The sequence below is a fragment of the Salvia hispanica genome, chromosome 4 (genome assembly GCF_029641045.1).
Source record: "Salvia hispanica isolate PSC_SH4W2 chromosome 4, Shi_PSC_v1, whole genome shotgun sequence".
NCBI classification, from domain to species: Eukaryota; Viridiplantae; Streptophyta; class Magnoliopsida; order Lamiales; family Lamiaceae; genus Salvia; species Salvia hispanica.
The window spans coordinates 21,645,488-21,787,407 of NC_142695.1; the positions used below are offsets into that span (position 1 = coordinate 21,645,488).

Here is a 141,920-nt window from a genome sequence, read left to right on the forward strand (position 1 = left end):
AAATTCTGTGTTGATCAAATATGTGATTTTTAATGGAGACTAGGGGAAGTATGTTACATCGAACTCACTTTAGACTATGTATGAGACTGCCGTGATTATTTTGAAAAAAGCTCTATAACTATCATAAATTGAATCCAATCATAAATTTGATAAAAGTTTAAAAAATTAAATATAAAACTAATAGTCGTATTTTATAAAAGCCATAATTGAATAGCCAAAAAGGCCCAAAACCCATAAGTGCAAAAGCCATTAACGGGGTGGGGTAATAAGGTAAATTCCCAAACCCATACCATCAGTGCTTACTGTTACTGACAGTACTGTCACTCCTCCCAAAAATGAATTTCCCTTTTAATTTTCAAATAAAAACAATTGTTCCGAATTTTCAGGCACACACCAAAATCAGCTAAGAGCAAATAAATTCTCTAAAAAAAGAAAACAAAAGGGAAAAAGAGGGGAAAAATTTGATCTTCAATTTCAAAGCAAAACAAACCCTTTATACTGCATGCAGTCTCTGTGTCACACTAAAACCCCTTTGGCTTCTCTCTCTCTCTCTCTCTCTACTTGCGTTGAAGGCCGATTCCCGGAGAAGTAGTTCAGATTTTCCACCATCTCGACTATTTCCAAGGCGTACACTCTGAATTTGAAGCCACATTTGGAAAAGGGCATTTCCTTTCTCCGCTGGCTCTCCTCCCACATTTCCATGGTTTGAGGATTAGGTACAATTGAATTTCTACTAATTCTTTTTGTTTATGAATGTGTCCTTTGCTATGTTTTGTTTGTCATGGGTTCAAGGGGATTTCTCTGTTGTTTTTGTGCTAGTGAATTTTTATGTTTTCCACTTTCTTTTTTCGTTTGTGGTTTTTTACAATAGGGGTTTTTCTTGCTGGGTCGTTCTCGGGAATGTGAATACAGAGAAATTTCCGAGTTTTTGAGTTCAGCAAGGGCTTTAGCTTACCCTAGCACTGCGATGGAGGAACCTGTGTTTTTTTTTTGTGTATGCATGTGCTGTTTTTGCTGTAAACTGAACACTCTTGATGATCCCCTGTTCGGTCAACTCTTGGACCCACTTATATTTGGTACGTTTTGGGGGAAAATTCGCAGCGTTTAATTTGCATTGTGTAGAATCACTTCTAGACTGCTTTCCTTTTTGTTTTGTGTGTGTGCTATCTATAAACTTCATCTAACTCTAGTGTTGAGCTCTATTGACCTTTTTTTTTCATATTTTTATTTGTCGCATATCTTTCTCCAATTCTTATTTGATAATTTCTGATGCTTTTGGTCTTCCATTTAATGCTCTTAGATTACATATCTCTCTCTTATATTCCAGTTGTTAGAGAAAATGGAAGCTCCTTTACCACCACCCATAGCATTTGAGGCAAGGATAAAAGGGATCACGTTTGCTTTGGCCACTCGTCAAGAGATTGTAAGCGAATAGTTCACGTTAATTTTCAGCTCGTTTGATATATGTCCATGATTTTGTGTTCCTTTTATCATGAACAGTGCAAAGCATCGATCAGTGACTTACCAATCAACCATGCCAGTCAGCTTTCGAATCCATATCTTGGTCTGCCACTTGAAAGTGGCAAATGCGACTCTTGTGGCACGGCTGAGGCTGGGCAATGTGAAGGTATGCATTTATTAATCCACTTTTGAGTTTTTGACTGATATGAATCAATGAGAAGGGAATCTTAGCCTTATATCAGTATATTACTATATCATAGCTGTAACTTGACATAGTGAACACCAAGTGCCATAGTATCTTTTAACACCATTCCTGATGTTTCAGGACATTTTGGATACATTGAGTTGCCGACTCCCATATATCATCCCGATCATGTTGCTGAGCTAAAAAGGATGTTGAGCCTACTGTGCTTGAAGTGCTTAAAGTTCAAAAACAGAAAGGTATTGTAAATCATGGAAAACTTCTCTTATCTGATCTTTTTTTTTGTATACTGAAAAGTTTGATGTCTGCGTATGTATATGGTTTCTTTCTCCAAGAAATTTTTATTGTTTATTCAGTAGTAAATTAATGCTTCTTAGATCTTATTATTTGTTAAGGTTTTAGGAAGTACTAATGAAATGTCAATTTTCATTTAGCTCCGAGTCTTTTAAGCTATGAAGGGATCCTTTCATTTACAATTGCTTGATGCATTTAATTAATTGTTTAGCTTTTTTGAGACTGTTTCTGTTGAACAAGAGACTAAAGTTTGATAGTAACCTTGTCTAATACTCCTTTATCATGAAAGCAAAGAAGAGCCCATGAAGTATCAAGAGTGATTGATCTCTGGAACTGTTTAAATTGCGTTCCATTAACACCACCAATATGAATAATCTTCTTGCGCAATGTTCATTACTTTTGGTTTCAGGTGAATAGTGTTGGTGGTGTTATTGAAAGAATGCTATCTTCTTGCTGTGAGGTAATTCTTTTTATTGCTTTCTGTTACAACTCTCATATACGACAACCATATTGCCTACTAGCACAACACTGCATGATTGTGACTTAATTTCTTTACATGATTCAAGAAGTTTAGATTTCTTTACAGTATGAATCTTAGTGTTTTCTGATGTTGAATTAAATGAAAGAAGTGTGATGCTGAATGCAAAATATGCTACTTAATGTTGAAACTGTAAAGTATAGAAGGTAGGTAAATATCTGGGCCTTTTTGAATTCTTTTGGTGTTACTATTGCAACGAATTGAACACGGGACATAGTTATGTACTTAAGTAATTGGTTCATTTTGATGAAGATATGACATGAATTTGTGCTATGAATGATGGGACAACCCTTACTAGCCTGAATGCCCATAAATTTCTGGTGGCAGATTGTTGTGAATGAATGTCACTTATGTTTCAATTCTAATTAGCAACCATAGCTCATAGCCATGGCTGGTAAGAAGAAAAAAGTAGATGATAATGTGTGCATTGATACCTTGAAAAAATCTCTCTTTCATGTTCTGTATTCAGTGCTAGGAATTTTACTCCCAACAGAGTAGACTCAGTAGATGAATCTTCTAAATACTTTGTTGTTTTATCTTTATTTCTACAAAATGAATTCTGAATATTTTGTTCACGCACTTCGTTAATGATGAAAAAAATCTCCTACCCAACTTAGTGAGAGTGCAAATGGGCTTAGACAATAAATTCTTCATGGAATGGACTTAAATCAGCGAGCATAGTAAATAGGCCCAGAAAAAAGTATTTTCTTCTTGGACTATAAAACTAGACATGGTTAATTCTCTTTTAAATATATATGCACGCAACTGTGTTAAACTTATCCTGAGATTGCTTTTATTGTGTATAATTATCTTTGTCTAGCTCTATAGTTTTCATTCTTTATAATATTATATGTTTGGCATATATGTTACTTGCTAGGGAGTGCTCTCTATTTCACAAATATGACTCATATTTTCTGGGGATGTAAGTGAAGTCATGTTATATTAAATTTCAACTTTCAAGTTACACTTGTAATAAAATGTCTCAGACTCAGGCAATCAAGTTTATGGCCTGTCATTATGGCTGTCTGTTAAAAAATACATGGACTTGTACTTTGAATGAATGTTTGTTGACTTATGAACATTAGTTATTTTCTGTATATTCAAAGGAAGACTTGTTATGTTAAGTTTCAAGTTACATTTGTGATTTGGAACTTGGAAGACTCTCTTAGTTTGGACAGTCAGGCCATGGTCATTCCTGTTGTGGTAAAATTTGTCTAAAAATAGGCACCTTGTCATTTGATGAGTATTTGTTCAAATATTTCTAATAAATCTTGTTTATGGTCTGTGATTATGGCCGATTCTGTTCAAAATACATGGACTTGTACTTTGAATGAATGTTTGTTGACTTATTCAAGTGCATCAGTTATTTTCTGTGGATTCAAGGGAAGACTTGTTATGTTAAGTTTCAAGTTGCATTTGTGATTTGGAAGACTCTAAGTTTGGACGGTCAGGTCATGGTCATTCCTGTTGTGGTAAAATTTGTCTAAAAATAGGCACCTTGTCATTTGATGAGTATTTGTTCAAATATTTCTGGTAAAATCTAGTTTATGGTCTGTCATTATGGCCGATTCTGTTCAAAAGACATGGACTTGTACTTTGAATGAATGTTTATTGACTTATTCAAGTACATCAGTTATTTTCTGTAGATTCAAGGGAAGACTTGTTGTGTTAAGTTTCAAGTTGCATTTGTGATTTGGAAGACTCTCTCAGTTTGGACAGTCAGGTCATGGTGATTCCTGTTGTAGTAAAGTTTGTCTAAAAATAGGCACCTTGTCATTTGATGAATATATGTTCAAATATTTCCCCTGTTCTTTTGTAGATTTAGGGAAGTCTAGTCGTGCCCGTTTCATATTTCAAGTTGTATTTGTAACAGAATGTCTCTCAGTTTGGGGAGTGAGGTCATGCCTGTCTCATTATGGCCATTTTGTCCAATAACAGTCAAACATAAATTAATTGATTATTGATGACCTTATAATTCTTGCTGAAGTTGAAGCCCTTGTGGTTTCCGCTAACTGTACAAATGTCAGAATCAAACTAACTGCAGTTTGCATTTGTTAGAACAAATCACAAGCAATTCTGAACTTAAATTCTTGCCTTGTCTCAAGTTTTTCACTTACCTGCAGGAGGCCTCACAAATTACTATAAATGAAGCCAAGACTAGTGATGGAGCTTATTATTTGGAGCTGAAGTTCCCATCAAAGTCAAGGCCTCAACATGGATGCTGGAATTTTTTGGAAAAATATGGATTCCGTTATGGAGATATGTATTCTCGGCCATTGCTTGCATCTGAGGTATTTCCTGTGGATATTTATATGGAAGCTGTCACATACTAGAGTTGTGATTGTTGATATCTTAAAAGATGTACAATTGTATGTCTATACTTGGTATAATAGTATACAGTGCCATGCAAGTGCCGTTTCAAGGGGATTAGAAGCACCTTTGTGGAAAATGAGTAAAGCTTTATCATGTGAAATTCAATTGAGGCGTGATATAATAATTTGAGAGGAAGATAGTTGTTACTTTGGATTATAAATTTCAAATATGTAGCAATATTAAATAAATTTATGGGATATCTGATCAATAGGGCTGATGATACAGTTTTTGGTTGTCGGTTTGTTCGATATTAAAAACCAAAATCGGTTGGTTTTTTAACCAATATCTGAAAATTAGTGAAAAGCTTTGGTTTCAGTTATTGATTATGATTCCAGTCGATAAACCGAAACAACTGATAAAACCAAAACTCCAAAACTATAATCTTAATCCGCATGAGCTTTAATGCAAAATTGGTAAAATAGGGAGAGGTAGAGAGAAAAAGTGGTTGGTATATTATTAGTGGAAAGGGGCACACCTCATTAGAGAGAGAAACTTACCATAAATGAAAGGGGATTATGATTAGTTAATAGACCAAAATGGAAAAAACAAGACTATTGGTTGTGGACGGAGGGAGTATTAAAAATCATATAAGGCGCACCTTGGTTAGAACCTCACTAGCCGCTTCATTGCCTCAAGCACAAAGATGATATCCAACACTACCCATCACTCATCCTTATTATGCCAATTGAATCGAAAATGAGATTGAATCATATAACTATATAAGTTGGGATTACTTATTATCTGCATTATTTTTGTGACCGGTAATTTTGTTAGTTTTAGGTGATGTATTATTGCACTGTGCTGTTAATGCAATGATGAGGGTGCTTGGGCTCCCAAAGTTTCATGATTATGATTAAATGTGTGCGAAGAAAATAAAATATTTATCCCACATCATATAAGCAAAGTGCAAACATGCCTACTAATGAAATACACATAAAAAAAATGGGGGGGGGGGGAGGTGGTTGTGTCGGTCATTATCTTTGTGCTGGCAAGGTTTATTATTTCTTGATTATATTAGAGTGTCGTATGTACGTGATTTCATTCTCTCTTGCTTATTATATTGGAGTGAGCGTAAGTTCCCTCTATCTTCTACTGACAGACTCGGACCAAAAACAAAGAAAATAGTATTGCTGGTCCTTTTCTTTCTCTTTGATGAACCTTTCAGTTCCTAATGTTGAAAATCTTAGTTGTTGCTATTTAATAAGCATTATCCTTGCTCAGCTGTGCAGGACAGAGCTAATTTTATTTGTTGGCTACTCTTGATGTATATCAGGTGGCGACAATACTAAGAAAAATCCCTCAGGACACCAGAAAAAAGCTCTCTGCCAGAGGTTACCACCCTCAAGATGGATACATTCTCCAGCACTTGCCAGTTCCTCCTAACTGTCTGTCTGTGCCTGATGTTTCTGATGGAATCAGTACAATGTCTACGGTTAGGCATTTTCCTAATTTGTCCACTTTTTAGACCTTGTGACTGTTGGGTGAAGGTTGATTGTCATGATCTATTAATTTTTTCAGGATTACTCTATAACATTGCTCAAAAAGGTGTTAAGACAAGTAGAGATCATAAAAAACTCAAGGTCCGGGGTGCCAAATTTCGAGTCTCAGGAGATTGAAGCAAATGACCTGCAAGCAGCTGTGGCTCAATATTTTCAGTTTAGGGGCACAGGCAAGGTATTTCTTGTTTCTGTTTTTGTTTTCTATGAACATACAGTAAATTGATCCTTCGCAACTTCCATATAGGCTGTATATGGGTTATGTTAGTGTCACTTCTTATTTTTCAGGAGTTGTAATGTTAGTTTATTAAATAAATTATGTTTCCATTTTTAAAGTGCGTATCATCTCCTTGTGACAAGAAAAGATCAGCTTCTACGTTCTATCTGATGAACTGTTTCATGATTACTGGTTACCTTTTTGGTTCAATTATAGTTAACTTTCTGGCTAAACTGCTGATATATAGGCATCTCGTGATGTCGACGGTCGCTTTGGAATCAACAAGGAAGAAAATGTGTCTTTTACCAAAGCATGGCTTGAGAAGATGAAAACTTTGTTTATAAGGAAAGGGTCTGGTTTTTCTTCTAGAAGTGTGATAACTGGTGACCCGTTTAAAGGAGTGTCAGAGATTGGGTTGCCATTTGAGATAGCCCAAAAGATAACATTCGAGGAGCGGGTAAATCAGCACAACATGGTGTTCTTACAGAAGCTGGTGGATGAAAAGCTATGCCTAACGTACAGGGATGGTCAGTCTACATATTCGCTGAGGGAAGGCTCAAAAGGGCATACGTTTCTGAGGCCCGGTCAAGTTGTGCATCGTAGGATAATGGATGGGGATATTGTCTTCATCAATAGACCACCAACTACACACAAACATTCTCTACAAGCTTTATCAGTTTACATTCACGATGATCATACAGTCAAGATCAATCCTCTAATCTGCGGTCCCCTTAGTGCGGATTTTGATGGGGACTGTATCCATTTGTTCTATCCACAATCGCTTGAAGCTAAAGCAGAGGTTGTGGAACTATTTTCAGTAGAGAAACAGCTACTTAGTTCCCATACTGGGAACTTCAACTTGCAGCTGGCAACAGACTCATTACTATCACTGAAATTACTGTTCAGAAAGTACTTATTGGTGCGAACAAAAGCACAACAGTTGGCCATGTTTGTGCCGGAAGCACTATCTGGACCTGCAATAATGAAGTCCAGAAATGGCGATCTTTGGACTGCATCGCAGATTTTACAGACAACTTTTCCTCTATCCTTCGATTGTTCCGGAGAGAAACATAAGATATGCAAAAGTGAAGTGATGTACCTGGACTATAATAGGGATGTGATGGCTTCCATCATCAATGACATAGTCACCTCACTTTACTTCTTGAAGGGACCAAAGGAGGTCTTGCGGTTTTTCAATTCTATCCAGCCATTATCAATGGAAAGTCTTCACACAGAAGGCTTTAGTGTCAGTTTAAAAGACTTTTTCCTCACTCGGGATGTTTTGGAGGATATCCAAAAGGAAATTCAGAAGATCTTCCCACTGCTGAGTGATTTGCGAGCTTCATATAGTGAATCAGTTGCTCTGCAAGTGGACAGCTACTTGCGCAATGTGAAGATCCCTGTTACTAACTTCATACGTGAGTCTTCAGCAGTTGGCTACCTGATAGATTCCAAGAGTGAATCTGCTTTGAACAAGGTGGTTCAGCAGATTGGTTTCTTAGGAATTCAGATATCGGCTAAGGGGAAGTTCTACACGGAGACATTGGTCAAGGACATGTCATCTCTGTTTCAAAAGAAATATCCTTCTTATGAGGATAGTCCTTGTGAAGAATTTGGCTTGGTTGGTAGACCTCTCTTTAGAGGACTGGACCCTTATCAGGCGATGGTTCATTCAATCTCCAGCAGAGAAGTAATTGTCCGCTCAAGCAGAGGATTGACTGAACCTGGGACACTCTTCAAGAATTTGATGGCAATCCTTAGAGACGTTGTCATATGCTATGATGGTAGTGTGAGGAATACGTGCAGCAACTCCATCGTTCAGTTTGAGTATGGAGTGAATAGTGCCAATATTGCAAGTGAGTTCTGTGCTGGTGATCCTGTTGGAGTCTTAGCTGCAACTGCCATGTCCAATCCTGCATACAAGGCTGTGCTGGATTCATCTCCAAGTAGCAACTCATCCTGGGATATGATGAAGGTAATTTTGAAGTTTTAAGATGTAACATGGTCATATAAAAATATTTATATTCTCTACTAGATTTGGGGGAAAATGTTTCATTACATATATGTAACATTTCAGGAGATACTGCTTTGTGGAGTCGGATTCAAGAATGATGTTGCTGATCGTCGGGTGATTCTTTACCTAAATAACTGTGATTGTGGCAGAAAGCACTGCCAAGAAAATGCTGCTCTCATAGTGAAGAATCACTTGAAGAAAGTCAATCTAAAGGACACAGCAATGGAGTTCCTGATAGAGTATCTCTCTCTCTCTATATATATTTATGTCAAATATTCCATTGAACAAAGATTAATATTTGATGTATGACAATTCATTTTCTTGTGCTTTTTTTCACAGATACAGATCTCAGTCGATGCCTGAGAGTTCTGATGTCAGTTCAGGCCTTCTTGTGGGCCATATTCATCTTGACAAGGTTTTTTTTTTCTATGCATTTTTTCCACAGTGTAATGCTGCATCAATGTCTGATATAGTCAAATTTGACACTGATGTTTTTCATTTCATGATCTGTTGATGAACAGGCCCAGTTGATACAATCAAATATCTGCCTGAATGATATTCTTGAGAAGTGTCTGGATACAATCAGTGTTAATCGAAAGAGGAAAAAGGTCGGAAACCTATTCAAGAAAATTGAGTTATCATCCTGGTGAGTTATCATCCCTAAAATCAGTTCAAATATTGTAGATGCATGAACCTAATTATTTACATTCTCGTGTTATATGATTCTTTTCAGTGAGTGTTGCTCTGTTCGCCAATCTTCCAAAAGCAAATGGACTGATGTACCCTGCATCCAGTTTCTTTGGCAAGGGGCAAGTGATGATCTCTTAGAGAGAGCTTCTGATTTCCTAGCTGATACAGTTTGTCCAGTGCTCTTACAGACAGTCATCAAAGGTGTTTCATATATTTGCTTCCTATCTTAACTTGAGCATGCTTTTATGGTTCTGTCACCCTTATGTTTTTTTTTAATCTTTTTAAAAGCTTCATTTTATTAAGAATTCAGATCTGTATAACACAATGTATTGAGTGATCTTATTGTTTCCCAAGAATCTATATTGCTTGTGTACTCTGTTTTTTCCACATAAGTGTTTTCTACATTTCATGCTTCTTATGTTGTATATGCATATTGGATGTTCTTGTGGTTGATGATGACATATATGTATGTACTAATATGGACACAAATGTGGCAATGGTTGTACAGGTGATCCAAGGGTATCAGCTGCCAACTTAATATGGATAAGTCCCGATACAGCTACCTGGATCAGGAGTCCATGTAAGAGCCCTAAAGGTGAATTGGCTGTAGATGTAACCCTCGAGAAAGAATCTGTGAAAAAAAGTGGAGATGCATGGAGGATCGTGATGGATTCTTGCCTTCCAGTTTTCCATTTGATAGATTCTCAGCGTTCCATACCATATGCAATAAAACAAGTAGAAGATCTGCTTGGTATTTCTTGTGCATTTGAGCAGGCTGTACAGGTATCATCCACTACTAATGTGCTAGTGTCCAACCTATATGCTTTATGCTACTGACTATTTATTTAGGATTAATGCACTTATCTTGTTGGGTTTTATCCTTTTGTTGTTGAGTAATTTATTAACCAAAATTACACATTAATAGCTGGACACTAGGTATCCATTATTTTAGTATGATATCTGCACTCTTTCATAACCTGACAGAATCTGCAATTTTAATAATTCTGTTATGTATGGCACATGTTGGAAATTAGACCAAACCTACTTACCTTAACGGGATGAAGTGGTCATGTAAACAGAGCCAGGACAATGAATCCTGCACTTGAATCTTATTCCCACCCATATACCCAAAATTTTCATGTGCAAGGCTTTGATCCAAGTAACTACCAATTTGAGTGGTCGTGTGGGGAATGCCAATTGAAGTGTTAAAGTTTTACCTCACTGATAGCCTAAGTTTCATTCAGCACTACCATCTAAAATTAATCTTTGGATGACAATGTCATCCCAAAGTGAACTCTGGGTAGACTGTGCTTAAATCTGAAGATTTTGAGTCCTGTCAATCACGGAATCACTTAATGCTCCCATCCTAGATTGATGTCTTAATCTTTGTTAACAGAGTTATTTTTTAGCCAGCTGGATTGTGTCCTATTCATGGGTCTGAGATGCTCTAATGTGGCAAAGTATGACAGATGACATGCACACTCATAGGCCTATTAAATTTGTGCTGGGTCCTATTCATGGGCCTGAGATGCTTAAATGTATACTAATAATGATTTATTATTTTTTTTAAAGAACTACTAACATTCTGTACTGTTGCACAGCGTTTATCAACATCCGTAACAATGGTTACGAAAGGTGTTCTCAAGGATCACCTTGTTTTGCTGGGTAACAGCATGACTTGTGCCGGAACGATAATTGGTTTTAATGCTGGTGGTATCAAGTCTCTGTCGAAATCACTTGGGGTGCAAGTACCATTTATGAATGCGACATTATTTGTAAGTAGTCTTACTTGTTTGTATTGATAAGTACTATGTCTTCAGCTCTTCATTTTAGTTAATCTTAATAAACATATTTTGTTATCTATCCTCAGACTCCAAGAAAATGCTTTGAAAGAGCTGCTGAAAAGTGCAATACTGACAATTTGTCAAGCATTGTGGGTTCTTGTGCCTGGGGAAAGCATGTATCTGTGGGAACTGGATCTCCTTTCGAGATTGTTTGGGGGACTAAACATGTACAGTAACTGCATATCTTCTTTCAATCAATCCTCTGCTAAACATAATGCTGGAAACTAATTCATGTTTTGGTTGTTTTGTTAGGATGAGCTGATGGATGATGAAGAGATTGATGTTTACAATTTCCTCCGCATGGTGAATAGCTCAAAGCTGGAAGATACAGGCACTAGTTGCTTGGGAGCTGAAATTGAAGATCTGGACCTGGATGAGTATATGGATTTTGATCTGTCTCCGGTGCGAGAATCTGGTGCCGCTAAGCCCACTTTTGAGGATGGAATTGACTTATCCAAGGAGGTAAATATTTATCCTAAAAGTTGTGGTAACATGTGGACATGAAACATTAGGCTAATAAGAGAAAACAAGATGGTGTAAACAAATAACTGTTTAGCTAATGATGGATTACTCTATCCTTAGAGTACATTGATTGTGCAGAGATAGCCACAACAGAGTTTCTCGGATTTGTATTTTGAGCTTTCAAGAACAGAATTAGAATTAGCATTTCTAGCATTGCAGCAAAGCTGATTGGCCGGATCTGTTTTGCTTGCTAATGCAGTTTGATTCCACCCCTTAAAATCGTGTTCTTTATTGTTTTGCCATCTTGTGCACATTTCACAATTTTTGTTGTTGCGGCTAGCCGCTAGCTGTGTTGGAAGAGGGTTCACCCACTTATCTTGTGAGAATTTTCTTCTATGACTTTGAGTAGAGTTGTCCGGTAACTCCGGTTTTTAATTATTTATTTGGATGGGATCACCTACATGTAGCTGTGATGAATGCATTTTTAAAATATCATGTCTTACGAGTGTTTGTGACTGAGCAGTTATACCCAGTTAATTCACTATAATTTGTGAACTCTGAAAGTTGTCTTTTATGTACAGGAGGATGATGGGGGATGGTCTTGGGGAAAGGCTGACTCTGGGGTAAGCGATTGGGCGACACAAGCTGAAGATAGTGCATGGGGTAAAAAAGCAGATTCAGAAGAAAATGGTTGGGCAAGGTCAAACAAGGCTGAAGGAAGCACTTGGGGCAAAAAAGCAGATTCTTCCGGAGGAAGCACTTGGGGCAAAAAAGCAGATTCTTCAGAAAATGGTTGGGAAAAGTCAAACAAGGCTGAGGAAAGCACTTCAGGCAGGAAGGAAGGAAATGATTGGAATTGGGGTGAAAAGGATAAGGCGAAGGGAAATGATTGGAACACAATTGGCAAACAAGGTTCTTGGGACACGCCTATGACTGATACTCAGTCTTCTTGGAGTAAAGATATCGCTAAAATAGATGATGGAAAATCTCAGGGAGATGATGTGTGGTCAGCACCTTCTGGAGCTCAGAGAGAGGCAGCTTGTAGTGAACCATCTGATGCTGCTGGTTGGGACAAATTAGGATCTAGCACAGAGTTGGATTCAAAGGATAATCCTTGGGGAAAATCTAAAGTGGCTAATGAATCAACCCCCTCAAAGGCTTTTGGCACCTGGGGCTCTTCAAGTACAAACGACTGGGGTAAGTCTAATTCACAGTCTCTTGCAGGAGAAAACAAAGAGTCTCAGTCAAATAACTGGGGTTCAAGCCAGAAACAATCGGACGTCTCTACACCTGCTCAAGGTTGGGGTTCAAAGGACGAGGCCTGGGGAACTAAGGCTGCTGATGACTCAACCCACTCAAAAGCTTCTAGTACTTGGGGCTCACCAAATGATTGGAGCAAGTTTGATTCACAGTCTAATGCAGGAGAGAACAAAGAGTCTCAGTCAAATAACTGGAGTTCAAGACAGTCGAACGACTCTACACCTGCTCAAGGTTGGGGATCTCCAAATGTTGATACTTCCGGTGACAAAGATGCAAGGCCTCAGTGGGGAGGTCGTGGCCGGGGGCGTGGCAGAGGTTGGGGACGAGGTCGTTCAAGAGAAGGTTCACAAGGTAGGGGCCCTTCTACTGATGGGGATTGGAGGAACAGGAGACCTCGTCCATCTGATGATCCTAATGCTCCAGCGCTTTTCACTGCAACAAGGCAGCGCTTGGATTTATTCACTGCAGACGAGCAAGATGTTCTTGTGGAGATTGAGTCAATTATGAAGAGCATCAGAAGAATAATGCACCAGACTGGGTAAATTTTGCTTCCTCTTCCTATTCTTTTCTTCCCGATATCTACCTTCGAGTTGGAATATTATTTTAAAATGTCAGGTTAGATGGAACAGAATGCGAAATATCTAAAATAGGAATAATGCGAATAGTTAGTGTTCATGTTCCATAGCTATTTGATAGTGCTAGCAACAGTACAGGCGTGGTCTTAAATGCTCTAAATATTACATCACTTATTGGGTAGTAAATAATTCATATTGCTAAAAATAAAGTTCACTAGCATGATTATAACTAACTCTTGCTGAAAATCTCTTCATAGCTTAAAAAATAAAACTATCCCATCCAAAAAAGCTCATCTTGATGATTCTGTGAGTTGTCAAAGTTTTTGCTCTCATTACCTCTGCCTTTGGAGGATATGATGGTGAAGAAATGCATACACTGTTACATACCGATTGTGTTTTTGCTGAAGTGTTGGTTTTGATCTATATTAAACCAAGGCTGTAACTTGCTGATTTTCATTTTTGTGAAGATACAATGATGGTGATCGATTATCTGCTGAGGATCAGACATACATTGTTGACAATGTGCTCAACTATCATCCTGACAAAGCTGCAAAAACAGGAGCTGGATTAGATTATATCATGGTATTGCTATTTGATTTGCATTAACTTTATTAAGTTATCATATTCCACAAAATATAGCAAGATATACTTCAATCAGGGGATAAAATTGAACTTTTGTTTCAGCTTTCCAAACAACTTCGAATTCCAACCTAAACTATTTGCCTGGTTTCCAGAACCTGGATCTCTCTGTTTTCTGATACTATAAAAATGAACACCAAGTTGTGCCTATAATGTGTTCATAGTTCCAAATCTTTCTTTCTCGTGACGTTCTGTAGATTACTTGTTAGGTTTTGGAGTTTAATCACATTACGTCTCGCACACTTGACAGTTTTGTTGTTAAAACGGATAAATAAGTTCACGTGCTTTTAAAATGAGGCTAATTTTGGCCTTTGTACGTTTCATTTATGTACTTACTACTTTCAAGCTAATCTCTACGGACTCATCTCAGGTTCGCAAGCACACTGAGTTCCAAGACAGCAGATGCTTTTACGCTGTCTCTGTTGATAAAGTGGAATCAGATTTCTCCTACCGCAAGTGCCTCGACAATTTCATCAACAAGAAGTACCCGGACAAGGCAGAAGCTTTCGTGTCCAAGTACTTCAAAAAGCCACAGCCACGAGCTGGGTGGAACAGAGACCGTGGTAGTGGTACTCCTCGTAGTGAAGCTGGGACACCTCGTGGCTGGAATAGTGATTCCAATGAAGCCGGGACACCATCAACATGGGCGCAGACTGCAGGTCCTCAAAGTGAAGCTGGGACGCCCCGTGGCTGGAACAGCGATTCCACTCCAACGACAGAGGAGGCTGGGACACAATGGGCGCAGACCCCTGCCCCTGATAGTGAAGCTGGAACGCCCCGTGGCTGGAATAGTGTTTCTGCTCCAGCAACAGAGGAAGCCGTGACACAATGGGCGCAGACCCCTGCCTCTGATAGTGAAGCTGGAACGCCCCGTGGCTGGAATAGTGTTTCTGCTCCAGCAACGGAGGAAGCCGTGACACCATGGGTGCAGACTCCGGGCCCCGATGATGCAGCTACTGGTTGATGTACGGCAAATCACTTTTGTTATTGTTATTGGTGTACGGGCTTTTTAGCTGGTATCAAGTTGGAAAATTTCAGATTATTTATCATTTTATGGTTAGGTTGGTTTATGACAGGTTGGTTGTTACTTCGCTTTTTTTATCTCTTCATCTTCAGCGCTGGAATTTGGGATTTTCTTTGAATTTAATTTACCATCTCCAATCGCATGCAATGGCTTTATTAGTATTTGTTTATGCATATTTATTTATTTTTCATTCTATTCCGTATTTCTGTATTTATATATCAATGTATTTTGTTAATGTAATTATACTAGCGACATACCTATATAGGGGTGAACATCTGATTTTTTGTCCAAATTGAAGCGAATTGAAAAACTGAAATTTTGTGAAAAATTTAAACTGAACTGAATTATATCATTAAAAGTTTAAAACTAAATCCGAAAATTTGAAATTCAAACAATAAACCAATCCAATCCTTCGGGTGAATTATAAAAAAGAAAAACAATATGAGCCAAAGAACTGTAATAACATATGAATATCCGAAAAACTGAAAATTAATATTCCTTTCGTTCCATTTCCAATTGAGTCTGACATGGGTTTTAAAAAATATAAGAAAAATTGGTGAAAAAAGATAGTGAAATGTGGGTAGGGTAGGAATATAATAAAAAAAAAGCTCGACCTACTAAATGATATTCAATTTATTTCAATTTGATTGATGTGAGTAGAAAATATTTGAATAGTTAGATAAAAGAATTAAATTGAAATTAATAGGGAATATGCATATAAATTTACTGTTTTTAACATTTATATAAAAATAAAATAAGTATATTAAAGAAATATAAAAAATTCAATTCATCAAACAATTAGACATTATTTTGAATAAAAAAAAAATTGATGTATAAATAGGTGAGATTTTTAAGAATCAAATTAATAGATCATGTTAAAGTGGAAATAACTAGTGACCAATTAATGTCCATCAGAATATATAAAATAAATGGACAAGATTAAAGCTTGGGTATACACTAAAAGAGTAAAATCATTTATCTATGACACGAATATATAAACATAATTACAAAGTATATCAACACTAAGAAATTGATTTTGTTAGACATATTATGATAGATATGTTGATGTTAAAATTTTATTGAATGTACAAAAATTTAATAAAAATGATCAAATTTAATCATCCGAACATATACAATTAGGTTCTCGTTAGAATCTTTATAAAATTACCTTCAATTAGATATATTTTTTGTGAAAATATAATTTAATCAAGAAAGTTATGTAAATATAACTATTGACCTTTTTACCATTTTAAATTTATTCAAGACTTTTTAAAATTCAATATAATCCATTCAACATTGTTTTAACCACTCTATTTCCAGATCTATTGGTTAAGAATCGGTTTTATTTAGTATGTTTGAGATCTAGTTATTTACGACATCTTTCAAGTCAATAATATATTTCCCAATATAAAATATGGAAAGTGTAGGGATCAGACCACCTGGGATTCGCTAATTACCGGAACCTCTTTTATTGATTAAAGACTGAGATGGCTAATCTCAGAGATACAAGCCAGATACAAGACAATCTATTGCAAGATTGCACGAATACTAACTAAGTAGCTATTACAAGGTCAGAAACCCAAAACCGAAACCCTAGCTATCAACAGACCCTTGACCGGATCTGGAATCCAAGCTATCACTGGTTCGGGAACCCTGCACACTTGGAATACACAAGTTAGTAACACAAGAAGATGATCCTCACGGATCTAAACCGAAAAAGGAACACAAGATCAGAAGATTCAGAATATGGCTCAGGTCGCACACACACGACTTCACAGGGCCAAGGACCTCCTCAATCTTCACCAACAAGCCTCAAGGGAGCACCGAGAAGTAACCAAACCCTAACCCTAGGGATACTCCAATTGCTACAACACAGAGACCACTCAGATGCACTGATCTCACATCCAACCTCCTCAACACTGCTACGCGCCACAAGAACTCTCAAAGAACCCTCAATCTCACACAAATCCAACAAGGAAGTTGGATTAACCCTAGATCTGAGAAGGAACGCTCAAGCACTCTCTTCACACAGAATCAAACCGAGGAATCTCTCTAGAACCGAGAAACCACGGTGGAAGCAGGATATCGAAGCAGATGACCGGCGAACGAAGCCGGAATCTTAGAGAGAGAGTAGAGAGAAGCGAGAAAGCAGTCAACCAGAGCAAGAGAGGAGAGAGAGAGAGAATAGAACTGAACAGACTCGGAATGTAATGAGTCTTAAGACTCATAACAAACACAACCCTGGATCCAACGGCCAACAACCGTGATCCGCGTGAGACAGCCACGTGGCAGCCATCGGAGCATCCCTTTAAGTTATCGGGCCACAACCATTATGGGTCACCAATACACTTGGGCCTCTGAATTAATTCAGCCCAGCTGAATTAATCAAACCCAAATACAATTAGGTCCATAATAACTCACAGAAAGTTTAAAATTGAATGATAGAGTAGTGGTAAAAAAATTTAAAGATAAAGATAGTGATAAAAAAATTAAAATGTAAGTTATTTTAAGATAGTTTTAGTTCATACGAGGGATATGTACTCGTGAACTAAACGGTTACCGTGAACTAAATGGATCTAAAAATAATATAATTGATACCTCAAAATAACATTTGTATTTAGTTATTTCGTGATACATTAGAATTTTGTTATTTTTATATAGTAGGGTAGGAGTACAATATACATTTATCATTTTGTTATTTTTATATACAATATATATATATACATTTACCTTTTCCCTAAAATAAATTTGTACGCATTAATATAAGAGTCGTTTATTATATAATCCGTACCAAATTATTGAAATTGCAATAATACATTACTCACAATAGTAGTAGTATTATCCAACCAATACCAATCCAACATTTCATTGACCCAATCGATTACTATTAGTGGACGGTTGCCCTAAACCCAGACTAGGGTAATGTTTTCCACATGACTAAATGAGATCTGAACCAAATTCGAATATTCTAAAAATGGAAGGCTCGAAAAAGAAATAGTGTATTTTTAAGTTTTAATAGTGGAACCGAGGAACACTCCACTCAATCACTCATCCTTCTCCACTTCAATTCATCTTACCTCCTACTTGGTATACTCTCTCACTCTCTCTGATTTGTATGAATGAATATCTTAATTGGATGAAATACAATATCCGACTCCTCATTATATGATTTTGAGTATATAATTTTGGCTTTTTTTGAGCAGATGATTACTGATTCTGATTCCTAGTTTGACCATTAATATTTCCTAATTTCGTATACACGATGGCAAGTTCCAGTTGATTTCAGTATATTTGGGGAGTTGTTGGTAATGTAATTGATCATATAACTGATGTTTTTGGTACTATGATTGCCACCAAAGCGTGTTAGTGGTGGAGACTGTTCAAATTCATGTGATTTTCTGTATTTGTTGGTTACTCTATTTCTCCATTGGCATGAATAGTATTAGGAAGCTGATTACCTAGTGTCTTGGTAGGTTTTTCATGGTGGTTCGTGAAGTTCATTCTGTTTCTAATTTTGTGACTGGTATCGGGTGCTTAGACGGTGGCAGGGATGTGTGTGTCGACAAATTTGCATTTACTATGTGCCAATAAAGAACATGGAGTCTACTCTTTCACATATTTTATGGACAAGAAACCTACAAACATCACCTGTTTTGGAGGTTCACCATAACCGTCTTTTTGAAAGTTTTACATTTGAAGAGTTAATTATGAATCCTTGATATTATAACAAATTGAGCTGAAATATGGAGCCCTCAACTGAGAAAAAATTTCATTTTGGTTTGAATCACGCAATCAGGCTGATTAAAATCATTTTGGCATCCCATTTTGTAGTCCTTTCTTGATTAATGTACCATATTGTTAGTATTATGCTTTTGGTCCTGCTGTTAGGAATTGGTTCCCTTTATTGCTGAAGGAAAATTATTTTTTCCTTATATATTTATCAATTTATGTATTGATAGAGGAGATCATTTTTCTACATCCATGCATAAAGTACAGAACATAAATTTTCAAATCAGAGCATCGTAAGATGGTTATAATGTAGATTTTGTCCAGGCTACATGGTTTTCTTTAACGCCAGTGTTCACTTTTGCTGATTTAATCAAAGATCTAATATCTGCAGTTGTAGGTTTTGGCTCTTGTACATGGGCTCATTGGTTGGTCAACTTGCTTTAACTCCAAAGAATGGTCATAAGATATGGGAGGATCCATCTTTCATCAAGTGGAGGAAGAGAGATGCTCATGTTCCTATGCACTGCCATGAATCTATTGAAGGTTGGCTTTGTTCTTTGGTTTTACACTACTCTGAGGTTGCATTTAGACTGGAGTATATGCTTTGAGGAGAGGAATGCCATCGTATAAAGTGGTTACAATTCTAAGATGATCGCGCAAAATATAGTTTAATGGTTCAAATTGTTTATAAGACGAGTTCATCCAAAGATTTAAATTGATATTTTTGCTATAGATTTGAATTCTTTTTCCTATAATCCAAATGCAGCCTAAATTGTCTCCATGTTAGTTACTTCTGAGAGGTCAACATGTTTTCAAAGTTCAAACAGTTCTCCTTAAGACTAATTATCTAATGTAATGTTTCTTAGACAAACTTTGTCACGACTTGCTTCTAAGTTTTCCTTTGCTTTGTTTATAAGGAAAAATTATTTTCTTTGCACCTTATTTTCTTGTAATTGAGATATTGGCTTCAACATTAAGACTATCATGTTGATAAGGAAGAGTTGTTTCAAGGATTTCTCTTCCTGCTATATTCTGATTTGGCTATGGAAGAGAGAAAAATCACCCATTTTAAAATTGGCTAGAAAATGTTATTAAATGCTCACTAACATTCTACAATAGCATAAGCAATTCTGATTATTGTGTTAGGGAGAGGTGGAGTGGGTGGGTTGTGCATTTGAATCATGTGACTAAAATTTGATGTTGTTACTGATTAGGCTCTTTGAAGTACTGGTATGAGCGCAACAAAGTGAGTATCTTGGTGTCAAAGGAAGCTGTTTGGGACGATGATGCTGTTGTAAAGGCAATTGACTGTGCTGCATACTGGGTCAAGAACTTGCCTTTCGTCAAGTCCTTGTCTGGAGATTGGAAATTCTTTTTGGCCCCCAATCCCACTGATGCTCCTGAATTTTATGACAGTTCATTTCAAGATTCTACATGGAATACTATACCAGGTAATTTCTCTGCTTTTTCCGTAGACTTGTAGTAACAAGGTTATAAACATTGCATAGTGAAGTACTACACACATGTAATATGCTGAAATCTGTATAAACAGAGTTCAATATACAATTTTGGGTATAGAACCCATATAAAAATACATAGGTTACCCATTGTATAAGAAATACATATACCTAATATATCTATATTCCTATAACCTTGGGAATAAAAACTTTTTCTGCAACATTCCCACACGATAAAAGCATTACATATAGTGACAGATCAAGCTTACAGTGGTCTCAAACTGTTATGCCTCTTTTATGGGATAGGTTATGAAATTTTCTGTGCATATTTGTGCACTGAAATGATAGCACCAGCTTCGTTACTTATTCTGATACAATTTTTTTTCCAGTGCCCTCCAGTTGGCAGATGCATGGATTTGACAAGCCAATCTACACAAATGTTGTATACCCATTTCCACTTACTCCACCTAAAGTCCCAGAAGATAATCCCACTGGCTGCTACAGGACCTACTTTTTCCTTCCTAAAGAATGGGAAGGTGAGATTTTAGTGTTAGGTCTTGCTCTGTAGATAGATTATTCTAGTACTTATGGTCTCCCATAGCTACTGAGAGTTGTAATGCCATTTCCTTTGGCTGTAAACCATCCGTCAAATTGTCATTGCAGGTCGGAGGATATTCTTACATTTTGAAGCTGTTGATTCTGCCTTCTTTACCTGGGTGAATGGACACCCAACTGGATATAGGTATGTTTTTCTATTGGCTCAAGACTTTTAAATGGACATCTCATACCAAAATTTCATCGAGGAAATATTTCTTAGTTTAGAATTGCTCCAGGACTACTAGAAACTTGTACTTTGTCATATCGAATCTTTAAGTGATTGACAAATAATAATTTCTTCTACTTGTAGAAAGGTATTGGAAAGTATAGAGGGGAATATCCATGTAAATTATGCATAGGTGGTCTCGCAATATTTTCTCTGTCTCTATTAAGGCATATGAGCTACTATGCTTGAGCAAAGCTGCTTACTTATATCACTGTTTATAGAGGAGAAACCAAATTCCTATTATGGATTGGTGGATTGCTTGTCATCATATCATTATAGATGGGAATGTGGATGTGAAAGTGGACAAAAAACTAAGAAGACTTACTGTAAAGCTTCTTTGTTTTGTTAATTTCTTGGCTGTTGCTCAGCGGTATTTTTCAAAGAAACTTGTATGTCCCCCTTAAAGGTGGAACTATCCCAGTAATTGGTTGCTATCAAGTTTAGAGATATACAACCAGTATCATTGTTCACACATCGACATGTGAACATAATAAGGTGGGGATGCCTGCTCATAATAAAATGTTTTCATTTACGAATTTTAGCTGCATGTATGCTCCACATAGTACCCACTATCATGTGTAGTCGTTCATCTGTGTAGTTCCATTGTTTAAAGAGTAAGTTCTTTAATAGTACTAAAAAAACTATCCTTCTGTTGTCAGTCAAGACAGCAGACTACCAGCTGAATTTGAGATCACCGATTTTTGTTATCCATGTGGATCTGACAAGAAAAATTGTCTGGCTGTTCAAGTGATGAGATGGTCTGATGGTTCATACCTTGAAGATCAGGATCACTGGTGGTTATCTGGTATCCATCGTGATGTTTTACTTCTTGCTAAACCAAAGGTTTGTACTGTAATACAGCGGCTCCAAGTGCTTTGGCCTTGGCCATTTTATTTACTTTGCTTAATTCTTAAAGCAAATGATATAGGGATTTCTACACTAACTTTTCAAAAGATATATTTGTATAACGGGTGATCTATTACAATGAAAGGAAAATCTTGAGAATGCATGGCATTAATATTCAAATGCAGTCCTTAAGTACAGTAGGCCAACTTGCAGAATAGTATTGATACCTGTGTAAGCGATCTGATCCACGTTTCAATGAGTCCTCAGGTCTTTATTGCAGACTACTTCTTCAAATCGAGTTTGGCGGAAGATTTTTCTTGTGCAGATATACAGGTAAAATAGACAAACTGTTTTCCTAGCAATACTGAAACTAACTGAAAATGGTCTCAAGTAATCTAATGCATTGAAGCCACTACTTGCTCTACCCAACCCTTTTCACACTTTGCCATGTATCAGTAACTCACATGATGTTTCTAGAGTGGTACTGAACTGCTGCTACTGATGCAGAGCTATTATATAATTCCCTGAGCATCTAACTTGTAACTGAGATGCAGGTAAAAATGAAATTGATTAGATTGATCACCTTGTCCTTCTTCTTCCAATATATTTACTTGGTTGGAACTTTATTTATGAAAATGAGGTATAAGAGTTACGTGACGTAACTCAGTACCAACACTTTTGAAATCTAGAACTATTTCATCTGCCTTCACATAATTGAATAATTGGTTCTGAGCCAGGCAAAAGCTTATGATTTGAGTTGCCAAGAAATCAATCCTATTCTATAAGTGTTGAATGTATGAGCTCGCTACTTATGCTTTACCCATTTTCTGTCCAGGTTGAAGTTAAAATTGACAAGTCAGAAATAAATACTGAAAGCTTAGCAGAAAGTGGGAATTTTTTCAAAATATCTGAAGACAAGTTTATAGAAAACTTCACCATTGAGGCTGAAATTTTTGATTCAGAGAGTTGGTACATCGGCAATGAACATCCCAAGCTGCAAAGTACAAATGTGGCTCATCTAGAATTAACTAATTCTGTTGATTATTACCTTGGCTTCATGGGATATCAACTTAAAGGGAAACTGCAGATGCCCAAGCTGTGGACTGCTGAGCATGTAAGTGCCTTTTGACCTAGAATTTGTATAAGCTTTCTTCTCTCAATACGTAATTATATAACTACAAAGGACTCGGGTTTGCAAACTGCTGAGGTCATAAAAGAAACCTGGTTCCTCTACATGTAGACAGTTCTAGAAACATCATCAATCAAAGTAATTTCTGTATGTTCTTTTGAATATGCTTATGCTAGTGAGTTCAAGTATACAGATCAGATTTTGCTGAATAAGTGTCAGTTTTGAGAATATAACCTTGCTGCATACTGTACCATGGCAGAGATGCTAGATCAGGAATCATGCATGCATGGGATACCTAAATATGTATATGATGTCAGAAGTTAAACAGTCATCTATTGAGTAACCATCTTTCAGCCATGCTGCTGTAGTTCCAGAAATTTCCATTGACTCTCTAGTATCTAGTCCTGAGATTTATTTTATTCATTTCTGTGTATAGTGGTGATGGTAGATATAAAATAAATATAATTAATATGCGGGTAGTTGTCACACAAATGGATCATTTTCGGTTGATTTCAATTCCTAACCTAGCTTTTTATCTTATTGTAAGGTATTCGTATTTCTGCCAATTTGTTTACTCAATCACATCAATAGTTAACCCAAATATACCTGAATTTCATATATATACTCCCTCCGTCCCATAAATATGGGCAATTGATATGGCGCAGGAATTAAGACAAAATTGGTAAAGTAAGAGAGAGGGGGAGAAGGGTAGTTAAAGTAGTGTTAGCGGATAGTGGGACCCACATTATTAGTAGTGTTTAATGATGGTATAAGTTGTAAATAAGTTGATGTATATGGGTAATAAATTGAGACAACTTTCAGAGAATGGAATGCACATATTTTTGTGAGACGGACGAAAATGGAAAGTGCACATATTTTTATGGGACGTAGGGAATATTATTCTTCTGGTGGACTCTTATCATTAATTTGTATAATGACAGCCAAATCTTTACACTCTTGTTGTCACCCTTAAAGATGCCTCTGGGAACATTGTTGATTGTGAATCATGCCAAGTTGGCATAAGGCAAATATCAAAAGCCCCAAAACAACTCCTTGTAAATGGACAACCTGTGAAGATAAGAGGGGTGAACAGGCATGAACACCACCCTCGTCTCGGTAAAACAAACTTGGAGTCGTGCATGGTTCAGGTAATGAATCTTATGAGTGTCTATGTCTGCTTGCATGTTCGTAGATCTGGTGCAATGCTCGTTGACATGCTTCTTTTTGTTGTATTCATCTAGGATTTAATTGTGATGAAGCAAAACAATATGAATGCCGTCAGAAACAGCCATTACCCTCAACATCCAAGGTGGTACGAGTTGTGTGATCTGTTCGGCATGTACATGATCGATGAGGCCAATATTGAAACACATGGTTTTCATCTTTCCTCCAATGTAAGGCATCCTACAATTGAACCAATTTGGGCCGCTTCCATGTTGGATCGAGTTATAGGAATGGTTGATAGGGACAAAAACCATGCTTGCATCATTTCTTGGTCTTTAGGAAATGAGTCAAGTTATGGCCCCAATCATGCTGCACTTGCAGGTATCTTTTTTTTCCCTCTGGCCTTGCTTGGCCTAGACCATTTTAAGTATATACCATATTGAAAAATTGCATGCTTCTATATTAGCACTTTATCAGCCGGCTGTCTACTCCCTCCCTCTATATGCCTGTTGTAGATCCATTACCTGAATCATAGTGACAATTAAATTTACTAGTGAAAAGTAAACTGCAACCAATCATACTAGAAATTATGAGGGCATAATTTCTCACATCATTTTTCTTCTGGTAATGTGGTTTCTGTAATATTATCATGAGACTCCTTCTGTGAAGCAGAAGGGCCACATTACACTCTATTTAAATTTTGGAGAACTTAAATGCTTAAAAAAATAATTATAGCAATATCTTGGACATTTATGATCACATTTGTGAAACTTAATCAGAAATATTACGAGTTATTGTATGTGTTATTATTTTTATAGTATCATTCATTTCTGATTTTTCTGGTATGAAAACAAATTTTATATGCTTTCTTGAAGTTTTTGGAGAGTTAATCTGTAAAGATGTATATGCATTAGCCAGTCAATTTTCTGGTGATTTGGTGATTAAAATTTAGGATTAGCTGAAGTAGTCTAAATATGACTTTATTCAATCTTAGGTTGGGTTAGAGGTAAGGATTCAACTAGGGTCTTACACTATGAAGGTGGGGGAGCCAGAACATCTTCAACAGATATTGTTTGCCCCATGTACATGCGTGTTTGGGATATGGTTAAGATTGCTCAAGATCAAGACGAATTACGTCCGTTGATACTGTGCGAGTAAGTCCCTCTATTTATTAAACGCATGCCTGTAGAAATAGAATTATTTTCCACCCAATCTCGTACAAATACTGAATCACTAATTTAGATACTAAAAAACTGCCAGATATTCACATTCAATGGGAAACAGCACTGGGAATATTCAGGAATACTGGGAAGCAATTGATAGCACATTTGGTCTTCAGGGAGGCTTTATCTGGGAATGGGTTGATCAGGTTCATATCATATTAAGTTTTACACTAGTCCTTTAATTGAATAGTTGATTTTATTTAAAAGGACCAAACTGAAAGTTATAAATCAGAGAAAGTTGGGAAGTTAGTGCAGAAAGATGCATGTCATAGGCAAATACATCCTTTACTATTTCTTCACAGATCAGATGATACAATTTGTAAGTTATAAAAGATGATGTGATGGCTAAATGTCCCTCTATCAAAAGAGGGAATATTACCTTAGTGCTTACATGGTTGTTTTCTAATTGAAGTTGGAGTGTGTATAGGACCATTAGTTGCAAATGAAGCTGTTATGATTGTTATCTATTATACTAACATACTATTACTTTCAAATACTGTGTTTGCATTGCTACATTTAGGAGGCTAATTGAGGAATATGGAAGCATTTGTTTTTTACAATAACCATCTTACTGGTTCCTCAATATGATTAATATATTTTTGTAATATTTTCTGGGAGTAATATGATTCCCTTAATATGATTAATGCAATAACAACATTTATGCTTCCCTGTGAATTAGATGATTAATATCTTTTTGCTCTTGAAAGGCACTGTTGAAGGAGAGTTCCGATGGTGCCAAACACTGGGCATACGGAGGCGATTTTGGAGATATCCCTAATGATCTGAACTTCTGTCTAAATGGCCTTGTATGGCCAGATAGAAGTCCACATCCAGCTTTGCACGGTAATAAGTGATCATCTTCCATCATGACATATGCCGCATATATATAGTACAAGAGACTAAGCTAGAATATGCCACATAACCGATGTGGGATACTTATATATTCTTAACAGTTTTTAATATTGATCTCCATTCGGTTAATTTTGTAATTTTCAGAGGTGAAATTTGTTTACCAGCCCATCAAGATTTCACTTACGGAAGGGATAGTTAAGGTGGTATCTTGTATAATCATGTTATTTTTATAATTCCTTCCTTATCATACTCCTGGAACCGAAGTTGATTTTGTAGGTTACAAACACACACTTCTTTTCTACAACACAAGACGTAGCATTCCATTGGGTGGTGCATGGGGATGGAAGTGAGCTAGGCTCAGGGATCCTCAGCCTTCCAATAATAGGGCCCCAGAAAAGTTATGACATGAACTGGGAGGCTGGCCCTTGGTATAATCCGTGGTGTACTTCAGATGCAACAGAATCTTTTTTGACAATTACTGTAAAGCTCTTGAGCTCCACTCGCTGGGCTGAAGCTGGCCATATAGTTTCGTCTGCACAAATCGAACTGCCAGTAAAACGAAACATTGTTCCTCATGTAGGTGTTCTTGCTGTAATCAGTGATGGCCTCTGGAACTGTTTTCTGGTTGTGTGGTATTACTAATATCTAATGAGTATTCTGGTTTTCAGATCATTGACTCCAACCAGCATGCCTTGTTTACTGAAGTTCTTGACGATTCTATAGAAGTTAGGAACTCAAAGCACTGGGGGATCAAGTTTAACAAACAAACTGGACTTATTGAGAGCTGGAAGGTAATTTATCATCAAGCAGCACTAAATTTCATTCTATCATTTCCTGTGTACCATTGTGACATGCTTATATGCATAGGTAGAGGTAAGCATGTTTTATACTCCGTATATGATACTTTGTTCATATGAAATTCCAGTGTATGCATGTCTGCAAGAAATATATATTAATCCTTCTGTGCAATGGAATGAACGATAGGTGGACGGGGTCCTGGTAATGAACAAAGGTATACAGCCATGCTTTTGGAGAGCACCCACGGATAATGACAAGGGGGGTGACGCAGAAAGTTATCTTTCTAAGTGGAAACTTGCGAAACTGAACAATTTGACTTTTGTGATAGAGAGTTGCACGGTTGTTGATGTTTCAAATAATCTAGTAAAAATTGCCATGACCTATCTTGGCATTCCTAGTGATGCAGATAAAAACTCATCTCAACCAGAAGCTTGTTTATTCAAAGTTGATTTATTCTACTCAATTTATGGTTCTGGCGATGTTGTACTGGAATGCAATGTAAAACCAAATTCTGATCTACCACCTTTGCCTCGAGTGGGGATTGAGTTTCACTTGGACAAATCACTGGACCAGATCAAATGGTATGGAAGAGGGCCTTTTGAATGCTATCCTGATCGAAAAGCTGCTGCACATGTTGGCTTGTACGAGCAGGATGTTTGTGGCTTGCATGTGCCATACATATTTCCAGTTGAATGTGCAGGGCGGACAGATGTTAGGTGGGTGACATTTCAAAACAAGAATGGTTGTGGGATTTATGCTTCCACTTACGGAGGGTCTCCACCGATGCAACTGAATGCAAGTTACTACGGCACTGCTGAGCTTGAGAGGGCAACACACAATGAGAAACTAGTTAAGGGAGAAGACATTGAGGTACTCTCTTGCTGCTCCTCCTATATCCTTCTTATCTTCCTCCAATCGAATACTTAGTTCTTTTCCCTTTATGTCCCCACTAAAGCATTGCGTACCACTTGATTAATCATCCCAAGAACATAACAAATTGTTTGGTGATCATAGCCTTTTATCATTTATCGGACAAGCGTCATCCTAAGTTTTTAGGCGACAACCACAACAATAGATTTGTGGTTGTCTTGCCCAACGATCTTGCATCAATATCCAGATTTGTTGGTGACATTTTGGTGGTTGCACAGGTGCATCTTGACCACAAGCACATGGGTATAGGTGGAGACGACAGCTGGTCTCCTTGTGTCCACGAGAAATATCTTGTGCCTGCTGTGCCTTACTCATTCACCGTCAGGCTATCGCCTCTGATTGCTCCCACGACAGGTCAATCCATTTACAGATCCCAGCTCCAAAAGAAGTGAATTTCGATAATTGTTCTGCTTTGTTTTTGTCTTACCTTTGACATTATGTTCACACCACTTGGTGCTGTATCAGTATGGCTACTCATATGTCCTCTTTTTACTAATAAGATAAGCCATCAACAGCTCTATGTACTTTTGACAAGAATTAGTGCCTGGTTCAATTTCCTATTGTGTTTTGGACGCTGTATCTTTTGATAATTGTTAAACAATATGTTCATGAATGCCAAATTTGAAAGTTCACTGTTAACGTATAAAACTAGAAATTTAAGCACGTGCGATATTGTGTAAAAATGGCACACGATTTGTAAAACAACGTTGCAAGCCTCCGACATAGCTTGTAAAAGAGCTGTGTGTGTAAAGCTATGGGCGCACACGTCACTGATCCGCCTCAGACCAATGGCTTGGTGCATGGTGCACACACCACCCCCTCTGCTATTGGTTTCTATTTTAGAGTGAAGTACATATTTAGTCCTTAGAGTCTGAGGTTGTGTCCCTAGCAAAAGCAAAAAGAAGTATGGTTAGTCTCTAACATTTAAAATACTCACGTATGAGTTTTTTAGGATGAAACACCTCTCAGCCATGAAGGATAGCTTTGTCCATTCCTAATTCCTTCTCACATGCGATGCTGATTCTTTTGTTGATTTGAAAAAAAAACATACTTCCTCCGTCCCATAATAAGAGTTATATTTTGTCATTTTGGTCCATTCAATAATAATTGTCACATTTCATTTTTTACCATAAGTAAGTCTCATATTCTACTAGTTCACTTCATTCACTATTATAAAACTAATATAAAAAAGTGTACTCCATATTCCTTCAATTTTTCCAACCCATATCCTTTACGTACATGTTTTAAAACTCGTGCCTACACCAAATGTGACTCTTATGTGGGACGAAGGGAGCATTTACTTTTGCACTAAATCTTTTATTCAACAATGAATAAAAGATTGTTCATTCACATACATTAGGAGATAATATGGGAGTTCTAGTATTTCCTATTTCACTCCTTCTCACCAGTATGATCCCAGTGTTCTAAATTGAGTATTGATTTTAACAAATTTTCACCAATTCACTTTTTTGTATCCACTACCATTCATACTTGACAAACTTAAAGAAAATGTAAAGTTTTCAAAATATAGTTCAACTAGGAGCACTATATTTTATTTAGCAAAATTAAATAATTTGTTAAAAGAATTAAAATAGATAAAGAGATGAGACAAGTTTGACATAGAAAGATAGGGGATTGAAATTTATTTGAGAAATATATGGGAGAAAAAAATGGGAGATAGAACTCACGTATTATCTCTTAATGTATGGGAGGAAAAAATAGGAGAGAGAAATAAATACTCATCTCATCCTATAAAAATAGAATGAATATATTTTTTTGTCGGTCCCATAGAAACAATTGTCGATTGAAATTAATAATGTATGTAGAGTGTGAAAATAGATACTATTAACTTTCTTTTAAGTTGATTATCCTCTCTTCTGATATTTCAGAAAAAAGGTCGAGATTCAAGATATATATTTAATTTATGATTAAACTTATTTCAATGTTCTCCCTCAGTCCTACAGTCATACTAACTCTTTGACTTTTCTACCCTCGTTTTATAAAAATGGTTTAATAAATAGTTAAAAAGAGGAATGAAGGGAGTAATTGATAAAGATATTAGCAGCTCAATAATTCCATGAAATAGTTAGTTGTCGATTGCAATTATCAATTATGGCTTTCCAATCGAGCAGCTTAGTATTATCTTCTTCATCAACGTGCAACTTTCTTCCATGGACTGACACTCTCCAAATTCCAATTCCATCTTTCCACTCGGAGCCGCTGTAAATGTGGATTATCCGCTGAAGATGATTTCAAATTTGTGCTTCATGATGCGCTTGATTCTTCCGGCATCGATGCGTCTCACGCGCCAGGGTCAATTTTATCTGCTTTAAGTAAAATTTTTCATGTGGCGTGGCTGCTTGTTGATGAATGGAATAGTTTGTGAACTCAACTATTCGATCAATTTTACTGCGAAATTCGGTAATCTGCAGCGATTATTCTAAGTAGGTCGGGATCAATACGGAAAGCATTATCATGGTTTATATCTAAATTTAATTAAATTTAGAATTTACAGTCTAGTCTTCTAAGTGTGTTTGCAGAATCAGAATGATAGTATTGATTTTCATCACTCAGAATTCTGGAATCTGCAAGCAAGTTTTTGTGTGATAGTTGGCGGAAGAATGTGTTGAATGTCATGTTGAAATTGTTTACAGAATGTGCTGTGATTCTTGTTGAGGAATGTGGAATAATGTGAGTCAATGGTAGTGGTCATACAACTTGTTAAGAGAATTTACATTATGTACATAATGGATGTGGCTGTTATATCAAAAGATTGATTTTACCTCTTTTGTTAGTAAACCCTGCTGACAGTGGCACAAAAAGATAGTAATTGTTTGGAAGTAGAAATATCTTTTGTGATTTCTTCTCCTTTGATTCAGAAGTTATTTTTATGTTTGTCTTGTGGGATCAATGTTTAACTATGTCTCTGTTGAACAGGCTGCAAGGGTAGGCTTTTGCTCGCTGATAAAAGAGTTCTCTGACATTGAGAGAGGAACAAGTATCGCTGTTAATAGAGGGGTAGATTTAGCCAGAGCAGCTCTTCATATCACAGCTGAAGATGACCCCCTCATCTCGCACTCTTCTGTTCCATTGCCAGTTGATTAGATTAGATACCCTCTCCATGGGATTTTGCTCTCAATACAGCTCCTCATTTAGATCCTCACCCGACAATTTTCTTGACTGTTTAGAACGATACCTATACCTCTGTTTCCATGCTCTCCCTTATATACTCAGAGATTCTACAGATTCTTCACATGTTGGGTGTCCTGAATTTTGATGTAGAAATCTTCTTTCCCCGTGATTTACATAGTTCTCCCAGAGGGTATCTAAAACAAAAGAGCAAAGAATCTGATCAATCACATATTATGACATCACAATCTTTACTAGTGGAGGTGATAATTTTGTTAATTGCTGTCTAGTTAAATATGGGCCATATGATCCTTTACGGAAGGTCAGTTGTGGGAATCCTTCTGAACTTGTCCTGCATGATCTTTGACTAGACTGTGTTTGATGGTTGCGTTTGCTCCTTTTATATCTTGGTATTTGAAATCACATTGGAGAACTTCCTAGTCAGACCAAGTATGTAGGAGCCCCTGAGTAAATATTACAATTAATGTGTTTGTAGGCATCCAACATTGTACTCCATTAGTTATGCTTCCATTTCACCTAGATATGCCAGATGCCATTTTTATTATTTTGCTATGAAAAGACCAAGCCTCACATGTTGAACTTTAAATCAAATCTAAGATATATTCACTGGGTAAATAACCTTATAATTTTCCATCTAAGACTCCAAGAATTCTGTTTATCCTTTAACATCTTTTAACACAGATTTAACTGAGTCGGCAACCAGTTTATTTATCATCAAATTTAATGATATGTGCTAGGGGAAAGAACAATTCCTCAATATACCCTTGGGATCTTGGAATTAAAGGGTTGGTGGTAACCTAATGTTGTTCCCATTTTGTGCAGATACTGAAAGATTTAAAGAATGCTTTCTGGCCATATCAACTTGATCATGCTAGGAGTTCATTCCTAAGGGCCGCAGAAGCTGCTCATTGCGTCACTGGTGCCAACAATGCTAATGAAAGGTAGTATATACAATCTATATAGGTGTCGTTCGGTTGCTATAACTAATTATCATATGATTGTCTATAAGTATTATTTTAGTTGTAGGGAGAATGTCTAGACTCATTATCATATAATTATTCATCTATGATTAAGTTGTGAGATTCAATCTCATGAACCAAACATAATATGCATTCAATCATGAGATATAATCCTTCAAAATGATCGGGCCCATAATGAAGGATGCTTTCTTTTCCGTGCTCCATCCTACTTTGCTCAATACAGTGCCTCATGGCTTGCCTCTGCCAAGGTTGCCCGCCATCGGCTGCAACGAGGTTTTGGACTAGTGTTCATTTTGGAGATATGCGTCGTGCATTATCAGGTATCTTACTCTATGGTATTCCTGCTCCAGTCACTTTAATTGGCCATTATCTACTGAACATGGTGAATACATTCTTTCATAAGTTTGGTAAAGGTTTCTAATAGACAGACATGATTTCAGAAAAGTCCTAGAATAAGATACTGGGAACATGTTTGGTTAATCTTCTTTATTTAGAACTTTTACTACTTCCAGTTTACTTACATGACCACTTCATCTGAAACTTCAAGATATTTGTGAGGAAAATTGTCTAATATCCAGTGAATTACTTGACATCAAAGCCATTTTAGTGGAACCTTTACAATAATATGGCAGCTGTGAGATCTGATCTTGTTACCCTCTACCAAGGCTTTGTTGAATAATCATCTTATTCATAAGTATAACTATTGACAATTAGAACCATTGGATATTTACCAACAATGATGAGATGTAATCGTCTGAACAACATAATATAACCCAAGATACACTCTTCGAAGACTCTAGCTTGTGCATACCTGGTGTTGGTGAACTAGCTTTCCAGAGGTGCCCTTATTTCATTATCATTTTAACAATTTATGCCTTGTAACAGCATGTGAACACCTTATTGTACTGAAGCATGATCCTAAGGAACGAAGAGACTATGCTGTACTCCTCTACCATTATGGATATTACGAGGAAGCACTGCAGTTCCTTAAGCATTACGAGGAGTACTTAATTGTTTTTAGTTGAGTGACTCAATGTTGCATTTTATTTGCAGTAGCAAACTGGTTCGGACACCAATGTCGAGGAAGAAGCCGTAGAGAAACTAGTAGTACGACTGAACCTGATTTTGATGGAGGTTGGTTGGTCAAAACAACCGGAGCCCAGGAATATCCTTTTCAAAAACTCTGAACCATGGTAATATCCAGGTCTTATTTCATTTTGCTAATGTTGTAATATAATGTGTACATATCATATATATTCCCTTGTATAATTGTATTTGTATAGCTGATGAGTTTATATTAGAGACACATAGGAAATAGTTTATGGGAATCCAGCCTCTATTTTTGTTGTTCTCTTATTTCCCCATTTCAGTTGACGAGTTGCAGATATGGCTGATATGGCGAAAATTATCTAAATCGGTTAGAAAATATATTTTCAACTTGAGCATCAAAATGACATTGAAATGGCTCCAGTGTGGTGCTGAAAGTATATTTTTGACGTTGTTTTGATGCTTAACCGAAAAATATATTTCCACATAATTTAAAAATTAAATTAAATTATCCAAATTAACTTGAGTTTTCCACCTCAGTATCCAGATTATTTCAAGTCAACTTCTTTTTGCAATAATTCAAAGGTCAGACCATTTCTACATGGCCAAAGACAAGCCAAAAAATGTAATAATGGTAAGCATTAATCAAAGTATATGAAAAGTAAAAACTATTCCGAATTCTAAGTAGGAAACATGACGAGGTACTAATAATTGGTACTATGTTTCCTTGTATTGTATATTATCTCATTGCCGTTGTTGTGTACAAAGCTTATTTTGTGTAGTGGCCTTGGACCAAAAGAATTGGTACAAAAATGGTAGCTATAAATACAACAAGATGGATCCATCATCAACCGTCTTCTGTAAAAACTCTGAATATGAAATCCCTGAAGCGTTTGGAGTATTGCTTGGGATCCACAGCTGAGATAGAGGTCGGGTCGAACTGGAATGACTTGTAGGCGTGCTCGAGCTTCTTGCTAATATCGTAGTCTTGCAGGATGTCAATGATGCCGAAAATGAGGACCACGTCGTAGTACTCCCCTGTCGGCTCTCCCACTAGCTGAGCCTCCCCATTATTTTTCCTTACTGTCAGCTCGGCTCGTGCAGGGATGTTGGCACCTAGTTTGAATGTTGTCGACCTGCCACAACCACTTGTCATTTTTTCTGATAGGAATAAGAAGATTGATTGATTTTGGGAAGCATCTTACTGGCTGAGGTCCGGTGATCCGTTGCCTAGAGGCGTTCGGGCACCCATAATTAGGGGCTCCCCGGCATTGGACAGGTCTTTGAAGTGAATGCCAACAAGAAGGCTGTAATCCATGATTCTCTCTTGTTCAAGTAAGTCACAGTCTCTGTCTATTTGACTATACACAACATAGATATTTTAGAATCAAACTAGATTCCTTAATTTGACACTAGTTTTGATTGATTGGATTATACCTGCAGAAATCTCTGAACCAAGACTTGTGCAAACGGAATATGAAGTTCAAATCGAGGTCCTTGAGGGTCATGGTTGGTTCAATCTCTGATTCGGGCTTGTCAGTTAGGCGGCCGTGGGAGGAGCCTTTCAGATCAAAGCGTCGGTGGATGGCATATTCCGTGCAAAACAGATTCCCAATGATCACAAACCGCACCTGCTTGAGTCAATCACATTATGAGAATGAATGGATGATATTAATAGCAAAATGAATGTGTGTTCTTGTTGGTTACCTTCTTCTGCGCAGCGCCAGTCAACTTCACGCAATGGAGACCGTAGAATTTGGTGACAAGGGTGTTTTCAAACGCACGGACGTGCTTATAGTAATCTGAAAGCATTCTGATAAGCACCTGCTAAACAACCATCTCTTATGTTATATCTTGTATGTTCAAGATTTGAAATTAATATAATAGATTTGAACTCACTTTTGCCTCTGACTTCTTCATGGTCTTGATCATGTATCTGTCATCGTTGGTCAAGTAGAAGAAGCTTCCACTTTTACCCGGTGAGGAGAGCTCCCGGAGAGCATCATTTCCACATATGGATATCATGTAATCAGCAGGATCCACCTTAAACAATTGCCGAAGCGCCCTGAAAGGAAATGAAAAGCCTATCTGGTGAGACTGGTGTGACTCGAGCTTAACATCTAGAGAAAACAATAACACTACCTCACCTGAAAACCAATGGACAATAGTCCTTCCATCTGAAATCACACGATTGGTGAGGCGGGGTGTGTTTGGATCCCGAAGGAGGGAACTTTGTCCATACTTTCTCCCTTGGATCAAAAGCCGAAGGTTTTAGATCAAGAGTTGTCGATGGAGCAGGTCTTCCCACAGCATGCCTACAGCAACATGAACTCGATTCAAATGTATTTGAAACTGCATTCAAGAAATCTAAACTTATGTGTTACAAAGGCTATCAGATAAACTCAAACTGTAGTGGCAACTTCACAAAAAAGACTAACATCATCCAAATCATTTTTATTCCTTGCACATTAGAAGGCAAATTACCTTATCCCTAACTGCAAATTCAACATGAGATCATAATTCTTATGCCCTTTGGATATAGTGTTCCCCTGCCTCTTGGTTGGCTTGATAACGATATGTGGCCTCCCGACCCCTCTAGCCACCGTATCCAAATCCTCAGCCCTCCCTGTCCCGGGGGACCCCTCCCCCAAATCCCTACCAGATTCAAAGCGAGCACTGCTCCCATCAAAACTATACTCAGAGCCTGCATTGCTCAACCCCCCTCCATCCACAGAGCTCGCCCTCAAATTATTCACGGCAGAATTCCTTAGAACTTCCTCCCCATCACAAGGCCAGTTCAACATCTTCATACAAGGGTAGTCACCAATCTCCTCACCAGGATGGATCCTACAATCACTCAGATTCTCCAAATACACTTCTTGAGGATCCCACTCAAAGCTACCCGAATGAGAACTCGATGGATAGTAAGTCCCGCTCTGCTCACTTTGATCCTTACTCCACACCCCAACATAGCAGCTACCATCAACCCAACGGAAGGTCCCATTGCCCCGGGGCAACCCAGCCTCCCAACTACCTTCATATCTATTCCCATTAGCCCAAACCATGATTCCATTCCCATTCATTCTCCCCCTCCTCCAATGCCCCACGTACTGGTTCCCGTTAATCCAGCTATACTTTCCCTTTCCATCAGGCAGGCCGCGACGCCAATGGCCCTCGTATTTATCCCCGTTGGAGTATTGACAGACGCCCTTACCGTGCCTGAGGTTGGATTGCCAAGCCCCAGTATACCTCTCATTAGAGGAGCCTACAAAAACGCCATCTCCCTCCATGAAGGCACTCTTGAATCCACCCTCGTAGGCGGCTCCAGAGGGCCAGGTGAACCGGCCGTGGCCCATCATCCAGCCGTGGTGCCAGTCCCCCTCGTAGGTGCAACCATCAGCCCAAGAGCATGTGCCGTGGCCGTGGGGCCAGTTGTCTGACCATTGGCCAGAGTAGGTGTCGTGGTTGGGGAAGTCCTTGTCGACGTGGGGATGCTCATCGTCCACATGGGCAACTGACATGGCTGCAAATATGCTGTTGGCCCTCCTCTTCACCGTGCCTCGAGATTTCTTCAACTTCGCTTCCCACACTTTGACAATGCCACTCATCCTCCTCCTCCTTCCAACTTTCTCTCCACTCTCATCCTTCTCCTTTCTCACCCAAGATCATATTCTGTTTCTTTCAAGAATCTCACCTCTGATATATTATCAACACTCATTTTCTCCCCTCTATGATGAGATTGAATCTCTCAAATTAGAGCATTTTCATAAGGGGATCATCAACATCCCCAGTTTTATTCTATGAACCTTTTTTCTTTTCTTTCCACTACTTATTTTTATGGAGATGATTGGCCTGTTTCCTTGTAAAAAAATCTATTTCCTCAAAATGGGTGTCAAAGATTTTATGAAACAGGAGCTATATGATTATTTGACAAGAAAAACAAAAGACAAGAACAAATCATAAGCATGCAACCTTTCTTCTACTTTTCTCTAAGGAGTTTACTATTTTTAAAAATTATGTTACATCGTTTCTTTTTACTAAATAAAGCTTGGATTTTGAGACAATTTTTTTGACGCCAAAGATTGAGCAAATACGATTGTTTTTCCTCTCCTGAATAGGCTCCTAAATCTTCTTGCGCACCTAACAAATGGAGGGATGGTAACGATAGTGGTGCTCAGTTTGGACATTCTTATTTTAGTTTGCAATTTCATCTCAAAACTCATTTTAACATTATTATTTTCTAGATCATGATAAATGATTTTATGATGATGGCGGGTGCAATAGTAGCTAATAAATTTATGCGGATGCATTGGACTTGTAATGGATCAAAATACGTTGTTTTATTCCTACTAACCGATTTACAATTATTATTAAATTTATTAATATACTCTGTATTAATTATAAGTTCATGTTATTTCTTCATTTTTTGTGGATAACATTGAGTATACGTCGTTGGTACATTTTTTTGATGTCTGAGAAAGTGTAATATTTTTGTAATCCTCTACCTTGGCAGGTTGGACAAAGGGTAGTTGATTTGCGAGAAATACTATTACTATACTATTGTCGAATAAAATCTTATCAAGAGAAGACTTGAGTTGGAGATATCCCCTCACAGATTCAAAGTTTCAAGTGTTGTTTGAGTTTGATATTATAAAAAACACTTCTTTTATTTGCATTAAGCAATGTGTCATTCACAAATTAAAGTCTTATTTAATGTATATGAAAACGGAGTACGAAAATATACTTAAATATTCAAGAAAAAATCCTTATTTGCTTTAGCTTATTCAGTTTTACAAAAGATCTCAATCTTTTTCGAAACAAAACTATTATTCAATATAATATTTAAAAATGATATTGTTTTAATTTTTTGATTGCAATGTCGCTTTGATTTAGTCGGAATCCTAAATCGTGACAAATTGACTTTAATGTCAAAATTCATGATTTTTTCACTAAATTTTCACTTTCGTATGAAAATATGAAATTTTGGGTAAAATTTGTTATTTTAGAGATAGATTGTGATAATAGTAAAGAAAATTGCATAAAGTAAATGTAGAGATATTGTGATTATACCTCGAATAGATGTACAGATATGGTGATAGTAGTAAAGTAAATGCAGAGATATTGATAAATAGTAAAGCAAATTGCATATAAATGCAGAGATACTGATAATATTAAAGCAAAGTTGCATAAAGTTTTAAAGATATTATAGACAATTAAAGAAAGAAAGTAGATTAGAGAGGAAAAAGGAATTAAAAGCGATGGATTGTGAAATGATTTTGTTTTTAAATAGCAGTGTGTACAGTGGAATCTCACATCACTCTCCATTCCTCATGTATATGTATGTAGTGTGTGTGTGTCTATTGTTGGTTTGTAATTTTTGGTGATAATCTATTATTTGTAGAGAGTTGGTTTTGGACTAATTAAGGGAGAGTGTTTAGTTCATTTTTTTTCCTTTGTATGAATGAAACACTTCAATTCTTGTTGATTAAATTCTTGAATCAACAAGACTGAATTGTTTTTGATATTTATGTGTTGAAACAATATGAGGAATCCACCAGCCTTGTTCATGGCACTCTTGTCTATTGGGAGTTTCCTCTTCACCTATAATTTTGTGTCTATAATTGTAACATCTAATGAGAAGCAGAACAAATTTGTCTTGGATCCTTTGGTTGAGATGCCAGAGCATGTGAAAAGATCGAGGAATCATCAGCGACCTTTTCACGTTGCCCTGACAGCTACCGACACGCCTTACAGCAAATGGCAGTGCCGTATAATGTACTATTGGTACAAGAATAAGAAGGATCTTCCCGGATCAAACATGGGAAAGCTCACCAGAATCCTTCATTCCGGGGGTCCAGACAACCTCATGGATGAGATTCCCACCGTCGTGGTTGATCCTCTACCCCCAGGTTTGGACCGGGTGAGACAACTCTTGCTCAGTTATATCACGCCTTTGAATTGTGCATTGAGTTAGTTGAAAATGTCATGTTATGTGTCCAGGGCTATGTTGTCTTAAATAGGCCTTGGGCTTTCGTACAATGGCTGGAGAAGTCGACGATTGAAGAAGAGTGGGTTTGCTCTCTCTTGAAAGGTATGGACTAGTTTTCGAGTTGGAAGAAAATCCTCATTTTCTGCTGCTGCTGCAGATATATAATGATGGCAGAGCCTGATCACATATTTCTAAAACCACTGCCTAATTTGGCTTACGGAGATTATCCTGTAGCGTTCCCGTTTTTCTATATCAAACCCGTAGAAAATGAGAAGCTCATTCGTAAGTTCTTCCCTGAGGCGATGGGGCCAGTGTCGAATGTTGATCCCATAGGAAACTCTCCGGTTATAATTAAGAAGGTTGAATATATGTGCTTTCTTTGTTGCTTGAATCTTGCTTGTCAAATTGGACTAATTAATGATGTTGACATACACCAGGATTTGCTGAAGGAAATTGCACCAACCTGGTTGAACGTCTCGTTGAAAATGAAAAACGATCCTGAGACGGATCGTAAGTTTGGATGGGTGTTGGAAATGTGAGCACATTTTAGAAGCATCGACTGACTATGTAGTGTGAGTTTCAAGCTTGATTTAGCGTCTTTTCTAATGTTTCGTTGTCGAATGAAAGGTATGGGTATGCGGTGGCCTCAGCTCTTCACGGGGTGCAGCATATTCTTCGGAATGACTTCATTTTGCAGGTTTTGCTCCTCATCCAGAATTGTTTCTGTAGTAAGTATTATTATTGCTAACTTTTTTTATCAGTTCAAAATTTAAATGGTATTTGCATTCTTGATTTCAGCCTCCTTATGACTTGGAAACACAAACCAAGTTTATTCTTCATTACACTTATGCATGTGACTTCAACTTGAAGGTAAAGTATGATGTGGAAATTGTGAACTCTTTTGATCATACTCGAGTCACATAAGACGACATTGTTATCTGTTTCGGGTTGACAATTGATCTCCCATGATGTGATCAATGTTCAGGGAGAGTTAATCTACCCAAAAGTTGGGGAGTGGCGTTTTGATAAGCGAGCGTATCTTGATGCACCTCCGCCTCGGAATCTTCCATTGCCTCCTCGCGGTGTCCCTGAAAGTGTGGTACGTTGTTACAGCATAGCATCAAAATTTTTATGGTGCTATTATTATGTAGAAATGTTCAAGTAGTCTGATCTGATATATAGTGTTGTTTCAACGAACTTCATCAGCTGAAAAATCGCGCGTTTTTCCTTTGGTTTATGGGCGGATGCGACATGCTAATCGCACTCTAAATGCACTCGTTGCAAATTGTGGTCTGGTTTTAGGCCATGACCAAGAAGGTATTCAACGTCCCGATGATTGCTCACTTGAACCTCGTTCGTCTATGCAGGTCACTCTTGTAAGGTTGGTGAACGAAGCGACCGCTAAGCTTCCCAATTGGCAAACAACAGAAGTTAACAGCTCTAGTATTGGGAGAAGTTGATGTATACTTAGGAAAAAACCAGGTTTAGGAGTAGCTGTGTAAGGCCTTTGTTCTTCTCCACATTTCTTTTTACAGTTTCAAATCAGGTAGCTATATATAGATTTTTCATTTGGCCAGGTAATTGTTTTAGTAAACTGCAAAAATGGTTGCATTTTTTGATACCTCATGAAAAAATATTATTACCAGAATGAATAAAGATGTAATCCCCTTTGAGACACTTTTGCACTTTTATTTTGCAGTTTTTAGCTTTTTTGGTCTTGAGATTTCCATTTTTTTGTCACCTTTATTTAATTTGTGTCTCTATTATTTGCATCTCTCCAATCAAAGCAAAGCCAAATAATTGAATAAGTACAGTAGAAAATTTTGGGAGAATGATTGCATCGAAATAGCTCAACGCTTAGAGCATTCCCATCCGTGCTCTTAGCTAAGAGCATGGAGGTGGGCCCGAACCCACTTTTACTCCTTGTCCTTAGCTAAGAGCACAACACCCACATCCGTGCTCTTAGCTAAGGACAAGCTCAAGGGTCCCACCATTCTATTATTCAATTTAAATACTCCTATTATTAAAAACATTTCTACATTATAAAAATACATTATAAAATACAAATTACATAATTAAAATACTAAAAAATAAAAATACATAATTAAAATCCTAGAAAATAAAAAATACATAATTAAAATCCTACAAATTAAAAATTACACACGTGGAAGACTAGTCCTCTATCCCCAATTGCCTCTTGAGACCCCGGATCATTTGCTCATGTGTTGCAAGTTGATCCGGAGTCATCCGAGACGTATCGTTCATATAGAGTTGACTCAAGATGGCCCACAACGAGTTGTTCGGGAGTGGAGGAGGCACAAAGGGAGCGGGGGCGGCGGCGGCGGATGGAGTCGGGGCGCGGCGGCGGGTGGTCGTCGCCTTCTTCCTTCCGACCGGCCGGCGGGAACCGCTCGGGCCAGCGTTCCGGCAAGCTGGGTAGCCACATCATCGGAGGAGGATAGAGCTACCGACCTCGACCGTTTGCTGGAGGAGCTGGAGGAGGATGCTACTATGCCGCCCCTATACTTCGGATGTAGGCGCCCCTCCTGCCAGCAATCGAGGTACTTGAACGGTTTGAACTCCTCCCGTTGGTAGGTCGCCAAGGCGGCACTGATGATGTCGAGCTCGTTCGTGCCGCTCCCCGCCGACCGCTCTTCCTGGAGGTAAATCCCCTGGAACTTCCCGATTGCCTCGTTGCATCTGAACATGCAATTGCGAACCATACTATCATTGCGATATATGGTTCCCTCCGGCCGGGTTTCATTGTAGAGGCGAGTGATGCGCCACCAATAAGTTTCCCCGGCTTGGTTCGTGCCAACGTCTGGATCTTTGGAGACTGCCAAGTAGGCTTTGAACATTGCCATCATCTCACCCGGAGTGTACGGGGTGCGGGTGCCACGAACAGGAGGAGTAGGAACAGAAGTAGGAGTAGGAGTAGAGCTGCTGCTCCCTCCCGATCCGGGTTCGGGTGCCCACCCGAATCCGGGGGCGTTTAGGTCGTGCACCGGGTAAGGACGGTAGCCACCCGGAGCTTGCGAACCTTGGGTTTGAGGAGGGGCCGTAAATTGGATTTCCGGACTATATCCGGCCTCGGAGTCGAACCAATCGTGGTTCCAACCGCGATTGCCGGAGGGATGATCACCGGAGCCGAACATTGTGTAGTGTGGTGGGAATTTAGATGATAGAGTATGAGGAAAAAAGATGAGAGAATGTAGATGATGATAGTATAGATAATAGATGAGAATGTGATTTTTTTTGTGTTGGAGTGAGGGTATTTATAGATGAAAATGTGAATTTTGGGGAAAAAAAATTAAAAAATAAATTAAAAGTGGGTAGAAAACGGATATATTTTTTTGGGAAGTGGGAAAATATATATTTTTTATTTAAAAACATTTTTTAAAATAAATTTCGATTTTTTTTAAAATAAAAAATAAAAAAACGAAATTGCCAACGGCTATGCCGTTGGCCAATCAGAAGCTACCACGTAATGGTGCTCAGCGGCACGGACGTGTTCTTAGCTAAGAGCAGCGCCGTGCCGCTGGCACGGACGGACAGGCTCCATCGGCGGACGGACGTGCGAGTGTTCAGCGGCACGGACGGACAAGCAGCGGTTTGAGCACCGCTGCAGATGCTCTTATGATTATGAAATTTTCAATCAATACCGAATTTAGAAGCAGAAGTAAACAAATAGAAAAGAAATTGAATTAGTCTTATACAATTAGAGTTCAAAACCATCCAATCTTCTCTATACGATCCCAATAAATCACACGAGCTGAAAAAGAAGCCCAAAAATATCAAAGAAATAGCTGAATTACTTTAATTTCCACAGCCATTAATCAATTAACCATCCACGAATGAAAACATATGCAAAACCTTAAGGTGGTGTTGTTCAGATAATATTTGAGTTTGTGTTTAGATAGGAGTTGAGAAAATGAAAATGCCCTTTAGTAGTATATCTACATTAAAAATGTGATTGATGCTAAATTAACTAATTTAGCAATTTATTAATTCTGTATAAACCCTAGGTGGTTAGGCAAATTAGAAATGTGATTGCTTATATAGTTATATGTATGTGTTTTTGATTTTTTGGTATGTTGTTAATTAATTGATAAATAATTATGTATTTAATTGATGATTATTTGTGAATAAGTAAATTAATTTAGTTCAATTCAGTCTCAAGTGAATCATATGGCAAACCACAAGAACGAACCAAAAAATGTTCTAGAAACCAAATTCGTCCCACAGCATCATTATTTGCACCATATTTTGTTTTCTTGTTTTTACTTCGTCTCAATGATTTTTTAGCTAAAAATGCCTTAATTGTATACTGAGAGATATTTTTTTAATTGATAATAAAATTATTCTTTGATGGTTTTCAGACATGGTGTGATGGTGATAAGTGGAAAACAATTATCATCTAGTGTTTCATAAATATTGTACTCCTATATACTATATAAAATTGAATATTTTCAGCACCGATATGCTTAAAATTTCAGATTCGATCATTAGGTCTTCCCCAACATAGAATGCAGCACCACACGGTTCCAATTTTGTATGCGTTAGCTCTCATGATCTCATCAGTGTATATATATACACTTGCCAAGCATTTTGATATTTGAATATACTTATACTACCTTCACATGCTCTGACTGGTTAGCAGTACAAGAGAAAATATGTATCTCTAATTATGCCATTATTTTAAACCGAACATCTACTCAGAAAACTAGAATTAAATACAGGAATGAAATCTTGGTTACGCTGTCACAATTAAATTAGTACTATAACGTTGTTTTGTAGTACATGGAGCTACTCTCACAAGCCAGATCAACATTCTCGGATTCACACATACACAAACAAAGTAAAGACAAAATGTCCATAAATTGAGATACATTCTCTATTTTTAGTTTTGCACACTAGCGATTAAACACATGTACACATTTATATATTTCCAATAGTGTGGAAATTTACTATAGTTTCACTCGTCGGTGCACATGTGTACCCCACTTCATATGCAACAGTTTGAAGAATAGAAAAAAAATACTAACATAAACCATATTGTAATTTGTAAAACCGACATATAGTACTCCATGTGACATCGATCTGAAAGGGGTTGGAATGAATGTGATAATATATATGGCGTGCCTTGCTCCAATAAAATGTTGACTAAAGAGAGGAGAAATAATTGTATCATATCATTGTAGGAGTATATATTTGCTTTAAGACCAAGGCATATGAGGGCTTGCCTCAACCCAAAGAAATGCCATATATATCACATATTTACAAAGTTAGTATTTTAATATTAACAAAAGATATAAATGTGAAAGATGTAGTGGAGATTTGTATGATGAAGTATTTCTTGAATCAATAACATACTACCTTATAACACCATGTGAGTAGGCATTTAGCCCATTTGAGGGGAATACAAATTACAAACAAACAAATGCTACAAATCTGCTATAGCTAGATGAAACGTGAAAGGGTCAGCATATCATCATACAAAAGGTTATAACAAGAACTGTCCTCGATTTAATTGAGCTTAATTATTCAAATCTATTGGTAGATACTACTAATCTAATTTAGCATGATCTCTAAACCACCCAAGCAATTATATGGAGTACTATTGTAACCTAGGTAACTAGTGGTAGTACTTAATTATTTTTAAGTGTACAAACAAAACCAGCTGATGTTTAAGAACTAAGAAGCCACTTGTTTCCCTAGGCACTGCTGATGCACAGTTTGGCAACTTTCGTTTCTTCATTATTTTGGTATATGTGGGTAAGGAGTAATAATAACTAGTCCATTAGTCCCACAATTTTACTATTTTCGTTCATCCCACAAAGTTTGTCTAATTTGAAATCTTTTTAAAAATAGAAATTAAATACATCCTTCAATCTCTTCAACGTGGATCCCTTATTCCACTTCACACCTTCATTTCATACAAAGTTAAACAATTTCTTAAAACTCGCGAATAACTCAAATTAGGACAAACTTTTAGGGACGGAGGAAGTAGTACTTTGAGGTTTCCTCTATTTTTACCTTCACCAATTTAGCTATCTAAGAAGAAAAATAGGAAAAAATTCCTGCTCTTCCTAAATATGAACTTTTGAACAAAATGATATGCTAGCTTCCTACCTTGTGCGGGCATCTATGATCATCATTTTCATTTTATGCACATTTAGCATTATTTATTTTGTTTTAGTTATAATGTTTGGTTTGATGATAATATATAAAAAATTATTATTGGTATTTTTAATTTCTATAAAATTATAGAAAATAAAAGTCAATTTATTTAATTTTCCTGTAACTTGAAATAAATAAATTAAATAACAAATTAATTTTTATTTTAATGAATTTTGTAAAATTAAAAATATTGTTAATATTTTCAATAGTAGTGTATCTTTTCCTATTAGATTCATATCCATCGCACTCATTGAAGCTAAAACTTTTAAATACACAACCTAAAAAAATGCATTGGACCCCACAAACCTAAAGTCACGTATCTTTACCTTGTGAAAAAGGCAACTTTACTAATATTAACATTATTCAAATAAACCGATCATCTTTACCTTTAATCAGTTCATAGGATAAATCTTGTTTTTATGCAATCATTGATAAATCACATGGAATATATGACTACACTTGAAACCATTGAATACAAGACTCAGATCTAAAACAAAGATTAGTTAAATTTGAATAATAAAATTATTTAATTCGGAAATACTCATTTTACTAAATATTACTCCATTTTCCCACTATAAATGACTAATATTTCTTCCAATATTAATTACTACTATATCATGTCCAATTTCAAACATAAAATTTATGTCTACTAGTATAATCTATTTTGATAACTCAATAACTTTAGTACAAGAATTAATATCTTTATATATGAAAAGTAATTTATACTGACATATCTCATAAATAACTAGTATTGCTGGTTAGAAAAAACAAAATGCTAGTACTACTAATTTTTAATACTAGGAGTAATATTTAAATATAAAACTCATCAATATTTGTCTTTATTGATTTCTTAAGTTTCAATTTTGATTAAGAAAACTTATTTTTTACTAATATTCAAATTTAAAATGTACAGTATCTAAATATATTTTGACCTAAGCTTGATTTTATACTCCTACCATGTTAAAATTAAATTTAGAGTTTTGTGTTTCTAGTAAAAATTACTCCCTCCGTCCCCTATTAGGAGTCACTCTTTGACCGGGCACGAGTTTTAAGAAATGTAAAGATAAGTTGGTTGAAAAAGTTAGTGGAATGTGAGACCTATTTTTTTATATTGGTTTTATAATAAAATGTGAGTGAATTGAGTTAGTAGAATGTGAGACCTACTTATTATTTATGGTAAAAATGAAGTGCGACTCTTAATTGAGGACGGACCAAAATGGAAAAGTGTGACTTTTAATGGGGGACGGCGGGAGTATAAAGTAGTAAATCGTTTTGGTCACCCCTATCACATTCTCAGCTATAAATAAGCTCACAAACTACACTCACTCACTCACTGAACCATAACCATGGCCGCTCTCCTCTTCTCACTACTCGCTCTCTTCCTCTTCCTCTGCCACCAACCCTCCGCCACGGCCACCAGCTGCGGCGGCGCCGACCACGGCTCCACCCTCCAAGTGCTCCACGTGAACAGCCCCTGCTCCCCATTCAGGCCCAAAACCTCTCTCTCATGGGCCGACTCGCAGGCCCAAGACAAAACCCGCCTCCAATACCTCTCCAGCCTCGTCGCCGGCCGCTCCATCGTCCCCGTCGCCTCCGGCCGCGCCGTCACCCAGAACCCCACCTACATTGTCCGTGTCAACATCGGCACTCCACCTCAGCACCTCCTCGTCGCCCTCGACACCAGCAACGACGCCGCCTGGATCCCTTGCGCCGGCTGCATCGGTTGCTCCTCCTCCACCTTCGACCCCGCCAAGTCCTCCACCTTCAAGCCCCTCCGCTGCGGCTCCCCTCAATGCTCCCAGGTAAATTCACGCGCCACCACCTCTTTATTTGTCCTTTTCCTCTTCTCTCTCTGTCAGAATATTCAGTTTAGTGTGTGGCCCGTGAACTACTATTGAGTGATGCGACATTTTAGAATGAAAACTTAGATAAAATAGAGCAGAAGACGAATTAAAAAGGAAATGTTAAGTGAGATAATTAATTTGACCATCAATTAGTTTTCTAGTGTCATCAGACCCTACTTGTTTTGTTTCAAATTTCACATACATTGAAGTAATGCTGAATGACGATATTTTGTAGTTAGGGAGTACTAGTATAATTAGATATATTTACATATAGGTCCCTAACGGAAGGTGCGGCGGCGCGTCGTGCGGGTTCAACACGACGTACGGCAGCTCCTCCATCTCAGCCGGTCTAGTGCAAGACAACATCACCCTCGCCACCGACTCGGTCCGCGGCTACACCTTCGGGTGCGTGCAGAAAAGCACCGGCTCGTCGTTCCCGGCCCAGGGACTATTGGGCCTTGGGCGAGGCCCATTATCTCTAATGAGCCAGACCACCAGCCTCTACCAATCCACATTCTCCTACTGCTTGCCCGGCTACAAGTCCGTCAACTTCGCCGGATCACTCAGGCTGGGCCCCCACAGCCAGCCCATCCGAATCAAAACCACTCCCCTTCTGAGGAACCCTAGGCGATCATCTCTCTACTACGTCAATCTCCTCGCCATCAGACTCGGGAGAAAGGTCCTCGACATTCCCCCATCCGCCTTCGCCTTCGACCCCAACACCGGCGCCGGCACCGTTTTCGATTCAGGTATTTCACCAATTGCGATCGGAGATGGCAATTAATTGATCCATCGATTTGCTTAACCTTTGCTGTAATTTAATGGATTGGATTAGGCACGGTGTTCACGATCCTGGTGAAGCCGGCGTACGAGGCGGTGAGGAACGAGGTGCGGCGGAGGATGCGAGGCGCGGCGGTGACGTCGCTGGGAGGGTTCGACACGTGCTACAGCGGCGCGATCAACGTGCCGACGATGACGTTCATGTTCTCGGGGATGAACGTGACGCTGCCGCAGGACAACTTTGTGATCCGGAGCAGCGCCGGGAGCACGGCATGCCTGGCGATGGCGGCGGCGCCGGAGGGGGCGCTGAACTCGGCGCTGAACGTGATAGCGAGCTTCCAGCAGCAGAACCACCGGATCCTGATCGACGGGGCCAAGTCGAGGCTGGGGGTGGCGCGTGAGGCGTGTAGCTAGATTTGTGTCGGTGCCGACAGTGAAATTTCGCTATTTACTAAATTTGAGCGTTCACGGGTTTGGACTTTGGGTTAGTTTTTGTATTTCTGAAATTGAGTGTAATTTGTCACGGGTTGGGTGTTAACACTCCCCCTACCCTACCTGCAGTACAAATAAATCTACTCCTTTTACTGTAGCAATATCTGCTCCCCCGAAATCAACTGCGCTAAGCCCCTGCGGGCAATCTACTCCTTTTACCTATTTCAAACTTGGTTCTACAGTCTACACTATTCATCCCAACATATTTTTATGTTTTGGAACCAAATTAAGGGAAATTATCATTTTCTAAGGTCATACTACTACACGTTTGTGTTAAACGAATATGACAAAATTTAAGTACTGTAGTTTTCAAGGAATGGAGTCGCATTATAGCAACAACACCCTAAAATTATTTTGGAAATGAAATTTTGTAATCATTGTTAAAGGAATGTGACAAAATATAGGTAGTTTTCAAGGAATGGAGTCACAGTATAACATCCTAAAATTATTTTGGAAATGGATTTTTGTAATGATTGTTAAAGGAATATGACAAAATATAAGTAGTTTTCAAGGAATGGAGTCATATTACAGCAACAAATGCTCAAAACTATGCGCACTACAAAACAACTCATCAAGGCTTGAACCACCGAGTTACAGGTCAAAGGGCATGGTGTGCGTGTGTTCGTGTACGTATGTTGGCATAGTGCTAGTGTGGTTAGACCCGATTCTAAAGGTATCAAGTTCAACTCTACTGTGACATGACCTTTAAATTTATAAATAAAAAAAAAGTCACAGCATGCTTACAATTTTCATAGGGTAAAAGCACACCATCCGCTAGTCCCTAATTTGCCAATTAACACTGTGCATGGATCTTACGACTGAGCATAATAAAAAAGCTCATTTAATTTTTTTGTTTATTCGGTTCATAACTGGAAAAAAGGGAAAAAAATCAGGAGATCGTCATTCATTTTTTTTCTCTCTAAATACTCGTTCTGTTCCGCAATAGGAGTTCTATTTAATTATGGCACGCGTTTTAAAAAATATAAAGAAAAGTGGGTTGAATAAGTTAATAGAATATGAGTCTCACTTATATATGTTACTCCCTCCGTCTCAGTTTAAGAGTCACATTTTGCCATAAAAGTCCGTCCCAGTTTAAGAGTCACATTTAGAATCTTCCATATTTAGACATAAAATTTTATCTCATTATTCATCAAAACTACACCCAAGTGTCATTATCTATATAAAAATTAACAAAAAAAAAAAATGAAAAAACCAAAAAGTCAAATCATCTCACTTTCCACCAACTCACTTCATTTATTACACACTCCACCAACTTCTTAACTTGTGTCATAACTAATTCTAACTCCTAAACTGGGAGGGATGGAGTAGTTTTATAATAAATTGTGAGTGATATAAGTTGGTGGAATGTGAGGCCTACTTACCATTTATGATAAAAATGAAATAAGACTCTTATTGTGGGACATACTGAAATGACAAAACAAGACTCTTATTGTGGGAGGAGAGAGTAGTAAATAGTCTCTTTTCTCTACTCTATAGTAGTAGAGATATCTTTCACACCTCTATATCACATTCTCCTCTTTATTTTCTCACATGGTTTCTTCTAGTATGCTAATAATAGCATCTTCGTTTTGGAGACTTGGAGAAGGATATGAAATTAGCACCGGAGTTGGTAAGTCATGCATGATTCTGTATGTAAGAACTAGAGTTTATGCAGTCTTTTATGGGATAAAAAAATCCTTTGAAATTGAGGCAATATAATTCGGAGATTATCAGAGGTTTTGTAGCTAATAAGTTCATTCATTCCTTTATATGCAGAAATGAACATTGTTTACTTTTTGGATTAATCATTTATGAAGATTATATTTATTGGGCGACAATAGTCAGTGTTACAGTGATTTTTAATCAGTGGAAGAACAAAAAGCACGAAAAGCCTGAATAAGCTATGAATTGATGATACTTTTGCACTGAATAAGCTAAGTAGTTCTTCTTCTTTTTTTTCTTTTCAGTATTTGTTTTTACGATGGAGGTATGTCAAATTGAATAAGCTAAGTAGTTCCATACATTACCTTTTGCTTTTCATTTTTCAAACTTTCAATTTTACTACTTTATACTATTATCTTCAATTTTCTTATCCGATGAATCTAATTATTTTTAATTAATGAATATATGCAATTTTAAAAGGCAACTAATTATTAGGCATCTATGTGCACTAAACAGAGATGAGGTTTCTAGATAAACACCTACTGAAAAGAACTTTATTTTATCAGATAGAACTATGTAAATGATCTACTCTCTTACAGTAATATATAAATATATATTTTCACTGTGCACTTTAACACACAGAATAATACTCCCTTCATCCCACTATAAGTGAGACGTATTTCTTTTTTAGTCACCCCACTATAAGTGACACATTTTCTTTCATGGCAAAAAAACAACATTCTATCATCTCTTACTTTATCTCATCTTCTGCTTTTTCTCTCTGCTTTTTTCTCACTCCTACTTTACTCTCTTTTCATTTCACCACTAAACACCACTACTTAAAAACTTGTGCCCAAAAGAAATGTGTCACATGTAATAAGACGGAGGGAGTATCTCCTAAAATCTCGTGTCATCACCCAAGTTTGGAAATAAGAAAATACATAATTAAAATTCTAAAATTGCATTTTATTGGAAACGGTAAAATATATAATCTTAACTCAAATCACTAGTTGTTGTGCTATGGTTGATCGTGGGTAATGAAATCGCGAGATGACTCCTAACGGCGTATGTATTCGCGGATTGGTGGCGGTGCACATTGGTGTGTGGAGTTGGTAGTATTGGCGGAGCTTGACGACGTGGGGCATCTTCTTCTAACCATGTAATCATGTTTGGTCCTTTGTCTTCTATGATCAAGTTGTGCATTATAATGCAAGCGTACTTGATGTAGCAATCGCATCTTGAAATCAACTTTGAACCCAACCTTTAACGATTGCGAAACTAACTTGTAGAAATCCGAATGATCTTTTGGTATCTTTCCGAGCTGTCTCTTGCTTCTGTGCGAAAAGAGCATGTTTGGTGTCTTACGGGACAAGTGTCTTTACAAAGATAGGAGACCTTGTATAGATATTATACTATCAGTAAGATAGTAACTCATGTTGTAATGTCCGATCTTATGCTCATTATTTAGCTTGAGCACAAATTTTAAGAAATGTAAAGAAAAGTGGATTGAATAAGTTAGTGGAATATGAGTCTCACTTAAATATACTTTATTAGTTTTATAATAAAATGTGAGTGCAATAAGTCGGTGGAATGCGAGACATACTTGCTATCTATGATTAAAATGAAATATGACTTTTATCGTGGGACAGAGGGAGCAGTATATATTTCAATTTTTCCATTTTTCGACTTATAATCAAGATGGAATAAATTACACTTGGTTGAATTAGTGCACGCGTCCATTAATTGAAGAAGATAAAACTTGAGGAACGTCTAAAAGAAGGGGAAGTCTGTTTTATTGTACAAACTACTAATTGGATATGTTCTTTACGTCTTAATTACGTAGTGTGAGCTTCGATAGTTTAATAAACACAAATGCATCCATAGGCTTGCACAAAAGCAATAAAAATATATTTATACGACACAAATCAGTGAGACGTGCTACTTTTCATGGTTGCCCATATGTTCATAGAGAGGAATTTGTAATTGGAAAAGTGACCTTTCAGTGGAAAAAATATCTGATCAGATTGATGTAAGGTCAGCTGGAAAAATGGTTAAAAAGGATATTAATGGTGGAGGTGGTGGTGACAAGCCCACGTGAACCAGCACCACCGCCGTTGATGGGTGGGTGGATGTCATGGTTGGCTTCATATCAACACTATAAAACGAGTGGAACCTAAAGTTGGATTACTATCATTACCTCATATGACTACCTCACCTAATTAATCTAATCTTCATCTCCCATTGTCCACCACCACCACCACTCCTCACACCCTCTTCTTTACTTTTTTTTTTATTCATTTTTTATCGTGAGAGAATCATATCTAACCCTTCCAACTTTTTTGTGTTGATTTCATCTAGTCATTTTGGGATTAAATATCCTTTGAATTTACATCATCCAATCTTGTCCTTGTTGCAAGGGAATCGAATACTTCTTGACCGTCAACAACTTTGATTGCAATTTGGGATTCTTAAAGGCACATTAAACCACATACTAGAATATATTCATATAACTAGTGTAAATTAAATCGATGCATCAAACTATCATCCTTTGTTATACGTATACGTATCATCGAATCATCACCAAAGGAATAATAGAAAAGGATGCAACAAGCCAATGACCTATAATTAGCTAGACTAATAAAAAGACAAATAGAAGATGACTCTCTAGTCATTCACTACTTTATTGCTTGCTTTATCAAATTCATTTTCACACCAATTTGTTTTGTATGAAATGCTAGTGGCTTATCTCTCTTCTTTTTCCCTCTCTAAATTAGCCACAAAATGTTAGCAGAAGCAAAATACTAACCAAACTAATTATGAGAAGGGGAAATGGAGAGAGATGATAATCAAAACCCAGCACCATCTCTCCTCTCGCCTAATCAAAACCCTAACACTTCCTCGCCGAGAAATGTTAGCGATCGGCTGAAGAGAGACGAGTGGAGCGAAGGCGCGGTGTCGAGCCTGCTCGAGGCGTACGAGGCCAAATGGACGCTCCGGAACCGGGCCAAGCTCAAGGGCCAGGACTGGGAGGAAGTCGCCAAGCACGTCTCCGCGCGCGCCGGCGCCTCCAAATCGGCCAAGACGCTCACGCAGTGTAAGAATAAGATCGAGTCCATGAAGAAGCGGTACCGATCGGAGTCCGCCGCGGCGGCTGACGCCTCCTCGTGGCCGCTCTATCCTCGCCTCGATCTCCTCCTCCGCGGGAATAACGGAGTCGCTGCCGATGCTCCTGCTGCTGAGTTTCCATGTACGCAAAATTCGAACGGCGGCGATCGGGATCGAGTGGGTAAGGTATGTATCAATCAAAGTCAAAATCGGTTGTGGAAATTAAATTGGATGGTTAATTGGAAGGATTGATGATGTAGGAGGAGGAAGGATTGGGAGAGGGCGGCAAGAATGAGGAATCGGCGAAGAAGGCGATTGATGAGAGAGACAGCAGCACAGCGGCAATTGGTGAGGTGAAATTGAAGAGGAAGCGGGAAAGGGAGGGGAGCTGGGAGATAGGGGAGAGTATACGGTGGGTGGCGGAGGTGGTGGTGCGGGCGGAGGAGTCGAGGATGGAGACGATGAGAGAGATAGAGAGGATGAGGGCGGAAGCAGAGGCCAAGAGAGGGGAACTGGAGCTTAAACGGACTGAGATCATTGCTAACACTCAGCTACAGATTGCTAAGCTTTTTGCTAGAGGATCAACATCCATCCAATAAACCGATTTCATCAATTAATATACTACTAATATGTCTTACTAGATTTTTATGGGATCAATTACTTCAAATCACAAGTCGTAATATGATTTTCACCTCTCCACCTATTAACATCATACTCTTAATTTGTACTACGTTGTTGAGCTGGATTGATCATATGCAAGTCTTAGTTTGATGACCTTGCAAACAACAAACTAATTATTTTTTTTCTCACGTGGAGGGGAAAGAAGAAATATTGTGGCACTCCATTTATTACAAAAAAAGACATGATTTAGAGGTTGCAAAAGCATCAAGAAAACAATTTGGTGTATCATGAATTTTGTCAGGGAGTACGATAAATAATTATGGCAACGGGAAGTTTTAAAATTTGATAGATCATTCTTATTCTCCCATTCAGAATATGTTATCTTTACTCAGAAATAGTTTTAAAATCATAAGTTTGAAAGTAAAATTGATGTGAATCAATTAATTGCAGTTTTATTTAATTGATATTCGTAGAAAAAGAAATCCAGGAGTTGGTGAAGGAGAGGAATGTGCCACTGATGATTGATTTCTATGCCACATGGTGTGGACTGTGGACCTTGTATCGTGATGGCACAAGAACTTGCAATAGTATATTTTTGTTAAGTAATGGTGCCCATAATGAATTATGTTAGTATTTGGAATGTTGATGGATTCCTTCAATAACACCTAGCCTCATTTGTTTGTAAGAAATTAAATTTACATACATGTGAAAAGTGGAGTGGATAGCTGTGGTAGATTAGTTTGGGCATAAGAGGGGATTTTGTTTGTTGTTGAAATGATTATTTTTAGATAGTGTTGCCATTAAAGGCTGAAAAACAGAGTTCCTTGAAAGGCTGAAATAATGGAAGAATTTAACACATTACCCTACTTTCTAGTTTGTTTGGTCGCGCCAAAATGGTTAGTTGTATTACTAGCACATTATTTTATGCCCTGTCTATCATAGGAATTATGCAGAACAAGTTCATAAATTATTTGTGTGTCATCATGGATTTGGTAGTAGAGAAATGATCATGACAGGTTTAAGTGGTTATATGTTCACTTTGGTTTCCCAATCTTATTGAAGCTCAGTATGCTCCTCCGAGCAAGACTTATCACCAGTCCTTCCATCAATGTGAATGGATGTCGAAATTTGGTTACGCATTAGTAGTTGTGTTCTGTAGCCGTTAAGAGCATCCACAACGGTGTCCTTACGGATGGAAGCCGTCCGTGCCGACGGCACGACGCTGCTCGATAATAAGAGCACGTCCGTGACGTGGCGGCACGCGATTGGTCAACGGCTTAGCCGTTGGATTTGCCTTTTATTTTTTAAAAAAATCAAAAATAATACCAAAAATTAAAAAAAAAAAATTGGATTCCCAAAAAATAGAGCCGTTTATTACCATTTTTTTGAATTTTATTTTAATCCCAAAAATAGACGAAATTCGGCAACGAGTAGTGGGTTTTAATTTTATGAATTTAATAATGTAATTTTTAATTTTTAGGATTTGAATTATGTAGTTTTAATTTTTTTTTAATTTGTAATAATATTCCAGGTATTTTTAATGCATTTTAATATTATGAAAATGTTTTTATTTAAATTGAATAATGGAATGGTGGGACCCTTGAGCTTGTCCTTGCAGAAGAGCATTGATGTGGGTGTTGTGCTGTTGCCTAAGAGCAGTGAGTATAAAATGAATAAAAGTGGGTCCCGGGCCACATCCGTGCTTTTGCCAAAGAGCACGGATGGGGATACTCTAATGCTATGTTTTGATCATATGCTCTTTCGTTATTCGTCCTAAAGGATATCTATGTTTTCGGTTTTTCCCAAGACCAAGTAACAAATACGATGGTGCTACAGGTTTGAGGTTTGGCACTTGGCAGCATTGTATTTCATCAGCCCTGATCCAAAGAAAGATGCTAAGAGCATCCACAGTGCCGGCTAGCCGATTCGCGGCGCTGGCCGATCGACTAGCCGAACCATTGCGATCGGCCAGCGGCGAATCGGCTAGAAAATCGGCGTGGGCTAGCCGATTCAGGGGCGCTGGCCGATGCGCTGGCCGCCATTGTGGCGTGCCGATCGGCCAACGCCTATTTTCGTTTTTTTTTTTTTGAAAACCTATATATACGCGATTTTAGTTTCATTTTCATTTGCACCACTTGTTTTAACGAATATTCTCTCTCTCTAACTTTCTGTACAAGAACATCATAGAGCGATGGACAACAACAACGAGTCCAGTCCGGCTACGAGCGGCTCTCATACTCCCACGGTACCCGTGGGATCTGGATGGGGCCAGATGGGCCCAGGGTTTAACGTCCCTTGGGGGCAGTTGATGGGGATGATGGCCGGTGCGCCGGGGGGAATGCAGGGGGGATGCAGGGGGGTATGCCGTGAGGGATGCCAGGCGGGGGGCAGGGGAGCCAGGGGAGCGGCGGGCAGTCAGCGCCGGGGTGGGGAGGTATGCCCCAGATGCAGCAGCAGATGATGGGGATGATGTGGCAGGGAGGGATGCAGCACGGTATGCATCCCGGGATGCAGGGGTCACCGGGAGGGGACGCGGTCTATCGTCCCTCTCTGAATTTTTTGACGGCTTCGTCTCACACGTCGACCCCAGTGGAGACGCAGTTCACTGGCGATGACCTTTTGTCATTGCATGACATGGGAATCGATCTCGGCGATCCGGACACTCCCGTTCCAGAGGGGCGGGCCGGCGAAGAAGAAGACGTGGGGGAAGGCCAAGGCGGTCGGCGAGTCGTCGCAGCCCGCTGTTGATGACACTCCCGCCCGGAGGAAGTGGACGGAGGATGAGTACGCCGGGGTGGCCAGGGGGTGGTTGGAGGTGTACGACGATCCACTGGTTGCGAACAACCAGCGGGTCGTCAACATGTAGGCGAAGATCAGAGCTGCCTATAGGAGGCACTGCCCGCACGGGAAGGACTTCAGCGGGGAGGAGGTCCGGAAGGGGTGGGAGCGCATTAGGGCCGCGGTCGGCCGTTTTTCGGCGTTATACGCCAACGCCCTCCGTCAGCTCACTAGTGGGCAGAATGAGGACGACGCCCAGAGGATAGCCGAGAATCAGTTCCCCTTGGCAGGGAAGTACAAGGAGTTCCACTTCTGGGAGTGCTATGTATGAGTTGCTGAAGGACTCCGAGAAGTTCCGGGCGGGGTGCGACGCTGGGTGGCCGAAGAATCAGAGGCTGAACTATTCCGACGACTACAGCGGCAGCAGCGGCGGATCCCACGACCTCCCCCCGGATGCTGAGGAGTTTCCCTCCCCTTCATCCGTTGCTCGTCGCCCTCGCTCGGTTGGCCAAAAGCGGGCGCAACGGGCAGCGAGGGGAGGATCCCCCCTATCGCCCCATGAGGTCATCGCAGCCCCCCACCTCCACGCGCGTACACTTTATTATCGCGTGCAAACACGGAGGAACGTATGTTCGTGGTCTTCCAAGAGTGGAAGACCGCAACCGACCCCACGGAGAAGAGGTTCCTCTACTCGATGCTCGAGAACATGCAGGTGGATTTGGATGCCTCGAAGGCACTGGTGGGGGGTTCAGACGCGGGCTCAGATACCCCGGGTGGCAGCGGCGAGGATGGCGACGGCGACGACGAGGAGTAGAGAGTGGCGGGGCTCGTGTGTGGAAGCCCTTTTTTTAAAAAAAAATCATGTATTTTTTTTTAATCTATGTACCTTTTTTTTTAATGAAATGAATGAATTTTCCGTATATTTTATTCCGTAATTTAATCGTAAATTTTATTCCGTAAAATGTAGTTGTTTTTGAATTATTTTTATTGCGGCTGGCCTATGGCTGGCCTAAATCTGACGTGGCAGGTGAATTTTTAGTGCTTCTGACGTGGCAGGGAGAGAGAGTGGCTGGCCTATGGTTGGCCTATTATTATTGTGGATGCTCTAATAGGACAGAAGGTCTCGTCATGGACATCCAATAAAATTGGAACAATACGAAGAAAGGATGACATGCTTAAATTGAGAAATAATTAAAAAAAAAAAAAAAGACTCGTACATCTTTATCTGTAAACCGTTGGGGCTCAAAGATTTTTTGTTTTGTAAAACTATTGTTTCAGTGGTAGTAGCTAGTAGTTGGTGTACGTGAGTTGTTATACATAGATGGCCTTTTCTTTTTTCCTCAAAGTGAGTATTTACAACTAAAATTAGCTTTGTATATAAGCTCTTTTTTCCCTTTTTTATAATTTTGAGAATTTCTGAATTTAGTAGTTATCAACTAATATCAATATATTTACAAACTATATTCTGACTTATAAAAAATTCTGAAAATGATAACATCTTCGATGAAGGAAATTAAGTTGAAGAGGAGTAATATCATTTTATCTCTAGCTATAACAGATCATCATCATAGAATAGAAGATCTTAGAGAGAAAAACTGAGATGGTATTTTGAGAGACCAAAACAAAATCAATTATTTCCTAACATAAAATTTATATCATCATCATATAAGAAATTGAAGAAAATCAAAGGCCGCCCACAAAGCAGCCCTAAAGAGGAGCTCCGCCCGCCTCCGTAGACGGCGGAGCTGCAGCGGTAGAGAGGCATTGCGACCCGCGGCCTCCTGATGAAAATCCCAGCGGCTGCTGCATATGATCATGTGACTTAAATTAGGTGCATTGGGGAGAAGGCGAGGGCCATGAGAAGGGCCATAATCCCCACCGGAAAAAGCATAAGTGGCATCGGCGGCGGAGGGAGTGGCGGCAAAATCGGTGGCAATAGTAGCAGCGACACCGCCAGCAGCCCCAGCAGCAGCCACCCGATAGAAGCAGAAGAAGAAGCCCTTTTCTCCACTCTCCACCTTGTTTCTTCCCTGCTCATCTCTCTTTCATACATTACTCTTTAATTATTTGTTATGTACTCCTAGCAATGCATTCATTATACTCATATGCATATTATATACTACTCCTACTAGTATTCAATTTAGTAGAATTATCTTGGACAGCCAAATCCTGTCGAAATATGATTTAGGTGGGAGGATCTGCCAGAATCAAGATTTCCCAAATCCCTAAAACTACACTAATTAATCATTTTATACTTCTTCTACTTCTACTTGCTCTTTTTCAATTGCCTTCTTACCATTTTTTGTTAGTTGTGCATCGACATACTTAGAAATGCTTTCAAATTAAGCTATATACACTACACCAGGGACTTGGAATTGAAATGACTATCTATTTTTTTTTTATTGTTGCTTACTAGTAGTAGTATGTTTTAATGTTCATAGTAGTATTATATAGTGTTAATAAAGATTTGGTCAAATGAACTCAACTCCTAAAATGAATAAATCAAGAGTAACCCCTATCAAGTTAACACATTAATTAACATTATAAGGTATCCCAGCTAATTATGAATATTACCTCTACAACCATAAGTCAATAGAGCTAGGGTATCAAATGCAATGTATCCTTCCTAAAATAAAGAAGATAAGAATAATAGGGGAAATCATCAAATTACACCCATCACTCGTATTCTCTATACAATCATAAGCGTTGCAATCCAATGCCTATGTTTCTGCACTACATGGCCACATGATTAGCTAGTATCCATCAATCGGGCCATACCAAAAAAATTAAAATATACTACTATACTACTATTTGTTTAAACACACAATATACAAAAAAGACACTAATATGCATGTAACTAAACATAAATATGCCTATTAACATTACCAATTTCCCCAAAAATTACAATTTCTTAGTTGGCCTTACAATGTGTCGTGTTTTTAATGTGCCACGTGAACAATATATGTAATCCAAATTTGAATCCGATTAATTTTGCACAATTTCACCAAAGTAGTTATTCAGATAAGAATTCTTCTTATCGCGAGAACTATTTCAATTTTTAGAAATCCATTTTCAAATTTTGGAAAATGCAAATTTTGTTTTCTCTGATGGAATTATTTTTCACTCGCAAATTATATTACCAACTATTACAATTTCAAAAGATTACTTTATGATTTTTCTGCTACTTGTATGCATGTTTCACGCAATGCAATGAATCAAGACACTGCAAACCCAATCCTTAAAGTTATACGACCATACTTTTTCATGATTCTGCACAGAATACTTGGTCTTTGAAATGGAATCTTTGAATCCATATTTTAATATGTTTTGTTCTTCAATTTAATATTCAGTTTTTTTGTTTCTTAATAATAACATAATCTACCTTGGTTTTGTTAGCGGATCGTTGTGTGGTTCTCTAAGCAAGTAGTATATACTTAATTGTAACAAGTTGAAGCAACAACTATCAAAAACTAAAAAATATATACTGTATATAAATAAAAATAAAATAAATTGAAGCATACGGAACGTGCTAAAATGTAACGCAAACCAAATTACAAGGAATAAATTTATAGTACTGCTAGTTATCAACATAAAAACAAATTACATCTTCTATAAAATTTGTGGATTCGAGAGGCATGATTAAAAAATGTGCTTTAGATATTACTTTACTTGTAGATAGAAAAAATAAGTTATTGGATTACTAGGACCAACCATTTTTTATGCGGCACGAATGAAATTAATGGGTTTGTGTCAAGCTGTATTGGGTTTGTGTCTTTATTGAGTTAACCCAATAAGAATCTTACTGTTATTTTAATTACTTTCATATCTATTTTTTAAAAGATTATGTTTTAGTTTTATTCTCTAGGTTATTATAATTCAAGTTTAAATCATGTGAATCGGATTTTTATAGTGTAAATCAAGTTTAATTGTATAATTTTAGGTTTAAACGTATACTTTTAGGTTTTTATCATGTAATATTAGGTTTGGGTATCATATCGTGTCAGCTCATATTATATCGTGTTCTAGTTGACGGTTTTCTTAACACGTCAAGATCAAGTTAGGCCTTATTGAGGTGGGTTGACTTGATCATGAACCAACTAACATGATCTGCTATCCCTAATGGAGCAAAAGAGATCAAAAATAGAAAAATAGAAGTATTATTTTGAGACAGATTGAGTATTTTGTCTTTGGGTTACTTGTGAAAAGCATAGAGGGTGGGGCCGTGTGACATCCCTAACCCGAAACATGCATCATTTTGCATAATGACATATTTTTATTTATCTTTACATATTTATATTATTAGTTGTATAATAAATATTGATTGGAACATGACCAAAGTATTAGTATTTTATTTTATATTTCTATATATTATACTGTCATTAACATGACATAACATTTATATCCGATAGAAACAAATATTTGTTTGATAAATTTAATATAGTTAAACTAAGTACATGTAAAATATATATGTGTATTTTAATTTAAAAAGGTAATGAATATTCATACATATGTTGCAATATGACCGGGACTTTTGTCAAATATTTTAATAGGATACGCATTTATACCTATGTGCAGTTTATTTTATTTATAAAATATATATATTAACTAAGTTATGTAATAGGACACTTTTTCAAGTTGATATATATGAATTAGAATTAGGACACGTGTAAAGAAAAAGATAGGAGATGGCACGTCTCATGCAGTTGACGTGTGTAGTGAGGTAAGGATGAATAAGTTATATTATGGATGGTAATATTAAAAGAGAAAAATGATAATAAATATAAGAGGAATATTAGACACGAAGAGGGAGAAAAAAAAATGGTGAAGGGAGCGAAAGAAACGAGTTTGGCAAAGAAAAGAAGATGAAGATGGTTTGACGAGATTGGAAATCATTAGACGAGATCAAAGGTTCCTATCATAATCAGGTGTGTATAAATCACACTTTTAATTTTACATGTTTTATGTGCTTCTTTGGTAGGTGTTAAATATAATGAATAATTTGATTATATGATGTGAGCTAAAATGGTTATGTGTTATTTGATATAGATGGTGGAATATGGTATGGATATGTGATTGGTGCAATGGATATGTTTTATATATTGTAAATGAATTATACGATAGAAATATATAATTGATGCAATTGATATGTTTTTGCACATGGTTTTGGAATTATTTGAAACATTGGATTAAAGAGGATCTGTGACAGTCATGCCCTGGGTCTGATATCAATGGCAATGGACCTACGGGTCATATACAATGGCAATGGACCTTCGGGTCATATATATGTATACAATGGCAATGAGACCTACAGGTCATATATACAATGGCAATGGACCTTCGGGTCATATATATATGTACAATGGCAATGAGACCTTCGGGTCAGATACAATGGAATCCCGGGCAGATGTCAGGCTTGATTTGTCACAGAATAATAAACTGAACAGAGTGGCACGTGCATATGTATATGGATTTAATTTTTAATTTTGTTGATTATTGTTATATATATTGGTTAAAGAATATAATTGATTGTTTGGGCTGTGGAATTAAAGGTAAGATTTATATACACTGAGTTGTGGCTTATATAAACCACTAATATTTTTCAGGAATAAGATATCAATGATGCGTGGGTTGATGTGAGTTACAGTTATTATAAGGGTCGGCGGCTGACACGTTTTGGCAACCTTCTCATCCTCATCGTTTTTGCATGTAGATAAATGTACAATATATAGAGTGGTGAGAGGGTCCCACTACTGTTTAGAATGTTTTGAAACATGTACTTGTTAAATATTGGTTTTTGAAATTATATAAAATGTGCATTTCATTTACTTGGCGCGTGGATTTATTTATTTAAAATTTCTGAATTTATTTATAGTAAGTGCATACGTCATAAGGGTTGAGGTGTGACAGTTTAGGTGGTATCAGAGCGGGGATAGAATCCCGCTGGGACATGGCATATATGAATATCGTATGATACATTATGGTTAGAAGTTTCATTTTCATTTCAATTATCATGAACATGTGACAACGAGGAGAGAAGGGTCAGCCGCCCTGCATCGTCAATTAATTGTAGAAACATTTCATATACATGTCGCATCATATGGGGATTACCCAGACTTTTAGAACAAAGAGTACATGGACCAATGATGAGGTAAAGAGGTAGAAAATTTAAAGAGCTCGAGTAGAAGTTGTTGATTTTATGGGACTAATCTGACTGAGGCTGAGATATAGTTAAAAGTGATAGAACCGGTGTGCAATCAGATGAGTTGTATGTCAGAAGAAGGTTTTGATTATACGGTATCTCTTCTTTGAAGCTATACTTACTCTTGGTGGGAAACAATCCCACAAGCTATGATACAATCTCTGGTATTCTGGTATTCAGTTCAGACAATTTTTCTAGAGAACTCAATGCTAAATATATGCAAAGAAGTGTATTGTGATAAGAAGCAGAGAAGGTTTTATGTTTGTTGATTATGAGCTGACATTATTTCAATATACATGGTTTTCTAAAGAACGTATTGTGAGTTAATTCGATTGAACTGCCAGTGGATATTGATTCTCTTATTCATACACAAGTTTTGATATTATTATGGGTATAGATTGGTTTTCACTTCATCGAACGAAGGTAGCTTGTCAAGTAAACAAAATGGCAATATAATCATCGTGACGGGATCGAGTGATATTTTACGGTAATCAATATATTGTTCCAGGTTTTCTTATATTATCCAGATCGGCTTTGTGATTTAGGAAGTGCAAATTTATCTGGATTTTCACCTTATCGGGAGACATATTTCTCTATTGAGCACTGCATTTATGTTTATTTATATTTATCAACCGTCTTCATTAGAGTTTCAAGAGTTGAAGAAAACAGTTACAAGAGTTGTCAGAGATATGTATGACTTAATGTTTTACCTTGAAGAGCACCAATATTATTTTTGAAGAAAGATGATACACTGCGACATTATATATACTGTTGGAAGTCGAATCGAGTGACCATGAAGAATAAATATCTATTACCGAGAATAGAAGACTTATTTGATCAATTTCAAGGTAAGCAACTATTTTTGTGTACTGGTTTTCGATCAAGATATCATCAGTTGAAGATAGCTAAAGAGAATATTGCAGAGACACCATTTTGAACTCAGTACGACCATTATGAGTTTTGGTTATGCCTTTCGAATAAACTATTGCACCTACAACTATTTATGGCATTGATGAACAAATTCTCTCAACTATTCATGGATCCGTTAGTGATTATTTCTATTGATTTACTATTATATTCATGAAGTACAGATGGACATGTTAATCACTTGCAGTTAGTATTTCAAGTTCGGCGAGATGAACAACTCTATGCTAAGTTGAGTAAAGATGAGTTTTTGCTAGAACATGTGGTATGTTGGGACACATGGTGTCAGGTCGTGGAAAAGAAGTGGATCTACAAAAGATTGAACTGGTTTTCAACTGGAAATGTTTCTCGATTATTATTCAATTGATAATGAAGTTAGTACGATAAAATTCTTCTTTTATATGGAGTGAAGCATATCAAAAGAGTTTTAATGAGTGGAAGCATCGTTTGAATATGTCACCTATTTTGGTTATCTTCGCAGGTACAAGATATTATGTTATTTATAGTGATGCGCTGAAACATGAATATGGTTATCTTTTGACTTAATGAAAGGTTTATTTGCTTATGCGTCGTAACAATCGCAAGTACAAGAAGTTTCTTATTCTGTTCAAAATTTGTTATTAGCGATATTATTTTGCTTTGAAGATTTGATATCATTATCTGTAGGAACGCTTGTACGATATTCTAGTATCTTATATATTGACAGAGATCCGCGATTTACTATCTCAGTATTGATAAAGTTTTTTTTTGTGAGGTTCACCTCAGAAATGAGTCATGCGATTCGAACAAAAAGGTAAGTTGAGTCCTCGTTATATTAGGCCATATGAGACTATTGGAAGAATTGGACCACCGACGTTCTGGTTGACATTACCTCCAGATTTTGCACATATTCATAATATTTTACAGGTCAGTATGCTTCGATGTTATCGATCTGCTCCTTCACATGTTCTATAAGATTCTGAAAATTTGAGTTATATAGAATAGCCTGTCAATATAGCACTGCCAGCTGAAACAATTGCAATGAAAAGATATTCCAATGGTAAAAGTTATTTGGAAAAATCATGGAGTCGAAGAGGCGACTTGGGAAACCGAGGAAAAGATGAGAAAGAACTATTCACATCCGTTTACGGCATAGCAATTTCTTTGGGTATGTTAGCTAAGAGGGAAATTAATTTTGTGGACAAAATTCTTAAAGAGGGGAAGAGTTGTGACATCCCTAACCCGAAACATGCATTATTTTGCATAATGACATATTTTTATTTATCTTTACATATTTATATTATTAGTTGTATAATAAATATTGATTGGAACATGACCAAAGTATTAGTATTTTATTTTATATTTCTATATATTATACTGTCATTAACATGACATAACATTTATATCCGATAGAAACAAATATTTGTTTGATAAATTTAATATAGTTAAACTAAGTACATGTAAAATATATATGTGTATTTTAATTTAAAAAGGTAATGAATATTCATACATATGTTGCAATATGACCGGGACTTTTGTCAAATATTTTAATAGGATACGCATTTATACCTATGTGCAGTTTATTTTATTTATAAAATATATATATTAACTAAGTTATGTAATAGGACACTTTTTCAAGTTGATATATATGAATTAGAATTAGGACACGTGTAAAGAAAAAGATAGGAGATGGCACGTCTCATGCAGTTGACGTGTGTAGTGAGGTAAGGATGAATAAGTTATATTATGGATGGTAATATTAAAAGAGAAAAATGATAATAAATATAAGAGGAATATTAGACACGAAGAGGGAGAAAAAAAAATGGTGAAGGGAGCGAAAGAAACGAGTTTGGCAAAGAAAAGAAGATGAAGATGGTTTGACGAGATTGGAAATCATTAGACGAGATCAAAGGTTCAGTTAATTAGTCTATCATAATCAGGTGTGTATAAATCACACTTTTAATTTTACATGTTTTATGTGCTTCTTTGGTAGGTGTTAAATATAATGAATAATTTGATTATATGATGTGAGCTAAAATGGTTATGTGTTATTTGATATAGATGGTGGAATATGGTATGGATATGTGATTGGTGCAATGGATATGTTTTATATATTGTAAATGAATTATACGATAGAAATATATAATTGATGCAATTGATATGTTTTTGCACATGGTTTTGGAATTATTTGAAACATTGGATTAAAGAGGATCTGTGACAGTCATGCCCTGGGTCTGATATCAATGGCAATGGACCTACGGGTCATATACAATGGCAATGGACCTTCGGGTCATATATATGTATACAATGGCAATGAGACCTACAGGTCATATATACAATGGCAATGGACCTTCGGGTCATATATATATGTACAATGGCAATGAGACCTTCGGGTCAGATACAATGGAATCCCGGGCAGATGTCAGGCTTGATTTGTCACAGAATAATAAACTGAACAGAGTGGCACGTGCATATGTATATGGATTTAATTTTTAATTTTGTTGATTATTGTTATATATATTGGTTAAAGAATATAATTGATTGTTTGGGCTGTGGAATTAAAGGTAAGATTTATATACACTGAGTTGTGGCTTATATAAACCACTAATATTTTTCAGGAATAAGATATCAATGATGCGTGGGTTGATGTGAGTTACAGTTATTATAAGGGTCGGCGGCTGACACGTTTTGGCAACCTTCTCATCCTCATCGTTTTTGCATGTAGATAAATGTACAATATATAGAGTGGTGAGAGGGTCCCACTACTGTTTAGAATGTTTTGAAACATGTACTTGTTAAATATTGGTTTTTGAAATTATATAAAATGTGTATTTCATTTACTTGGCGCGTGGATTTATTTATTTAAAATTTCTGAATTTATTTATAGCAAGTGCATACGTCATAAGGGTTGAGGTGTGACAGGCCGTGCCACAACGAGCCCCACTAGTCCATTACCAACCAACCAAACAAATATACTTAGCCCAAATGGCCATGGACTCGTCACTCTATAGTCACGTAGAATGATCTAATAGCATCAGACACCTTCAGTTGAGACTGTCGAACTCGAACATGATTTCATATTAATTATGTTACTATGTCAGCTAAAGCTTTAATTTGCTGCTCATTATCATCTGTTGAGATTCCATCTGCAAAAACAGAGCACAACTCAAAAGGTTATTATCTTTGATGTTACATGTAAAATTAAACTCGTTTAATAATGTTTATCCTCAAGATACAACTACATCTTATGATTGAACTTTGAAGAATAACAATGAATAGGAATATTAATAAGACTATAATCAATACTTTAACAACTGAATTAGGTCACACACTTAATATCTATGTGTAATGTGTACAAGCAAAATTGTTTATCTCGGACTCAATTATCTACAGCTTTATGATTATCATCGATCAATGATAGCACACAAGTGCAAGTCTACGTTTTTCTAGAAAAACATTTGTTTGTTGTTTAGTTAGTCTTTATGTGAGAACACAGTCACAGACAATGAAAGATGTGACTACTATTCTTTGGTAGATTGTTGACTCTTTAGCATATGAACTTTCAATGCTTACCTAACTAACGTGCTGCATCCTACTACAAACTAAAAACTCCAATGCAACAAAAGATAGCAATCAATAATAAAATTAAAATTCTCAATAATAATATGACCGTTGTAATCTTTGCGGGTCTACATTTATTTACTGCACATTTTATCACTGTTTGAATTTTAGCAGAGAAGTTTCCATTTGATTTTGAATAACCAAACCTAGCTACTTTGAATTCAAATTCAACTGCAAGATATACATAGTTGAATCTGACATCTTCCAGATAGTTTATTCTGTTTTTATAAAGTAAATGAGATCAATTCGACCTGAAGACTCATGGGTCCAATCTATTACTTGGATATACTAATTATTTATTGCAGCTCTTCTTTTCTATTTCTAGACACAACATGATTGATCAATATGCGATGCCTTATTTGGAAACAAATATTTAAACTTTGTATTAAAAAATTCAGAAGTTGTCAACGTATTTGATTTATTTTATAAAAGGGCCAGAAAATTATGAGCTAGACAGAGACCTGGAGTTAGAGCGTCACATATATGAAATGAAAATGGTACTATGTGTCAATAAAAAATGATGAGACATGAGTAAATAAAAATAGGAGATATTTTATGATTAAATTAGTCCACGAAATTTAAGTCTTCCTCTTTTGTCTTAATTCTCCAGTTTTTTTTCTCTTTAATTTATGATCAATCAAATCCAATATCTCATTTATCGATTGACTTAATAGTACTTATAAAATATTTTTATTGCAGTTAATAACTACACGTGAGAGTGGGAAGATGGAACTCACTGTGAAGAGGCTGCGATAGATGATATGGAATTGAGTAATGTTAATTAGCAATTAGTGAGTTAATTTTAGTCGTTTTTAGAAAGTGAGCATGTATATTGTATATTGTGGGCAAATCAACTACTAGTACAATTTCAAATTGAATAGTCCATGTTTTGAGAACTAACTATTCTATTTGTATGGTCGGATTTAATTTGTAAAGCACCAGATAATTCAAACTTTTTTCAAAAATTGCCAAAAAAAATTAAGCTAAACAAACTATACTCAATACAAAGCTCACGATTCTCATATATTTACTCAAAGGCGAAAGAGCACGTATGTATGCCCAATCCGTTGTTACGAACGATACTAAGCTAAATAATGCTAGTATGAATTCTTTTTTTCCGTTGGTAGAACACATACTATTATCTACAAACATACAAAATTGAAAAAAAAAAAAAAAGTTTCACATGATCAAGTAGTCGTGATGATGATAGTCGTCGAAAATCCCGGCGGCGAACACATTGCCGAGAGAATCCGAGGTGGCGGGGGTGGTGGTGGTGTCGTCGGAGCTAGAAATAGGCCGGTCGGGGAGCAGCGTGCCGTCCTCGTCGCGGTAGTCGGCAAGGGCGGCGCCATCCGAGTCCATGTAAGGCGCGATGTCAGAGTTCTTGCCGGTGAGCTCCTGCACCAGCGCCCGGAACCTGGCTTGGCTGGTCCTCACCTTCATGGGGCTCGAGATGTACACTACTTTCAGCGATTCGTCGCGCTTCTTCGACGTCTTCTTCCTCGGCGGCGGCGGCAGTTTATGATCCATTATGTTATGTTTTAATGTATGTATGTTTGATTTGAGAGCAATTGGGAGATGTCATTTTTATAAAGGTGTGGGGTTGTGGATTAATTGGGAAGGTTGTTTCTTAGAAGGAGAAATATAGGATGAGGTGAAAACAGAAATATGAAGGTTGGAGGAAATTATGTTTGCCTTTTACGTATAAAAAAATGACTCATCCGCAGCCTTAAGTGACTGCCGTTTTCTTCCTTTCTTCTTCAATCTTCATAATACTTCTATGTGGCTACAAAAAAATTACAGATATGAGGATTGAAATTCCTACTTTAATCATTTTCGCTTATAGTACAATGAATTGAAGGAGTACTAAGCTATAATATTTGGGCATATGAGTCATATTATCCACAAATCCACTTTTAAAGATCGAAATAGAGATCAAATTAGGATCATCCATTTTCTTAAGCTTGTGGTTAGGATTAATTTATAATTAATTTAATATTTTACTCAATAAAACTTTTTTATTTTTATTTTTATTTATTTTATTTTATTTTTTATTAATTTTTTTAATTTTTTTTTCTTCAATAAAAATTTGTTGGAGTAAATAATGAACTAAATGAAGTATGTAATGAAGTAATTTTGACATGTTATTGAAATACATTAATGATACAACAAATTTTAGTGTTAAACGTAAGCGGCAGTAACGAACTATTTTCAATAAATAATGAATCAAATGAATGTTAGTAATGAAGTAAATATGACATTTTATTGAAATACAATGTTAACTTAACATCAAACAGTAGTAATTAGAGGTGCCCACGGTTCAGGAACCGACGGTTACGGTTCGGAACCACAGGTTTCGGTTTTGGAAATTATTGAACCGGAACCGAACCGCGAGGGTGTTTCGCGGTTACGGTTTCGGTTCCGAACCGGCGGTTTCCGACGGTTTTTTAAGGTTTTTCACGGTTTAAAATCGCCAATTTTTTGCGGTTCCGGCTTGATTTCATGGTTTTTCGGCGATTTTTCGCTGTTTCGGTTTGAAACCGCGCGGAACCGGTGGTTCCGGCACGGTTTCGGTTCAAAAAATTTTGAACCTGAACCGAACCACGGTTCAAAAATTGACGGTTTCGGTTCGGGTAAATTCTCACGGTTTCGGTTCAGAATCGTAAGTGACGGTTACGGTTTCGGTTTTAACCGCCGGTTCGATAAACCTTGGGCATGTCTAGTAGTAATGAACTTATTACTCCATTCAGTCATGCTATTACTTTATTCCATTAGTTTATTACTTCATCCTGTTAATTTATTACTTCATTCAATCATGCTATTACTTCATTCCATTAGTTTATTACTTCATCCCGTTAATTTATTACATCATTCAATCATGCTATTACTTCATTCCATTAATTTATTACATAATTATCTTTCAGTTGAAGTAAATTCGGTATGTAATGAATGCGAAAATTTACTACATAACATACGTTCATTTATTTAATTATGTAGTGAATATAGTTCATTATTTACTCCCGCAAGTTTTTATTGAATAAAAAAAATTAAAAATTAAAAAATTTTAAAAAAAAATTAAAAATTAAATTTTTTTTTAAAAAAATTAAAAATTTAAAAAAAATTAATTTTAATTTTTTTTAAAAAAAATTCTAAAAAAAATTAAAAAATAACGAAAAAAAAAGTATACATATATATATAGGGATGTACTAGTATAACAACTAATTTTAACGTTACAACGTACATCCAACCATGTGCTGCCATGTGACACGAAAAATGCAATATTGTATACAGAAAAATGCAATACACATTTGTAGAAGCTATAAATGAATTTCGGCGGATTGCATTTTTGTTATATGCAGATTGCATTTTTTATCATTGAGTTTTGCATTTTTGATATTGACTGTTTAATTTGCATTTTATATATAGACGAATTGCATTTTTATATGTGAAAATGGCAAAACTTAACAATAAAAAATGCAATTTATGTGAAAATGCAAAACTCAACACTATAAAATGCAATTTACATACAACTAAAATGCAATCTGCGAAAATGCATATACAACTAGATTGGATGTACGTTGTGACTCTAAATAAGGGGGCACCCTAGTGCTCCCATATATATATATATATATATATATATATATATATATATATATATGGTTTTAATCTACCAAAAGAAGCCCCTAAGTATAGAAATACAGACCATATATGGTCCGTTAGATCTGGAGATGAATGGCTACGATCTGGATTGGTCAACCATTTCTTTGGGTCATAATAGGAGCGTTCTGTGTCATGAAAGGGTAAAATAGGAATTGCAAATATAATGAACCGCCCTTCCGTTTTTTAAGAGTTGATTTATTGGGATAATTACTCCATATGCTATTAAGTTGATTTTTCAGTTCTCGCACCATTCAATTCATTCTCTCTCACCAAAAATTCATCACAAATTCCAGAAACCGTACAATTTCGACTAAATAGAATCCAAATCGACTGGGAATCAAATTCACCAAAACCCTACAAAACTCTAGGCACATTATCGGCGAAGAGGGTCTCGTCTGGGCATCAAAATCGACTTCAAAATGCAACTTGTCAAGCACGATTGTGGAGCGTCTTCTCCAACCATGGTGGACACAAGATCTTCTCGGACCGCGCCTCATGACGGAAAAGGTTTGTAAGTTTTTTTTTACAGTCTGTCTGAAACCCAATCTGACCCAAAATTCAAATCCTTTGTTCGGTTGTAACCTAGTCTATCAACGAAATATTGTAAAGACGAAGGCACCGCCAAAACCTAAGGACTAGAAAAGTATGTCAAATACATTTTTTGGGTTATTATTTGATGGAATGAAGTTTTTTAATTCTTTTTGTACACTTTGATTTTTGTTCGTGGGTTTTTTATTAATCTGATTTTTAAAAGTTCGTCACTAAACACTTGGATTTGGTATCCAGGTTAAACATATATGTATGTATATTATGTACCTCTGTTTTCTGAAGAATGAATGAAGACAGATGTGATTTACTATTATAATAGGACAAATATGAGATATATTTGATGGAAAAAGGTTATACTATAATGCTTTGTTTGTGTAAATGTTAAATACTAAATTATTGATTCTTCATATACAGCACCAAAAAAAAAACCTCTGCAGCTTTTGAAAAATGGATAGGAAATGAAAAAGATGTTACGAATTCTGGAAAAGGTGATTAAACACAAATCATAACTTAATATCTCAACTACACAATTGTTGTTTATTAACGAGTAGGCCGCACTATTAACCTCCTTTTTTTTGCAGCGAATTTGGAGGCAAATACCAAAGAGATGGAACCAGCAGCAAGCGTAAACATTGCTGACAAAGGTTGTAAATATGAATTTATTTGTTTGAAACTTTGGAATATAATTTTGAACACATAGATTAGTGAGAACATGTCATAGTATGTTGAGCCTTTGGTCTTTTTAACAAGGTTAAAGTTATAAGTATTCACCTTATGTACCAATGTTTTTTGAGAATCGCATTTGTTGCTGTTTCAGATATGAGTTGGAGAATGATAGGTAATATTGAGGACAACGGTGTTTATTTGCTAAGACACCTTGAAGTCTACGTGGGTGAAAGAGAGGGTCAATAGAATTGTAGACTATCGACCAAAAACTATGCGAAGGAGAGCTAAATACAATCGTGTGTTGATGGAGGACATAAATAATCATTGCGCATTATTGAATAAAGATGCGCATCCAAACACTATGCGAAGGAGAGCAAGAAAACAAAGATCAACGTAGAAAAGATGATAGCAAACTACGGATCTTAATCACTAGTTATGTCATACCTAAAACTAATGAAAAATGTTGTCCATTTCTGTATTGATTACCACTATTTTCATTAAACGATGTTTAGATCTTGTAATTCTCATTTTATGGACCATGTTTTATATATGTCAGCTTGCTGATATTTTTTGGAGTCTCTATGTACTCCAGAATTAGTCTTTGAGTAAAACTGCACTCTGAAACACCTTGTAATACTTCCTTCTTGTTTCATGCGTACGAAATACAGTGTGATAATAAATACTCAATACATTGGGTCATAATAAATTAATATATGAGTCATAGCATTGTATGGTCAACTAGTGTCATAATAAACCAACATTTGAGTCATGACATAACATTAATGAGTACTAGAATGTATTCGACCATTCTGATCGAAATGTTCATTTCAAACAAAGTGAAGCGAAATACTCAATTCTTGTAATGTCATTATCATATCAAAATAAACACAAAAGTATTACAAACGCAGAATAAACAAACAACAACCCAAAACATTGTCAGCCCTTTTGGGTCATAATAAACGAATATTTGGGTCATGGAAACCAAGGGGTCAATTGGGTAATAATAATCCACTATTCGAGTCATGACATAAAACTATTGAATACCAGAATGCCTCATACAATACACGAACTGAGTAATTTCAAAAAACCTGACAATGAACTGAAGTTACTTAAAAAAAAAAGAATACAAGGTATCAAACTTCAGAATCTCTTCTAGACTACCGTTTTTCTTTCTCTTTGAATTTGTCGCAATTCCTTGACTCGTGGTGACCCCACTCCTGACATTTCTTGCATTGACAAAAACATGTCATAGTTGCCCCATAACAAGGTAATACTTACATTAGTACTAATACTGATAAAGACTCAATAATAAAAATAATAGATAATAACGTTATATCATACTAAGAGCGGATTGAGGTCATACAGAATAATGTCATAATAAAAAGATAAATAAGTTATGGTTGTAACATTAATAAAACAAAAGGATAGATAATTCATGGTTGTAATATTACTAAAGTTACAGTCACAAAATTAAAATCAAAACCTGTATTCTCAAGAATGTCATCGGAGGATAATTGATTATCTACAGGCGAAGTAGATGGCGTTTCGGATCCAATTTCGAAAAATATTGGATCTGGCAACAAGAGTTACAAATGTAACAGATTGATGCAACGACGAAATGTTAAACGAAAATAGGTAGTTTTCGAAATTGTGGAATGCAAACTCAAAGGCTGTGAAGACGAAGATAAATTGAAGATCGTATGAATCTTCATGGAAGATATGAAGGAGAGAAATTATGGATTGTTAACTCACATAACTCACGCTGATGATTATTTAGTGGAGAGAGGAATATGCAACATTATAGGAATTTCCATAACCAACGACATCATGGATTGACAAAAGTAACTTTTTATGAATATTAGTGATTAAATGAATAATATCTGACAAATTAATCCAGCCATTAGATAATCATATCTTAAGATGAGATTAGCTAATCCTATGGACAAGAAACGGTCTGTATTTCTTTATTTAAGGCCATACTTGTTTTGATCAAAATCATATATATATATATATATATATATATATATATATATATATATATAGGGGTGTATTATAATGATAACCTCAATTTGTGTGATAACCCTATAACTAAATCTCCACCACACATTTTTAAAATATGTGGTGTAGATTTAATCGAACAAAACTATCATTTTATCAAATAAAACTATCATTTTCGGATATATTAAGGGCAAAATTGTCATTTCGTTTTAAAATTTGGTAGGAAAGAAGGAAACTTGACTCAAACGTTCCATTCGATTTCTCACACACTCAAACCTTGCATCAATTTCTCTCACAATCAAACCCTCTGAATCGCGTTTCAAAGCCTTCGAATCGAAGGAAAAATCATCCGATTCTGGAAAATGTCGAAGGAAAACGATCAAGCATCATCGAAGAAAGGTTGGATGAAGTTTATTACTTATTTCACTTTTAATTTTGCTCGATTTATCATTTTGCTGGAGATTTTCTCAATTTTTTTAGATTCTGTAGTTTTTTAGTGTAGATATTTCTTATATTTATACAATATCATTCATGCATAACAATATTGAGAACAATCTATATATTTAGATTTACATTTTGTTGTGTGTGCTGCTGGTGTGTGTTTTTCTGTGTTTGTGTGTGTGTTTTGCTGTGTGTGTGTGTTGCTATGTGTTTGGATGATCTGTTTAAATGTAGAAATTGTGCTTTTGCTTGATAAAATGATACTTTGGGTGCATAAAATGATAGTTTCTGAAAATGATAAAATGATACTTTGTGAATAGTGTTTTGTTCTACTTAAGTGACAAGTTATGCCCTCTCTGCTTTTTTGAACTCATTGAAATTTAGAAAATGATAGTTTCAGAAGATAAAATAATAATTGCCCTTGATAAAATGATAGTTTCAGAAGATAAAATGATAGTTTCATGGGATAAAATGATAGTTTCAGATTATAAAATGATAGTTGATAAAATGATAATTGCCCTTGATAAAATGATAGTTTGAGAAGATAAAATGATAGTTTCATGGGATAAAATAATAGTTTCAGATTATAAAATGATAGTTTCATGGGATAATATGATACTTTATGTTTGTGTGTATGTGTGTCCTGAGGCTACTGCTGTTGTGTTTGTGTGTGTTGTTGTGTGTGTCTCTGTGTTTTTGTGTGTGTGTGTTGTTATGTGTTTAGATGATCTGTTTAAATGTAGAAATTGTGCTTTTGCTTGATAAAATGATACTTTGGGTGCATAAAATGATAGTTTCTGAAAATGATAAAATGATAATTTGTGAATACTTTGACTTTATATAATTAAATAAACTGTTTAACACACTGAAATCTTTTGTTTATTAGGTAAGAACATTCGTGATGTTGAATTCTTCTTTCTAGATTTTTCTGCTTCCTGAATATTTTGGTGCTTATTGCTTCCGCAGCCTTCGAAGAGTCCTGCGGCTCAAACGAGAAAGAAGTCCGCCACAAAGCGGAAGTAAACAGAAGCTGTTGTCGCTGACAGTGAACAGCCAGCGCCTGCTGTTAATGGCACCCAGGAAGATGCCGCCCAACAGGCATGAAGTGCGTAGATGGTGAAGCCAAGCGCGAGCATGATAGGATCTCTAACTGAAACTCAGCGCTTGTTTTAATTACCATACTTCAGCATAGATTCTGTTGGTAGACATTTACTTATGTAGGCTTTAAACATTATTTTGCCATTGTTTGTGGTTCAATTTGAACTAGATTAGACTTTTCATTTGTAGGTTTGTGCAATGTGAAGAGAACTCTTCTGTATTGTTCAATTGAAATTAATTTGGAAGCCCTCTTCAAAGATAGTTTGTCATAGAAGTTTCCTTGTAGATGTAAACCGTTGTAGAAACTCTGTTCCAAGGTTGCTCATTTTATCAGCCAAAAAGCATCATGTTATCAGCCAAAAGTATCATTTTATTAGTAAGAAGTATCATTTTACCAACTACTATGACTATCATTTTATCAGCCAAAAAGTATCATGTTATCAGCCAAAAGTATCATTTTATCACCTATGACTATCATTTTATCAGCTATGACACGCCTGAAAAGTATCATTTTATCAGCCAAAAGTATCATTTTATCAGATATAACTATCATTTTATCAGCCAAAAGTATCATTTTATCAGCTATGACTATCATTTTATCAGCCAAAAGTATCATTTTATTACCTAGGACTATCATTTTATCAGCTATGACACGTCTGAAAAGTATCATTTTATCAGCTATGACTATCATTTTATCAGCCCAAAGTATCATTTTATCATAGTATCATTTTATCCGACAAAACTATCATGTTATGCAGTAAACCTAATATTTATAAGCCAAAAGTATCATTTTAACACATAATCGACAATACATAATATAATCAAATAAGAATTTCAGTACATCAGAAACATAAACCAATCGACAACTAATATTAATCTAAAATCAAATTCAATACATGAATATGAACACAATCAATAATGATTGTTACATTCGTTATTTGCTACAGATTCCATCGAAGCAAATTTTCACAGCAATTGAAGAGGTAATCAATGAAAATAAGAACGCAAAATTCAAAACATCTTCCTGATCACAATTATGCGAGAAATATGGAAACAAAATCTGGAGACTACGGAATAATGAACAAATCGAAGAAAATCTGGAGATGTTGAAATAAAATAGGCGAGAAATATGGAAGATGAAGATGAGAGAATCGATCTGTTAATTGTGAAGATGAAGCTGAAGATGAAGGTGAGAGAATTGAGTTCAAACAGAATGAAAGCGTGAATCGCGCGTTTAGAGTAAAATTCAGAAATTAAATGAGGAAATTACATTTTTACCCCTCTGCGCCTTTTTTATGAAGTAAATCTAAGTTTGAATCTCAACCACAAGATTATCAAATATGTGTGGTCCAGATCTGGTTATAGAGTTATTATGTGATTTGGGGGTTATGATATGATCACATCTATATATATATATATATAGAGAGAGAGTTGTGATCAATGTCGAACCAATTTTAAAGACCGAACTAGAGACCAAATCTGGGCCATTAGATCTAGTTTTTTTGATGAGATGAGCTGCTGTGAAATTTTTTTCGGCTTCATTACAAGCCCATTTTACTTCATTATATAGGTTTATTACTTCATTCTGTACTTTAAATGCTTCTACACATATTTCATTCCAATAATTTATTACATTATTCCATGTGTTTAGTAAACCATATTAGCGCCATGGCGTTGGTGATAGATATTGTAGAGAGAAAGAACGGCACGCGACGGCAAAACCACATTTACGTACTGGAATGAAGTAAAAACCTACTGGAATGAAGTAAAGACCTACTAGAATGAAGTAAAAACCTACTAGAATGAAGTAATATATTCTGGAACGAAGTTAAATCTTCGTAACATATTAGTATGACTTATTTACCTTCGGATGAATTAAAATAGGCTCGTGATGAAGGCGAAAATAATTTATAAATTTCTGTATCTTATCCATAAAAAACTAGATCTAAAAGCCCTAATTTGGTAGGGTTCGGTGGTTCGGTCTTTAAGAGTGGATTTGTGGATAATGGGACTCTATATAGATATATATATATATGTTTGTGTTAAAATGACAACCCCTCTTAAAATGACAACGTGACAACGCTTATACAACAATATTATAAACGCTACACAGCAATATTACAAACACTACACAGCAATCTATAGATTGTTGTCTAACGTGTTGGATATTGCTGTTCAAGAAAAATTGTTGTTTAAAGGCCAGCAGATTGCTGCCCGTCTTTTTTGGGGTTTTTTTTGCCACGTGGCAGCTTGTTATTCGTCCACGTGTACAAATGATTGGCTAGGAATGGTGGTATGGTGTTATTTTAAGGGGTGATGGCACCCTAACATGCCCCTATGTATATACATATATATATATATATATATATAATTGAATATTTTAAAATAAATTCAGTATAATACTATTAGTTTAAATGATGAAGATAATCAATAACCTAAAAAATACTATTCATAAACTTTAATATAGTTTAATAAATTAACTAATTGCTTTGTACTATATTTCTATCTATATAAGCTTCTCCTACTTATTAATAATAGTATAATTTTGAAAATGTACCTCGAGTACAAGTCTTATAGGAGTACTAAAAATTTGGTATATGTATGTAGTATGTACAATATTTTATTGGATTAAAAGGTTTAATAATAAAAAATTGGGTGTGGTAGAAAAAAACAAAACAGAGCTTGGATTTGGGAGCATGGACTGTAGTGTGGAAAATGGGGCCGGAGACTAAACTGATTGACAAATTTGACGTCTCTTTTTTTTATTATTATATTTGTTCAAATATAATTGGACACCTAAGTTTTCAAATCTTACCTATATGACTATATCTAACTTTTTCTATTCAAATTTTAATAAATAAATAAAATTGGTCGCTTTCATCTCTTGTTCCGACTGGATCATGCGTAGGGCTGGGGAATTATACCGAAATACCGGAATACCGGACTTACCGTACCGAAAAAATACCGAAAATACCGTTTTTTCGGTATAACGTAGTTTTCGGTACGGTATGATACCTTACCGATAGAGATCGGTACGGTAACGGTATAAGATTTCCCATACCGCGGTATACCGAAGATTCGGTATGCTGGTATATACCGGTATACCGAAGATTGGTATATACCGATGCTTCGGTATACCGTGGTATACCGGTATACCGATTGATATATATAATATATAAATATAGAGTCCTATTATCCACAAATCCACTCTTAAAGACCGAACCACCGAACCCTACCAAATTAGGGCTTTTAGATCTAGTTTTTTATGGATAAGATACAGAAATTTATAAATTATTTTCGCCTTCATCACGAGCCTACTTTAATTCATCTGAAGGTAAATAAGTCATACTAACATGTTACGAAGATTTAACTTCGTTCCGGAATATATTACTTCATTCTAGTAGGTTTTTACTTAATTCTAGTAGGTTTTTACTTCATTCGAGTAGGTTTTTACTTCATTTCAGTACGTAAATGTGGTTTCGCCGTCGCGTGTCGGTCTTTCTCTCTACAATATCTATCACCAACGCCATGACGCTAATATGGTTTAATAAACACATGGAATAATGTAATAAATTGTTGGAATGAAGTATGTGTAGAAGCATTTGAAGTGCAGAATGAAGTAATAAACCTATATAATGAAGTAAAATGGGCTTGTAATGAAGTCGAAAAAAAATTCACAGCAACATATCTCATCAAAAAAACTAGATCTAATGGCCAAGATTTGGTCTCTAGTTCGGTCTTTAAAATTGGTTCGACATTGATCACAACTCTTATATTTATATATGTTATATTTAAAATAAATTTTAAAAAATAAGAATTTTTATTATACAAAAAATAAAAGAATCAAAATTGGGAACCCTATTTTTTGAAGTAGTTGAAAACAAGATTTTATTTTAATATTTTGGATATAATAGATTTTTTCACGGTATAATGGTATAACGGTATGTCGTACCGCAAAACACGGTACAACGGTATATCGGAATGTCATATCGCAGTTCGGTATATACCGAAATGCGGTACGGTATACCGATAACACGGTATGGTAACGGTATGGAAAACTGCCATACCGAATTTCCGGTATACCGAACTCCGGTATACCGAAACTTACGGTACGGTATCGGTATGGTTTTTGTCATACCGTAATTTTTGGTACGGTATACGGTATGGCACTCTCGGTACGGTATACCGTACCGAACCACCCCTAATCATGCGGGCGTGGTGTCAAATAAAACTATGGACTCTTGTTTCGTGCGATGATGAATTTATGAAATAAAATTTGTAGACTCTGATACAACGAAAAATGTCGTCCATAGTTTTAAAAGATAGATACGATACAACCACCATGAATTATATATAAGATGGATGAAAAACAAATTTAATAGAGTTTTCTGTCTTCATAGATAGTTGGCCTTGATACAACTTGAATCCGCCATTAAACTATAAGATAATAAGATAATGTTCTGTCTTCATAGATCGTTGTCCTTGATCCCACTTGTAATACCAGAAAAGACATTCACGTTGTAAATACCAAAAATATGCAAGGACATCATCATTTCTGAAATTATCTTAATCTTAAAAACTTCCATTTGTCTGATTATCGAGTCGTTTAGGGATGGCGATTTGACACTTTTTAAGTACGAGCGGTTGTAATGTTCATTCTACATTAACTTTGGATCCCTGCTTCGTGGCATGTTTCCTTTTTCAAATATTTTTTCTTCCTTTCATTTATTTTCATCCTATTATCAAAAAATAAATAATTTGTAAATGATACTCCCTACCTACGCAATTAGAAGTACCGATTGACGAAAATCCCCTCTTAGCCTAACACATTTTTCACACATTCACTTAAGACATACAAGAAAATCGACTCTTTCAAACTTCAAAATCACATTTCGATGATAAATTTAAACTCTATATAGTTCACTTCAACAACGAGAAGATTACAAATTCAAAAACTTGGGTGAAAATATGATGACCATATTTATGTAGCACCAGTTGGTAATGGACAATCAAATCAAGTTCACTCACAAAAGGAGCAACTAGTTCGATGCCTTTGTTTAGTAAACATAAAATAGTCTTTGTTTAACAAATCTAATAGCTCACAAGCTGGAGAAACGATAAAGGAAGAGACCCGTTTCTCCAACGCACACGGAGCAACCCAATTCTCATCCAACACACTTATTCTTCCAAGGCATGACATCAATAAGGAAATGTGATTCAAAAGTAGTTGCTTCTGAAGAAGTTTTTAAGGTACTCGGATCCCTGATCCTTGGTTGCGCTATCTGGGGTGATTTCAGGACGACCTAAAACATATTGGCCGAGAATATGGTGCCGCTGCTTTGAATGCTCCACGATGTTATTCAACTCTTCTGTACCCTTGAAGAGCAGCATATCAATAACCTGCACATTGTTCGTTGAGAGTAATGAGAATGAAAATGTTTTTATAGATGCCTGTTTATTTCTCTCCTAGAAGTGTTTATGAGCCTTAAAGTTTAATCAACTAATATGCTGACCCTAGAAGTTACACTAAACTACTCATAGGAAGGGTGCTTGTGATTGTGAGACCTGACTGATTGAATCTTGCCCACTAGTGAAAATAGATTGATCTTGACAAAATTTCGTGAACATTGCTTTCCATATGACATACAAACCACTTAAAACAAGAACACTGTCAAGAAACTAGAGTTTCATACTTTCATACTGGCAATTGTGAAAGAAACCAGGGAGAATCATGACTACTAGGAGCTTATAAGAGGGAAACAATATATATTATGTAGATAGAACTCTATAGCTATGTCAAAGTAAAAAGAAATCAGATTCGTAACTAGAGAAATCACAATAAGGAGTACAGTTTTTCACGACATTGCTAGACCTAACAGACTAGTAGTCCAAATCCAAATTTAAATTTATGCAACATAGCATGCAAAATTATCTCACTTTGATTTCTACTCCTTCCCATGAGTTGGTGCATATACTGTTATACATGTGTTATCCAGTATCCGGTATCAAAATCAGAGTAAAGAACGGCATTTGCATTTGAGTATGAGTAATTGTTCCAGTAAACGGAATGACTTGAGATTTGTAAATCATCACATCAGTGCCAAAATCCAACCTATTGATAGCAGCTAGAGCTAACTAGTTCCTACATCGAAAAGCATTGTTCAAGTAGCAACGGAATAGTGCATCTCACTCGAAGACGCAAACTTGTGGCTAAAGCAAAATCCATGTAAAAATTCTGCCATCTGATAGAATTTCCTTAATCCTACTTTCAGTATTAAGTGAAAATCAGTAGCAACAAAGTTAAGAAGCTCCCAATTGCAATCGTAGTCCCTAACATCAGAGGACACCGGGATTCTCTAATCTATTCTAATTAGGGTTGATATACACGAATACGTACCCAAATGAAAACGAAAAATGTAAAAATTCTCGAGGAGCTGAAAAAAAACACATTTCCAAATAAGCAGCACAGGCACATTACAAACCGAATAATTACTCAATAGTTTCCCTAATTTGAATGGAGGTAACTCTAATTCCTTCGATTCCCGATGAAATCCTAAATTGATGTTAATAATTGGGGGATAGAGAATAGAAGAGTGAATTGATGGGACCTTGGGGTTAGAGATGTGAGCATTCTTGCGGATCTCGGAGGCGACGATAGAGCGAAGCTGAGAGGGGGTAACGACGTCGTCGATGGTGTAAATCTCCATGATAGTGGGGATGGATCTGCAGGCGGTCTTGAAGAAGTCGAAGACACGGCGGCGTGCCTCCTCCAAGCTGGCGGAGTTGGGCGGCACGCGCAAGTACTTGACGGTTGACGCCATCGCTTTTGCAGTGTGTCGATCTGTTGAAGCAGCCAAGACTAAAGAGGAATTCAGAATAGGGCGCAGGGCTCTTGTGAAACGACGTAGTTCTAAGATTATATCCAACTCATACTCTTTTTTAAATTTCTTTCTGACTCAACTACAAAAAAAAATAAAGTTAACATAAAATATTACACTTCAGATATTACGTGGATTTTTCCAATAATAGTTAATTCTACTCCCTCCGTCCCAAAGATGATGTCACACTTGGAAAATAGCACGGGATTTTAGGAGATGTTATTTTGTGTGTTAAGTGGTGAGAGAAAATATAATTTTATAATTGATGTAAGAAGGAACTTTTTCCAAAAGAGGGAATGTGACATCTTTTGTGGGACAAACTAAAAAGGAAAGTGTGACATCTTTTGTGGGACGGAGGAAGTACATCTATTTTTTTCATGATACGGCAGATGATGAAAATGCAAAATCCAGGGACTAACTATATAGTTTATTCTATATTTTTTTTAATTATAAATGAACGAATATTTAAAAGTCACGTTAAATTTTAATAGTAGTAGTAGTAGTTTTTCATTTGTTCATTTTGGGGAGGAGATACAAAATAACCAATCACTAATTACCAAATATACTAAGGGTTTGTTTGGTAGGTCATAAAAAGTGGTACAATCCCATAAAAAGTCATGAAAGGTGCATTTTTTTCATCTTCTCGGGCATTTGGTAGCGGGAGAGATTCATCCCACAACCCGGCAAAATAATTTTGGATCTCCTACAAATCCAGAAACTAATCGGCGATATTAACATAACACTATCGGAGGAATTTAGTGGTATAACCTTTTCTCCACTTCGCCGACTTCGGGTTCGAACGATTTATGCCCAATTTGCCCCCGTATTTTTCGAATTAAAGGCAGCGTAATCCCTACCCTTCACAAGATGCGTATTCGCGGAGGAGGATCTGATATCCGTTTATACTAGATAAGCCACTGCATGAAGCTTGAATGGAACCCGCAATTTGATGTTTTTTGGCTGTTAACAAATGGTTAATAGCCGATTGTTTCCGATCCACTCAAATTGAATAAATTAATAGCCGATTGTTTCCGATTGGTCAAGTCCACGAACCAGTGAGCCTGGTTGGGTAAAGCTACTCGACAGAAGATGGGAAGGATGACGCCGTACACAGAGACCCATGAAGGGGGTAATGGTTGCGGTGTGCAAATAAAAAACACCACTTCATCATACACGTTGGAAAAAAAAATGCAATTTGACATTATGCGATGAATGGTAGTGCATACCATTCGTGTTCGGTTCATGTGGCTGTGGAATGTGGTCACAAATGGTGGTGGCAACGCAGGCCACTCTTCGAACACACTGCAATAATCAAACGCAAATGAGGAAACATACATCTGATCCTCAGAAACAGAGAGCTGAAGCATAAAATTATCATGGGAAAGGTTTCTCAGTTCAGAAAGTTGCGGACTCCTCCTACCATTGGTCATCGGATTGTAGTTGATTTCTAGGGAAAGTGGGAAGAAAGATCAGAGGTGTGTTGCCGAAGAAAATGTGTGAATTCAGCTCTGCATAACAACACCTATTTATACTTGATGATGGGGCACATACACTACAACCATGGCAAGTGGGTGGGAGTAAATGGAAGTAGAAATTAGTCTATATCATCTTAATGGAAGCATAGTTATGATGGAGTGAAGCGAGGTGATTCTCTAATGCCAATGACACAAAAAATATCGACTATTAAATAAGCCCGCAGAATATCTTTACCTATATCTTCGTGATTGGGTTGAAGCCGCAAATGGATCCCACATGGAGTAATGCGAGTTAAAGAGTGTTGTTGATTCGAGGATCACAAAAGTCTTCGAGCAATTAATCAGATTATGATTGTGTTATATATCATAACAATGCACCATACCCATTAGGTACATATTTGTATTTGTTATAGTCGACTGTAGTTACGTGACTACCCCTAAAGTAGTCAAACCTCCTAAATCATCAAAAACACAAACAATAACAAAAACAAAATCCTATCGCCATCACTACTAATATTTCTCACACTAATCCGCTCCTTCACTAATCCATCTCCCCAACAAAAACCATCAGCTTATTCCTTTACACCTAGTATTGTTATTAAATGCAATGCAGTTGAGGTCCCCACTGTTAGAGTTTAGTATACTGGAAAAGCATCTTTCGTATGCTTGTATATGTAATAACTCTTCTATCCATTTTTACCATTTAATGAGAAAGAATATTTTGTTACAATGTGTTTTGCTTATGGGTTACTTATGTATTTATGAGATGTTGAAATATGTTTTCTATTTAAATACATAGTTTAAGCAAAATGAGTCTAAGTCTTCTGCACAGTAGACGAGTTGTGAGCGGCGTTCACAGTAGGTAACTTGTCGATTCTTGCAGTAAGAAAAGTGTTTCACAACCTAGATAGACTTTGACTACCTATCGTGAAAGGTTGCGACGTCAGTCCGAAAATTTTCTTACCTAAGGAAATGAACGACGTCGGTGTGGTATAGCACTGAAAGGATCAAACAGTGAGATAAGTCTTTCTTGGCTATTTACTGAAAGACGAGGTCTCGGTGATTGTCATTTCTTAATCATTGTTGACATAACATTGAGCATACGATATTAATTGAAAACGACTTTGACTTATCAAATGGTGAGGGTATTTCGTTGCCCAAGAATCCTGATAGATTGGGTAGTGATCATTAATGTCTAAGTGGTGCTAGTATTGTTATTGCAATGAATCGTGTGCTGGGAGAGGCCAGTCTGATAATATCCTCAAGAGGTGTTTAGAAAAAGGTTTTATTATTCAGAAAACTGGCCAGTTGGAATTTATTCCATGAATAATAAATAATGTTTCTAAACTAGACCACTCTTGGAAAAAGAAATTAATTAATAAAAGTCAGATAGCAGACTTGATATTAATTAATGGATATTTATATCTTTAACACGAGAAATGATTTAATTAAAGAGGAAGTCCCGGAATACTCGTAATTTCGGTTTGGACGGGCAGTCAATATTATATCTATAGTGGATGATAATAATATTTAAGTTTGGGCTTGAATTAAATTAGTTTTAATTTAATTAGTGAAAGCCTGAATTGTGGCCCAATCCAATCCTCCATAGATCCCTGGTCTGGCCCAAAATAATTAACTTAATATAAAAGGGAGAAGAAGAGAAGACAGAATTAATTCTACCGATATTTTTAGTTCTCTGCAATCTGTGAGAGAAATATCGATTTCTAGGGTTCTTCTTCCTTAGAGATTTCTGTCTCCAATTCTTCTTCGGCTTTTGAGGATTTGACAAGCTTTGCCCACACAAAGGTCAATTCCAAGTTAAAGGGAACAGATCAGAAGATCCGTGGTAGATATCGATTGAAGAAGGAGTTCGAATTCAATTGCTTGAATTCATACGGTAAATCGTTCTATTTAATTGCATATATATTCAGTATGATCTTGATTATATGCTTATGAACATGTTTCTAGTTTACAATCAGATAAAAGCATGTTTAGATGTAAATCTTTCAATCAAACTAAATAGATTTCCGCTGCAAAACCAACAATTGGTATCAGAGCCTGTTTTTAGGCTCTGGTTGTTTGATTTACTACGTGCTTTGATTATATGAATAGCATGTTTATAGTTTTCGATGCATGTTTTAGTGTTCAATTTTTTTTTTATTTGTTGAATCTAGAACTTTCGAAAACAGTTCTTGATATGTGCGTGTTTATTTGTTGCATTCAATTTTAATCGCAACAATTTTTGATATATGCATCAAAACGTGCCTATCAAGTTAAAGGGGTTGCTGGCCGTTCAAGGCTGAGAGCAGCCCCATGTCACGACTAGATTAAGTGGGAGCTGTCGGTTGGAAGCCGAGGACAGCTCCGGATCACTCGCGATTAGTCGACGAGAAGGCGAGATCGATGGTTGCCGTAGAGCGTTGCTGGCTGAACTTCAGGCCGAGAGCAACGTCGGAAATTTCGGTAATCTGAAACTGACCGGCGATCAGTTTCGAGGCAACTGCTGGACGTGTTTTACACGACCGAGAGCGGTGCTACATCGGCGAGAATGACTCCCAGAAAATCTGCTACTTCGTGGTGGATTGGGGACGTCAAGTTTTCTCTGCTGAATCGCCGGAGTAGAAAGCTAGGGTTACTGCTGGCTGTTCCGGTCAGTGGGAGTAACGAGCTGCTCTTCCTCGACGTTATGTCGTGCAAAGAAATGTGCTGCTGGCCACGACGTCGTGACCGAGAGCAGCGCCGATTTTCTTTGAAATCATTGAAACTGATTTAGTTTCGTGCTGCGTGAATTGTGGAAAGAGTCTTCTACAAATTTTGAATCTGATTACGTGGCTTGTGATGGTTTTGAATATGTGACTCCTTATTATATCATTATTTGATTAATATGTTTTCATGCATATTGTTACGAAACCGTGTCTCATGTGAACTAATGCATGCTTTGTTAATTTAGTATGCGTGCACTATGTTTTGGGACTGATCCTTTTTTTTAGGAACCAACTACGTGATCTATGAGATATGTCTGTGCATAATATACTTGAGAACTCCATGTCTTGTAGCAGTAGGAAATTAGTTTTGGTTTTTTTAGTTAGCATTGATTATATATTGTAATCGTTCAAATGCTATGTAACTAAAATCAAAATTAATTTTTACATGAAATATCATTAAATTAATTTATTATGATTTAATATAGGTTTGAACTTTAATCTATATCTTGGGGATTTTGATAGATGGTATTTATCTATCTAGATATATCCTAGATAGATTAGATTTAGTTGTTCAAATAAATCCTATTAAATCTAGGATTCCATTTTTATGGAATAAATAAATTGGAATTTAATGTAGATTATTTCTATAATATATACTTATCATGATATAGTTAGGTTTGAATTATAATCCTTATCTATAAGATATTGATAAGTTTTATTTATCTAGAATATATCTTAAGATGATTTGGATAAGTATTTTTCAACTAAATCCTATTATATCTAGATTTCCTAAACCTAATGGAAAAAGATAAGTATTATAATTAATATTATTATTATTATTATTATTTAATAATAATCGATTAATATTAATTAAATAAAATATTTGATTAATTATTTATAATTAATTAATTATTAATTATTCAAATTATTTAATTATCTTAGTTTAATTTCATGGATTTAATAGAACTATCTATTAATTTGAAATTAATATAAGTGAACTTTCTGCCTAATTCACTTAAGTGATAATTAAAAGAAAAACCATATCTTAAAATAACTAAGCGATAATTACGATCTCTGTCGTATATGGTCTCCAAAGAATTGGTCTATGTATGAAGCAGTTTCCAATATTAACGCGACTCACCTTAGTGGGAGCCTTAATCCTAAGAAACAGCAAGTTCATTGGTTAGACTTCTCAAAATTAAGTTCAATTTTATCTAGACGTGATTTCCAATATTATCGCGACCCACCATAGTGGGAGCTTTAATCCTAAGAAATTGCAAAGTTCAGAAGATTGAATTGACTTGTGAGATAACTGCAGAATTTTGTTTGTGGCGTGCGACCTTCCTTAGAAGGAGTATCAATACGGAAATGAAATTCTTGGTGTGAATATTCAATGGTACAAGCTTAGGCAACGTTTGGCGGTCATGCCACCTTAGTGGTCTCTGGACTATTCGTCGATGTTGTGACCAGAATTTTGTTAAATATGAATTTTTTACCTGACCTCCCTAGAGGCGTACTTAATTCTATTTGACTGTTGTGAGAATCTAAACGGTTTTAATGGTTTTTACACTTTAGAATCTTACATAGTTTGTAACAATAAGCTATTCTTTTTCTCAGCTAAATCCAAACAAGATGTCGTTCAATCCTCTTTCCGCTATTCTTAAAGAACACAAACTCGTAGGTCATAACTATATTGCATGGAAACAAAACTTGGATATCGTTCTCACTGCCGAAGAGTACAAATATGTGCTCACTACTGAATGTCCACCCGTACCTGCTGCAAATGCTTCTGCAGCAGTGAAAGAAACATACAGGAAGTGGTGTAAAGGCAATGAGATGGCGAAGTGCTACATGTTGGCTTCTATGTCAACAGTACTTCAACATCAGCACCAAGGCATGAACATTGCTACTGAGATTATGAACAATCTTAATAACCTTTTTGGTACTCAGAATCGAGCGGCTAAGTCTTTAGCCTTTCGGAGCATCATGACTAAGGTTATGAAGGAGGGCACACCTGTGAGGGACCATGTCCTCGAGATGATGAGCCACCTCAATCAAATTGAGGTTTTGGGAGGGACCATTGACCCCGAGTCCCAAGTAACTATAATCCTTCAGAGTTTGCCAGCTAGCTATCAGCAGTTCAAGCTCAATTTCGAGATGAACAAGAGGGCTTACACCCTAGCTGAACTGTTGACTGAATTGCAGTCAGCGGAGGATCTTATGGTCCAGACAAAGGCTGCTATGATGAGTTCTAGGCCGTCTTCCTCAGGCTCTAAGCCAGGTAAGGGGAAGAAGAAAGCCCAGAATGTTGTAGCACCTAAGATAGCTAAGGGCAAAAAGAAACGGGTGAACACGAACAAGAAGCAAAGCGGCAAGTGCTTCAAATGCGGCGAAAAGGGGCATTGGAAGCCGGATTGTCCTAAAAAGGGCAATGGCTCAGGTATGCACCAAGCTTTCGTTGTAGAATCATGTTTAGCAGTTGTATCTACTCAGCAATGGGTGGTTGATACTGGAGCTACTGATCATGTTTGCTTTGATCCTGATATTATGCAGGTAACAAGGCAGTTGAATGAAGCAGAGATCGAAATCCAGCTGGGCAATGCTACGAGAGTGGCAGCTGTTGCAGTGGGAGACGTTTATTTACGTTTTTCTAGTGATAGAATTTTAGTGTTAAACAATGTTTTGTTGATACCTTCGTTTAGAAGAAATTTAATTTCAGTTTCTAAACTTGTTTCTGATGGATATTCGATTTCATTTGATGATTCATGTATTATCAAGAAATGTGGTTCTTATATCTGTCGTAGTATCATGGAAAACAACCTCTACACTATAATGTCTACACAGTATATGCAACATAAAACTGAATCTAACTCAACATCGAAAATTTCTCGAAAAAGAAAAGCTCCTTCTGTTTCAATGAACGACACGTACTTATGGCACCTTAGACTTGGTCATGCTAACCCTACTAGGATTCAAGCGTTGATAGACCAAGGTCTACTTAAGGATCTAGAAATAGAACCTTATACAACTTGTGAATCATGTTTGGAAGGCAAGATGACTAAGAGACCATTTAAGGTCAAGGGTAATAGGGCCAAGGAAGTACTTGAGCTCGTTCATTCTGATGTGTGTGGACCAATGACTACTCAAGCTAGAGGCGGCTTTCAGTATTTCATCACCTTCATTGATGACTACTCGAAAGTTGGATATGTCTATTTGATGCGTCACAAGTCAGAATCTTTTGAAAAGTTCAAAGAATTCAGGGCACTTGTGGAGACGCGACATGGTAAGACAATCAAGTCTCTACGGTCTGACCGTGGAGGTGAGTACCTCAGTAGTGAGTTCTTGGACTATTTATCAGAGGCGGGAATTGAATCCCAATTGACTGCGCCTGGTACACCCCAGCAGAACGGCGTAGCTGAACGAAGGAATAGAACCCTCTTAGAAATGGTTCGATCGATGATGAGTTATGCTAAGTTACCTATTTCGTTCTGGGGACACGCGTTGCTCACAGCAAGCTATACCTTGAACAACTTACCATCCAAATCAGTACCTACAACACCACATGAGTTGTGGACTGGACGAAAATCTAGTCTAAGACATCTCAGAGTGTGGGGTTGTCCAGCACACGTGTTGGAGAAAGATGCAACAAAGTTGGAGTCTCGTACTGAGGTATGTTTGTTTGTAGGGTATCCCAGTGGAACGAAAGGCTATGAATTCTATAGTCTACGAGATAAGAAGGTATTTGTTAGCACAAATGCTAAGTTCTTAGAAGAAGACTATGTGATGAATCATAAGCCCAGTAGTGAAGTAGCTCTTGAGGAACTAAGAGATACTTCAGTTTCCACAAGCAAAGATCCAATAACACAAGTACAATCTATACCTGAGATATCAACTTCTGTACCACAAATTGTAGAGCCTCGTCGTAGTGGGAGGGTTCCTCGTGAACCAGAAAGATACATTGGTTTGGGTGAGTCATCTGACTTAGACCCGGACAGCAATGTATTAGACCCATGGAACTTCAAAGAGGCGATGGCAGATTCAGATAGTCATTCCTGGAAAGAAGGAATGGATTCTGAACTACAATCAATGATAGACAAAGACGTTTATGATTTGTTAGTCCTACCTGAAGGTTGTACTGCCATTGGGAGCAAATGGATTTACAAACGTAAACGAGGACCTGACGGACGAGTTAAAGTCTTCAAAGCAAGACTAGTAGCTAAGGGTTATACCCAGAGAGAAGGTATCGATTACGATGAGACCTTTTCGCCAGTAGCTATGCTCAAGTCAATCCGAATTCTTTTGTCTATCGCAGCCTACATGGATTGGGAAGTATGGCAGATGGACGTCAAGACAGCTTTCCTAAATGGAAGTCTTGAGGAGACCATCTACATGGAACAACCCGAGGGATATGTAGTCAAGGGCAAAGAACACATGGTGTGGAAGCTTAAGAAGCCATTTATGGCCTCAAGCAAGCATCTCGATCATGGAACATGTGTTTCGACCAAACTGTGAAGTCTTTTGGCTTTGAGCAGTGCCCGTATGAGAGCTGTGTGTACAAGAAAGTTGAAGGTAAGAATGTAGTGTTTATGGTACTCTACGTAGATGGCATACTGTTGATTGAAAACAGTAAGAAAATGTTGTCAGACGTGAGAGATTGGCTATCAAGTCAATTTGAGATGAAAGATATGGGAGAAGCTGGACACATCCTAGGCATTAAAGTTCTAAGGAACCGCCAGAAAAGGATGTTGTGCCTATCTCAAGAATCTTACATTGATACGATAGTTAAGCGTTTTAGCATGCAAGATTCCAAGAAAGGTTTTCTACCTTTTAGCCATGGAATCACTCTGTCTTAGGATATGTGTCCCAAAACACCTATTGAGATAGAAGCTATGAGACGGATCCCTTATGCATCAGCAGTTGGGAGTCTCATGTATGCTATGTTATGCACAAGGCCCGATATTTGCTTTGCCGTTGGCATGGTAGCAAGGTATCAGTCTAACCCTGGTCAAGGACACTGGATTGCGGTAAAGAAAATACTCAAGTATCTGAGAAGAACTAAGGAGTATTCTCTAGTTTACCAGGCATCCGAGATGTATCCTTTAGGTTACACTGATTCGGACTTTCAATCTGATCGGTATTCGAGGAAATCAACCTCTGGATATGTGTTTACTTTAGGAGGTGGAGCCGTAATTTGGAAGAGTGTGAAGCAGAAATGCATCGCGGACTCTACCATGGAAGCTGAATATGTGGCAGCATCAGAAGCCGCAAAGGAAGCAGTATGGTTCAGAAACTTTCTTATTGATTTGAATGCGATTCCGAGTATGCCCAAGAGCATCACTGTTTATTGTGACAACTCTGGTGCTGTGGCAAACTCAAGGGAACCACGTGCCCACAAGGCAAGCAAACACATAGAGAGGAAATATCACATCATTCGTGATATAGTGCGGAGAGGAGACATTGAAGTGGTCAAGATCGCATCAGAAAACAACATGGCAGATCCATTCACAAAGGCACTTCCAGCCAGGACGTTTGAACGTCATGTGAAAGGATTAGGTGTTCGATTGACCTAGACCCGCTTTCAGTATAAGTGGGAGGATTTTGCAGTTTTGGTATACTCGAAAGCTGTTTTTGAGTATAAGTGGGAGATTGTTAGAGTTTAGTATACTGGAAAAGCATCTTTCGTATGCTTGTATATGTAATAACTATTCTATCCATTTTTACCATTTAATGAGAAAGAATATTTTGTTACAATGTGTTTTGCTTATGGGTTACTTATGTATTTATGAGATGTTGAAATATGTTTTCTATTTAAATACATAGTTTAAGCAAAATGAGTCTAAGTCTTCTGCACAGTAGACGAGTTGTGAGCGGCGTTCACAGTAGGTAACTTGTCGGTTCTTGCAGTAAGAAAAGTGTTTCACAACCTAGATAGACTTTGACTACCTATCGTGAAAGGTTGCGACGTCAGTCCGAAAATTTTCTTACCTAAGGAAATGAACGACGTCGGTGTGGTATAGCACTGAAAGGATCAAACAGTGAGATAAGTCTTTCTTGGCTATTTACTGGAAGACGAGGTCTCGGTGATTGTCATTTCTTAATCATTGTTGACATAACATTGAGCATACGATATTAATTGAAAACGACTTTGACTTATCAAATGGTGAGGGTATTTCGTTGCCCAAGAATCCTGATAGATTGGGTAGTGATCATTAATGTCTAAGTGGTGCTAGTATTGTTATTGCAATGAATCGTGTGCTGGGAGAGGCCAGTCTGATAATATCCTCAAGAGGTGTTTAGAAAAAGGTTTTATTATTCAGAAAACTGGCCAGTTGGAATTTATTCCATGAATAATAAATAATGTTTCTAAACTAGACCACTCTTGGAAAAAGAAATTAATTAATAAAAGTCAGATAGCAGACTTGATATTAATTAATGGATATTTATATCTTTAACACGAGAAATGATTTAATTAAAGAGGAAGTCCCGGAATACTCGTAATTTCGGTTTGGACGGGCAGTCAATATTATATCTATAGTGGATGATAATAATATTTAAGTTTGGGCTTGAATTAAATTAGTTTTAATTTAATTAGTGAAAGCCTGAATTGTGGCCCAATCCAATCCTCCATAGATCCCTGGTCTGGCCCAAAATAATTAACTTAATATAAAAGGGAGAAGAAGAGAAGACAGAATTAATTCTACCGATATTTTTAGTTCTCTGCAATCTGTGAGAGAAATATCGATTTCTAGGGTTCTTCTTCCTTAGAGATTTCTGTCTCCAATTCTTCTCCGGCTTTTGAGGATTTGACAAGCTTTGCCCACACAAAGGTCAATTCCAAGTTAAAGGGAACAGATCAGAAGATCCGTGGTAGATATCGATTGAAGAAGGAGTTCGAATTCAATTGCTTGAATTCATACGGTAAATCGTTCTATTTAATTGCATATATATTCAGTATGATCTTGATTATATGCTTATGAACATGTTTCTAGTTTACAATCAGATAAAAGCATGTTTAGATGTAAATCTTTTAATCAAACTAAATAGATTTCCGCTGCAAAACCAACAAACCCCAATCTGCATGTTCCAAAGCATGCAGGAACAGGTAAGGAATCAACATGGGGGTGCAAATCGAATTTTAGGCATCACATTTAAGACAACACCCAAAAGTATGGAATAAACCTCACAACAACCATAGTCCGATTCCAAAATAGCTACGTACATAACCATATACTAGCATTCAATAAACCCAACTACTCCGTCAACCAAATTGGAAAGTTGGCAGATGGATATAATATTACACAAAACATTTAATACCAAACCCTAAAGCATGCACAAGGGGCTATATACCCACACATATCTTGCGTCCTAAAACAAGAACTTCATAATTCAAAAGCACTGCTTCTCCTCCAAGATATGGAGGATGTAGTCGTACTTGTCGGTGATTGAGAAACCGGAAAATAGGTCCAAACATTTCGGCTCCTTCACGAGAATGTCTAGCGCCATGAATCTGTACTTTTGTGGTAGGTGAGGGATATCGTCAAGCATCTTGCTGATATGTTGTCAAATAGCGGCTATGGCGGGGATATGACGCTAAAGCATATCAGTTTTTTATGAAAATGCCATCGCCACAACGATACATGGCATTTTTCTATGGCGGCCGCCATGCCTGCCACGGTCGTGGCGCCATGGCGTAACCATATCCCGCCATGGCGGTATTTTAGGCCAATTTTGACTTTTTTTGTGCTAATTTGACTTTCTAATGGGACTTTTTACTTTTTAATTGAATTTTGCATAGGCCCAAAACTAAACCAGCCCACCCCAACAATTCTAACCCATTTAATATTTAATTAAAATGAAAAACTAAACCCTAATTCAACCAACGGCTACTCCTTCCACAATCTGCCGCCGCCTCCAGCAGCCCAGCACCCTACAGCCCCTCTTATTCACAATCTGCCTCCTAAACCCCATTCATCCTCACTCAGCCACCGCCCAGCCACTTGCCGCCGCCAACCCCGCGCCGCTACTGCCGCCGCTGCCTACAACAGCCTAGCACTTTCCAGCAACAGCAGGCCTCCAGCGACCAGCAATCAGCTCCTTCCGGCAAGGCATTTTTCTATTTTGTGGTTCTATTATATGCTTTACCCATTCTATAATGTATAAAAACTAAAAAAGTAATGATATCATCAGCTAGGTTGTGTGATAAACAAGAGCATGCCAACATTCTGGATTTTGTTTACTAATTATGTTTTATTGTTTTCTTTTATTTGCAAGAATGTCTCATGGAGAAGAAGCTTCAACAGCTGCCACTAGTGGAAAATTTTCAAATAGAACTGATCCGTGCTGAAAGTATTGTTCTTCCGTTGATGAAAAGTTGACTAATAAAGTCAAATGCAACTTTTGCAACAAAGAGATGAACGGGGGCATCACAAGAGCAAAAGAGCATCTGATGGGCAGGAAAGTAAAGGTTGCCGCATGTCCTAGTTGTCCGAAACAGGTGCGAGATGAGCTTTGGGATCACTTCCAATCCAAAAAAAATTTGGAAGCTCAGATTTTTCGAAGTATACAGAGTTTGTTTCTAGGTGGTACTGGTAGTACGAGTGTCAATGCAGATGAAGATGCAACAGTAGTGAGTGGGTCGATGGATGCGTTTATGAAAAGGTCTGCAGCTGCAAGTGCTGGAAAACTAAGCAAAGAGAATATGAGGTAACAGAATGTGAAAGAATCTCTTGATAAAAAAGCTGTAGCGCTAGTCCATCAGGATATTGCTCGGTTTTGGTATCAAGCAGGCTTGTCGTTCATCGCGATTCGGTTGCCATGCTTTGAAGTTATGGTTAAATCAATTGGAGAATTTGGCAAGCATTTGCCAGTTCCGAGCTATCACGATATCAGAGTTCCTCTTTTGCACAAAGAGATGGAACGTACTGAAGCATTATTGGAGAAAAAGAAGAAGGTATGGACGGAGGTTGGTTGCTCGATTATGTCGGATGGATGGTCTGATCAGGAAACAGAGGAGTATTAGTAACTTTTTAGTTAATTCTCCTAGTGGATCGGTATTTCTTAGATCTATTGATGCATCTGGCATTGTGAAGACAGAAGAAAAAATATTTGAGATGCTTGACTCTATGGTTGACGAAATTGGTTGATGGCAAAGAGAGAAAATCCCGGTGAGAAACTTTAAACTTAGTCCTTAAAAATTTTTGAATTCTATTTTCTAATTTGGTAACATATATGATTGTGTAGCTACTTGGTGGTCTATGTTTGGAAAAGACACTAGGCTTTTGCAAAAATTTGCAATCAAAATCTTAAGTTTGACATGTAGCGCTTCCGGTTGTGAGCGCAATTGGAGTGTCTTTGAGCAGGTTAGTACTTACTTTACTACTTAATGTACTTTTTTTTATAAAGATTACTTACTGTACTTATAGTGATTTAGTTTCTAATAATATTTATAAATAACAATTATGTGATTAATTATATTTATTTTGTAGATTCATACAAAAAAGAGAAATAGGCTCGAGCATAAGAGGATGCAAGATTTGGTTTATGTGAAATATAACCAAAAATTGCATGATAGGAACAAGCTTAGTGCAACCAATGGATTTGATCCTATTATTCTCGATGATATTGATGAGTGCAATGAGTGGCTAGTTGGGGAGTTGGATGATGGTGATATTGATGGTAGTAATCATTTGGTTCATGATGACGATGATACACTTGATTGAAACATGGTGTATAAGGCTTCAGGTGTTGGAGAGCCTAGGACATATACTAGGTCAAAGAAGAGGAAAGAATCTTCTACATCTAGTTCATGTTGTCTTAGAGTTTCTAAGAAAAAGGAACCTATCATACCTAGAAAAGGGAAAGGGAAAGGGAAAAAGCTTGAGCTTGTAGATGAAGAATTGGAAGAGGAAGAATTTGAGGATAGTGTAAGTGGAGATCAAGAGGATGAAGCAATGGAGGATGAAGATGAAATGGATGTCGATGATAGTGATAATGATGAACTAGAAGACTATGTTGAGCTTGATGATTGATGTCTATTGAGCTTATCATGGTTTTATGTTTTGTTGAACACTTGAACTAAAGACTTTAATTACTAGACTTTTATATAAATGCTTTCTATTTTATGCTTTATTACATATTTTTAGAGTTTTTAATGTTATATTTTTATTATTTTCTAATTTTTAAATTATATAAATATTGTTTTATATATTTAATTAATGACCGACATATCCCGCCATACCGATACGCCATATCCCTGTGGCATTTTTCGGGCGAACCGCCATGGACCGCCATACTGCTTTGACAACTTGCCCTGATCTCGACTCGCTTTGCACTCAAGTCGAAGTCGTGGCCGATGCGAGAGGGTAACGTCTGAAGGGGGTCACTCGTATCCTCATGTATCTTCGCCATCACATCCCACATTGACTCGAGCACATCCTCCGCCTTCTTCTTGTGGTAGTTCTTCTTATTAGAGGTTGGACTCTTCACGCTTTTGGGCCTCAAAGTTGAGGGCCTCATCAATCTGTTCGTCGGTGAAGAAATTGTCGACGGTGTAAGGAGCCATGTTTGGGTGTGACTCGTCGCCCACGGATGTGTCCTTCCCGTTCAGCAGCTCATCAGCCTGGGTCACATCCTGTGCCCGCACCCCGTGGCCTCGATCCTTCTCGAATATGGACTGCCAATCCTCATAGTAGGGCCACGACTTGTTGCGCATGCTTTTGGTGTTGCTGTCGGCCTAAGACACAAAACAGGACAACAATTATGATAACATTGATGAACGACACATGTGTACAATATTATATACAAAACCACCTTCACAATTTGTGTCCATTGGTCGTCGTTGCATTCAATCTTGTAGTCGTTGTTCGAGTTGAAGCCAACTCCGCTGCGATCAAGTATGGCAGAGAGTGCACCGTATTCACGCTTCCACAGAGTGATCTTCGAGTTTATATGTGGACTCACCTTTAATTATGTGTCGGGAATTTCGCGCTTCATGACCTGGTACGCCCTAGTGGCGTAACCATTGCGGAAGCCATTATCGGACTTCCATCCGCCGGCGACCAGATCATGGAGGGCGACCAACAAAGCCTGCTCCTCGCGTTTACTCCATGAACGACGCGTTCGATCACCCTTCACCTTGTCGTTGTGTCCACGAGTTGCAGCACCTGAAAAATAACAGTCATATAATCAAGCCAACCTAAACCGATCGAAATCGAGTAAAAGTAGATGGTTAAACAGAATCACTATACCCGACAGACTTCCCTCGTAGGTGAGCTTTCGCTTCCCCTTCGAAGCCATCCAAGCATAAGCAATTCGACGATGAGGTATAGAGTGAAGTAGCGATGGCAAAGGATATGCGGAAGCTGTGCTTATATGGTGGGAATGAGCGGGATATGGCGGCAAAATGGCTTCTGATCCGCGCCAACTGTGATAATCTGGTTTACAGAGAAGGGTGTTGGAGTAATCTCATCTCCAAAAGTAGGGATAATAATGTCTTCACAATAGTTGTTATTTTTTTTCATGCAAAGGTAAAGGGGCTACTAAATGATAGACTAACCAATATTAAGTATTACTAGTAATCAATATTGCTTAGTCTACCAAATGAGGGATTACCACGTATAACCTTATTTGTAGTATCTAGAAAAGGAATAATCTGTTCCTTAGGAAAAATCCATAATTTGAACCAAACATACCCTAAAATGAAATTAAACAAGAAATAATTACTCCTATTTTATATCCATTTGTTTACATTAATCCTACCAAGAATGACATTAATGGGTTTATTTATTAATCGGAAATATTCATATTCATAACACAGGCTGCTGCGGCGGTAAGCAGTAGAAGAAAGTGAACTCCGATTTCATGGCGGCGGGCGGAGGAGGAGTAGAGTGGCACCAGCGCCCGCCCAACCCTAAAAACCCAATCGTATTCTTCGACGTCACCATTGGCAACATCCCTGCCGGCCGCATCAAGATGGAGCTCTTCGCTGACATTGCCCCCAAAACCGCCGAAAATTTTCGGTTATTTTTAACCCTATCATCTCTACTACTACATTGATTTTGATCTTCTCAAATTTGTCAAATGTTGGATTTATTTCCAGTGTAAAACGACGGAGCCAATGGAATGTTAGAACGATTGCACTATAATTTACTTGGCGGAATTGGAATTTTGATTAAAATAGAACCTCGATTAGTTACCAAATACTTTCTGTATTCGTTGGTGTTCCATTTCAATCTTCTTTACTTTCTTCTCCTATTTAATTTGGTGTTTGCTTTTCTTATGTTTAGGCAATTCTGCACGGGCGAGTACAGGTTCGTAACTCTATTTTCGAGCTTTATATTATGACTCATTTATCATACAAAAATGATGTGCTAAGATTTGTAGCAAATCAAGAGCAATGGTAGATTTATCATCATAACTCTTCCCAAATGCAAAGTCTAGAAGAACAAAATGGTCCTTAAACAAGTGATAGTACATTTTCGAGAGCTACCTTTGCATTGAAAAAACTTTTGATCAGAATTAGAGAGGGTGAAATGCACTTTTTGACGAATTTCTTTACTCTTTTCTTCTGTGTATGGGACTGTTTTTTGTTAGACTTTTATATTTCTCTAATTTTTTCAAGACTTTTTGGTGCTAAGTTGACTGTTATTGTCATTTACATGTGGTCCTGTTACTTTGTTGGTTTGTTTTGCAGAAAAGCTGGATTACCTGTTGGTTATAAGGGATGTCAGTTCCATAGAGTAATCAAGGACTTCATGATCCAAGCTGGTGATTTTCTTAAGGTTGCTCTTTTTCTCTTCTCCTGTCCTGATTCATTTAATATGATGTTTAAGTAAGCCTTTGTATTTTAAAGTTATTAAAAAAAAAAAACTGTAACGTGTTACTATTCTGTCCACCATAAGTTTCGGACTGTTTTTTTTAAATCTTTGTTTTTGGTGGATACCCTTTCTGGAGCTCATGTGTAAGCTAGACAGGTAGTACTAGTCTAGTACTACTATCTAGGTTCAGCCTGCTCACATACCATACCTTAATCCAATTGATTAAACCACTTTGATCAACCGGAATGATTACATATTTTGTTATCAAATTCAAACACTTCTACCTTTGATGCCTTTTGTAAATAGATGAATACATGAATGATTCTTGAGACTTTGTATGTAGCATTATTAGAAGGGCTTGTACATGCACATGAAGTGCAATAGTGCATATGTATTGATCTAGTTTATTTACATTTTCTTGGCAGGGTGATGGCAGTGGCTGTGTATCCATTTATGGAAGTAAACTTGATGATGAAAATTTTATTGCAAAACACACTGGACCTGGGCTACTGTCAATGGTATGCTGCACTATATACTTTGTAAATTGCATTTTTTTTTATGGTTTAAAAAGTAGTGTTACATGTGCAAGGTAAAAAGTGTGCTTCTCGAAGGAACTTAAGTGTGACTTGACGATTCTTTCTACCACAAGTTTGTAAATTTTTTGCTTAACATGTAATTGATGAATAATTTGTTGATGCCTCTGAATCTGAGATGCCTTAAGATAAAGTATCAGTATTAATCCTTAATGCTTATTCTTAAGGGTACGATATTTGCTTCTTAGGGAGAGCTATGTTACAACCAATAAACTAGTCATTTTTTAGTTAATGACACACCCGTGCATCAAATAGTTTCTTATTGTTGTGACAATCAAATATTTTATCACTTGAATTTTCTATTGCTATATGATTTGTCTGCCATATTATATAACTATGATCTGAGTAGATGGTTCTGTTGTTTTGGCAGGCAAATAGTGGGCCAAATACTAATGGTTGTCAGGTAAACATCTTATTACAAATGTATATGTTTGGACAAACCACATCCAGTGATATTATGTTCTTATGCAATGATGCAAAGTTGAGCTTTAGGAATAATGTGGATGCATGAACTTTTTACTGATATTGAGTTATTTGTATAGCACTTAGCTGTCACATGTGTAAATCATAATCTTTTCATGTTGTCACGTTACATAAAAATGGTCCTTGCATAACAAGTGTAGTAATGTTCCCTAACCGTACAGTTTCATGCCTTCCACCTTCCACTTTCCAATTGTGTACTTTCTGATTGTGGCAGTTCTTCATCACCTGCGCGAAGTGTGATTGGCTCGACAACAAACACGTTGTCTTCGGGGTAAGTATACACGTGCTTGCCTTAATTTTTTCAGTTTATTGTTCACTACCAAAGGAAGTGTTTGCATAATAATTAAATGGGATATAGATCTCATAGTAGCTGTCTCATCATCGAACTAGTTATCTATTTTTTATGCCGTGCATGAGAATCATTATTGTAAGTCGTTGAATTATCAATCTCTGATTTCTCTGCTAAACCCCCGATTCTGATGCAGCGCGTGATTGGGGATGGTCTTTTGATTGCGAGGAAGATTGAGAACGTAGCCACCGGACCCAACAACCGGCCTAAACTTGCTTGTGTCATTGCGGAATGTGGAGAAATGTAGAGTTTGTGCTCATACACGTGTTGTTAATTGATTTGGTATATTTTGGGATTTATGATTTCTGCTGGTAAAGTACAGCCAACATTATTACTCCATTTAATCTCTATCATTTTCGCCTACTAACAAGTTGATGAGACCAACCTTGGTCCAGTATTTTCCTTACTCTTCTGAATAATGGCTTGCAAAATAATTTAATATATGAACATTGTATTTCAGTTCCAAAATAATTTAATAATCAACATCGTATAAAGTTACAAAAGCAGGCTAACATCGGAATGGTTTCTTGTGTGAATCAGGAAACAAGCAAGAAACAGAAATATGTTAAGCTGTAGATTTGGGTATCTTGTATTGCTTTTTGAGAAACTGAGAAGCCTCTGAATCACTCCTGTGACACAGAATCCTAATAAGAGTCTTTGAATCTGCACCCAGTTTACCCCTTCCACCCTGCACTTCCATCTCACTTGCAGATCTCAAGTCCTCTATCAGTTCTCGAGTCTGCATCCCAACCGCGAAACACAAAATGAGAAAAGTAAATAAATAAACGAGAGAATCATGCATGTTATGCGATCATTTATCTCCTGGAAGAGAAGCTGCTAACGATATGTGAAATTAACTTGAGAGCCAAGAATAATGATTTGCTTGCACATTCAAAATCTCAATGCACTGAGATCAGATATATCCTATTTCTTTGTTTCTCTGTATTTTCTTTGCTACGCACAGTGTCAGGCAATAGATGTTTCATGTTTAGAGTTCAGCATGGATAGAAGGAATACAAGCACTGTATTGATCCCATACTAACCTCATAGCCGACTAACTTTATAATTTGCCGGGCGCGTACTACTTGGTTTTCCACAACTCCACGTGGAAGCCCATCTCCTCCGGATATGAAAAACTCCTACATTTACATGTATAAAATATAATGGAAACATAATTCAGTCATATTTCTCATTGCATGATCATGATGGTGTCAAACAACTCTCTTAGGAAACTGAATAACTGATTAAACGCCAATTTCTATGATTTACCTTTAAAACCTCCAAGTCTTCATCCATAAACTTAGCATCAGCTGGAGTGAACATACGTGACGGACCTCCATCTAGTATCACACGGATTAACCCATCCTGGTATGGAGAAGATGATGAAATTGATTACTAGTATTATTTCTACTCTTCTGCCAGATTAGACAATCAAGATAGATTGACAAACCAGTGATGCTTGAAGAAGTCCTGTTACAACTCTATCTCTCAGAGGTTCCACTATGATATCACACAACTGGCTGAGTACCTGCAGCCAATATCATGAAAACCCATGTCAGCCTTAAGTGTTTCTTTTAGCATATACTTAATTCAGAAACAGTTACTTATTCTCTTCATGAATCATGATAAAGTTGGGTTTGTTAAGAAATTGTACATATCAGACCTTCAGGAGCCGGCTGAATATGTCCTTACAATTTCTATATTTTATTAGAGGGAAATACCTCACAGTTTCCTTTTCTAGTGTAACTGACGAAGGATAGAGAATGTTTCTGAAATATTCTTACATCCCATAGTTAGCCTTCGGCAGTTATTAGTTACTCAAGGTCTTCATTTGGAATATCATTAGAGGCTAAGTAGGATGCTTAAACTTACAGCAAGAAAAAAGACAAGAATAATATGAACCCAAAAGAAAAAAATAAAGCATTTTCTTCCCAAAAAGATCATACCAAATCAAGAGGCTCAATCAAAATTTCCAGCCTAGACTGAGCAACACTTGGCCTATAGAGACCATCAATGAACTGCTCTCTCAAGTCCCAAAAAATTGTTTTGGTTCCTAAAAAGATAAGCAGAAGTCATCAGCATACAGTGCATAGATTGCAAACTTCAGTGATAAACTATATATGAGATGTACCAGTAAATTCACACATATGGTCAATAGCAGCATTAATATCTTTTCTACTGCCATCAAAACCTTCCTTCTGGGTGGAATTCTTTGAGTTACCATTCACTGGTCTTTCTGAAAATGGAGAAGAGCAATATAAAATTGTTAATGTGAAAGGAATCAGTAAAAAATATATTTGTTAAATGCACTAGGCATTGGTCCCTTTAGAACATATTGAAAACAGCAATTTGCCACGAGCAATAAGAAATATGGGAATCAGGTGAGAATTGGATCCGAATATAGTTTCATATTTCCTATATATTTTAAATCACTTGACTTAAAGGAGAAGTACACATTACTTACTTATTGGTTGACTGTGATGCTTCTTAGACCATCTCTCCCAAATGCTGTCCTCCAATTTATTGAGTTGGCTAATTGCATACTAAGGTTGGCAAAAGGCTTGCATTAGTGATAGATAGTAGATAATTACGATTGAATCAAAATTAATATGAAACCAAGCAGACTAGCAGAGACAAATTGGTGAAAAGGATGTAAAATAAGCATGAAACAAACAGATGGGGTCCCAGATAAATACTACTTACAAGTGGAGGAAAGGAATCAAATGGAAAAGTAAAGATCATTTCATTGGTAGGTCTATTTCATTTAAGTGAGCCAGATGCGCTAGTGCAGAATCTCAATCAGTTGAAAAATTACCCAACAAGTAATTGCATGTAAACACTATTTCATATATAAATAATTGACGATGTCTAATAAAGGCACTTTGCAACACAATAGTATGTCATAACGAAAAATGATTTGGGTTTTATAAATGACCCCTATTTGGTATGCTTCCCTAAACTTCTGTCAACTTCAATTTTAGGAGTACACACCTGAAAATTTCACTATTCGCCCTAAAAGAAATACTCCCTCCGTCCACTAATAGTTGGCTCACTTTGACCGGGCACGGGTTTAAGAAATGTAATGGAAAGTGAATGTAAAAGATAGTGGAAGGTGGGTTCTACTTTTATACTCCCTCTTGTCCCAAGTTACTTAGTCATATTCCATTTTGGGTTGTCCCAAGTTACTTGATTCATTTCTTTTTTTAGCTAAAAACAAAACATCTAATCTCACCTACTTTATTCTTTATTTTACTTTATTATCTCATCTACTTTATTTAACTCACTAAACACAACTTTCTTAAATCCCGTGCCGAAAAGAAACGCCTCAAGTAACGTGGGACGGAGGGAGTATAGTTTTATAATAAATTTTGAGTGAGATAAAGTTAGTGGAATGTGGGGTCAATACCAAAAGTAGTAAAAAAGCAAATGAGACATTTATTGGTGGTCGGGTAAAAATAGCAAAATGGGAAGATTATTGGTGGATGGAGGGAGTACAACATGTTCAGTCAAGACAACAGCGAATCAACTAAAATCAACCTGTAGCTACTGTTACTCCTAAAGCAAAATAGAGTGAAAATGTAAAGCTATTTATAGTGAAAAGATCAGGAAATACTTTCACATCAAATTTTGGTAATCAAGAGTTTATGCAACTTTGAAATGAAAGAAGAAATGAAAAAAGTAGCTTCGACTTACATAAAGAGTATTTAGTTGAACACAAAGGGTTGGTGTTGTTAAAACATTAATATCATTAGACTTTCTGACATCAGGCAGCCTTGGATCTGTCAATTCCTTCTTCACAAAAGCTTTGATTCCACTTTCTCTCCCGAATCGTGTAAGAATGGGCACAGGTGGAATTATGTCTTCCTTGTCAGCTACAGTAGAATAAAGAGTTTACGATGTCAGGCTGAAGCTTGAGATAAAATTGTTGAATCGTAAATTTGGGGTCACGTATCACAAGCCAGAGGTAAAACAATATAGGAATTTGAATATGACTGACATAAAACACCCTTCCAGAATCTAATGCAATAAAACATTCAGACAAACAAAACAGTGGGCAAGTTAAGGATGTACAATTGGATGGCACAAACACAAATTAACTTTATACCAATTCACAAAGCTTGCTATGAAGCAAACTGGATGCTATGGAATGTACAAACACCACAAGACAGGACCAAACTGAAAGCATATGCATGGATACAATACCTAGGCTGTCCACAATATGCTTGGTATACACTTGGAATGCACTGTCAATGCCACGAAAGAGACTTTTGAGTTCTCCTGGCCTCATTGGAACTTTAAGAGCAAAGAACTGATCAACTGTCTGCAAAGTGCAAACAAAATCAATGAAATGGATCCCAATTAAGTTTATTATGACATGATTGAGACATTATTTCTTAGTTTACAAGTATTGACAAGACCGGATGATATATATAGTATTGAGATAGCCAACAACATGGCAGAATAACTAAATCAATCTACAGTAAACATTATTCCCCGTAAAATTGCTTTCATATAATTTGGTCTTATTATAGATAACATTAACACTCTTATTCCTTCAATAGAAGAATTCTAATGATGACGAAAAAATTAGTAGGAAACTGCATCATGAGGCAACCTCTCCAATCCACATAGCACCAAACAAAGCCAATTAATTACATCAAAGATAACATGTAACTAGGATTTTATATAACTATTCCTATAATGGGAGAATTCTAATGGTGACGAAAAACAGTACAGAAACTGCATCCTGAGGCAACCTCTTCAATCCCCCATAGGACCAGAGAAAGCGACCTGACTACATCAAAGATAACACATAACTAGGAAAACATATATTTATTCAGATATGCATGCCTCTGAAAGATCTCTATCCCGTGTTACTACATGAAAGTTCTATAGATTAATGTTTGAACCTAGTGATATAATATTGCTTCTGCAATTGTCAAATTAACTTTCAACTCTTTCATCTCTGAATTATAGAGTCCGCATGAAGCTGTGATTTTTAGGCCAGAAGGAAATGCCTACAGGTATCTGTAGCCTTATTTCTTAACAATTCTACAGATTGAAGTTTGACCTCAGTTACAGTGTTTTGCTTCAACTGTCAAATTGACTCAACTTTCTTCCTAACTGTAATAATGGAGTTAACATGACGCTGAATCAATTAGGCCAGATGGTATTTAAGAAAAGGCCTAAAAGAACTGTATGTGAGTGGACAATGTCTTTTCAACAGTCACTATCATAAAATTAATTCATGATTGAAGTGAAAGATCTGGTAAAGAAGACAAGAAATATCTTGATATCATAGCAAACAAACCTCCTCAACAATCCTGTATATCTCAACGATTGAGCTTCCATGCCTTTGCTGTGCTGATACTGGGGACCAATTCTGAAGAAGAAAAGAGAAAACAAGGAAGATGGAGAAGAAGAGCTCAGTCCTTATAGCATAGAACAAGAAGAAATAAAGAGAATAGCAGGATCAAAGTACATTCTCATTTCTCACTTGAAAGAGTAATATTCTCAGACAATGGTAATCCAAATCATTGAAAGATTAATAAGAAAAAGAGCACCTCAGTGATCTATTTATTAATTATATATCCAATATAGTCAAGCAATGCCATTGTCCAAGATATAGAAACTGTTGCATCGGAAAACAAAGCACTCAAAAATTAAACTAAGACATAGAAACAAACTTGTTAACAAGAGAACTAGGATAATTGCATTTACAATATTAACAATTCAACCCAGCATCATGCTTTGGGCCATTCAGCATCAATTTTTTTATTCGCAACAGTTTATATCTAGTACATTTTCTTTCACTTTTAATCTAACCTTGGAGGGAAGATAAAGAACACAATGAAGAAGGTACTGCACCAAGTTTACAGCTTCAAACATTTAAGGCAGATAAAGACCTGGGTTTTGACCAGGCAAAAGGGTGACACACAGAAGTGATTTCTCCTACTGTATGCCTACTAAAAGTTCAATCACGCCCTACTACCAAGAACAGATTCCACCATCTAAGTATTTCATCATCTTTACTGTTCTCAGGCTGTAGATCTCCTTTTACTAAGAACCTGATATCAATAGTGTATGAATTTTTAGTATAAAGTTGATACCTCCTGCTGCATGACTCGTTCAACCCATCCTGAAATTCTTGCAAGTTGTGCATTGACCCATCGCAACACCAATGTTCCAGATACAGTCTCAATCTGAATAATACAAATAAGGGTAAACCTTCTATTGCATAACTAGTTATTGCACAAAAATGACGCAATTAAAACAGGGAAATTTAATAAAAAGAACATATTAGATGAGAGGCTCTAATACTTTTTGTCATATGTATAATATTACAACAGAAAAACATGAATATATGGAAAGAAGTATAGTACAAGGTGCAGTATAGTAGTAGGGTTACTGCATGCACTTCCACTTGGATAATGGAGCTACTCTCAGTGGAATGGCTTCGTAACAAGCATCATCCCTTGTTTTTTCATTATTATAAAAACATTCCTTTTGATGTGGAAGGAGACAAGAGAAAGATAGTGAAGAATGGGAGAGGAGGTTCTTGCAAGGAGAAGCAGAAAAGAGAGGGAGAGAGAGCAACAAGAAACAGTGCAAGGAGAAAAAGTAAGACAACAGAGAGAGAGGTAAATGAATAAAAGAAGGGCTGACATAGGGCATTCTAGAGTTTGAACATTCTAGATGCATCACAATAACAGAAATTAGGATTAATCCTAAAACAGAGATTAGGATCAATCATATTTTAAGAGATCATTCCTTCTGCTGTATAAACTTCAACATGAAACTAATAGTCGGACCAGTGACCAATCTACAAAGAACAGTCTAGATCAGGATGGTATATTTGTGTCCATGGATCTGTTTGAATAGAGCAGACTGAGAGGCTTCTGAGATTGTCAATGATGGAGGGGAGAAGTATCTAGCTACTGAGAAGGGATGCATTTGTATGTGTAAGCACGATGAATTGGACTATACCAAGAAATTTAACCAGTTGATCATTGGATAAAGTAATTATACTGCAACTTTCAGCTCATGGGAAGTGATGCAATTATCACAAACTAGGAATATATATCACAACAATCCATTCCTAATCTTCTTCAAAGAGTAGATCCATACAAAGATATTAAAAAAACAAACCCTCACCTTGTACAAATTTAGCTTCTTGAGGTAAGCCTCTGCAGTTCCCTCACCACAGGTGGATGTGATAATAGCTATTAAGTTTTGCTCAAGGTTATCAGCAGCCGGGAACACAGAAACAACATCCTCAGTCAAGTGTTCAGCGCTTTCAAGGAATGGTTTCTAAGAAATTTAGAATAATTAGACTTCCACATAAGCCGGGATGATGAAGAAACATTAAGATGCAAGCATACCAGTTTGATGCCATAAAGCTTGTGAATAAGAGATACTGCAACTGCACTGACATTCTGATGCCGCAGGGTTAATATAGGAAAATACGTGGCTGTGCTATTTTTTACAAGTTTCTTTGTCTGTTCAGCAAGTAACGCTAGAGGATGTTCATTTATTGTGTCAGACAGTGTTTCAACATCCTGTATAATCTGCGAAGAACGATATTAAGATATATATAATCTCAACGATATTAGAATATAAACAAGATACGTCACATTACATTAGTTAGGACTCAGGAGAACCAAGATGACACATGCTAATTATCAATAAGCCATTATTCTAAGAAGAATAATTACTGATAATACCAGTTTTAACTATGAAAGCATAATAATAATTTGCTTACCATAGCCATGAGAAGAATGAATAGGTCAACAAAATATTTTTCATACAAGTAAAAAGACAATAGCATTTGGTTCATGATCTCAGGCATCATTTCCTCCAACAAATATTTCAAATTGAATTCCTTTTGCTTTAACATATTGCAGAGAAGTCGTATTTATAGCAATGCTCAAAGATCTCGACAACCAATGTTCCATCATTCACCAATCCAATAGTTTTCAAACTTTCTTGCTATCCTTCAGCTTAAAAGTTCTCTAATATATTATCAAAACAAAAGAACAACTATGTTAATCTATTAGAAAATTAGATTCAAGAGCTCACTCTGGAAAATGCTTGCTTGATTGAAGATAACACGTATATTTCGATTTGTTCTGTATCCGTGACAGGTGGACCTTGCATTGCCTGAAAAATCCAAGCGTTAGTTCAATGTTGTTCAAGTTAGTGAACAATTTAATAGCAATAAATATAAAAGCATGTGACTCCTCCAACGCTATATTCATATTTTACCATTCTTGACTTCTTGATATATATTTGTTTCATGTTAATGAGTACTCTCGAGTCTTCCTTCTCCACTATAACATGGAATAACTTAAGGATCTGTGTTTGTCAAATTTGCCGAAATAGAATTGGCTTTTAAAATATTCTACAGATTTCCTTGATGAAATTCATGTGAGGGTTGTATTGAAAACTACTGAAGAATCTATAAAACGATAAGTCTAATCGGTGAATCACAAAGCTGGGTGAAGAATAAACAAGGAAAAATAATAATATTAAACAAGGAAAACCACACTACCAACTCAGGTTCTTCGAGGAGAAGCCTCCGAGCAACCATGGCAACTACTAATGCATTTTCCATCGTTTTTGATCCCTACAATGAAAGAGAAGCAAATGATACAGAGATTGCCATCTTCCCAAGTTTTGATTATGATTCACAATAAGCAAATATCACAAAAAAAAATGATAATAACAAATGATGAATAATAATGGTGACACTAACTAGCAACAAAATACAGGGCAGCTAACAAGTTGACCTTTTGTTCCATCTGAAAAATCAGGGGTGTGAGAATTAATAATTAATAATAATTTATAACCGGGAACTTCAATTGTAGCGAGTACCTTGACTTGAGCAATACAAACCCATAGACAAATACATGTACTTTCCTAAGACATGAATAGCATACAGGTGTTTACAGAACTATTTACAGAAGTAATTATTTCAAGAATATTAGTAGATCTAACGCATGAACAGAAATGGAGGGTCTAGATAGCAAATAAAATAAAACTAAATCTTGTTTAAGATTCCCTAGATTTTGCGATTTCCTGAATACAGATCAATTTGAAAAAGCAATAGCCAGCTTTTTACACAGACCTTACACTTCTAGATCATCATCTTCAACACATTTAGATTGAAATGAAAGATGGGCAGGGAGGTCGCAATGTTATGAGGAGTAGACGTTCCAGTATGTAGCTACTTAAGAATAGTAATGTACCAATAAATACATCTAAATGAATGATATTCAACTTGGTGACAAATATCAATTACCGACCAATTGGTCAATAATGAAACATCAAACTTAAAATGCAAGTATTAATAGAGCTATGTCACTATATTAACAAATGGATATCCATTATCCACAAAGTAAAAGATCTTATGGCAAACGCAATACCTTTATTTAATGTATAAATATAATGTATAAGCACCATTAAAAGAAGAGCACTAGCCAAAAACTTGATGTGGTCCATCACTTTAAATGAGAAACCAATAGAGAAAATTCAACTTCACTTTCACTATAGTTTCACTATAGAAAATTAAAATTTCATGAAAAAATTCTCAAGGGATCGTAACTGATGTAATTTACTAAGGTAAAAATTTGACCCTTGAGAAAGAATCTGGTAAAGATGTTTTAATTTGTAATAGCTACATTCATTAGACCTATTGCTTGAAGCTGCAGGAAACAGAATAAATTTAAAGGAGGCAATCAAAAGTGCCTAAATGGTGTAAAAACCTAACTAATTCATGTTGAAAACAATCAACTTAAAGGATAGCAAAAGACCTCGGGAAAATGATGATGGTAATCAGCCAAGCGCATATCAGCCCATTTTTTAATAGGTAATAGGAATGACTGCAAAAAAGTCAAGTCCTCAAATCCCTTTTCAGTCTGGACTCTGCAACTCAAGCTTCTCAAATGCAGTCTTTCCTGTGGGCCACGCTGCTCCTTTAAAGGTATTCTCTTCAACTGATTGATGGCATGCTGCAGTACATCTTGCTCACCGGTGATGACAAACTGTAAGATACATAGAAGAGGATTGTGGTTAACAGATAGCAAAAGGTACTAGCAGCTTTGAGTGTGTAAAAGATGATAAGGAGTCTACGTGATTCAAACACTGCCAGCAATTTATACACTGATGATGTCATATGAAAGAATTCTCTTACAGGGATACTTGTATTCAATATGTTGTAAGATGTTCACCGTATGTCCAAAAGCCAAACATAAAATTACAGATAAGAGTTTTATAGTGGTGTATGGGAGAGACCAGCAAGAAAGTATATTGTCATTTAGTATCCATGCATTACTATTGAGCAAATTGCCATTTAGTATCTACTAAAAAGTTTCTTTTCTATTAGAAAAAAAGTCAAAAACACATGCGAATTGAGTAAAGAAAAAACTATTTAGCCTTATACCTGCCGAAACAGCACCCAGGCGTAGCATGTATAATGGATTGTCTCTGTGATACCTAAAACACGCCAGGTTGACTTAAAAAGCTCCAACATTTCTTCTACTTCCTGGCAGAAAGAAATCATAACTCTTTTCAACAAAAACAAAATTTTAAGTTGGTCCAAGTAATTAGAAGTCCAGTAGTTATTTCTACAGAAACATAGTGACTGAATTCACCATCAAAACTCTGGAAGTAAATAGTGGTGCATATTTGACAACTTTAAAAACCTTGCAACTTTCATTACATACTTGTTGAGGAAAAACATAAAATATCTTAATGCACATAACATCCCACTGACCTCTGTAAGCTTGCCCTCATCCAAGACATCAAATACACTAAGCAATAGTTTTTCATACAGCCTGACATTTAAGTGATAACCATCCGCCCAGTGGCATACTTCACCAGTTAAATCACCTCTTGCAGGTCGCTCTGCAAGTGGAATAGTGATCTCCCTCAGAGATCTCAAACACTCTGTCCTCTGAAGATCCCCTGTAGCTGATGGAAGAGACTGATGAACAAAACAAATATGTTAGTAATAGGAGCAAAAGAATCTGTAGTTTAAAAAAATTGTTGGAATCTCAAAATTGAGTATATACCGGTGACAACCTAAGTTATCAAGAACTGGAGAAAAATGTGGAGTTTTTCTTTTCTCTTCTTTTATTTATTACTCCTATCATTGATTATAATTTTATTCTTTGGAAAGGGGAGGTGTTGGGGGGAGGAAAAATAGGAAGACCATATAAATGTATATTGTTTGGTCAAATCACAATGGACACTATCTGGACAAAACACTACTTCTAGAACACTTCAGACATAAAACAGACAGCAAATTTCAAGAAGCCTCTTTGTTACATTTTCAAACTCTTTTCAATTTTCTACTATGCTATACACAAACGCTTTGCTTTGTTCATTTTAACTTTCTGCGAACACCATTGTCAATACTATTATCATCATCATTATAAATTCATAATATACCATCGTAAGTGGGGACGACCACGTAAACGTTTCTCTCTGTGTTCTGGCCATAAAAATATTGAATTTTTGATAGTAGATACTAGGCGCAAACTCATGGATATAAAAAACACAATTGGCAAATCAGATTTTCAAACCTATAAGTCTTAAAGCAACAAACTGTACATCAAACTAAAACCAATAACTCTAGACATCGTAAATTGCATTGGAAATATGGAACTAAAAATGAAACCAAAAGGTAAAAAATAATGAGTATAAGACATCCAGTTGAGAATATAATTCAAGGGAGTGGCATGCATGAGGGTGAAGTGCCGGAATAGAGCACTGAGAACGAAATAAATTCTGAGTGATGCTAATGGTGAAGGGGAGTCATATAAAATAGAATATTGTTAATATGACGAGAAGTTCGTGACATCTGAACACACCTCAGACTCTTCAATCTTCGCCAGATGAATCCTCATATCACTTGCTTTTCTGCCAGATTCTCCAAATCCCACAACAGGATGATTTACAAGTCCTTCCTCCAACATATTTAACTGGGCTGACAGCAAATTAAATGAGTATTAAGAACGGAGGTAACTTAATACACACTTTACTGACAAATAAATAGCGATTAAGTATAAGCATATTTTCTCATCACTATGTCAACCAAAATGAAAATCAACTGGTCTCAAAACAGCTTCTGTAACAAATAGAAGCTTTTCGTCCTCAGAAGAGGAGAATATCTGAAACTCCAAAATGGAGAAGAGAAAAGAAAATAAAAGCAATAGGAAACCAAACAATTTGGGGGTGGTTGGGGTTTTACAAAAGAAAGGAGAAATGAAGAGCTCACTTGTCTTTTCTGCCATTTTATATAAGACTTCTTATCTGAAAATTCTGTTCTTGATATGCAACATAACAATTCCAGTGGGACCAATAAAGTATCCATACGTTTCCCAACTTTGCCAACCATGGCACTGAGTAATGCGCGTCTTGTTCTGATGTCCATTTCCTCTGAAATCTGTTCAGGACCATCCAAAATTTGGCGGATAAACAAATAAGCAGAAGCATAAGAACAAGCTCTGGGGAGAATGACAGTATTTAATTAATGGTTTTAGAATAAAGCTTAATGATAGTATTAGAAGCTTCAACATTTGATTCTCTCTGGGAGTAGTGGACAACAAGGCTCATAGAGTGAAAGGCAGGAGACTCATAACAAACCTCCATCTGGACACGCATCGTCTCCAAGAGGCCAACTAAACCATGAGAATTATGAGATTGTGTTCCTGCTTGTTGACTCTTACTTCGCCCCAGCTTCTTCATCAAGCTAGATTTTTTATCTTTCTTTTTTTCTTTTGATGGAACAATTAGCCCCCTGCCAATATAATGAAATGCAAAAAAACTCATCAAAGTTTATTCTATTTTATTTTTTATTTTATCTTTCTTCTTTGTTTCGGGGGGGGGGGGGGGAGGGGTCAGTCCAGAGAAAGGTACCCTGAAGCTCCAGCGGCAGAAAGGAGGATCTCATATGCAGTTTCACGGAGATCTTCATCTGAAATACCTACAATAAGAAGAAAAAATATCAAAACCATTACTTCCTGATTATAATAAAATTTAGCTCCAGGCAGGTATTTCTAAGAGTTATATAGTAAGGTAGATTCTGAGCCAACCTTTCTTGTTAAACGAAATAAATTTCAATAAAAAATAAAATCACACAAAGTGGTCCTATTCAAAGTGATAAAAACAGGAGTATGGACATAATGGAATGCTTTAATTCTATTTGCTCGCAAGCTCTGAAGCAATTAACCTGCTTGGGAGAGCTACCAAAGTAAGAGCACCATTAACTCATCATGCAAATAAGACGAACACAAAGGTACATGATAAACTATCACCAACCACACCTACCAGTAGAAAATGAAGGCAATCCAAGAACAACATCAGAAGCATCATTCAGTACTCTCCTGGAATATCTACGGCTATCCATCTCCTCCATCATATCATCATCGAAATCATCAATATCATCCACTGTTAGTTCTTTAGGTTGTGAAGAGTTCAGAGACTGTGACTTTGACAGGCTTTGCGATTCCTCAATCAGATCACTTTCAACAGGCTCTGAAATGGAAAGACTTGACACAATTGGAGTTGCTACCACATCTGGTACTAGCGGAGGTGGCCTTCGGGGAGGTGAACCAGAAGATTCAGCACTTGTGACTAGAAAGAATTCATCGGTAGAACCTGCATTATTCTTTTTTGAAGTAACAACAAACATTAAGGCATTTACTAGTGTCTGAGCACACTCAGTAACACATTTCTGTAACAAATTTATCAAAATGTTTTTTGTCTTACCAGGCTAGGGAATAGGGTGCCATCGTGGTAATCACGAATGGCCTCCGAGAGTTCAAGCATATGACCTACAATCATCAGATCCCAACATGGAAAGTGAGAAACAAAGTAAGCCAAAAGAGGAGAAAGTCCGTATCAAGAATCATCACCTTTCTTAGCACAATTAAGGACAAAATCGACGCTGACTTGATCCAGATCCACATCGTCCAACGACACTGCTCCTGGAGGCATTACTACCTTCTTCATCAAGTTACCAGAGAGTATGAAATCTAAGAGTACCCGCCTATCCCGACGATACCTCTGCAGAAGTTGGAGCTCATTCTCCCTATAATGAGGAAGATAAACAACTCTTCAGTAAATGAATGAAACCTAATTATAAGGCTGAACTAATCAGTAACTAAAATTTGAAGAATCTGAGAATTGTAAGGCTAAATTAATCAGTAATTCCAACTAAAAATTGAGCAAATAGTGAAATCCAACAGAATGATATGATAGTAGTGAAAAGAAGGGCACATACTCATCCATGGCGACTTAACAGCAGCGACCTTGAGCAACTCAGCAACTGAATCTGGCTGGAAGAATCAAAACGTGAAGGAGATTTGGATAAAAGGAAATGTAGATTAATAGCACTATAGCAGGGAATGGTGGATCTCTCGAAGTAGAAGGTTGAAGTGAAATTGGGTGGAACGGAACTGAAGTGTACAAAATCTAGAATGGAGTTGGGGTGTCAGACTGAGCTTTGTGGAGAAACGAAATGTATCTCTCTGTATGCATATGAACAGCTGACTTATCTACGGATTTGCCCCATTTTATTCATTACTACTGTATTTCATTTCAACTGTAGTTTATTTAAACCAAATAAAATGCCTAAGTTTATGCAACTGCTCATTTATAGAATTGGATTTGTTTGTTACTCACCAATTACAGATCTTTTACTATTGGTCAAGGTCTAGGCGTATTAGCTAGAAATTAATTAATATTTAATTTATTTATAAAAGTAATTTACTCACCGATTACAGATCTTTAAAAAAAAAAAGTAATACTACCTCCGTCACCTAAATTTTGACACAGTTTACCATTTTGGGTCCGTCCCTGAAAATTTGACACATTTCACTTTTACCATTTTTAGTAGTGGACCTCATATTCCACTAACTCATTCCTACTCACATTTTATTATAAAACTAATACTTTAAAAGTAGGACCCACATCCCACCAACTGTTTCAACTCACTTTTCAATACATTTCCTAAAATCCGTGCCGGATCAAAGTATGTCAAAATTTGGGGAACGAAGGTAGTAATACCTTACAGAATAGAACAGAAGACTTTAAACTCGGTAGTGCTTATAATCACTAGAACTAGTACAGTATAATTTAAAAATATTCATTTATAATAAAATAATAATGATATTTTAATACATTAATAGAAACCTTCAATTAGTTGCACGTAAAAAACCAAAATTTGCATAAAATGGCTACCCTGAGAGTAGGCAAGGGCTTATAATATGCCCGCTCTACCACCATATATATTAACCTATGGACCACTCACCTCTTAAAAAACTTTTTAGGGGGAAGAGTATCCATAATTAAGGAGTTAAGATTATCATCAAATCGACGTGGGACAAGATTTAATAGTTTTAATCCCCAAATACTTCATCAAATGAATTGGATTGGTGTGGAAACCAGAAGTTAGAGAGTTCGAAACCAAAACAAGTTTCACATATGGACCAGAAAGAGTATGTAGAGTGTAGAGAGTGTTGGAAGTTTTTTGCCAGCTTAAAGATTCCACAAGTAATAGAATTAAACTTGAATTCTTAATCTATAAACAAACTAGATTAACAATCAACCACAATTAAACTTTGATTTCAACACAACCTTCAATTCCAATCCTACTACTAAAAGAAGCGATCAACAATCAAACAACATTTGCAGTGATAACTAAGAACACAGTCAGAATTGAACACAACACTAACAAAACACACGCAGATAGTTTCACTGAACATTGACAGCAAACACTAATCTGACTCTGCGCGACACATGGCACCAGCTGACATCCCCATATTTGTAGCCCTTAGATGCTCGCTTGGCATCGAAAACGACCTTGAACGATGCTTTCCTGACGCTAGGCCCGAATACGATCTCTCTCGGGACAACCGTGACCCGCAAGCCCGGAGGCGCATTCACCGACGCCACGTAAGTGGCATTGGGCGGTCCGATGTTGGTGACCACCCTCTTGACCTTGGTGGGGGCGGAGCCCCGCTTGAGGGCTGCGATGGAGATGGTTGGGTAGTTGATGTTTGGGATGAGGTCCTTGGCTGAGCTTTTGGGGCAGCTGAATTTGGTATGGGTTAATAGACTCATTTGCTTCTGGGTGTAGCCGTAGTAGCACAGGAAACGCATGTGGTTCTTCGTGGTTGTCTCGATTACGAGGCCCGGATCCAGTGCTTTCATGGGGCTGATCTCCCCTGCTCCCGATTCGTGCGGATTCGTCGCCCTGTATGTTGTGTTGGTGATGCTTCTGCCAATGTTGTTTGAGATGGATGCTAGATGTGACACCAAGTGAACGTAGTTAATGATACGCAAAGTAACTGTTGGGTTGCAAACTCATACCACATAGAAAAGAGAAGTTGGAAGTAATATACACAAGTATAGTTATTTTGGGAGTGATAGAAAAACAAATCCATGCGGGCTTGATAAAGTAAGAGTAGTACCAGTTGTGATGAGGGCGGATTTGATGATGGAAGGGGACCAGTGAGGATGGACTGATTTGAGGAAGGCAGCTGCACCGGAGACATGAGGGCAGGCCATGGAAGTTCCGGACCGGAGTCTGAAGCCCGTCGTCCTGTTCCCTGGGGCCTTATAACCTTGTGGTATGACGGGCAATGATGCTGCCAAAATGGCCACTCCAGGAGCCATTACATCTGGCTGCACCAATACCACTAGTCATGATTGATTGATTCATTCAAAACCATTAATGTTAGCGATATGCAAACCTTGAGGATGTTCTCGGTTAGAGTCCCAGGACCTCGCGACGAGAAAGGTGCCACCACTGGAGCTGGCCTGAACCCTTTCACCTCTCGTGCTGCAGTTATTGTTGCAGTAGGATTCCTGTTTCACAATTTCAGGTTAGTAAAAGTAGAGAGTAGAATTAATTAGTTTACTTGGGTGGATAACTTACTTTGTTGAGTTGATGTAGTGGAGGATTTTGAAGCCTATGTGCTGTTCAACATCTGCAAATGGGAAGGTTCCTCCATCCTGTGGAGGATCAACCAGACCTTCTCTGTTTACTATGATGACCCCTTTTGCGCCGGCCTCTTCCGCAACAAGTCGCTTTGTAACCCTCCTCACATCACTATTTTCATCCAGGCACACTATGATCTTACCTCTTGCTTTCTCCGGATCCAAAGACCCTACTAAACAGTTCCTACTCGACATGTTTCGAAAAATATTAAAAATTGAAGACACAAATTATAATTAAGTTAGAACATAAAATGAATTATGGAGCTAGGCACCTCGCGTCAGAAGATGGAGTGGAGTTTGCGGCGACTGCTTCTGCCATTGCAAGGGGATATCTCTCATCATGTTTTAAAGGAGAGAAATTGATTGCAGTGCCCTGGCAGCAGAAGAAGAAGAGATTGGTAATGATAAAGTGATATGTTAAATTAATTGAGTACCTTGTAGGATCTGTCATTTCCTAGCAGTATCTCGGAGTGGAAAGCACGATCCAAACTAGAGGCGGCCACAGTGAAGATCCACGGAGCAGAGTTTTCAACGGTGTAAGGATTAGGGCCATTGTTCCCAGCTGAACAAACTACCATAACTCCCTTCTCCTGCGCATGGAAGGCGCCGATGGCGATGGGGTCGCTCAGGAAATCCAGATCCAAGTTCGTGCCCACGGATATGGAGATGATGTCCACTCCATCCTTTACAGCATCATCGATTGCCTTCAGTAAGGCTCCACCCGAGCATCCGTTCTCTTCACACACCCTGTAGCTTGCTATCCTGGCCGAAGGGAGGCCGCCGCGGGCCCTGCCACGAGCCAAGCCGTAGTAGCTGGCGCCAGGGACAACTGCACCGCCCACGGTTGATGCCACGTGAGTTCCGTGGCCGAGGGAGTCCCTCGGCGACGCCTTACCTTCTTGATAGGCTCTTGCTCCTATCAACTTCCTACATCAATCAACACCAAAAATTTGAGTGCTTGTTAAATTGGTACCTAAAATTGCAAATTCGGATACCTATTACAGTTTGTCTTGTTGAAATCTGCAGCTTCCTGACAAACACCTCTCCATTTGGAGGGGATCTTGCCGATGTGACGATCATTGAAACTAGGTGACTCCGGCCATATGCCTAAAATAACGCACTCTCTATTAGTATTGTATCTTTTTTTCTTGAAATAGTTGTTACACAAACCTGTGTCAATGATTCCAATGATAACATCAGCTGACTTGTGGTTGTGATGAGGGTGTGGTGCTCTGGCTCTGGCTCTGTGATTTACAGCTTCCTCGAGAAAATCCCAGGAATGCGTTGTGTGGAGCTGCAGAAGCGGATCGGGAAATACAGAAACAACCTCTTCATGACCTGGGTTTTTCAGCACAAACAATCAGCTTAATTTCTGCAGTTTACAACACAACTTTCCTTGAGATGAGGGAGATGGTGAGTATTGGAGTATACCGGATACGAGAGAAGCTTCGGAGTCTGTGAGCATAGCAGAGAAGCCTCTAAAAGCATGGTTATAAGAGCGCAGCAAGGATTTTCTCTCACTGCAGCCAGTAAGAAAGGGAGAGAAAGTTAACATGCAATATTGTATATACTCGTAATGAACTAAGAAAGAAATGTGCACCTTGGAACTAAGGATGATAGGAGGTGGAGATGGTATAAATCATCACTACCACTCTTCTCAACAGAAGGACTCCTCCCCATGTAAATAATGTGAGGCTGCAAAATTCAATGGATAATATATGATTGAATTATTAAGTTTAAAGGCAATCATTTCAATAGATAATGTGCATGCTTGCCTTGGCGCCTGCAGGTTTTTGTGACTTGCAGCAGACCATTATCAATGAGAATTGTAGTAGCATGCAAAACAACTGCAGCAGAGAAGCCATTGTATTATATGTGTGAGTATGATTAGTACAATATATAGAATGAAAGTTCATGCACTATGGATATGGAGTATAATTTGTTTGTGCATATCAAACAAAAGGTGCGGTGGAACCATGACTTTATTACCACTTTGTTAAAGCATCATTTGAATAAAAATTTTCTCATATATTATGTATAATTAATACTATCTCATTTCATATCTGAAACCCATGCATAAAAAATTGAACGTGGTCCTAAACTTTATTGCATGATTACTAAATAATTGATCATTTCGGTTTTAATTTAAAATAAAATAAAGAATAAGGCTACCTGTAAATTGTAATGCTCTTTATCGGTGGTGTCCGGTCGTTTAGAACAAATATGGAGTAATATTTTTTTGAATGTTCCCCTTTAAATTTCACATTTTTTTCTAAAAGTACATTTTTTATGGAACCACGACTAATGTGAAGGAATAAAGCATATCCTCAATAGATTAGCTTTTGAGTAATTATTATATTAAAAAAGGAGCAGCAACGAAAACATGAACTATTACATTAAATTAAAGTTGTTAAATCAACCGTTAAAATAAGATTTTCTTCTTTTCAAATCTGAATCCCATGCAAAAAGGAATTTGGTCCTAATGTTTAATTATTGCATGATTGTTTCATTGTTTGTCAGTACTAATCGATCACTTTATCTTTGATTAAAATAAAACAAGTATTTAATGTTGTATAATATCTGGCAATCGCCATCTGTAACAATAAGTTTCTTTAGTTTTATTCTGTTATCCTTTATTCCTTTTTCAAGATTAATGGAATATAACGAAACCAAATTAAAATGGCCAAACAAATGTGAATAGCAGTCATCAACGGACTATTATTTTTTGCACAATTTGGAAAGGTGCGCCAATGCTTACACATTTTTAGTATTTGATCGGAAGGTGATTCTTCGTTGGTGTCGACTCCACGAGTTAAGTTAGAGGAACGAGTTAAGTTCCAGTTCCTCTGAATAGCACTTGCTATTATGTCATACATGATGCCTCTAGTGCTACAACAACAGCTAGCGTATTATCTTTATTGTACAACAACAACCAATAGTCGTCTTCATGTGAGTCCGCTCTGCAAATAATCGCGGTATAGTGTGAGGGCGTAGTACATGTAGTACATGTTATCAAACACGGGTTTAAACCCCGCCATTTGTTGGGAGACTTTCGGCCTTGATCTCCAAACCCAGTCGAACAGGATTAGTGGGATTTCGCTAAAGGCGAGTTTGGCACATCTGTGGTCAAACCAAAAAAAATAAACCTTTAGCCCTAAAGTATCATAAATTGATAATATACAAAACGCATATCTTATAATCCACTTATTTTGGAAGCATTTAGCAAAGTGAAGAGAAAAACAACAAAATAGTTTAACAAAGATATATACTACTCCCTCCGTCCCGCTTAAAATGACACATTTTCCTTTTTTTGTTTGTCCCAACTAAGATGACACGTTTCCTTTTTAGGAAACTCTCTCTCCAATTAATACATTCAACTACTTCTTCTCACTCCTACTAAAATATCCATCTTTCATCTATCTACATTAATAATTGCAGTCACCTTTTCTCTCTCCAATTAAACCCTTTAACCAATAACTCCTGAAATCCCGTGCCGGCTAAGCAATGTGTCATCTTAGCCGGGACGGAGGGAGTAATATACACTTAATGCAAGGATGGAACTACATGGGGCCAAGCCACTGGACTCAGAACATCCCTGCCACGGCCGTCCTCCGCCCCGGCGCTCCAACTAGGTTGTTCAAACGACATCTGAAATATGAGGTAGAAGCAACAATGGCTGTGTATTTTGAGGAAGAAGAACAGAAAAAAAAAGATATAATATTACTTAGAGCATCCGCAATGGTGCTTAGGCCAGCCATAGGCCAGCCATTCTCTCCTCTGCCACGTCAGCAACACTAAAAAAACCACCTGCCACGTCAGATTTAGGCCAGCCATAGGCTAGCCGCAATAAAAATAATTCAAAATATACTACATTTACGGAATTAAAATTGCGATATACGGAATTAAATTTACGACACATATACGGGAAAAATAATCCATTCCATTAAAAAAAAGTACAAAGATTTTTTAAAAAAAAGTACATGATTTTTTTTTAAAAAAAAGGGCTTCAACAAACGAGCCCCGCCACTCTCTACTCCTCATCGCCGTCGCCGTCGTCCTCGTCGTCGTCGCCGCCGCCGCCGCCGCTGCCGCCACTCGTGGTATCTGAGCCCACGTCGGAACCCCCCAGCCGTGACCTCGCGATCTCTAAATCAGCACGCATGCTCTCGAGCATCTCGTAAAGAAACCTCTTCTCCGTGGGGTCAGTGGCGTTCTTCCACTCTCGGAAGACCTGTAACATCTGAGCCCGCGTTTGGTTACGCGAATGGAGAGTGTACTCGAGTGGGGCGGCTGGGAGGGCGGAGGACTGGACCTCGCGGGGCGATAGGGGGGATCCGCCCCTCGCAGACCGCTGCGCCCGCTTCTGTCCAACCGGGCGGGGGCGACCAGTAAATGAAGGAGGGGATGGAAACTCCTCAGCATCCGGGGGGAGGTCGTGGGATCCGCCGCTGCTGCCGCTGTAGTCGCCGCTATAGTTACGTCGTTGCTTCTTCGGCCACCCAGCGTCGCACCCCGCCCGGAACTTCTCGGAGTCCTTCAACAACAAGAAGCACTCCCAGAAGGTGAACTCCTTATACTTCCCCTCCAAGGGGAACTGACTCGCGGCGATCCTCCGGGCGTCGTCCTCAGTCTGCCCACTTCTGAGCTGACGGAGGGCGTTGGCGTACAAATTCGCAAAACGGCCCACCGCGGCCCTGGTGCGCTCCCACCCTTTCCGGACCTCCTCGTTGCTGTAGTCCTTCCCGTGCGGGCAGTGGCTCTTATAGGCAGCCCTGATCTTCGCCCACATGTTGACGACCCGCTGGTTGTTCGCAACCAGTGGATCGTCGCACACCTCCAACCACCCCTTGGCCACCGCGGCGTACTCATCCTCCGTCCACTTCCTCCGGCCAGTGGCAGCGGTCTGCGATGACTCGCCGACCGCCTTGCCCTTCCCCTTCCCCCTCGTCTTCTTCTTCGGCGCGGCCGGCGTCGCTGGAACGGGAGTATCATCGTCCCCGAGATCGATCCCCATATCATGCAATGACAGAAGGTCATCGCCAGAGAACTGCGTCTCCACCGGGGTCGACGTGTGAGACGAAGCCGTCAAAAAATCAAGCGAGGGCCGATATACGGCGTCCCCTCCCGGTGACCCCTGCACCCCCCCGGCATCCCGGGATGCATACCGTGCGGCATCCCCCCCGGCATCCCCCCCTGCCACATCATCCCCATCATCTGCTGCAGCATCATCTGCTGCTGCATCTGGGGCATATCCCCCCACCCGGGCGCTGACTGCCCGCCGCCCGGCATCCCCCACGGCATACCCCTCGGCATACCCCCCTGGTTCCCCCCCATCGCCCCCCCCGGCGCACCAGCCATCATCCCCATCATCTGATTCCAAGTGATGTTAAATCCCGGGCCCATCTGCCCCCATCCAGATCCCACGGGTACTGTGGGAGTCTGAGAGCCGCTCATCGTCGGACTGGACTCGTTGTTGTGATCCATCACTCGATGATGCTCTTGAACAGAAAGTTAGAGAGAGAGAAAACTCGTTAAAACAAGCGGTGCAAATGAAAATGAAACGAAAATCGCGTTTATATATGATTTAAAAAAAAAAAAATTCAAAAATCGGCGCTGGCCGATCGCTGGCCGATCGGGCCTCCACAATGGCGGCTAGCTGATCGGCTAGCGCTTCGGCCAGCGACGAGCGATCGGCCAGCCCACGCCGATCCGCTCGCCGAAATCGCGTTTGCCGATTGCAATGGTTCGGCTAGCCGATCGGCTAGCGCGACGAATCGGCTAGCCGATCGCTAGCCGACCATTGCGGATGCTCTTATATTTAAAATTTCTGAAAAAGTACTGACACCAGTGTGCGTGACAAAAATTTTTTTTATTCCCAATGCTCTATCATTATTAATTACTACCGCTGTCCCTGAAAATTTGATACATATTACCATTTCGGTCCGTCCCTGAAAATTTGATACACTTCACTTTTACCATTTTTGGTAGTGGACCCCATATTCCACTAACTCATTCCTACTCACATTTTATTATAAAACTAATACTTTAGAAGTAGGACCCACATCCCACCAACTTTTTCAACTCATTTTCCATTACATTTCTTAAAACCCGTGTCGGGTCAAAGTGTAGCAAATTTTGGAGGACGGAGGTAGTAGGATTTACTACTACATTTTGACGTGCATAATATTTCGCATTAAAAATTACTAAGAAATAAGTCACTCTTGGAAAAGAATAAAAATATTAATATAAGTTGGTATTTTTTTAGTATTTAAGTATTTTTTCGAAGTAAAGTTCAAGGAATTAAAATTCGTAAAATTTCATTACTAGTAGTGGTATCACTTTAGTACCCAGACTATACGATGAATTACTCCCTCTGTCTCGACTAAGATGACACATTTCTTAATCGGCACGAGATTTTAGGAGTTACTCTTTCCGTCCTAGTTTTATAGTTTTTCCATAAAAGTCCGTCCCACATTTAGAGTCACCTTTAGAATTTTTCATATTTGGACATACAATTTTACCCCATTGTTCATCAAAATTACAATGCCATTATCTACATTAAAATAAATCAAAACAAAAATAAAAAACCAAAAAGTCAAAAATGGACCCACCTTCAACCAACTTACTTCATTTATTACACACTCCATTATCTCACTTCATTTATTACACACTTCACCATCTCACTTCATTTATTACACACTTCATCATCTCACTTCATTAATTATACACTCCATCAATTTCTTAAAACCTGTGCCATAACTAAATGTGACTATAAATCTGGGACGGAGGGAGTACTAGTTAAAGTGTTTAATTGGAGAGAGAAAGGGTGGGTATAAGTATTAAAATAGAGAGAGAAAGAAAGATGAATATTTTAATAGGAGTGAGAAAAAGTGGTTGAGTGTATTAATTGGAGAGAGAAAGTTTTCAAAAAAGGAAATGTGTCATCTTAGTTGAGACAAAATAAAAAGGAAAACGTGTCATCTTAAGTGGGACGGAGGGAGTAGTTTAATTTATACTAGCCCCTTTCCTTAAAATACGTATACTTTCTATTTTCATCCACCCCATAAAAATATGGATATTCCATTTATAGAAGTTATCCTAATATATGGAGTATTACATTATTACTCATATACATCAAGTTATTTATAACTTATACCACCATCAAAACACTAATAATAATATGCGTCTCAATATCCACTAACATACTTTAACTATCCTTCTCATCCTCTCTCTTACTTTATCAATTTTGTCTTAATTTCCGTGCTATATTATCATGTCCATATTTTTACGGAACAGAAGGAAGGAGTACTTTTAATCATAGTAGTAGTATATACATTAAGAGAATATATATCATAAATTTAATTTTAATGTTAGTGTGTACAAAGTCGCGATGGATAATTTTATATTTATCTGAATTTATATATAGTGTTCTACTAATAATTTTTCATGTATTCGCTCTTAAATATGTCAATCAATTGAAAACAATTATCACCTACCATCTAGTAAAAATAAAATATTCTAATCAAAATTAAATATTTTAATAATATTATTTAAAAATTTAATTCATTAATATTAATATTTTAAAATTTTAGCACCGGCTTATTTTGATTTATAGTTCCGTTCCTTACTGAATGAATAAAATATGTGCACTAAATGGATAAATATATGCACTAAAATGCACTGAATGTATAAAATAGGAGTACTATTGTCACGCCCGCATTTTCTAAGCATAGAAAACACGGGTGATCACGACTAGGGGAGGATTAAAGAAGCGGGGAAGAAAGGGGGAAATAACAAAACTCGACCATAGCTCAAAATAAATGGAATATCTCAAATAAAATCAGAGTATTATCTCAACAACTAACAACTCAAAGGAATACAATATCTCATCAATAAATGAACTCAAAAGAAACACGTTCAGCGGAAGCATTCGAGAGAAGAATTATACTATGTATGAAGACATAATATATTCGAAATCTTTATTTGTTATCTTCTTCACTTTTATGCTCAACACCCACCGCGCTCGTCGCATCTCAACCTGCACATATGGAAAACACATGCAGGGCTGAGTACTTGATGCACTCAGTGGACTCATGCCGAAAACATTTTTATAAAAAAAATTTCTTATCATGCCATTAACGAGTGACCTCGGGGTTTTAACTTTGAAAGGGCCCGATTCACTAAAACATTTCACCAACATCATCACCACCATCAACCTCAACATCATCAACATCACCATACCATATCTGAACTACATGACAAGGAATGTGGCCACATTCCAAGTCACTAGACCGGCCAACTCAAAGAGATAGCGCACGGTCTACTGGGTGTACACCAGCCTGAATAGGGACTCACTCCCTAGTCAGACCCGAATTCGATTAACCATACATGACAAAAGCCACTTCAGATAGGTCCCACATCAACACAAAAATATGGCATGACAAACATATTTTGCACCATTTAAAAATAAACATACTTAGGACACAGTCCTTATTTAAAAAGAAAGCCCACCTCATTTGCTTAAAATCTTCGACTTGTCTTTCCATTCCGTTCTCAAATAGCATGCAAAAATCAGCCCCTTTTAAAAGAATATAGTATGCTAAAAATTAGACTCTCAAGAAAATAATTTAATTATGACAATGCATGTAAAAATCTTACCCTAAGATCTTACTTAGAAATTCTGAACTCTTATCACAGAATAAGTACTTTTCTTTCCTCAAATGGCTGCGACTCCCAAGCCACTTCATCTCATTTAATTCCAAACTATCCATTCTCTTGTCTCTGCCAGCCCAAATAATGTAGTTCAGTCGAACAACACAACTCCAATTACTTAAAAAAATGGGGGCCCTAACATGAAATTAAAGGAGCTAACACTCTCGATTCTTTCTTCTGCAAAAACACACTTCAAACACCATCTCTCTTCTCAAATTCCTTCCCATTTGAAAATCCCAAATTGTAAACTCCCAAATTCAGAAGTTGTGTTCTCTCTTTCTCTCTCTCTCTAATCTGCCGTCAGAGACAATGAGCTCGATGTCTCAGCTCCTCACCGCCACGACAAATAGCAAGGCCAAGTCCCGCCGTCTCTCTCCATCTCTCCCGTTTCAATTTCTGTCACAACCATCACGTTCACAGTGACGAGCTCCCCACACCGCCTCCCCGGTTCTCCCCGAAATAGTAATACACATGATTGGAAAATCAGCAGAACTCTCCTTCCTCTCTTCTCACAAGAATCGGACTTTCTCACTGTCACTCGCCGCTACCAGTTTGACCGCGCCTCCTTCTCCGCTGGCCTAAAATCCGATCAGCTCTACCGCTGTCTCCAGTGCAGTACTACACGACCCTCTCGTTCATTCTCCGTCAACTCACGCTGCAGTTCGCCACCCGCGGTGCAGCTCGTGACTCCAGCCATCTCCATCGCTCAGTCTACCAGCGCCGACGATTCCCTCGGCCTCTCGGTCTCTCATCTATCTCCGTTGCTCTAGCTCGGCTTTCGCCATCGCCGTCCCATTAAGCACGCCGCCGCCGCCACTGTCACAGCGCCGCTGCGCTCTCGACCCTGCCATCGCCACCGAACAGCCCCTACTACTCGGTGTCTGTCGCTGTCCATTCTCACATCAGATCCACGATTCTCTCCACCAGATTCAGCCTTCAACTTCTCTCCCTCTCTTGATTGCTAACTCCCTCATCAGGTCGCCGCTTCCATTTCTTCATGGCATCGTTCTCGTCACGCCGCCGCCGCCGATGTCCAGTGGTAGTTGCTGCTATCCGCTCTCTCCACGACTAGCCTAATCACCTTAACTCAGCGCCGCTGCATCTCCGTGAATCGCTTCATCGGACTACCGTGGAGCAGCCCCGCTGTCGCGTCGAGGCCGTTTTCATCGCCATGGTCGCTGTTGCCAACACAGAGTCAGCACCGCGCTGCTTTCGCCTTCCATCTCTCCATTCTCGTCCGTCGCCCAGTGAAAGCGATTTGAGAACAGATTTGGGAGATTGAGTTTCACTATTGGAGCTCTCTGTCTCTCTGATTTCTCTTTGGATTTCGAATGAAAGTGGGTGAGAATTTTGTATGATGGTGTGATCGTGGAGTAGTGGTGATACATATACATAAACATATTTCTAATTTGTTTGTTGAGGTATCATGGCCAGATTTTTCGCAACCATAATGAGAAGTGGGTACGTAGCATATTTGAGAGGGGTTCAGATCGGTGGAAAGAATAGCCAATTTAACTTATAAAAGTGGGCTTCATCAGCGTGAATAATTTGGGCTTGGAAAAGAATAATTGCTTGGCCCCAATTTTGTATATATTTTCCTTCTATCGACTCGAAAATACAAAGGCGAGAATTGACTTAAATATTCGATGTTCTTTCTAGAACACTTGAAAAAAAAAATGGAAAAAGTCCGGGTGTTACAACTATTAAGTTGTATTAAAGTTATACTTCATGTAGAATTCTTTGAGAAGAATCAATTTTGATAATAACCAATCATATAGATATAGTAATAAAACAATTTGCACATATGTAATATATTTACCAAGTATGCATGTGAATTTTTTTTTACTTGTAGAATACATGAGTTGTTTATTGTTTGCTTTAGGTTTAAATAGAAATAAATAAGCATGGACATTGTATTGTTGTTTAAATGATATATTGTTTTTACTTGGAGAGTAACATATGAAAGAGAATAAAATAAGAAATATTAATAATATATTAATTTTTGCTAAAAAGGAAAATGACTCAGGTAACGTGGTCTAACACAAAATCGAATACAACTCAAGTAATTTGGAAAAAAGAGAGCAAGTATTACTTATAATAAGCAAAGTACCAAAGTATGAAGTTTAAAAGAAACACACATAGTATCAATGTAGTTAATTTGTGATACACAGATCGGTCATATCTGTGCAGAATTGTGAAAGGTGTGGCTTGATTATTGGGACTAATGGGCTGCTTCACCATCTCTTGCATTACCGCGAGATCATTTTCCATCTTCGTTCTTTGCTTACACCCAGACTGGAATTGTGAAGCATTTCTTGCCGTAAGAAAGAATCCAAGTCGCCTGAGTCGTGCTTAGAATTTTGATGCATTTCTTACCGCATGAAAGGATCCAAGTCGCCTAAGTCGTGCTGAGAATTTGGATGCATTTCTTGCCACCAGAAATTATCCAAGGTGTCTGAGTCTTGCTTGAAAGGATCCATGTTGCCAGAGTCGTGCTTGGAATTCAAATGCATTTCTTACTGCAAGAAATGATCCAAATCGCCTGAGTTGTGCTTGGAATTCTGATGCATTTCTTGTTGCAAGAAAGGATGCAAGTTGCCTGAGTCATTCTTGAAAAGGTCCAATTCGCCAGATTCTAGTGATGAAGCCATGAATTTTATATTCAGGACTCAAGTTTTAGGTACTACTACCTCCGTCACACAATAAGAGTCACATTTTGCCATTTTTGTCTGTCCCAAAATAAAAGTCACATTTCACTTTTACCATAAATGGTAAGTAGGTCTCACATTCCACTAACTGACTTCACTCACATTCTATTATAAAATCAATATAAAAAAGTAGACCTCATATCTCATTAACTTTTCCAACCCACTATTTTTTACATTTCTTAAAACTCGTGGCCACACAAAAGGTGACTCCTAATGTGGGACGGAGGTAGTATGTTTTAATGTCAATATGATAAAAAATTGTTGCAACATGGGAAATGGAGAGTTACAAGAGATATAGATAAATAATGAGAGGAAAAAAATTAGAAAGTACATAATAGGAACTAGATATAGATATGTTGGTCGTTGTTAGAAAATAAGACCAAAAATTGGATATATGGAAATAAACAGCAGTCCGGATAAAACTCTTGAAGAAGTGTAAGAAATTAAAACAAAGATCATATGAATATAATTCATGTCTGAATCTCAAATGCAATTCCACCTAGAAATCGGAAGGGGGGAGGGGGTTCTTATTAATTGCAAGATTGTTAAAGTTGTAAATAATCCCAAATATTTGGTATTTAATTGCGAATAACCAAAAAGACAAATGGAGTTCCAAACATACCATTGTCAAATAAATTTGTATTTTAACAATAGAGAATGATACATCATGGTACATGATTTGTTAAGATCCTATAATATGGAGTACTTAAAACTGGATCGGATACAATCATTTTATTTGATAAGTATCTTCTTGTTTATATAATTATGTAAATTATTTTTCCACAATTAATTGATTAATTTTTTACTTACTAATGATAATCGGCAGTATACAGATACATTCATTTCAAATTATAAAGAAAAATAGAAAAACTATTGGACATAAAAAAGGAAAATATATCAATGTGTGGACAGGAGGATCGAACTTGGGCCACCAAGATGAGAGTCTAGGGCCCAAGCCAGCTAAACTACCAGAGAATTTACGTTTTGTGAAGGATATATATAGTAACTGGTACATTAATTAGCTGCGGGGGCCAGTGGCCCCCTAGGCCCCATAGTGGCTTCGACGCTGCCTGAGTCGTGCTTGGAATTCAGATGCATTTCTTACCGCAAGAAATAACCCAAATCACCTGAGTCGTGCTTGGAATTCTAATGCATTTCTTGCTGCAAGAAAAGATCCAAGTCGCCTAAGTCATGCTTGGTGTTCTGCAAGATTTGAACCAAGTTGCCTGAGTCGTGCTTGAAATTATAATGCATTTCTTGCTGCAAGAAATGATCCAATTCTCCTAAATCGTGCTTGAAGTTTTGATGCATTTCTTTCCCCAAGAAATGATCCAAATCACATGAGTCGTACTAAGCAATCACTCCTGTCTAGCTGCTACCCACAAGACTTTGTGGCATGTGAAGAGATGCTATGCAGCTGAGCTTGATGTAGTGGATTCCATAACATGGTTTCTATGAAAAAGGCATGCAAATTAGTGCAAGCCACTTATAAGTATAGTGCAATGTATTGCAAGACTATTTTATCAAATTTTGTAAAACAAGACTCGTTTATAAAAAAAATGGTCCAAAATACCTAATGAGAACCTATTCAATGTCGTTTTCACACGTCAGCCTTTCCAACCTCCCCGCTTGTTCGAAGACCCCTTCATTCTTCTCCTCCTCATCCCCATCAAGTAGTTCGCCTTCTTGGATACACAAGCAAGGAACCTGTATCTACTAATATTTCACCGTCTTCCTTGCCTCTCTTTCTTGGGTTTAGGATCAAGGTTGATGATGCCTACCGCGTTCCACTTGATATTGGCGTCAAATAGCCCCCTCTGCACAAGTTTGGTTGAGAGAGTCATATTGGTTCACACAAAAATATAGCATTTCATTAATAACATGGAATGATTTTTATGTTAAGTTATTAATTGATGAAGATACATATATAATTTGCTAAATCAAACTATTTGCCATGTTCCATGTAAAATTATTGGATTTTAATTACTAGTATACTTCATCCGTCCCAAGGTAGTCGAGTCGTATTCCTTTTGAGTTGTCCCAAGGTAGTTGAGTCATTTCTTTATTCGCAAAAGCTTTGCGCTCTATAATATTTTACTCTCTCTTTCTTTCCCTTACTTAATTCCATTTCTTAATTTATTCTCTCTACTTTAACCTTTAATACATCAATTTCATAAATCTCGTGCCAAAAAGAAATGTCTCTACTACCTTGGGACGAACGGATGGAGTATAAGACATGTAGCATAACATCGATGAATAATAGTATAGAAATAAGAAACACATGCTTGAAGTGCAAGCTGCTCCACCGTCTTGGAGGCCTCAACAGTGGCCGACCAAGTGAGACCCTTTGTCCTCTTGGCGTAGTCTACGCCGTCTGGGTAGCCAACCCCATCAATCTTCTTACAGCCACCTGCTATATAACAAGTCCGAAGTCATTATTAATGATTAAAAAAATAAAGTAGAGATACTAAAAAAGAACAAGCTCTAGACCTTTTTGGGATGCGCTGCGAGCCAGTGCGCGAGGAAGGACCTGTTAGGATTGGTATACTGAAAAGCATATTTCGAGCTTGTTGCACGAATAGAATTGCTTGGATATAATAAATTCTACAATCCACTTTTAACTCAAGGCGAGAAGTAGTAATTTTATTGCATTGATGTTTGCTTGTGCATTTATAAGATGTTTCTCAAACATTTAAATGTATAAAAAGCAAATAAGTCTAATTCTTCTACATAGTAGACTGGTCGTGAACGACGTTCACAGAAGGTGACGCAGTCGGTTCTTTGTAGAAGAGAAATAGAATTTCACAACCTAGATAGGCTTTGGCTACCTATCGTGAAAGGTTGCAGTGTCAGTCCGCATATTTCCTTACCTTAGGAAATAAACGACACTGGTGTGGTATAGCACTGAATGATCTAACAGTTGAGATAAGTCTTTCTTGCTATTTACCGAAAGACGAAGTCTCGGTGATTGTTATTTCTTAATCATTGTTGACATAACATTGAGCATACGATATTGATTATGCACTACTTTGATTTATCAAATGGTGCGGATTTTTCGCAATCCAAGAATCCTGATATCTTGGGTAGTGATGATCAATGTCTAGAGGTGCTAGTATTGTTATTGCAATGAATCGTGTGCTGGGTGAGTCCAGTTTGATAATATCCTCAGGAGGTGTTCGAAAAAGGTTTTATTATTCAGAAACCCGGCCGGTTGGAATTTATTCCAGAATAATAAATAAAGATTTTGAACTAGACAACTCTTGGAAAAAGATTTTAATTAATTAAAGTCAAATAGCAGACTTAAATTAATTAAAGGATATTTATATCTTAAACACGGGAAATAATAAATTAAAGAGGTAAAGCTCGGATTACTCGTAATTTGGGATTGGACGGGCAGTCAATATTATTTTACTTTAGTGGCTGATTATAATTTTCTGTTGGACTTGTATTAAATTGGGGCTCTATTTAATTAGTAAAAGTCCAACAGGTTTGGCCCAAGTCCAACCTCCATGGATCCCTAATCTGGCCCATCATAACTCTATATAAAAGGAGATTAGAAAGAAGATTAATTAAGATTTAATTCATAATTTTCGTTCTGCTCTCTGCAGTGAACGATTTTTTTTAGTTCTCTCCATATCTGAAATTCTATCTTTTTTCTAATCAAGCCCTTTTCGATTTTGACAAGCTTTGTCCACCCAAAGGTCATAATCTGAGTTCGGGATACAGATTAGAAGGTTCTTGGTTGAGTACGAAGATCATCACGTGGAGAAGGCGCAAGCAATCACGATTATTTGGAGAATCAGATCGGTAATTCTAAACCGTGGGAAATTCATGAATTAGGGTTTTAATTCCTTATAACATGATTTATGTGCGTTCTTGTATGCAATTTTGATTGTTTAACATGTGGTTAATTGATCCCATAATCAGTCAAATAGATCTGGATGCATGATTTATTTGTTTATGCATGACTTCCGTTGTGCAAGGGGCTCCAATCCCCAACAGGACCTTCCAGTTGAAGAGCTTGCGTGAAGCCTTTCCACCTCTCCACCAAGACAAACTCACCCCTTGTTCCTCTTTCGGAGTTTGGGCGAGTTTTTCCTTTGGGCACTTGCGTTTTCCCCGGCTAGCTACAGGTAGCCTGGACACTCGTGTTGTGGACTTCTTGATTGTGTGAGATGATGAGCCCATCGTGGCTGCATTATCCACACTCTTAGTCCAATCTGCAGAGAGTACGCAACGAGGGAGATTCGATTTCAACTGTTATTAAAAATAATAGAATAATTAGATAACCAATTCAAGATGGTTAGATCGTTGAGTTATGGTGATATACTGCCTATAATTCACATCTCAATTATATTTCTAGGCACTAATATAGAAACATTTGCTACTTTAATCCAAAATCTTTCACCTACTTCCTCCATTAATTTCATGACTTCTTTAAAAATATAGTACTCCCCCTGTTTCATAATAATAGAGTCATTTTACCATTTTGGTACGTTCCATAGTAATAAAGTCATTTCCCTTTTTAATAAAAGTCAACATATTTTTCCACACCTACTTTATTTTCTCTTACTTTATTTTCTCTTCATCTCTCTAACACAATTTTTCTTAATCTTCGTGCCGAAAAGAAACGCCTCCATTATTATGGAACAGAGGGAGTACATTGTTTTTGCATGCACTAATGTGTGAATATGCACCAAATAGATAAATAAATGGAAAGAACAAACGACGTCGTTTTGGCCTTATGTTTTAAAGAAAGGTTCAGGCATTTTAGATGATATAAAAAGGAAAAAAAAAATAAATAGAAAGAGCAAACGACGACATTTTAGCTTTAGGTTTTAAAATTAAGATGCACGAATATAATCTCACCATTTTGATTATATAACGAAAAAGGAGAAAGATTGAAAAGAACAAACGACGTCGTTTTTCCTTACGTTTTAAAAAAAAAGAGAACATACGACGTCGTTTTGACCTCATATTTAAAAAAAAAGTTCAGGCAAGGCCACCTTTAGAAGATATAAAAAGGAGGCACGAACAATGAGTCACCATTTTGATTATATAACAAAATAGGAGAAAACTCAAAAAGAACAAACGAAGTCGTTTTGGCCGTACATTTTTTTAAAAAAAATAAAAAGAACAAACGATGTTGTTTTGACCTTACATTTTAAAATAAAAATAAAAATAAAGATTCAGGCGATACCGCTTTCAAGATATATAAAAAAGGAAAAATGAAATAAATGGAAAGAATAGTTAAATAAGAGAAAAATGAATTGACCAAACGACGTCATTTCATCCCTATATTTTGAAAAAAAAATGGCCTGGATAGCGCTGCAAGGCGCTTCCCAGGCCATAAATAAAGGTACAACTCTAGAGACTCTTTTAACACCACAATCTACTTTAATACAACTTGCCTATTATGAATACTAAAATACAGGAAAATTGATAATACACAGTAAAGAAACTAGACCAACCTCAAGGAGAAAATGCTTCACGTTTCCAATATGGGCAGCCTCAACTACATTGTTCCGCCAACGGCCGGAATAGCTTTGATCCAACCAGGGGCCGAATAGAAGGCTACGGAGGCGATCCTCGATCCAGGTGAGATGGCATATGACATCAACCAGATGTATTTTCCTACTATCCGACCCTGGCACGATACCCAAAGCCTGGCTCGTGAAATTGTTCGATGCTTGAACATTATCACTGGCAATGAACAAGCAATCTTTTTCCAATTGTGGAACTTTGCAGCAGATGCACCATCCGCAGTTCTCCCTCCTAGTGGTGGCCAGACCCAGATCTCTAAGATTCAGCCACGAAAATGCAGCATACTTATTGGAGATCACTCTCATCTGCCTCCCAATGATCTCTCCTGCCGACTTTGTCGCTTGCTCTTCTTCAGACCATTTTGAGGCCACCTCCTTGGAGAACTTGTATGACATACGAGCAAACCAGTAGAGATTGGCGTAGTCTGCCACTTCCGAAGAGCTGGTTGATGCATCGGTACCAGCTCCTTCATCTCTAGGGTTTACCATGTCCCAGGGAACTTCAGAACTGACTCCAAGATTTAAGTTCCAGTTCCTCCGGATAGCACTTGCTATTACGTCATACACATTGGATGATGCCTCTAGCGCTGCAACAACAGCTGGCATATCGTCTTTGCCGTACAACGAAAACCAGTAGTTGTCTTCACGCGAGTCCGCCCTGCAAATAATCGCGGTAGAGTGTGAGCTACATGTTATCAAAACCCTAAACAGATAATTAGTTTTTCCAAAAGAAAAATGTAAATTCGGACCATATGTTATGAAAAACACTGAAAGTTAATTACATAAAGTTAAGAGTATATATACGAATTTGTTGTAGTGACAACTTACACAAACAAGAAACCGCAACAGTTGTAGTAGTGCCGGGCATAAGCATCAACCCCGAGCAGCTCCATTCCTCGGATAGACTTACTCAGTTGGTAAGACGCATTCCTTTCAATGGTGCACTCAGGGCAAATCCAATCGCCATCGGGCAATTGGCTGGTGAGGACCCCAACGCATCTAGCATGGAACGCAGCAGGGCAGCCGTCGCAGCAGATCAAGTTACCATCTGTTTTACACAGATAGCACTCGTCGCCATTCCCATCGGCTATGAAGTCGTTCATAAACTCCCTGCTAGACTGTAGCCATCTACACCGCTGGTCTTCCGCTTATTCTTCTTTCCTTTGAAGCTGAAGTAGCGAGAGTTCCAGCTCTGGGTCTCCGCCATGAGCGCCCTCTTGTCGGCCTCGGCCTTGAAAGCCTTTGATTCAAGGACGCCGTCGCAGAGATGGCGTAGGATGGCGACCTTTGCTGGGGCCGGCATTGCGTAGTACTCGCTCTGGAAGAGCTCGAACTCGCTGCGATCCAAACCAGGGATGTGCTTTGGACTATGGAAGAGTAGGTACTCGATAAGGAATACCGGCCACGTTATCAAGTCCAGCAAATCCCAGTTTGGAGACCTGCATTGGCAAATGGATTAGAAAATTAAAAGCCATAACTTATTAAACATTGACCTACATTCATAATTAGTATACAAAAATTGTTAGTAATAGTTTAGAGCCTTAACATCATGATAAAAACTGTCTTGTTATCCAATAAGTCGATTATTTGATTCATCATTAAAAATTAGATTAAATTATTATTTTTTTTTAAAATAAGAATTAAATTAAAACATCTTCATTTAAAATATATTGACTAAATTATTCAACTTTGACCAATGTTAAAAAATTAATTGAATTTATAGCCTTAACATTATGATTAAAATTATTAGAAAACCTTTAGTTACTAAATTCTGACTAAGTAGTAAACTTTGACCAAGATTCTAGAGAAAAGTTAATTAAAGTAGTAATTTGGAGTGTTAACACCAAGATTCGAAATTAATGAAAAACTAAGACCATCCACAATAGCGGCTAGCCGATTTGCGTCGTTAGCCGGTTGGCTAACCGAACCATTGCAACCGGCCAACACAGAATCGGCGAGAAAATCGGCGTGGGCTAGCCGATTCGCGTGCGCTGGCCGCCATTGTGGTGTGCCGATCGGCCAGCGCCAATTTTCGTTTTTTTTTTTAAATTTATTTGAAAACCTATATAAACGCGATTTTAGTTTCTTTTTCATTTGTACCACTTGTTTTTACGAGTTTTCTCTCTCTCTAAATTTCTGTACAAGAGCAATATTGAGCGATGAGTAACGCGGGTGGTAGCAGTGGTGGTAGTGGTGGTGGTAGTGGTGGGGATACTGAGGAGTACGAACGGCAGATGAACGAGGCTATGGAGGCCTACATGAACTGCGAGCTAGAGCGGTACATGCGAAGGGTCAAACTGCATGGGGTACCTCTGACAAACACAGATTTTGCATGTTTTTAAGGGCTAGATTTGACTCGTTTTAAATGTCAATCATGCAAATTATGTTCTTAAATTGCATATGTTATACATTTGGTATTTTTGATGTGTTTGTTGATAAATGATAGAAAAAGATAGAAAAAGGTGCAAAAAGGCCAAGGTGCAGCAGCCTCTGTTCGAGATTATTCTTCCAGCGATTTTGAGGTCCAATCAGTGCTTAATGCATACCATTCTCTTCGTCTTCGAAAGATCTTCGCGTGGATATCTCGCACGTCTCAATCGAAGTTCTGTGGAGAAAGTTATGGCTATTCTACGAACAGTGTGCAGTGCAGTCAAAGCTGGCGGGAATTTAGGCGGAAATTCACGGAAGAAAAGAAATTATTATATTGTGAAGCCCAATCTCTCCTATTTCTTGAAGGCCACGAAATTATCAAAAAATAAACCTTTCCTATAAATACCTCTAACCTAATTCATAATCTCTATCTCAGAGCCTCCAATCCTTCTCCCTCTCTACCTTCTTTCATCCCACAATCCACACATATAACCATCCATCTTCCATTGAAGTGGAGCTCTGCAGATCCAGGCAAAAGAAGGCTGAAGATTGAAGATTCAACCTTGGATTTTATCAATTTCTTTCATGTCCTCCCCCAAACTTAATTATTTGTTTGTCCTCTAACAAAACAAGAGAAAAACAAATTAACAAACACGGAGGTTAAGAACTAGACTTCATAGTTGCCTCAAAAATTACAATAAAAATGAAGAGTTTGACAAAGAATACAAATCAAATCAAGCAAAGCTTATTAGTGCATTTTCATTACTAGCTCGTTGATCACCTTGAAATACATGCGTTCACAAGTGTTTAGAAGTGTGTTTATCACTCACTCTCAAAGTGTATGTTGGGAAAAGTGTATGCTCTCAGATCATGCAACATGCAAAGTTTACCATATGCTTGCTCAAAGTCTAATCCCTCCTCTACTTGATGTGATTAAAATAAAAAATCCGAAAGGTCCTTAGTTTAGGTTATAATGTAGGCTCTTTGGTAAGGTGGGGAAATATGACTAAAAAGTGACTAAACCCAAACGTAGCAAAAGTGATCAATTTCTACTACATCAAATATAGCACCCCACCAACAATTCGAATCTCAGTAAATTCTAGACTTTGTCTAAATTTCTTCTCACTTCCCAAATTCCTTTGATTTTTTCTTTTCTTTTCAATTTTTTTTTTTTTGATACATCCTTTCTTTCTTTCCTTTTTTTTTTATGCACAACCAAATATCTCATTTAAACCACAAATCTCTATGCACTTTTCACATTTAAACACACTATTTTTTTTCTACCTTATCTCTCCAACTCTTTTCACAAAATATAAACTAAAATTCACCAAGAGTGTATGGATATTCCCCTTTATTTAGCTTCCAAAGAAAAAGGCTTTAAAGGCTCAAAGTGGCTAGTTAGGGAAAAATATTTTGAATAAGGTCATAAACTTGGATATATAAAGTAGCTAAGAAGGATGGCCTAACGTCTTCTTTTATCATTTAAACACTATGTAGACTTAGGCAGACTAGGAGCAAGTTTTAGAAACAAGTACATGACTGCAGAAAAATCACACAAGAAAGAAATTTATAGCTCAAGTCTCACAAGGTATTAGCATGATTCAAGGTAAACAAGCAATTCATTAATTGTGCACCTTTTAACTAAACCTTCAAATCAATGCATCAAGTCAACTCAACCAACACATAAAAGAACTTTTTATCATAGGCAACTCGGTCTGATGTCCCTAAACATGAGTATTTCTAAGTTTTCTATGTTATGCTCATGACAAGATTCACCTTGGGTTTACTAAAATAAAAATAAAAAACTAACAAAAACAACTAAACTCACGGTCCACCACTTCATCCCCTCAAACTTATTCAAAACTACGTTAAGAATAAGTTTGAAAAGTCGGTAGGGACGTAAGTAAACTAAAAATAAAAAAAAAATAAGGAAAAAAATGATACCAATGTTGGGTTGCCTTCCAACAAGCGCCTGGTTAACGTCTTTAGCTTGACGTTCTTTGAAACTCATAAGTTAGCCCCCATTCTCGAGACTTCCTTTGGGATGCCTTTTGTACCTAGAATTTCGTAATGTGAGTATAGAATAAAGAAAATTGTAGTACAATGCGTAATATGTGGCAATCCCCCAAACTTTAATCATATCAGGGCATAAAATATGCAAAACAAACTATCTACCTTACTATGATCAGTATTTCATCCCCCATAATATTCTCTATCCCCAAATCAATTGCAAAAATTTTCAACAATAGACCAGCAAACAATTAAGCTCTAAATATACACAATTCATGCAAGATAAAATAGTCTCACAATGCTATGAACATGAACTATGTGTATCAACAATCAAGCCGATATGATATTCAATTTTTATCAACAAAAATCAAACATACTCAAGCACACCCAAAAATAATCAATTCGAAAAGTCCAATACTCACAAATTCACCATGAACTAACAAAAGAAAAGCATCACCACAGTCAAATTCCAATTCATTCTACTGATATAAATCAACAACAAGATAATCCCATGGAAGAAATCAAGAACAATGCTTAAAATTAAAATTGGAACGTACCTTGTGTTGGAGAACGATTTAGCTCAAAAACAATCGGTAGAAATCCTAAAACTTTGGATGGAGTTGGTGAACTTGAAGGGAGGGTGTATGAACATTATGAGAAAATATGAGGTTTGAAAATTTTTATTATTATTATTTTTATATATATAAAAAAGAAAAATGAAAAAAAAATATATACATAAACATTTACGTGCACTAACAGGGACAAACTAATAACTAAATGAAAAGAAAGAGAATTAAAAAATAAAAAAATAAAAAAAAAACGTACCAGAAGAGAAAAAAATATAAAAAAAGACTAGATCAAATCCACAATCTGAAAAAAAACACATGTATATTTGTATCTCATCCGAACTCGACAGAGCTTGGAGCTTTTAGAATAATCCATTATTGTGCTCCGTGTCTTCCGCAGTGCTCTCCTTAGATTGCAGTACCTCGCAAAACAAATAAAAAAGAATTAAAAAACTATACAAAATATTACACTCTAAATTAGTATTATCAACCTTTCTACAATATCAGCTTAAAGCAATAATATTCCCCGGCAACGGCGCCAAAAACTTGATGCACTATGTATTAGCACTAAAAATATCTGCAAGCATACAGGGTAGATCTAGTATAGCTAAAGGTCAGTACCGGGATATTGAACACAGGGAATAAGATTGCAACTGACTACCATATACGAAGCATCATATACTATCTAGAGACATGGAGGTTTTGGGTTGATTTATTAAACTAGACAGAAATAAATAAACAAATAAAAGGAAGCATAAAAACAATGATACAAAGCAGGCGAATGAATGTCGAATTTTAGGATTCAAAACAAAATTGACTTCCTTGAATTACGGTCTCTAGAGTTATTAAGTCGGTCACTTAGCTAGATTAAACCCCCTCCCGAGGTGAGAAATCCGTAGATTAGGTGTAATAATTGAAGTCCCCTTCTAATTCTTAGACCTAACTCCTAAAAAAGGTCGTTAAGATCAATGACCTCACGTGAAACCTCAACTCTCCCGAGTTTTATTGAATTGAAGTGTGAATTATCCCTCGTCCAAGTCAATTATTTCGTCTCCCGAGTACTCTAATAAACTCTAACATGTATTCAAAAGGTAGCTAATCAATTGAATATAGAAGGCACAAGGATAAATCAAATAACTGCAAGAGCTAACGAGGAAAATAAATTGAATATCTTCACCAAAAAATCCGCAAAAGATGTTCTACTCATAGACAAGTAAATACACCAATTAAAGTACGATACATGAAAGAAATATATAAAACCCAAGGTTGAATCTTCAATCTCCAGTCTTCTCTTGCCTGGATCTGCAGAGCTCCGCTCCAATGGAAGATGGATGATTATGTGTGGAATATGGGATGGATGAATGTATAGAGGGGGAAGGATTGGGGGCCCTCCACCGGTTGTCCACCGCCGAGCAGTGATTGATCGGGATCACGTAGCTGCACATCAGCGGCTATATGACGACTATTCGCTCCGGACTCGCGGTTTCCAGCAACCATGTTCAGGCGGCGTTTTAGAATGCGCAGGGAGTTGTTTATGCGTATCGTTGACGCTTTGGAGCGTCGATATCTTTATTTCTGCTTCAGGCACGATGCGGCTGGCAGACCCGGCCACACCCCTATCCAAAAGTGCACGACGGCAATCAGGCAGTTGGCCTACGGAGGCGCGGCAGACATGTGGGATGAGTACCTCCACATCGGTGAGACGACTTCTCTGCAATGTCTGAAGTTTTTCTGTCAGGGCGTGATTCAAATTTTCGGTGAGCAGTACCTTCGAAGCCCTTATCCCCCAAGATTATCAGAATCTGATGCAGATGCACGGGGAGCAGCATGGGTTCCCCGGGAGTGGAAGAACTGTCCAACTGCCTGGAAAGGGGCCTATACGACCGGCTACAAGGGAAAGAAT

At 37.3% G+C, this 141,920-nt stretch overlaps 11 protein-coding genes, 4 long non-coding RNA genes and 3 pseudogenes across 19 annotated transcripts; 12 read left to right on the forward strand and 6 right to left on the reverse strand.

Moving 5' to 3' along the window:
* The first annotated feature begins 438 nt into the window (after window positions 1-438).
* Window positions 439-15,250, forward strand: NRPD1B (nuclear RNA polymerase D1B). The gene is made up of 20 exons (XM_048091794.2): window positions 439-716; window positions 1,328-1,423; window positions 1,501-1,627; window positions 1,787-1,902; window positions 2,367-2,417; window positions 4,619-4,786; window positions 6,142-6,300; window positions 6,387-6,542; window positions 6,829-8,556; window positions 8,659-8,834; window positions 8,935-9,010; window positions 9,117-9,241; window positions 9,329-9,486; window positions 9,794-10,068; window positions 10,887-11,060; window positions 11,156-11,296; window positions 11,382-11,591; window positions 12,173-13,389; window positions 13,894-14,008; window positions 14,436-15,250. The coding sequence occupies exons 2-20, from the start codon at window positions 1,340-1,342 to the stop codon at window positions 15,027-15,029; spliced, it is 5,850 nt and encodes a 1,949-aa protein (XP_047947751.1). The 5' UTR covers window positions 439-716; window positions 1,328-1,339; the 3' UTR covers window positions 15,030-15,250.
* A 2,779-nt stretch (window positions 15,251-18,029) lies between these two features.
* Window positions 18,030-28,598, forward strand: LOC125193958 (glycoside hydrolase family 2 protein). Of its 2 annotated transcripts, none has more exons than XM_048091918.2 (18): window positions 18,030-18,176; window positions 19,216-19,361; window positions 20,033-20,269; window positions 20,665-20,811; window positions 20,939-21,017; window positions 21,758-21,941; window positions 22,212-22,277; window positions 22,780-23,058; window positions 24,015-24,221; window positions 24,315-24,618; window positions 25,232-25,391; window positions 25,498-25,606; window positions 26,168-26,303; window positions 26,457-26,512; window positions 26,589-26,888; window positions 26,981-27,103; window positions 27,297-27,980; window positions 28,259-28,598. In XM_048091918.2, the coding sequence occupies exons 2-18, from the start codon at window positions 19,232-19,234 to the stop codon at window positions 28,430-28,432; spliced, it is 3,375 nt and encodes a 1,124-aa protein (XP_047947875.1). In that variant the 5' UTR covers window positions 18,030-18,176; window positions 19,216-19,231; the 3' UTR covers window positions 28,433-28,598. The 2 variants fall into 2 exon arrangements, with proteins under 2 accessions (XP_047947875.1, XP_047947876.1); XM_048091919.2 differs by having other exon boundaries at window positions 18,046-18,176; window positions 19,210-19,361.
* Window positions 28,599-30,186: 1,588 nt separating this feature from the next.
* On the forward strand, window positions 30,187-33,526 carry LOC125194508 (uncharacterized; annotated as a pseudogene). The gene is made up of 5 exons (XR_016128804.1): window positions 30,187-30,731; window positions 30,978-31,432; window positions 32,013-32,131; window positions 32,394-32,490; window positions 33,056-33,526. The product of XR_016128804.1 is annotated as an uncharacterized LOC125194508 (transcript).
* A 538-nt stretch (window positions 33,527-34,064) lies between these two features.
* Window positions 34,065-36,926, reverse strand: LOC125194507 (phosphatidylinositol 4-phosphate 5-kinase 6-like; annotated as a pseudogene). Its single transcript, XR_016128805.1, has 6 exons — window positions 35,702-36,926; window positions 35,365-35,532; window positions 35,117-35,282; window positions 34,925-35,044; window positions 34,655-34,848; window positions 34,065-34,578 (listed from the first exon to the last, which is right to left on the reverse strand). The product of XR_016128805.1 is annotated as a phosphatidylinositol 4-phosphate 5-kinase 6-like (transcript).
* A 1,570-nt stretch (window positions 36,927-38,496) lies between these two features.
* LOC125197121 (hydroxyproline O-arabinosyltransferase RDN2-like) lies at window positions 38,497-40,914 on the forward strand. Its single transcript, XM_048095825.2, has 8 exons — window positions 38,497-39,137; window positions 39,218-39,285; window positions 39,364-39,565; window positions 39,644-39,741; window positions 39,834-39,903; window positions 40,005-40,076; window positions 40,192-40,305; window positions 40,574-40,914. Exons 1-8 carry the CDS (start codon window positions 38,760-38,762, stop codon window positions 40,664-40,666), a joined length of 1,095 nt encoding a protein of 364 aa, XP_047951782.1. The 5' UTR covers window positions 38,497-38,759; the 3' UTR covers window positions 40,667-40,914.
* A 5,785-nt stretch (window positions 40,915-46,699) lies between these two features.
* On the forward strand, window positions 46,700-48,603 carry LOC125196043 (Eukaryotic aspartyl protease family protein). Its single transcript, XM_048094398.2, has 3 exons — window positions 46,700-47,188; window positions 47,505-47,979; window positions 48,066-48,603. Exons 1-3 carry the CDS (start codon window positions 46,733-46,735, stop codon window positions 48,422-48,424), a joined length of 1,290 nt encoding a protein of 429 aa, XP_047950355.1. The 5' UTR covers window positions 46,700-46,732; the 3' UTR covers window positions 48,425-48,603.
* A 1,445-nt stretch (window positions 48,604-50,048) lies between these two features.
* LOC148927465 (uncharacterized) lies at window positions 50,049-51,682 on the forward strand. Its single transcript, XR_016137552.1, has 2 exons — window positions 50,049-50,132; window positions 50,279-51,682. It is a non-coding gene; the product is annotated as an uncharacterized LOC148927465 (long non-coding RNA).
* Window positions 51,683-52,836: 1,154 nt separating this feature from the next.
* LOC125192490 (sequence-specific DNA binding transcription factor) lies at window positions 52,837-53,981 on the forward strand. Its single transcript, XM_048090082.2, has 2 exons — window positions 52,837-53,455; window positions 53,530-53,981. Exons 1-2 carry the CDS (start codon window positions 52,994-52,996, stop codon window positions 53,866-53,868), a joined length of 801 nt encoding a protein of 266 aa, XP_047946039.2. The 5' UTR covers window positions 52,837-52,993; the 3' UTR covers window positions 53,869-53,981.
* Window positions 53,982-61,404: 7,423 nt separating this feature from the next.
* Window positions 61,405-62,482, forward strand: LOC125197221 (uncharacterized). Its single transcript, XR_016137496.1, has 2 exons — window positions 61,405-61,593; window positions 62,272-62,482. It is a non-coding gene; the product is annotated as an uncharacterized LOC125197221 (long non-coding RNA).
* Window positions 62,483-65,412: 2,930 nt separating this feature from the next.
* Window positions 65,413-66,610, forward strand: LOC148927466 (uncharacterized). The gene is made up of 2 exons (XR_016137539.1): window positions 65,413-65,710; window positions 66,389-66,610. It is a non-coding gene; the product is annotated as an uncharacterized LOC148927466 (long non-coding RNA).
* Window positions 66,611-68,389: 1,779 nt separating this feature from the next.
* Window positions 68,390-69,058, reverse strand: LOC125194842 (uncharacterized). Its single transcript, XM_048093059.2, has one exon. It carries the CDS (start codon window positions 68,919-68,921, stop codon window positions 68,571-68,573), a length of 351 nt encoding a protein of 116 aa, XP_047949016.1. The 5' UTR covers window positions 68,922-69,058; the 3' UTR covers window positions 68,390-68,570.
* Window positions 69,059-80,671: 11,613 nt separating this feature from the next.
* LOC148927467 (LYR family of Fe/S cluster biogenesis protein) lies at window positions 80,672-82,697 on the reverse strand. Its single transcript, XM_089069956.1, has 2 exons — window positions 82,412-82,697; window positions 80,672-81,203 (listed from the first exon to the last, which is right to left on the reverse strand). The coding sequence occupies exons 1-2, from the start codon at window positions 82,622-82,624 to the stop codon at window positions 81,021-81,023; spliced, it is 396 nt and encodes a 131-aa protein (XP_088926082.1). The 5' UTR covers window positions 82,625-82,697; the 3' UTR covers window positions 80,672-81,020.
* A 547-nt stretch (window positions 82,698-83,244) lies between these two features.
* LOC148927468 (uncharacterized) lies at window positions 83,245-84,167 on the reverse strand. The gene is made up of 2 exons (XR_016137671.1): window positions 84,102-84,167; window positions 83,245-83,983 (listed from the first exon to the last, which is right to left on the reverse strand). It is a non-coding gene; the product is annotated as an uncharacterized LOC148927468 (long non-coding RNA).
* A 4,818-nt stretch (window positions 84,168-88,985) lies between these two features.
* On the forward strand, window positions 88,986-89,434 carry LOC148927469 (uncharacterized). Its single transcript, XM_089070131.1, has 2 exons — window positions 88,986-89,301; window positions 89,415-89,434. The coding sequence occupies exons 1-2, from the start codon at window positions 89,019-89,021 to the stop codon at window positions 89,432-89,434; spliced, it is 303 nt and encodes a 100-aa protein (XP_088926257.1). The 5' UTR covers window positions 88,986-89,018.
* A 5,837-nt stretch (window positions 89,435-95,271) lies between these two features.
* Window positions 95,272-97,001, forward strand: LOC148927470 (uncharacterized; annotated as a pseudogene).
* Window positions 97,002-98,639: 1,638 nt separating this feature from the next.
* LOC148927471 (peptidyl-prolyl cis-trans isomerase CYP22) lies at window positions 98,640-101,440 on the forward strand. Its single transcript, XM_089070219.1, has 7 exons — window positions 98,640-98,878; window positions 99,146-99,169; window positions 99,553-99,640; window positions 100,102-100,194; window positions 100,640-100,672; window positions 100,967-101,023; window positions 101,238-101,440. Exons 1-7 carry the CDS (start codon window positions 98,721-98,723, stop codon window positions 101,346-101,348), a joined length of 564 nt encoding a protein of 187 aa, XP_088926345.1. The 5' UTR covers window positions 98,640-98,720; the 3' UTR covers window positions 101,349-101,440.
* Window positions 101,441-101,535: 95 nt separating this feature from the next.
* On the reverse strand, window positions 101,536-115,684 carry LOC148927472 (protein unc-13 homolog). The gene is made up of 26 exons (XM_089070218.1): window positions 115,389-115,684; window positions 115,021-115,196; window positions 114,875-114,939; window positions 114,434-114,773; window positions 114,023-114,089; window positions 113,750-113,903; window positions 113,382-113,549; window positions 112,975-113,085; window positions 111,876-112,085; window positions 111,543-111,644; window positions 110,914-111,144; window positions 109,653-109,727; window positions 109,181-109,261; window positions 108,484-108,669; window positions 108,257-108,412; window positions 107,212-107,304; window positions 106,413-106,484; window positions 105,305-105,422; window positions 104,795-104,973; window positions 103,566-103,644; window positions 103,233-103,337; window positions 103,048-103,154; window positions 102,552-102,629; window positions 102,371-102,466; window positions 102,145-102,240; window positions 101,536-101,840 (listed from the first exon to the last, which is right to left on the reverse strand). Exons 1-26 carry the CDS (start codon window positions 115,394-115,396, stop codon window positions 101,667-101,669), a joined length of 3,327 nt encoding a protein of 1,108 aa, XP_088926344.1. The 5' UTR covers window positions 115,397-115,684; the 3' UTR covers window positions 101,536-101,666.
* Window positions 115,685-116,703: 1,019 nt separating this feature from the next.
* LOC148927473 (CO(2)-response secreted protease-like) lies at window positions 116,704-120,008 on the reverse strand. Of its 2 annotated transcripts, XM_089070200.1 has the most exons (11): window positions 119,884-120,008; window positions 119,709-119,803; window positions 119,540-119,628; window positions 119,279-119,446; window positions 119,104-119,215; window positions 118,543-119,035; window positions 118,381-118,481; window positions 118,047-118,292; window positions 117,862-117,976; window positions 117,580-117,793; window positions 116,704-117,411 (listed from the first exon to the last, which is right to left on the reverse strand). In XM_089070200.1, the coding sequence occupies exons 1-11, from the start codon at window positions 119,971-119,973 to the stop codon at window positions 116,861-116,863; spliced, it is 2,274 nt and encodes a 757-aa protein (XP_088926326.1). In that variant the 5' UTR covers window positions 119,974-120,008; the 3' UTR covers window positions 116,704-116,860. The 2 variants fall into 2 exon arrangements, with proteins under 2 accessions (XP_088926326.1, XP_088926325.1); XM_089070199.1 differs by having other exon boundaries at window positions 119,104-119,446.
* Window positions 120,009-141,920: the final 21,912 nt, after the last annotated feature.

What these genes read in the sequence shown, in the direction of transcription:
- NRPD1B (XM_048091794.2), top strand. Translation starts at nt 1,340, where the DNA reads ATGGAAGCTCCTTTACCACCACCCATAGCATTTGAGGCAAGGATAAAA. An exon ending in GAATCAGTACAATGTCTACG is followed by an intron (nt 6,301 to 6,386) that starts GTTAGGCATTTT and finishes TAATTTTTTCAG; the next exon opens with GATTACTCTATAACATTGCT. An exon ending in GCAATGGAGTTCCTGATAGA is followed by an intron (nt 8,835 to 8,934) that starts GTATCTCTCTCT and finishes TTTTTTTCACAG; the next exon opens with ATACAGATCTCAGTCGATGC.
- LOC125193958 (XM_048091918.2), top strand. Translation starts at nt 19,232, where the DNA reads ATGGGCTCATTGGTTGGTCAACTTGCTTTAACTCCAAAGAATGGTCAT. An exon ending in TACTTCTTGCTAAACCAAAG is followed by an intron (nt 21,942 to 22,211) that starts GTTTGTACTGTA and finishes ATGAGTCCTCAG; the next exon opens with GTCTTTATTGCAGACTACTT. An exon ending in TTTCTTGTGCAGATATACAG is followed by an intron (nt 22,278 to 22,779) that starts GTAAAATAGACA and finishes TTTTCTGTCCAG; the next exon opens with GTTGAAGTTAAAATTGACAA.
- LOC125197121 (XM_048095825.2), top strand. Translation starts at nt 38,760, where the DNA reads ATGAGGAATCCACCAGCCTTGTTCATGGCACTCTTGTCTATTGGGAGT. An exon ending in CTCCGGTTATAATTAAGAAG is followed by an intron (nt 39,566 to 39,643) that starts GTTGAATATATG and finishes GACATACACCAG; the next exon opens with GATTTGCTGAAGGAAATTGC. An exon ending in TTTGGATGGGTGTTGGAAAT is followed by an intron (nt 39,742 to 39,833) that starts GTGAGCACATTT and finishes GTCGAATGAAAG; the next exon opens with GTATGGGTATGCGGTGGCCT.
- LOC125196043 (XM_048094398.2), top strand. Translation starts at nt 46,733, where the DNA reads ATGGCCGCTCTCCTCTTCTCACTACTCGCTCTCTTCCTCTTCCTCTGC. An exon ending in GCTCCCCTCAATGCTCCCAG is followed by an intron (nt 47,189 to 47,504) that starts GTAAATTCACGC and finishes ATTTACATATAG; the next exon opens with GTCCCTAACGGAAGGTGCGG. An exon ending in CGGCACCGTTTTCGATTCAG is followed by an intron (nt 47,980 to 48,065) that starts GTATTTCACCAA and finishes GGATTGGATTAG; the next exon opens with GCACGGTGTTCACGATCCTG.
- LOC125192490 (XM_048090082.2), top strand. Translation starts at nt 52,994, where the DNA reads ATGGAGAGAGATGATAATCAAAACCCAGCACCATCTCTCCTCTCGCCT. An exon ending in ATCGGGATCGAGTGGGTAAG is followed by an intron (nt 53,456 to 53,529) that starts GTATGTATCAAT and finishes TTGATGATGTAG; the next exon opens with GAGGAGGAAGGATTGGGAGA.
- LOC125194842 (XM_048093059.2), bottom strand. Translation starts at nt 68,921, where the DNA reads ATGGATCATAAACTGCCGCCGCCGCCGAGGAAGAAGACGTCGAAGAAG.
- LOC148927467 (XM_089069956.1), bottom strand. Translation starts at nt 82,624, where the DNA reads ATGGCGTCAACCGTCAAGTACTTGCGCGTGCCGCCCAACTCCGCCAGC. An exon ending in CTCACATCTCTAACCCCAAG is followed by an intron (nt 81,204 to 82,411) that starts GTCCCATCAATT and finishes AACAATGTGCAG; the next exon opens with GTTATTGATATGCTGCTCTT.
- LOC148927469 (XM_089070131.1), top strand. Translation starts at nt 89,019, where the DNA reads ATGAACAAGAGGGCTTACACCCTAGCTGAACTGTTGACTGAATTGCAG. An exon ending in TAAAAAGGGCAATGGCTCAG is followed by an intron (nt 89,302 to 89,414) that starts GTATGCACCAAG and finishes GATATTATGCAG; the next exon opens with GTAACAAGGCAGTTGAATGA.
- LOC148927471 (XM_089070219.1), top strand. Translation starts at nt 98,721, where the DNA reads ATGGCGGCGGGCGGAGGAGGAGTAGAGTGGCACCAGCGCCCGCCCAAC. An exon ending in CAAATACTAATGGTTGTCAG is followed by an intron (nt 100,673 to 100,966) that starts GTAAACATCTTA and finishes TGATTGTGGCAG; the next exon opens with TTCTTCATCACCTGCGCGAA. An exon ending in ACAAACACGTTGTCTTCGGG is followed by an intron (nt 101,024 to 101,237) that starts GTAAGTATACAC and finishes ATTCTGATGCAG; the next exon opens with CGCGTGATTGGGGATGGTCT.
- LOC148927472 (XM_089070218.1), bottom strand. An exon ending in ACCATCATCATTTTCCCGAG is followed by an intron (nt 109,728 to 110,913) that starts GTCTTTTGCTAT and finishes CTTTCATTGTAG; the next exon opens with GGATCAAAAACGATGGAAAA. An exon ending in AGAAGCTAAATTTGTACAAG is followed by an intron (nt 107,305 to 108,256) that starts GTGAGGGTTTGT and finishes TGTATTATTCAG; the next exon opens with ATTGAGACTGTATCTGGAAC.
- LOC148927473 (XM_089070199.1), bottom strand. Translation starts at nt 119,973, where the DNA reads ATGGCTTCTCTGCTGCAGTTGTTTTGCATGCTACTACAATTCTCATTG. An exon ending in CGAAGCTTCTCTCGTATCCG is followed by an intron (nt 119,447 to 119,539) that starts GTATACTCCAAT and finishes TGAAAAACCCAG; the next exon opens with GTCATGAAGAGGTTGTTTCT. An exon ending in TAACCGAGAACATCCTCAAG is followed by an intron (nt 117,794 to 117,861) that starts GTTTGCATATCG and finishes GTATTGGTGCAG; the next exon opens with CCAGATGTAATGGCTCCTGG.